At 41.3% G+C, this 144179-nt stretch overlaps 1 protein-coding gene and 1 long non-coding RNA gene across 5 annotated transcripts; both read left to right on the forward strand.

Annotated features, from left to right (window-relative positions):
• The first annotated feature begins 6387 nt into the window (after positions 1–6387).
• Positions 6388–113398, forward strand: MPPED2 (metallophosphoesterase domain containing 2). 4 transcript variants are annotated; one of them, XM_032112628.1, is made up of 7 exons: positions 6388–6495; positions 11406–11648; positions 43484–43665; positions 64252–64477; positions 106343–106458; positions 109161–109274; positions 111965–113398. In XM_032112628.1, the coding sequence occupies exons 2-7, from the start codon at positions 11521–11523 to the stop codon at positions 112081–112083; spliced, it is 885 nt and encodes a 294-aa protein (XP_031968519.1). In that variant the 5' UTR covers positions 6388–6495; positions 11406–11520; the 3' UTR covers positions 112084–113398. The 4 variants fall into 4 exon arrangements, with proteins under 4 accessions (XP_031968519.1, XP_031968520.1, XP_031968522.1 ...); XM_032112629.1 differs by lacking the exon at positions 6388–6495 and adding an exon at positions 7621–7675; XM_032112631.1 differs by lacking the exon at positions 6388–6495 and adding an exon at positions 7712–7843.
• Positions 113399–122839: 9441 nt separating this feature from the next.
• On the forward strand, positions 122840–137117 carry LOC116446017. Its single transcript, XR_004240989.1, has 2 exons — positions 122840–123936; positions 134656–137117. It is a non-coding gene; the product is annotated as an uncharacterized LOC116446017 (long non-coding RNA).
• The last annotated feature ends 7062 nt before the right edge of the window (positions 137118–144179 follow it).

A 144179-nucleotide genomic window follows, 5' to 3' on the forward strand; every position in this document is an offset into this window, starting at 1 on the left:
ATGCCAGACAATAACTGGAATACAGGATTTCTTTTCCTAGGGTGTCTGAAACAAAGAGTGTAGAATCCCTCAGTTCCTAGCAAGTGTTTTTAGCCTGGATGCATTCAAAATCTAGACGATAACTGCTATGGAATATTGATTTTAAAATGACAAATCAAGGGATAAAAATTAACATTGACCAGAAATGATACCATAGGATCTTTGCCATTTCTTTCCAGAAACCTATCTTACATTAGAGCACTGCCTGTGAATTTAAGGTTTGCTCTTTCCCCACAGAATGGGAGGATTCATAAGCAACACGAGCTGTATTTTCTGTAGCAGAGTGTGATAATGATGATAATTAACACATAGTAAAGATTTTGGCTTCAGGCTCTTAGGTTTATGTGTACCTTCAGATCAGCAGTGTTATTGGGGACATTTAAAGTGACAAGGCTCCTGAGGATGACTGTGAAAGTCTTTTCCTTCATTTAGGGAGTTTTGGTTGCTCAGACTGGGAAGATGTCCACATAGGAACACCTGACACCTTTAAAAGTTTTCTGTTACGCTCATCCTACAATTTTCTATAAAGGCACCACAGTTCTGACCCAAATGGAATCTGGATTCCATAAACTGGAACTAGATGTAGATTTGCTGGAGACCACAGTTCTTTATGTCTGTCAAAGACATACAGTTAATTGTGTAAGCCATGAAGTGAAGCTCTATTTGTTTAGATATAAAGAGGTTAACTCTGAGCAGTTGTTGACAATAGTCATCATCATCATCAGATGAATTTGCTGGTAAATCTGTAGTCTTCAAAAAAATATCTTCAATATAGCACAGGAGTAATACTCTCTCTGCTGCACTACTATGTAAAATGCTTTACTTGCACTGAGAAATAAGATCTATTTCAGTTTTGCAATTTGCTTTCTGTGTGGAATTTTGACTGATTTTGAGAATTTCATACATAACTTTCCATTCAATACTGACCTTTTCTCAGGAATAGAGAGAAGAATTTTTTTGTCTGCAGGAATTTCAGTTTGTGGAGTTTGACATTTGAAAAATGCACTCAATGTGATAGAAAACCACTCCACTGAATCTTCTGCCTAAAGTCAGAAGGACATGGGTAGAGCTAGAGTGTAGACAGGAGGCCATCAGGCATCACTGTGACTCCTCAGACTCATGGGGACACAGTTCATGTTACATCAGGAGCAGGAACAGTGTGTGACCAGCGTCTGCCACAGGATGAGATAATCTATGTGATGAAGAGGGAAGGGAGTTAAGTAAGTTAAAGGTCAAGGAGAGGAGAGGTTTGTAATACACTCTACTGTAGTATGAATGCCTGCTTTCTGACAGACCATCAAGTTTTGGAATTATTTGGTACAATGGGCTTTGAGTTCTTGAACTGCAGATGAATTAAACTGAAGCTTTTCTCATGAATTGGCTTTGACTCAGTGCATTATAAACTAATTAAATGATAAAATGATCACTTGGGGAAAAAGGCATCCACCTTCTTCTAAACAGGTAAATTGTTATGCAATAAATAGGATGTTAAAACACCTCACAGTACTCCCACAGTTGTGTATTCCCTGCCACAGCTCATTGACCAGAGTGTGACCTCCCAAAACCTTTCCTCGTAGTGTGCCCTGAGCCCTCAGCATCTGGGAGTTCCTGCAGTGATGCCTCTGCAGTAACTGCTCTCCATCAAACAACACTTGGATCGTTATGTACGTACAAAACTGAAGTCACTGCCTGCTCTTGTATGAAGAAATAAATCACCCATGTATCCTTCTTAATTCTGAAAAAAGAATGTTCAGTGGAAAGTTCAGAAAAAAAAAAAAAAGGAATGAATTCTTCTCCAGGTAAGTTGACTATCAGTTACATGGGGAGTTTTTAGAAGGACAAACAATCCACCTCAAGCTGGGTTTTTTGCATCACTTTATTTCTACAGAGGGCAAGTAGGAAAATTCCAATAAAATATTTAATTTAATTTAATTTAAAGGGGCAGGGCAGCAGACAAGCATTAACCTGTGACAAAATTCTGGTCCATCAAATATGAAAAGACTGCCCAGAGGGCCACTAGTGATATTTCCTTCAGTAATCTTACCTGATGGTCTATCAGCAGAAAAATGACGTGCTCTTCTATGTCTGCAGATTCTGACAGAAGGCTCAAATTTCATTTCCTTTCGGCAATTGTCATTTTCCTCCAAAAGCTGGTGTGTTTCTGTGGAAAGGCTGTGTATTCTTTCTGAAGATGTAGTGTTTGCTGGAGTGTTGAACAGGTTACTGTATGGGACCCTGTTTGTGAGGGAAGAAGTTAGATAAAAATTCATAATGGGACAGGTTGTGAAAATCCAAAGCCATGAGGTTTGGGTTTTTTTCAGCTTTTAGGATTCAATTAGCTACTAGTTCCAGTCTGCAACTTTGTTAAGAAGCTCTAAGAGCTAAAAAACCCAATTTGCAAAATTGGAATCCTGTTGTTTTGGATTTTTTTCTGTTTCTTTGTTGTTTATAAGTAAACAACCTTTTTTCCCGTTTGTTTGTTGTTTATAAGTAAACAACCTTTTTTCCCGTTTTTCTGTCATTTTCATGTTGTTGGCCAGCATGCCAATGTTCTGCGACTTATGGCCTACAAGTGAAAGAAGAGAGCAATGGAGAACTTCAAATCTATCCAACTACATTCAGCAAATTTGGAATGTTGCGGGTCATGAAGCCTAAACGAATGCAGTTTTCTTCTGTAGTCTTCTGTTCCACAGTTAGGGAAGAATTTCTGCTTTAATGAGGGGAACAAGCCTGTTAAGATACAGTTTTTGGCAGAACTGCACTGGTCTGTGCTGACATATGGTGAATCCAGTGACTTTTACTGTAGATTGCTACCAGTGGCCATACACTGGATCAAACTCTACTTTTGTAAAATCTTAAGAAATTAAAATATGCATTGTCTAGTACTGTTCCAGAATGTCCCAGTCTCTGCAGGCTGAAACTGCAGTGAAAATGAGAACCCTTGGTGCTCTGGTCTTAAAACGGCTAAAAAATCCAGGATATTTGAACAACCCAAGCCCCCCTGATACTGTGTCCAGTGGAAAGGATAGTGTGAAACAGTGGCCTAACTCTTTCAGGAGCTGTAGCACACCCTGTGCCAGCCTTGGTCCTGCACTGCAGACTGGGGCACTGTATTGTGCCAGCACAAGCATTCACAACAGTGCTAGACTGGGGAACTGGTCTGCCTCAAAACCCCTTCTGACCTTTTGGAAGGAGCCTTTTTAAAAGCTGAATTTGTTCTTCATGTGTGGTTTGCATGTGTTTGAAAGGGTTTGTTGTTTTGGTTTGGTTTTAATTCCTTTCTGTGTAAAAGATCTCTCAAAAATCCTATTATTTAAGGAATGAGTGCTCAGAGGTGGACTTTAAATTATACTTTCTTGTACTGCTTTACAGATACTTAAGAAAGATTTTTCCTGAAGAGCAAAATTAGGTAGGTGTCTGTGGTTCAATGTGTCTGAACTACCCTGTGTGTGTCTCATAAGCTGTTAGCTTTGTCCTGTGCTTGGCAGAAACTGGAGGCAGAGATACCTATGAAATGTATTAAAGATGACATAATAGATTGTGAGGAATGTGTGTGCTTTTCTTGATACTACAGTGTTTTATAATTTTTGACATGCATCTCCTGAATCTGTACATTTGATGATGCTCACTTTGGATTTGTAAAAACGAAAAAATAAAATCCAGTGCCAGCTCTGAACATGACTAAATTTTCATGTATAACATATGCTTTTAGTGTTATAATAGGAAGTATTAAGGTAAAGAAAAAGTATTTGTTCACTGTTTTGAATTTCATCCAGCTAGAAAAATCAGTCCTGTGACACTCAAAATAAACATCTCATTTACTTTTTAGGTTTCTGAATTTATCTCTGAAATTCGCTTGTCAAGTGTGTATTAATAAATACATGTTCCAGCCATAATATAGATATTTTATTTTTGTGTACTTGCATTTTGATGCTGCTCTTGTGAATTAGAGAAGAAAGTCAACAGAATTCAACTCCTTTCCTCAGAAAACCCTTTAATCAATTTCAGTAAAATATTTTTTCCTTCTTCTAGCAGCTCTGGGGCGCGCACATTTCTAAAGTGAGTACCTCTTTGGAAAACATACTGAAAACATGTAGTTTGTAAAAGGGAAAAGTTCTGTTGTGTGCCCTTAACAGAAAATGTTTCAAATTTGTCAAGTCATATATTAACAACTATGCTCCTGATGACTGTATTACAGCTTGGTGTTGTTGCTGAGCAGGTAGTATTGTGGAAAAGATGTGACCTTAGAAGCAGGTTCCACTCTGGATTCACATAAGCAAAACCCCAGTACCACTAACTTTCAGGCCCCACGGCTTGCTGTGTACAAGGGCTGGTGAGGCAGGTAAATGCTCATTTCAGTACCAGGGCACTGAGACACCAGGGTAATGTCTGATCTCTCACCAGCTACCAGAGAGAAGGTCTGTGATCTTCCTAATTCCCCAGCCAATCCCTTACGCAGGCTTCTACCCTGTTTCTCCCTCTGTGCTAGAAGCTCCTTTTTGTAGTGCCAGGGGCTCCAGATGTATAAGGACACAACTACAGGACAAGTCCTTCTGCTGTGATTGTGGAGAAGGGATGCAGCAGGTTCAGGGTCCAGCCTGCTTCCCCTCACCTCCCCCTCCATGTTTCTGGACTGAGGCTGGCTCTGGTACCAGGGATGCTATCCTGTTCTCTTTCTGCCCTCAGCTGCTCATCTCCCTCCCTGTCTAGTGCCAGCAGGAGAATTTGTGCAGAAGTGGATTGGATGAGGAGACTGACCCACACCAAACCAGAATGTGTTTCCGTGGTGCTGAATGGATCGGTTTCCCAGGTGGGGTTCCCTGTTCTCACAAGAAGGCGAGTGCAGGGACACAAGAGGGGGAAGTAGACTGGATGCTGGATTGCTTATTTTACAGCTGTGTCAGAGTAAGTCAGCTAAAAATATTTGTGAAACTACGGCCTCAGACTCCATTCCAGGAAAAGTTTCCCTGGAAATATTGCTTTGATTTGGTCAGGAGGACGACTCATCTGTGGGCCATTTTGTCTGAAACAGGAATCTTCCCTTGGTGGTTCATAGTCTTACTTCTATCAAAAGGGATAATGACAATACTAAAAAATCAGACTGAAAGGGTGAATTTGGAAAAAAAAGTCTTATGCCATTTAATCTTTTTCAGATTGATTTTTCTTATTTTGCCATGTTGCTAAACAGGACAATCCATCCCAGTGGATTTCTGCCTGGCAATACAGGGGACCCTTCTCATGGCTTTCAGCAACAAAGAAAAAACTGCCTACTTGCCATGCATATCTGAAGGTTGGCTAGAGTCAAAAGTACTTACTTAAAATATATAGATCACTAACTTACTATTAGAAGCCTGCTATTTATTTTCTGTCTGCTCGATTATTCAAAAATATTTGGGTTTTTTTTCCTTTTCTCCTTTATTCCTTATTTATTTATTTATTATTTTATTTTTCTCCTCATTGTAATACGTTTTTGGAAGTCTCCCCTTCCATTTGCTGTCTTGAAAGTGAAAGAACAAACACGTCTAATCTTTACTTTGTTACTGTTGTGGCTGTTGACACAATTGCTGTGGATTTGGGGGGAGGGGGGAAAAAAAAAGGGGAGGAAAAAAAAGACAACAGCCACGTCCCTGATTCTATCTTTCCATGGAAAAGCCCCAGTTACCCTAAGAAAGTGTTCGGCCTCAAAGGCGAACCCTGGTGTTTCTGGTCGCTGAGGTGAGCTTACCTACAAAGGAGCAGGGCACCGCATTAACACCCAGTGACGAAAGGTGCGGCAGAAGATGCGAAAACCTGTTTCGAGGATTTGGGGTTTTTAATTGTTGCTGTTGTTACTTATTTATTTTGTTATCTCTGTGGGCAGTGGACGAGCCGATCGGGGATGCGTGGGGTCTGGGGGAGCGAGCCGGGCGCTGCCCCTCGGCGGGGAGGGGGTCCCGGTGGGCTCCGGCTCTGCCCTGCCGCTCCCCGGCCGTGGCCGCCGGCACCCGCCGTGACCCGGGCAGAGCCGCGCTCCTGCCGGCCGCTCCAGCCGCCTCGGCGTGGGGAGGCTGTGCCACACTTGGGAAATGCAGCAGCGATCGCTCCCTCCCTCCCTCCCTCCCTGCCCGGGGGGGTGAAGTGCGAGGCAGCGGGAGGAGCCGTGCGTGTGTGTGTGTGTGTGTGTGTGCGAGCAGCGCGCCGTGGCCGCCGTGTTTCCTGGTGCCTGCTCCCTGACCCCAGTGGCAGCCCCGATCACTGCACCGCGCCCGCCCTCGCCGCCGCCCCGCTGCCGCTCCCGCACCCGGAGCCAGAGCCGGACCCGGAGCCGGACCCAGGGCCGCCGCCGCCGCCGGGCGCCGCCGCGGGGTCGGGCGCAGGCTCTGCCCCGGCCGCGCCCCCGCAGCCCCATGGAGCGGCCCCGCTGCCCGCGCTGAAGGCATCCCCGACCCGCCCGCAGCGGCAGCCGGCGGAGGGAAGGTGAGCGGCCCCGGGCCGGTGTCGGGAGCAGCGGGGCATGGCGGGGGCAGCCGCGCACAAAGCGGCGGGTTAGAGGTGCCGTGTCATGGGCGAGAGCGGGGGGGGGGGGGGGGGCGGGCAGGAGCTCCGGCGGAGGCGCCGGGTCCAGCCTCCCGCAAACAATAATGAGGATAAACCCGGCGGCCCGCGCTCCCGCCGCGACCGCCCGAGCCCGCCGGGTCGGGTCGGGTCGTGCCGGTGCGGCGGCAGCGGCGCTTCCCCGCAGCCGAGGCGGCGATGTCGGCGGCGCGGAGCGAGGCTGCCCTGCCCTGCTCCCCAGGCCGTGCCCCCGCTGCCCTCCGCCGCTGCCCGGCCGGGCGCAGGGGCGGCGGGGGGCTGGCGGCGCCGGGGGCGGCCTGGGGGCGGGGGCGGTGTGCGGGGTCGGCGCGGGGTCGGGGCGGGGGGCGCGGCGGCGGGGCCGGGAGGGTAGGCCGGGGAGCATTGTGCTGGCTGGGGCCAGCGGGCGGGCGGCAGCCGGCGGGCGCAGCGCCGAGCAGCCCGGCGGGCGCGGGGACGGGGCTGCCGGCGCGGAGGGACCGGGGGGATGTGGGCGAGGGGGGGACACGCTGCAAAAGTAGGGAGGGAAAGGCGGGTTGGTTTGGCGTTCCCCGGCAGAGTTGCCCCTCGCCCTTTCGCCGGCAGAGAAGCCGCTCTGAAACCCTGATCCCGGAGGCCTCAGACACTTAGAACATTTGGAGGGGTTGGGGGCGCGGTGCGGGGGTCGGCACCGCCGGAATAAAAAGCAGCGGGCATCACCCACCCCCCCCCCCCCGCCCGGCCTCGCCGCGCTCGCCCGCGGCTGCTGTGGAGTTCATCGCATCCCTCCCTCCAGCATCCTCCCCCCCACAGCCATTTCGGTCCGTGGCAACTACGGGGACGGGGGCGGTGTGAACTTTGTGCGGCGCGGCACGTACGGCGCAGACAGGGCAGAAATGCCCCCCGGTGCCGCGGGGCGGGGGCAGGGCAGGGCAGGGGGCGCGGGGCGGGGGCTGCGGCACACGCCGGGACGGGGCCGCGCCGGAGCCATTGGCCACCCGGAGCCATCAATCACCGGGGGGCGAGCCCGGCGCCCCGCGGGGCCGCGGCCGGGGCGGCCCGGGAGCCGGCGGCGGGCGGAGGTGGGGAGCGGCCGGGAGCCCAGGTACCGGGGGTCGGCGGCGGGGAAACGGGACGGGGGAGTGTCGGGGTCCGGCCCCCCGCTGCCTCCGCCGGACTCGATGGGTAGCTGGAGCCCGGAGTTGTCCGCAAACTGCAGCGCAGCATCTCGGGGACTGTGGGGCCGCTGCCGAATCCCCGCGGGGAGTGCACCGTGAGTGCCGGGGGCTCCGGGGGCTGAGGAGCCGGGCGGGTGCAGCGTGCCGTGTCGCTGTAACAGCGCCGGGATAGTGGAGGTATCAACAGAAGGTGTTGACGCGGGGTTAACCCTTCCCAGCTCCTGCCTTTCAGCGTTTTCTGCTACAGCCGGAGCCCAGCCAGAGGCAAATTTTTGAAATTCAGATGAGGAAGGCGTAAATATTTTATTTGGGGAAATGGGTTTCTCGCGTGCCTGCGTGTGCATGTCCGTACGCAGAGCTCGTGTGAGTGCGATGTAACGTTACATTTAAAATCACTTACCTGTACAGATTCCGTGGCAGTTTTTTGTCAGGGCAGCAGTGTACAGATTTACAATTAGCTGCACCTGAGTTTGGGTCAGCCCTGTTCCGAAAAAGTGCCGGTTTATACCTGTAACACGAGCAGATGTGTACAATGGCACATCTCCTGGCTTGCTGCCGGTCCAAATCCACGCTGGAAAAGGATAACAGCCTGTATCGGGGAAAACCCAACATGCTGAAAAATCATCAGTTAGGTTTTTAATATAGTCATTCTTACTTAAAACTGCCTCGAAAGGTGTGGAGGATATTACACGTTGTTTTACTTGATAGATGGGAAAAGAATGCAATTTTTATTTTTTTGTACCCATCTCCTGTGTGTAACCTTCAAGTAGTGCTCATAGTTGGAGAAAGAAGAATGGTAGTGATTCGAAGAAGTCTTCTTTAATTTCTTTTTTTAATCTTGGGTCTAAAATACATTTGTTTTAAAGTTTTGAAATGTTCAGCTTCTTCTATTTTCTTCAGAGACGTTCACAGTAAAGAAGGTAATAATTAGATACTTGTGATAGTTGAGCTGTAGTACTCTATGGAGTACTAAATGGAAAGTAAGAGAATTGTCACAGAAGCCAGCTTCAAATTATACTTTTTTTTTTTTTTACCCCCAGTCTGGCATTTGCTGTTGAATTTCATTTTAAAAGGATGGTTTGTTCAACTTTGTCTTAATTTAAGTAGAGATTTATTTTTAAGATTAAAGATTAGAACAATGGGAAGCAATTGCAGCTTACACACTTATAGTCTTACTGAGAGTCAACTTAAGAGTATTTAATACAGCTGTTTAAGTATTCTCTTGTCATTTGTTTTATGCCAGTTAGTTGTAATTTCTTTCTGTAACATGGACTGTTATAAACATTGTAAAAAATGCTTATTATCTTTATGTATAATTCATTCTCGTGAACAAATTAGATTTTTCTTCCATGAGTGAACTATAATATGAAATTTAATGTTCTGACCTTTCTTATGCTGGGTCGCTGAAAACAGTGTCATTTAGTTTTCCTGAAATCCCAAGCATATTTTTGTTGTTTTCTTAATGCATTGTTTTATGTTGTTGCTGTTAATTGCAGAAAAAAATAACATTACACATATAATTTTCACACTACTTCTTAATAGATACAGGCTCTAAAGTTCTTGCAGTGTAAAAGAAAAACTCTTAGGTTTTTTTTTTTTTCAGGAGCTCTGATGGCCAGCATTTTCGTTAATGACAGTCATTTCTTTGGCAGGAAGATGTTTTCATTTGTATTTACTTTTCAGTACAGGGCAATTATGCTGCTCTGTGTTGTGCACTCTTCGTAGTTTCTATCTCAAAAGAATTGCAGTGCTTGGAACAGGACTGCAGTTTGAAGCAGGTGTTGTGTTTTACTGTTATGCAAAATAACACTAAAATATAATTGTAAAGGAAATTCAGGAAACAGCTGCAAACTTGGTGTGATAACCACTACATTATGTGAGCAGTTGTTGCAGCATCTTACATCGCATCTAACACAGCAAAGACTTGTTTCAGCAAAGCTCACGGTTGCTTTTTTTTGGTGCTGAAACCTTGTTCTCACAAGAGAGGTCTGCTAGGTCTTACAGGGGAAGATCAGACCATAACCACAGTTACAATGCTGTAACCAACTAGTGAGTTTTTGAATTGGTGCTTTACATTTCATCTTCTTCTTTTTTTTTTTTTTTTTTAAAGTATACTTTTTTCCTTCCAATGCTACAGAAGATGAAGGATAGAATCCAGTTACTGGAATGCAGGTTGCAGAATGTCTTAACCCAACTAACATATGGAAACCTACATAGGCCTGAGGTGGTAAAATAGTAAAATAAATGGCCTATAGCAGGCCATCTGCCATTTGCAGAGCATTTTCATCATGCTTCATGCCAAACTGGAAATTAGTCTTTGTATTAAAAATATATTTTGAATACAAATCAAAGATTTCGAATGTTTAATGTTACACATGGCAAGCACATTTCTATCTGGGAGCTAGAGAAGTCCAGGAAAATTGCGCTGGAAAAATACTGCTTAGTCTGATGCTCAGGGCTCAAGTCATTTTCTTCTCTTTCCCATCTCTTTGTCTTCCCAGTAAACACTGATTTACTTTTGTAAAACCTACTCCAGATATGAAAAGTCCACTCTTATATGTGGCAACTAAAGGGAGGAATATCGATGGATTCCGAGTGTCATGATTTCATGTAAGTCCTTGCAGCTAGCATAGCGTGTCCCAGCTGAGGAGGTGCCTCATAAATGGGGCTTTTAAAAAGTTGCTCATCTTGAAAGTATTCTTCGAACATCAGCTGATCAATTTTCACAGAGTCCCTCTGAAAGGAAGGCAGCTGAGGTATCCTCAGTTTATTGACTGAAGAAATCGAAGCTCAGATTTTGTGCAAGAAACTCAATGGAGCGTGTTTGGGAGATTTCTGGCTATTGGGTTATGCTAATATTACAGTACGCATCCAGTCCTAAAGCAAAATATGTTTAAGAGCACTCTGAAGAAGTGAAAGATAGGGAAGCATGGAGAGGGAAGAGCCTATTTCTTTCATCTTATGCAGAAGTATTTATGCGTAAAATCATGCTTAAGTCTGTCAGATAAATCATTACTGTCTGGTAACAGTGAATCCAAGCCAGTTTCAATGCTAGTGAGCTATAATATGGATATTTTGTTAACATTGCCTAGATACTTGCCTTTCTTTGGACAAATAAATACTTTGATTCAGAGGTATTTGGGTGTACCTTTTGCTATGCAATTGTAACATGTTCTTTACATCAGTTTCTTGTAAATCTCTCCGTTGTTACTCAGTGTTCTAAAGCTACAACAGCACCTTGAAAACAAGTGTGCATATTTGTGGAAAGTCATTTGTCCTTCAGGAAACTGGGTCCATTTGTGAATTTTTGTGGTTGCAATTAATATAAGATTTTTTAAAAATAAAGGATACGAAATGGGGAGTATTTAACTGGAGCATTCAACAGAGATATTTTATTCCCCCTTCCCCCATCCCCTGAAGATAAAGTGTTACTTTAAGCATTCATCTTTGGATGTGTCTAATGATGATGGAGTTGGATGATGAGGTCATTAAAAAAAAAAAAGTGAATTGTAATGCTTAGAGAAGGTGATGGGTACATCAAGAATACAGAAAAGATCTCAGATCTGAATGGAAATCAGGACAGCGTAGAGTAATAGGTCTGTGTATGTTTACATCTCATGGCTTATAGCAGCATGTGCTGTCTTTCTCTCCTGGCAGAGGTCACAGAGTTGATGCGGAGCTGCTGGGAATCAGGAGCTGCCCGGACCACAATGCCCTACCCTGCTCCTGGCCTTGGGAAGTTGTGAGCTGCTCATGTCCATAAGGAGGAAGGATGGCTCATGGAATTCCTTCACAAGGCAAAGTTACCATAACGGTGGATGAATACAGCTCCAACCCAACGCAGGCGTTTACACACTACAACATCAATCAGAGCCGGTTCCAGCCTCCACATGTGCATATGTGAGTATTCCCGACCTGTGTGCCTGCCTGCGTGCCTGCTGTGTGCCTGCCTGTGCTGAGACGGAGGACTGCTGCTCAAGGAGTGGGTTGAAAGCTGAGACATTTGGTTAGTTAGTCATTGAAGCTAAAAGGCAAAATGGTTATCGGGTCTCTTACTCGGTGTGTCTGAGGACTGAGAAGCTGCTTCATCCTCTCCTGGAGGTGGCCGTGGCTGGGGCTCGGTGCCACCACCTCGGTGGAACTCACCCCATGTTCTCAAGCTTGTCACTTTACTGATCTCCCTTTAACTCGCCTGAGGGACCCATTGCTTTAAAATTTAAGCTCCCTTCCCCCAGCGCTTACACTCAGCTGCGAAATAGGCCTAATTGGGACTAATTGTCCCCCCTGATCAGTGAATCCTTTGTCCTCCTGGTTGCGAGTGGAACGTGTGCCGCATTCCACATTCCATTCACAACCTGCCGCACAAAGGAGTCGGGGGCTGCCCTCTAGTTTCTCCGAAGAACTACAAATACTCTCTTTAAACAACAGCCCTGGCCCGAACCAACAAAACCATGGGAAGTGGGGAGCTGAAGGTTCCTTCCCTCACCTTGTTATTCCTGGTATTGTGGCACCCAGGGTCGCTGTGCCCGCAGCACCTAGGCACAATGGGCTGCTTGCTTAGCAAAGAGCTAACTACCAGTTTCAACTCTGAATTTCCTTCCCATTGTATAGTTGGGTTTGATCTTTATCGGTTATTTATGTGAAGGTTCTTTTTCTTTTAGCATTAATAGACTGAAAAGCACGTGAAGCTAAAACAAAGCCGACATCTCTTGACATCCTGAGAGCCATTGTTAGGCAGGATTTTGAACCATGTCACACTATTGAATTTAATAAGGATTTTGCATAATAAGGGGGGAAAGTTGTATGGTACTTCATTGCATTTTTGTTATGTAGAAGCCTGCCGGAAGAGTCACAATGTAGGAGTTCAGCACCTTCTAATAGGATTTCATGTGGTTACAATGTTCCTAAAGGCAACTTTAGGAAGGATGCTGAAGAGTGTCTGTCGTGCATGTGACTGACTTTTCAAGGTGAAAAACTTTCCATTAATTACATTTGATTTGATTTATTACTACCACGATGATGTAACTTTGATTTTAGAAACATTTCCATGTCTTGATGCACTTTTCAGACCTTCCGTCAGCAAATTTCTGTTGCATGTTTTGCACTCCAGGCTGTGCTTCTGACTGACATTAAGTACAAATCTTATTTAGAGAATGAATTCAAAGCAAACAAAAGAAAATCAGAAAGCAGTTTTAAATAACCCCTTCCTATTGACACTGACTTCAATGGGAGCTGAATTTAGGACTAAGTGTGGTGTTCAATGCTGTAAAAATTGTTCATGCTTTGTTTAAAAATCTCAGAAACATTTCTATAGGCACTCCTCTAAGGGACAGTGTATCTCTTAAATGATACTAACTTGATGGATGTCTTGAAAGATACTTTTCTTCTTTCAAAAAATTGTGTAGTTGAGATAAAAACTGAAACATCAAAGTACAGTACAGTGACAGTATTTTAAATAATTTTTAACTTAAATTCTGCAACTTTCTTAAAATTAGAAATTTTGTTTTAGCAGAGGCTGTGGCACATGAAAGGGAGATCAACATTTAGAAAAATTGGAAATTAATTAGTCTCAGATTCACAGAGGAAGCAGAGACAGCAATGCTCAAGTGCAGGAGGCGAGTTCAGGTATAGTCTGGATAGCAAATGATGGGTTTTAGAAAACCTGTTGAGAAAGAAAAGACAGGATCCTACCAGGTGGGTAGAGGAAAGCAAGGAAGTGAAGATATGGGTATGCTGAGGGTTTGTGTGATGTAAGAACAGTGACATTGTTTCTGGAAAGGGGAGACTGGATTATGTGGTAGCTTCAGATGGAGTCTGTATTTGTCTTTTCAATGTATTGTAATGGAAGTTTTGTGTGTTTTTCTGAAAGAGGTTGTCATCAAGTGAGAAATCTGAACAGAAAATTGGTAAAAGCAGTATTAACAAAGAAACCATGATCTCTTTACCCTGTTATATCTCTGTTAGTGCCACGTTGCTGCTGCCGCCAGGATTGATTTGATTTGGTTTTACAGTCTGCTTTTCTTTGTTGCTGTCTTCTAAAGTAATGCATGTGTCTGGTTTGCTGGTTTCTTTTTCTGTTTTGTGGTTTGCCTTTTGTGGTTTGCCTTTTTTTTTTTTTTTTCCTAAGAGGGAATTTGAAGAGGCTTTATTCCCTAGTGAAAAATTTATTTTAAAAATCATGGGATGAAGAGAAATGAGTAAAGCAACATGGGAGCTGAATTTTGTGACGTGTGTGTGAATAGCAGGGCAATTATTGCTGCAGGACCCTGCTGCATGCCATAAATCAGTAGCTGGGTGCAGCTTAAGGACAGTGTTCTTTGCTAAAGAAAATACTGGTTTTAGAAGTAATTTCTTTATGGATATGCATCTTCATGTGCAAAGGTGAGAACTGAGTTCTTGGCCTGCACTGAACCATTTACAAGTTCTCATATCCTTTGGGCCTAACTCTGATTTCACACAGAGTAAAGGAGAGTCCATGCAATATCACCAGCATAAATCTGGTGAGTAAGGCACTACTGCCAGTACTCTGCTTGTTCATGGGCTTTTTCTCCCACTTTCATTTTGTGCCTTTCATGTGACAGTGTCGTGTAGTTCAATCAGCTGCGATACAGTTATCTTTATACATATTTTTATACCAGCACTCCTTAGTCAATTTGTTTAAGTGTACTGTCAGGTAAACAGCAGTGTATTTATTACAGCTCCTTTTGCTTGGGCTGGCAGCAACAGCAGTTTTGCCAGTATAACTTTTGAATCAGGTTGTCCAGCCTTTTTATTTTATTTCTTGACTAATTAATGTCTGAACAGGTATTCTAAAGGCAATTTTTGCTGCACAGTTGTTTTGCGTAAAGGGATGTAATTTTAAATATTATTTTGTCATCTTGAAGCAATGTTCCCACCCACAGGTTTCACTTGCTTTCTGAATGTTATAAAGCGTTTGTATTTGAGTGCTTTGTCCAATTAATGTTTACTTTCACTTAGTTTTAATTAACTGCATCACCTTAGTTCCCTGCTTTCAAGGACAGCTGCAAAATAATAAATAACAACTATAATATGCTCCCCTGTGCTTCATGTTGATTATTATTCTTCTGAAAGTTTTCATACTTTCAATTTTTTTTTTTTTCAAGAATTGTGACTTTAAGAGGGAAGTGCTTCTTGCTCCTTAGGTGTATAAGCGTGTGTTTGAGGGGCTTTTTTTTGCGGGGGGGGGGTGGGGTGGGGTGTGTTTGTTTGTTTGTTTTTTAAAACCAAACTAGCTTTTAAACCTGTTTAGACTTTTGAGATATTCTGTATGAGGCTGCTAGCAGTGGTACCAACAATACCACTGAGCAGCAGTAGGATGCAGCCTGGGGACAAATTCAAACGAAAAACTACTTACTTACGTTTCAACCAGACGGAAGAATCTTCCTGTTTAGGAACAACACCCCATTTACTTGCAGAGGGGAAAAAAAAGGGAAGAGTGTAATAAACCTTGTGTATCTGTTATGGAAAATGCCCCTTTGGACAGGCCTATCTGGTGAGGATGAGGGAGTTTTGTGAAGATAAAACAGCTGTAGCCTGAGCTGCTGCAGGCTGAGCCTGTTAGAGGAGTTCTTTAGGTTTCCTCTGGTCTCACCAACATGGCTTGGTGGCTTGTTTTTAGGGTAGTTTGAATGCATGTTAAAACTCTGTTATGGTTTAAATTCAGTAGTAGGGGAGTAGAAAGATAGAGGCTTCTGTGCCAGAGCAAAAGTCTTCTAAATAAGTTTATTCATACCTGGAGATACATTTTTCAATCTGTAACTATATAATTTTACTGCCTTTTCTGTACTAGAGCAATCCCCCATGTGAATATTCTTATTTTAAAACAAAGAGTATAAGCAGAGCTTTATATTGGTAGAAATATATGTATGGTTGAACAAAGTACGTAAATGTCTGTGTGTAAATGTGTATATATAATAATAATAGTAAAATAAAAACACAGCTATTTGATCATAGAAGAAAAAACTTTCAACTGTGATGAAGCCTTACCTTGTTAAAACCCAGAGATCTTATTAGACTACTAACCTTGAGAGGGAGGAGGATCTTGCTTTCTTTTTTTTCTTGGGGAAACCATCCTGCATTTAATGGGCTTTATAAACTCCCACTGAGATTCGTGGGAAATCATGCATTTGATTTGCAATATTCTCGATTTTTGTTTCATGTAAGGTGTGTAATATTTAGGGGGAGGGGAAAAGAGTTGTCATTAGCAGTATATGAACTCATTTGACATTTACAGAAAAGTGGAGTTGGTATATGTAATATTACTGGTTGAGATAATAAGAGATTCAGTGTTACACCAGTCAGCTGTGCCTCGTGTGACTGGGCAGGATGTTTCAGCTGATGCTGATGTGACAGAGTTGTGGTTTTGCTGGAAATTGTTGCTCTGGCCATTAATAACACTTCTTTTTTTTTTTTTTTTTTTTTTTTTACAAAAGCATACACAGTCCATGACCACCCAGGTTTCTTTTCACTACTTATTTTTCCAAATAAATAAATAAACCAGTACTCTCTGAAACAATCAAGTGACATTAACGCTCCGGCTGTGAAAACAGGAGTACTTTGAATGAGTGTGCTTAAAACTCGAGCGTTACTTTCTGACACAGGGATTTTTTTCCTGGGGTCACGGCTCACAATCAGTTTACCTTGGTGCAGGTTTAGTCTCCTTTCCCTGGCTGGTCCCTCACTGACTGCAGCAGTTCCCAGCCCGGTGTGTGAAGGAAAACAAACCTGTTTTTCTTTAGCCAAGAGCAGGAGCCTTTCAGCAGCTGCCCCGAGGCAGCTGAGCTCTCCCTGCAGTGCCTGGTGGGGATTCCAGCGGAATATGGGCAGGGAGACAGTGGAGGTGAAAACCCTTACAACTGTCCCGAAATAAACAGTCCCCCACTCCAGAAGAAGGCCAGGAACTGGTGGTGTTTTGTGGTCTTTCTGCCACAGAACAACGGAAGCCGTGTGGCAAGGATGCCAATTTTAATTGTCATTAAGAAAACTCTCTTACTGGTGTCTGTGCATGTCTGTGTGAGTGAGGATCTCTACCACCTCACTGATTTTACATTGTTCAAAGTTATTTGTGCAAAAATCTAAGCATCACATAAGTTCTTAACTTAAATTTTACATGTAAAATGAAAATAACTTTGTAAAGAAGCTACGCTTAGAGCCTTTTGGGATGCTGGAGGGTGGAGCATACTCAAAGTGTCCATACAGTGGTGATGTAAGGCTCAGGAACTACAGTTTTGTAATTAAAATTCAAATTTAGGCCCCTTGTATTGTGTTTATACAGTGCAGTCATAATATGCTAAGCACTCTTGAAAAATTGATTAAATTTCTGACCTTTCTTTTTGTCATTGTAAAAAGGAATAATACCAAGCTACCTTTAAAAAAATGGTCTGACGTCCCTGGAAGGCTAATGCTGTAAAAGTGCCAATATTATTATTATTATAAATGTAGGATAGGTTTAAAATAATTTTTTGCCACCATTGCCCTATTATTACTGTCTTTCCACATTGCCCTGCCCTGAGATGGAAGCCAGGTCTGGTTTCAATTGGTGATAAACCCTTTACCTCTTGTGTTGGTGGGATCAGGCTGCCAGAGCAGTCTCTGCCTATCAAAATCAATCCATCAGTCCCTCAGTGTGAGGTATCAGCCTTCTGCAGCTCCCACGTGTTGTCTGAATGAGAAAAGCTGTGCCTGGAGGTTGCTCACAGGGCTGGAAGGGGGGAAGATCCCTGAGATAAAGAAAGGCTTCAGCGCTGAACCTGCTGCTCCCCAGCTGCTCCTTCCTGCCCCTGTGCCACACGCTCTGCCACCTCCCCAGGAGCGCTGGCAGAGCCTTTTGGAGTCTGCTGTATGGATTGTGACGCTGGAACAGTCCAGGTTAGAAATGTCCATGTAGTCGTGTGGGGTTTTTGGTTGGTTGTGGGGGGGTTTTTTTGGTTTGTTGGGTTTTTTTTTTTCTAATGAGCTACTTGCAGTGATCTCTCTCTTGGTGTAGCCTCACCAGTAGAGGGTCACAGAGGTGGCCAGCACAGGGAGCTGGCACTATGCTTACTGGTCCACCAGTGGGCAAGGATAGAAGGAGGGGGATATTTGTTCACCTTTCTTGCAGAAATAAGACTACATGAAGATTTTCATTGTGAAAATGTGCTGTTAAAACATCTTGTAGAGTCAGTCTGGCTGCTGTTGGTAAACCCTGAGAGGGAGAAAAAGAAAAAGGTTTTTGTGTTCATGTGTGTTGGTGTTCTTTTGAGCTGTATTAATCATGCAGAGGAGTCTTTGGGTGACAAACACTCTATCTGTAAGGCCCCATCTCAGTAGCTGAGGACTATAAAAGAAAATTTTCATTACGTGGTCTGATTCTACACCATAGTGTTACCTGTATGGTTCATTTAGTGGTCAGTCATACTGAGATACAGTTGACCTGCATTTTCATGTTTATGTGCAACACACAGTGTATTCTTACCTTGTGGGAGATGTGTGATGGGATCTGACCAGGAATGCTTTTTGCAGCAGTGGCTCCTGCCACAGTACCTTGTGCTGGAGGGAGGCTGCTCACCAAGGAAGCTCTTTGCTGTGAAGTAGTTAGACAAAAAAGATGGATATATGTTGCAATCAGGATGTTGTACTGTCACTGGAAACTTGTTAATTTCTTTTTTTAAAATATCAGGGCGGTAGGGATATTGTTGTGGAAGCAGCAGATTCTTGCTTTTATTTAGTGCTTGAAGGGTGAGAATACAATCTGTCCTGTGAAACAACTTCTAGAGCATAGATTTCCAAACAGAGAGTTAATAACTAAATTTGCAGGTCCCACGCTGCTATCCATTGGAGAATTTTTGGCTCATGGTTTTCTCCTAGTGGCAGGATGAGGCCGGTCTCCCCTGACAGCAGTGATGAGGGAGCCTGTTCCTTTTCCCTGTAACACATGGCTATTCCAAGGAAAGTGCTGCAGCTACCTATCACACATCTTATTCTTTACCTTTACAAACCCTTGCTAGAATTTTTTGTTGGACAAATAAGCAAAAGGAAAGCCCTATAAACAATGTGAGTTTAGATGTCTATGTTATGTGTTAAATTTTTATATGCAGCTAGCTTATGTTTGATGCAAGACTATTTCAGAAGTGATCAAGTGTTGGTCATGGACATTGATTTTTGTACTCAATGTTGGCACGTTAATTTCTTGAGTTTACATTTCTGATCTTGAGCTCCCAGAGGTGGAAGTCAGTAATTTCAGAGTCAGTGGCCTAACATGTATCCATGGAAAAATTCAGAAATGGAGGGCTAGTGTGTCTCCTCCCTAAAGGAACACTGGAACAGTTTGGTTTTGAATTCTGTACAATGCCATGATGTAACTTGAGAAAATAAATGCTTCTAGGCATAGCAGAAGTACAGTAAGGCAGGGAGATGCCTTTAAAAGTTGCGTCTCTGAACAGTGGCCTTGTAAAGTTACTGCTGGGAAGGCACAGCCCAGTCTGCTGCTGGGGTTACCTGCATCCCCTCCAGTGATATGTGCCGGCAGGGAGAGGGGAGTGCCAGTGCTGGGTAGGAAGTGCCCTCGGTCTTGCATGGGAAAATCATTCACTTCATAACTCACACCAGGTTTTCCCGAGTCCCTAGAGTGGATTTTCCAGCAAGTTGTGAGTTTTGGTCCTTGGAGCAATGACTTCTTGTTTCCAGTGGTTTGAATCATACTTGGCACATGCAGCTGTAGTTTTATGGACTTCATCGAGGTTGTTTCTGCTTGCAGAGGGCCTGATACGGCTCTCAGGTCTTCTCTGCACCGTGAATGTGCAGAGCAGCGCAAAAGAGAGGAAGGAGCTAAGGCTGTGTGTGTATATACACACACATACTTCACAGCAGATATTTCAGAAGATGCAAACAGCTTGTTTGATGGGATTTGGAAGTTCAAGTCTTACCCATTTACTTTCGGTTTTGATGTGGGCCATTAAGGTTGCAATTTTTAGATTGTGTATTGTAGAGGGCAAGTTTTGTGTTACTGTGTGGTTGTTTTTAATTATGAGGAAGCTGTGGCTGAATTATGGACTTGTTTAAGTTGGATTATCAACTCCAGCTATTAATCTAGCACTGCCAAATCCACCACAATATAAACCAATATATTAACTGCTAAAGAAATTTTAAAAAAACCCAGCAAATTAAGATCACATAAAATAAAACAGCAAACGTGTGCATTTAAAACACTGAAGTCAAACCAATTCTGTCCTGTAGTAAATGTGACTAGACTTCATTTAATGGTTTTGATTTTGCTGCCTTTTTCAAAGAAAAAGTTAGGGTAGGATAATCTTGCACCCAGTAACATTCCTGGAGCAGTACCAAGTGGTTGGAGCAGAAAACGGGCAAGTCTGGATTCCAAACAATAAAGTTTAGATACCTGGCATTGGAGTCATTTTATTTATCTCCTGAAGAGTTGACCATAAAGCTTGGTCATAACCTCGATAAACCTGGAGATTTCTCCCAGCACACGAGCTGTATGTATCCTGCAGGATCTGCTGCTCTTGGCTGTCACTAAGTGCTGGTGGATGAGCAGTGCTGCTGCTGCTGCTGAAGCCTTTGGAGTGGGGCAGAGAGGATGGCTGGAGAGCAGGTCAGCTCGTAATCCCCAAATACACGTGTCCACTTCATAACTGATGGATAAGACCCATTTTATTTCTGCTATCAACAGAGTTCACCTGTGTACTCTCCACTGATAGGGAGATGCTTGCCCCTATTTTTATATGTCCTATTTTATAATGGGCGTATTTTCTAAATTTAAATTGTTATGTTGAGGGGAGTAACAAAATCTAACTGTCTCCTGTTTTTACCAAAAGTTTATTTAAATTACTGGGCTTTGTCTTGCAGGACTTGTTTTTGTCACAGGTTGTGGATTTCATATTCCCAGCCCCTCTGTTCCTTTCATCCTGCCTGACATTAGGGCTGCAGAGATTCTGCTGGACAGGGAAAAAACAGCACCAGAGGCTTCCTTGCAGCAAAGTCTCCACTTACTGTACTGGGCATTAGCTTATATCCAGCACATTAGACTTAAAAGCACAGAGCCATTAAGTGTAGCGCTCCCTTCCCAGGAGGGCAGCAGATGGAGAGAGGATGGGGGAGGGAAGGAGAAAGGAGCGTGATAGAGGGACTTGATCTGATGTATTTGTAAGCCAGGAAACTTGCTATTTACCACGTTTACAATTTCTCTGGTAAAAGGAATTGAGTGTAGAGACTGTGAGCAGGAAGGTCAGCACATTACTCCTAAATGTTTAGCTATTGCATCAGTTTATGGGAAGGAAAAGGTGCTAGTCCAGTATATCTTCCCTCCTGTTCCTTTTATATAGGGAGCACAAAGAAAAAAGTCATTACTTTTTAATTACTCTAGGCTTCTTTGTTTCTTAAGGCACATTCGCTTCTGGCCAGCAGTGAGCATTAACAATGGGTTATTTGCTTTCCTGTGAAGGGTGAAGTAGTAGTTTTGGGGAAAATTATGTTCAGAATTAGAATTTCATGTAGTCCAGCATATTTAATGCATAGGAGCCTTGTCCTATACTTATAAAATGCAGAGATTAGTGACATCATTGTTGCTTCCAATGGGACAGGACCTGTCACTTAAAAATGCCAGGTTAAGTGGCTCCCTCGGTTTTAAGCAATGATCCTTTCAAAGACTTCCTTTCTCTGGTTGTTAGCAATGTACATATAAGATTATGATAATTGACAGATATTAAGGAAGAGGGAAATTTCTTCTGTGTGATGTGTTTATTTTGTAAGTTTAAAGTCATCCAGGCATTCACTTTTCCTCTTGGAAGGGAGTGAATAAATTAAAACTAAATAAATACACGATTATACATGAAAAAATTATATATAGCCCAGGTGTAATCTTTCAATTACTTGAAAGTTTTATATATAATTGTTTCATTTTGATTATATCTCTCTTGACATTAGTTTGATTTTCCATCATCTTGTTTGTTAAACAGGGATGTTTGCAGCTTTGACAGGAAGGCATGTTTGCAAGAAGAATTAATTTTGTTCTGCTCTCATTGCTATTCTCTACCTTGAAAGTTTCCACTTATGTACCCTCTTTGGGTTTTTGAGAGAGTTATGATTCATATTGTAACTTCTTTTGGAGGTTATTTTAATTGTTTGCATAAAGTTCTTAAGACAGTTTTTCTCCTAGAAATGTATAATGAGACTGCACAGATCAAATGCTGTAATAGGAGTTTCAAACACCCTCTGAGAATTAAAATGCTGATGGTAATCCTTGGGGTGGTATATGATTTTTTTCCCCTCCTTATTTTATCTCCACTGTGACCTTTGGTGGTGTTCTGCTCAGCTACTCTGCATGGCTGCTTTCTGAGGGCGCTGCTGTGTTAATGGAAGGATCACACACACTACTCCTCTCAGAACCTGATACATCATCTTGGCAGCAAAACAGAGACCTTTAACGTGTGGGGTTTTCATTTGTTGTTAGTTATCTATCACCATGAGTTCTATGCCTGCAAGAAGACAGGTTGGTTTAAAAATGTATAAATGTAGAATGGAGACTTCATTTTCTTTGAGTGAGAATAGAAAGGAAATCCCTGGTCTCAAGGAATTAAAATGGTCTGTATTTAGGGGGATTTTGTTTTGTGTTCTGGCTCATTCATTTTAGATATCATTATTACAGAGCATATTTTCCTGAAAAGAATCCTTGCATCCAGTCTAGATTGTCAAGAGAAATATCAATTGAAGTTGAAACTTAATTTTGGATCACCTGGCTTCCTTGATAGTCAGTTCATGCCATCATTTCATACTGTCACTATTTTCAGTCAGTGTTCCTCTCAGAAGCTTTTTAAGATGCTATTCTACAGAATGAGAAAGACCTCTTGTGAATCATCTCATTCAGTGAAGAGTTAAAACACTGTTTTATGAAACACATAGAGCCAGGAGGTTGGTAGAGTTTTTTTATTAATTAGTTCCAATTAAATGGGGTCCTATAGAAGATTTGGAATAAGATGTGGCAATTTTCTGTATATCTGTCTGTAAAGAGACAGCGCCAGGTCCAGACAATTATACAATAAAATGCAGGAGGAATGTACTGGAGATGACCAACACAGAATAAATGGAAGTTGAGAAATGTATAAATGATCTCAAATCCCCAGAAATAACCGGACTGAAGATGTTGGCTTGAGGTGTGCTGGGACACAGCACGCCTTGCACCCGCAGCCGTATTTACTTTGTTACGGTTTTACTGCTGCATATGTGTTTAAAGACGTTCCTGCCCTAGCGTGAAGCGCAGCAGTGCGATACATATCGCAGTATTGCTGTGGTGGCAGTGTTGGAATCTGTCTTTTGTGTTTGCATGTGTCTTACTATTTACCTAACAAAAAGGTTTTTTAGATTTTGAACTTCCAGACTTGTGCCTTGTAGTTGTTTGCACGGAAGCGTGGCCATGCTTGTTGTTTATAGGAATTAAAGCACGATTCTTTCTGGTATTTTGTTGTTTTATGGGGGTGTTTTGTTTTGTTTTGTTTTTTTAAGGCACCAAACAGCTGTCAGTGGGGTAGAATTTCTATTTGTTTAGTGTGTTATTAGATAATGAGCTCTAAATGAAAAATCAGGCATCCTGCTATTTGTCCTCTGAGTCATCTAATCTTAAACAACATGCTCTGCAGTCATACAGCATGGACAGTGCTGACAGGTATGTTCAAAGAATTTATGGGTTTTTTTCCCCCCCGCCCCCCCTCTATCTTCCAAACAGGAAAAGACAGAAAATTAAGAGTTAAAATGTTCATTCTTTGATGGTATAACTAAAGTAATATGTTTCAGCTACATGGGGAGCTGCTGGAGTGGCCAACCTTCTGATTTTAGCACCCTCCCAAAAGTTGTTCTCCTGCAGAAGAAACAGTTGAATGGAGCATGAAAAAGTTTCTTGAACTGCCTCAGTTTGTCCTTAGTTTACTTGAATACTTTGACCTGCAGCAGTGATAATCAAGAACCATGGTATATGGATGGCTATATCTGGGAGAAGTATAGAAGAGAGAGTAAAATCTAGGCTGTCCTTATTTGATTTGTTGCCAAGTGTGTGTCAGTGCCCTGGCCCAAAGTGGGCAATGACACTTGCTAGCAGCACTGCTCCGGGGACTCACCTACCAAAGGTATGTCAGGCAGCATTTAAACAAATGTTCTTAAATGTTTATCCAGCTTTTGCAGTCATTTTTGGTCCAGTACTGTAGAAGGGTTGTGTCATTACGGATGTGGTGCCCCGTGTTCTGTGAGCGTGACAGGGTTAAGGTCTGTTCCCTGTGAACATTGTGTTTCCCCCACTGCCAGGTTTTGATAGCTGTACCACAGCATGTTGTAGTTGTAGGAGGTGTTGTGGCTACTGCATTAGTTACAACTTGAGATTTTAGTGATGTTGGTTCAATGGTTCTTGCAGATCTCTTAACTGAAAGGCCTTTTAAGAACAGGTGGGTGTAGTCTTAAAGCTACACAGGGCACAGCAAAAATCTTTTCCTATTTGCCTTACTTATGCTGCTGCCTGTGTTTTTGAAATCCATTGCAGAGCTACACTTGTATTTTCTCTGGGGAGCCTTATGACTGTGGTTTGGATGTGTCTTCCTCAGTGTGTGATACGGCTGCCAATTGACCTGGCGGCTCTAATCAAGTTAGGAGGTCAACTGTACAAAGGAAAAAGGAACCACATTCATTAACCCCCATGTATCTTTTGGTATTTAGTAAAGGTGGAATGGGTAATTACAGAAAATACTTGAAACTAAATTGAGGCGTTTTGGTAGGTACTTCCCCCACTGTGAGAATCTGACTTTGCGACGGCACGGGGGGACACCAGTCCACATGTGCAATTTAAATAGGTCTGGATTTTGCATCATAAATATGCACCGGATGCAGGGGAGAAAACCAGCACGTTCTCTCAGGATGCTGTTAGGGCCAAGCAGAATCTCATTAGGGACAACTTCAAAGATCAGTTCCTCATGTCCATAAAAACAAGCGTAAATTATCTTCTCTGAGCCTGCTGTTAGCAGTTGCACTGTTACATTATGCATGTAGCCTAGACTGCACATGGTATCAACAAACTGCTCTAGGTTTCCTTAGGGTTTCATTTTTATGCAAGGCATGGCAACTTTGCTGTTTATTGTTGTAGTTTTGGCTAATACAGTATTTGACTTAAAATTTCCTGTTATATTAGCTGTTAGTAGTGACACGGTGTCTGAAAAGGACTTTTAATGTTCCACAGTGCCCGTGTTTTTATAGAGGAATGGCATACAGACAATTCCCTGTATTGACAGCTTTACTTGCTTTCTCATTCTTCTGCTTCCTGCACTTAGTGAGAAGGTGGCTGATCCCGACTCTCTTGGAATGAAACTTGAAGGAGCTTTCAGGGAGGCTGCTCTGCAGCATGTGACTTAAATGTTTATGAAAATGATAAAGAGGGTAGAACTTCAATAACGTGTGCTTTCACTGGGCCACACGCCCCATCATATGCATTTGAAAGGCCAGTTTGTAATTGTTCCTGGGGAAATGTTTTGACGTGATGAAATGCAGCATCTGTGCATGGAAGTTTTGTGACAAGTTTCTATGGGATCAAGATTTTTGAGATTGCCTTCACTGTCCTTGCAGAAACAGTAAGATGCCATGAAATATTCTCCTGAACTGAACTATATTGCTAAAAAGGGTAAAATATTTAATATTTCTTTTCCTGTGGTATTTTTGTCTGTTTTGTATGGCTTAATCATTGATGAAAGAAAGCTTTCACTTGCACACCTAGTCAAGGCTTGCCACTGCCTTCAGATGTGGTGTTAAACTCCTGACTGGGCCAGCAATCTGATTTGCACAGTGGTGTCGCAAAGACCTGGAACTTGGGGCTGCTTTAGGCTGCTCAAACTAACTTCTGTTGTAACATCCCATGTGGCTGGTTCAATCCACTGTTGTTGAATTCATAATGCCAAGGAGCGTGTGAAGCAATGGTTTTACGAGAGCTCTTTGGCCCTGCTTGTTTGGGGTGGTGGTGCTGCTAACTGGAGCAGCCCTCGCTCCTTTGCAGTGCTGCTCTGTTCGCCCAAGTGTCTGTGTCATATGTGTAGCATAATTGGGAATTCAGAGTAATCCCTGGAGTATGATGCCCAGTTCAGCTCTGCAGTCCTGTTCACTGTCTGTCCCTGTACAGTTGTACTGGCACAACAGCCTGAAGCAGGAACCAGGCACAGCAAGAGGGGACTGGGAGCTGCAGAGATTGGCACTTCCTGAAAGGTGAGGTTATCGATCTGTATCCCTGCACAGATTAGTAATGGCCCTGTGTTTAACGTGTGGCTGAGAGCAGTTTGTTTGCGAAGGTACTTCATGAGACACAGCTATGAAATGGCTGGTTTATGTGTCTTGTGGTGTCAGATGGCTTAGAGTTCACTGTGTAGGTGAAGTGCAAGTGTAGAATGAACCCACCTGAGACTTTTGTGTAATTTCCAAACAAAACATAAACAATTTCCCAACATTGTTCAAGGTTACAAGAATAATATGAGATAATTTCTACATCCTGAAGGGCCTGAGTGCACCTGTGGGGATCAGTGGGAATTTGACTTTCTGCAGGGCCAGAGTAGTGCTTTGAAGTGTGAAGAGTGCTGAGCTGCCAGCTGTCCACTGGTGTTGTCACAGTGGTGATGATGCAAGGCACTGGCTGGTGCAGGAATGCAAAAGTACCGCCCCATTTTGCACTGTAGGACAGGGTCTGTAGAAGCCCAGAAGGGGCTGATGTGCATCTCAAATACCCATAGTCAGATGGCTGTGGAGCAAACTAAGGGTTTCTGGTAATAACAGCCAAGGATGGCTGGTAATAACATATTGTGAGAAGGAACAGGATGTGGCTGGAGAAGGGGTCTGTGTGGTGGTAGGCAGCACTTTCCTGGGACAAACGTCCTTGTCCTAGTTCCTGGAGATAAGCACAACAGAAATGCAGGAATGAGACTGAGAATGGGCGTGGGCTGTAGGGTGGGAACAAGACCACCAAGCACCCCCAAAGTCCTCCAGCCAGAAAGGTCTGGAAGAACAGACTGTGCATGATAACTAATTTGCATAGAAAGTGAAAAACTTATCTCCAGGCTGGAGAAATCAATATAAATCTATAATCTATATAATCTATAAGAATAAACCCAGAGTGTGTGCTTGTTCTGCTCATGCGTTGCAGGGCCCTGGACACTGCAGGATCAATGACGGGGCCAGGACTGAGTGATTCCCTTCCTCCTTCTCCCTCCCTCCTTGCTTCTCCCTCTCCCACCTTCCTTGCTCCACTCTACCCCTTTATTCAAAACCCACTGCCATGTGCTTCTACAAGGAGGTCAGGGACTAACATACCAACTTCCATGCCTAGTGTTTAATTACTAATAAATCTTTCTATGACCTTTGTTGTTCCTTTCAACCACGAGCTACAAATCTTGCGTGCTCCCTTCTCTTCAAGGGTGGGACCCCGCAGTGACTGTGGAGCTTCCCCAGGCTGCAGCCTTGGTGGAGCTGTGGGCATGGTCCCACTGCAGATGGAATGAGTGGGGCCTTGGACAGGACAGGATGTCTTCCATCCTTGAAAACCCTAAATCCCCATTTAGAACTTCTACCTGTGGCTCCCTGGAAGAAAGGGCAGTTAATCTGAATAGAGGCCAAATGTGCACTTCAGTGCAGCTAGTGTGCTTCTAATGTTAATCATGTTAACAGATCTGCCGAAGAATGACACAGATTGTGATGGTAAAGCTTATCTTCTTGATAGGAAGTATCCTGATAAAGAAAAAGTATGGAGCCAAAAGTCTTGCTACTTCCTAGGTTTAAGTTTTTTGTTTTGTTTCATATGTATTGGATTTTTACTCTTATAAAACCATTGAAAAACTTACTCTCTCTTAACAAGCATCAAATTCTAGTGCAGAGTTGTCTGAATTTTAATGGAATTAGAAAATACTGAGTTCTTTGCTCTGGAAAAGTTGCTGCCACTTCAGATGTGTATTAAAATCTAATGAGATAAAAAGCCTCCTCTAATTTTATTTTTTTTTAACAGAAAAGAATTTGACTGAGCTTTCCCCCCCCCGTGTTTAAAAAACAAAGGAATCAAAACATCCCGATGGTGTATATTTGTTATTTGTTTTTACATGTGTCTGTGTATGTATGTGTACATATAGCTGGTGGATACCTGATGCCCAGAGTGAATTTTGCATGCAGTGAGAGCTTTGCTGTTTCTTGGGAGCCTGCTTCCTATTTACATTCTCTTGACTTGGATTTTAAAGCTTTTAAACCCCCCACACGGTTTGTTATCTTGCTGAGGAGTGATCAGTTTCATCAGAAGTTCAAGACTGTGTTGGGAGGAAGTCTTCATTTAACATCATTGTTTAGGTCTGGCTCGTTGTCTGCCCCTCGAAGACAATGTTTGAACAGGCGATAAGATAAAAAGTGGCAGTGATAGCCATGCTGCAGGGTTACTGGAAGGGCATGAAACAGCCTGGCCAGGGGACTTTAGAGGTCTGATTCTTAGTTATAATGGGTGATTGAAATGTTCTTCTCATGGGGTTGGCAGTTAATGTGGCATTCATGTCAGCCTGTCCCTCAGGAAAAAATGAAATGGTTGTAGGAAAACAAAGAAAAAGCAGTCTGTAAAACCGGGTAGAGCATAGTTTGGTTTTTTGTGTATAGCTTGGTCACTTGGTGTTTTTACTGTTTAAGTACCTACATGACACCATGTGAGGATACAGTTTTGTTCAAGGAAGATAAAAAAAAAAAGAAGTAACCAAGAAGTGTGGATGGTTAGGCCTGAGATGCTGTCACTGGAACGTGCAAAGGTTGTCAAATACACCCTGTAGCACAATTAAGAAACTGCAGCCAGGGCTCTTATTATCTAAATATATTAAAGATATTTGCTTTCCCTTTTTTCTTTCTTCATTCATTTTGTTTGCCTTTAATTTGCCTGTTTAGAAGTCTGTTTCTCATCCAAGCCTAATACCACCTCTAACAGAAGGAGTCATCTGGAAGTCGAACATGCAATGCAAGATCAAACTGTGTCTGCAAATAGAGAAAACTCTCATTAGACCAAGGGGGTTCTTATTTTTGCCTTAATAGGAAAAAACCCACCCTACTTAACACTTGAAAAAATGGCTGTGTTGATCCGGTGTGTAGCTTCTGCAGGAAGGAGGCAGCCATGCCCCAGTGCTCCTGTTGCTTCACTTGTGCTCATACTCAGTGCCCATCTGGTGAGCTGAATCCACTCGTGGAGGGGCCTTGCAGCTTCCAGGACTAGTCCAAGTCAGCAGCCACACCATGAGAAGAGGCAGGTGGAACACAGGAGAACAGAGATCTAGGCCTAGGTCTGCATGGCCGTTGTGTGAGTCCTCCTTTCTAGGCTGTGATGTCTGAAGTCTTGACTCGCAGTACTGGCTCAAGGCAGTTGTTAGAGCAGCTGCTCTGTGAATGGGGCTGGGAGGAGGTTTGGCTGAGCACATGGCTGCTAATGGATGGTTGGGAGGGTGTGAGCAGCCACCTGTTTATAGGCGCCAGATACAGGTTCTGGGTTAGTGGGAGAGGAAATAATAGTGGCCTTTACCAGATCTGTGAATGGACTGGATGGTAAAGACAATGGCCTTGATAGGCTTCCTGATATGTTATCTCCCGTGAGTCAGAGTTTGGTGGGACACTCATAAAAGAGAGAATCACATGCTGAGAATGATCAGGGAAAATCCAGGACACAACAGGTCTTCATGGTTAATACTTTTGTCTGTTTTGCTTAGCAGTGTGAAAAATGACAGCATAGTTTGTGAGTCAGCAGCACTTCCCATACTTACTTTGAACTGTAAAAGTGGCTGTATGCTGTAGTAGCCTCAGAGTGCAGCTCTGACATCTGTTAAACTGGTGGCAGGCCAGATGTAACATCCCAGGGCTGAATTCCCTTTGTACCACACTGTACTTGTCCCTCCATATATAAGCGTGTTCCCATCACGCTTGGACTGGAATTCCATTTTTGCCATCCGGCTGGGAGCTGAAAGAGTGAGTGACACATGCCACAGGGCAGAGACCTTGTTAAATTCCTGTGAGGTTAGATTCCCTTCAGACAGTTGGCTTGTCTGGGTTGAGCACAGCAAGGCAAACCGCTGCTTACTGATGTCTTGGGGCTGTTGGTGCATACACCTGGCAGGTTGCCTAAAACTGAGACATAGTTCAAATGCAAGTCTGTAATTCAGGCTATTCTCTAGGCCTGGTTACTTAGCAAAGGTCAAGGGCAGAGCAGCTTACTGGATCGTGTTTTGGGGGAGGGTGTATGTGCACAGAGTGGCTTATAAGGACAGGTATTGTGACACAGTGAATGTCAGCGATCTACGTAAAGTGATTTTGCTGTTTTGCAAAAAATACGCACCTGTGCTTGTTAAGCTAAGTTGTATTTGCTGCTCTCTTGGTGACACACTGTGAAGGGTATGCAGCTATCAAGTCATAGTAACAGCAAAGTATTACTTTGGTGAGAAATGGTCTTTGGGGAGATCGTGATGTTTCAGACAAGAAAATGTCATTTGTGTGGGCGAGATGAGCATCGCTTTTGGAACTGCATGGTATTCTGTTCATCAGTTGAAGGTGATCATTATTTAAAAAATCTATCATGTTATTTGACAAGGAGAGGAATAGATGTGGTTCTTGTTACTGTAGGTAATACCAGTGGAAAAAAGCAAGTGCTAGAGATGGTTTCTTAGGCAAAAGTAGTCGCTACTGGAAAGCCTCTGAGCATGTCACCATTCAGTTTCTACAGCATCATGCAGACGAAGCCCTTTGAGAGGAAAGATTCAGAGCAGTTGATTTTCCAGAAGATAGATAGACCAGAGCTTTTTAATTCTAGAAAGAGATGATTTTGCCCTTTAGGAGTATAGTTAGTCTCAAGTCTTCACAGTCTGCAGAAGATAAAGGAGCTTAAGATTTTATAGGCTGGAGTAAACCAGTAGAGCAGAGCTAGATGGAATAATGAATTGCAGAGGGGATTTCTGGAGCAGACTGGAGTATCTTGCCAGTTTCGCCCTTAAGGGCTGTATTCGTTATGAAACAGTCTGTAAGTCTGTTCTTGATTGCCAAAACGTTTGGAGGGAGGAAGGAGGAGAAAGGTTGCAGGAAATTAGTCACTTCAGTCAAAGAACTGAGAATCTTAACTGCTAATTTCATATAATATAGGTGACTGTAACAGTATTGATGTGAACAAAGTAGTTTCACTTAGCTCACATTCCTGTCCTATTATGGTCACTGTGAACTTTGACTTTATTGACTTCAGTAAGCACCAGCACAAGCAGCCCTGGTGCTGTGCAACTGGAAATTTCACTGGCAACGCCAGAATGCAGAAATGTAAAGAAAAATAACAGCCCAGTGGATCCAGATGTAAAGAAAGAAATGGCTAAGACAGCTGTTCCCAGGCTTTAACAGTTGCACACTTTTTTCTTTTTTGTCTCTTTAAGCAACCTAGTGAATTAGCCTGCTTCCTTACAAACTACCCTAATCCTTATATCTTTTACAGAATGTTTAGTAATGATTTTTTTTGCTGCAAACTCATAGAAACATTTTTTTTTTTTTCCTTTGCACTTCCCCATAGCCTTGCAGAGCTGTGGAATTCTGTTGTAGTTTGTCCCTGGAAGGTATCTTTTCCTGCTCCATAATGGGTAAAGGGAGAAGAGCTTGCATTTCATTTACATGCTGAGAAATATTACTGTGGGTGGGTAGGTGGGTGCAATTTTGCATGTATTCTTAGTCAAAGCAAAAGTGGTTTTGATTGTTAAACAAAAAGCAACACACCCAAGTTAGTATAGCTGAGTGCCCTGATATTCCATCTATATGTGTATTTTGGTTTCATCAGTTTCAGTTTTATTGCTAATTTTCAAGAAGCTGAAGCTTTTCTGAAGTTTTTATTATGGGAATACCTATTAAAAACATTTATTTTTTTTCTGCTTTTAAGTACTAAGAGGAGTATGAAGATGAAAATCAGTACTGTGTATCCATTTAGGGGAACTGATTCAAGATAGTTCCTACAGAAAAAGGCTGTTCTGCAGCTGTTACTCGAAAATTCCTCTTGGTGTGGACAGTCATATTCTCTAGGAAAAGTGCTTAAGCTAAATCAGAAAACAGGCCTGTGCCTAATAAATAGACTCCCCAGGGAGCCATATAGGGAAAGCAATGGTACTCTTAATTCACACAGCCTGACTTACTTCAGAGTAACCTCCTATTCTCAAGCTTCAAGGAACCAGAAGATAAATAAAAGCTGAAACAGACTCTTGTATTAAAAATCGGTGTGCAGTTTTGGGGTGTTTTTTGGTGGTGTTCTGTTTTGTTGGGGGGGGGACAACTGGTTTTTTTTTTGGTTAGTTTTATTGTTGTTTGGGGGGTTATTTTACCTCATGTCGTGGTGTTTCTGAGGTACCTTCTCACTCATTTATGACAAATTTGGTGGAATTAATCTCTGAGCATGAGTCGGTATGTACCACAGACTGTGTGAGCTTAAATGCTGCACAATTCAGTTTATGCCTCCCCAACACCCACCACAACAGAATGCATTTCACCCACCTTGGTTATTCCCATCTAAATGTGAAATGATGGTTTCTATTTGTTCTGCTGCAGATAGGAGTTTTGTGATTTTTGCATGTCTAATTGCACTGGCTGAAGCAATGAAATTCCCTCTTTTGTTTTGGAGCGTAATCAGTGAGATTGCATTTGCATTGCTTATAAAATGAATCACGTAAGTGAAATTACATTGCCCACATCTCATTTCGTATCGTAAAATGTTATGTGGTGCAGCTTGCAGCTTGTTTTCCTCCTTCCTGGGGCTTCTGGTTGTGATGTTCTTTCTCTAAATTTCAAACAGCAACTATTTGCCTTTTGTATTTGACATAGAAATTACTTTCTGCAGTGTGCTCCTACATCTGTCATGCCAACTAAAATTTTGGTAGTGCGCAACATACGGATTTGGAAGCAGCGAGTTTTCAAAGCTTTCAAGGGCAACATTGAAAACAATATTCTGTTGCATATTAAGTATTATTCAGTAGGTCTGTACAATTAGCAACAACCTCCAGGTCATAGGTGACAATGCCTTACTACCATTCACATATAGAAGCTGTATATTGAGAGGTTTCAGCTTGTTTGGCTTTGGAATTGTCTTGTAGATAACACTGAAAGCAAAATGATTCTGTTGTTCTTCCCTCTTTTCCCCCGCCTTTGTTACTGGCACAAAGGCAAAAGTAAATGCATTTTTAAATTGAGTTTTCTAAAAGTATCCCTGAGGTAAATTTCTGTCTTGACTATAATTCATTTTTGGATTTATTTGATTTTTGGGGATACATCTTTGGAAATAAACGGTTTAATGCAATAAGAATAATTGCTTACTGCAGAAGCCACTAACGGTTCTGATAAATATGAATGTCCTAGATATTCCCACTGAAGACTTTGAAGTCATTAATTTTTATTATAGAAGTATAAGCAAAACACAAATGTTCTTAGGTAACCTGTAGCACTGTGGCTGCCCACAAACACGCTGCCTATTAACTACATTTTTGATAAAACCTCCTGATCGTATTTGCAGCACTGCTTCTCGTAATATTGTATAAATGTGATGTGTGTCAAATAAATGCCACAGTCAAGTTAAAGTGGTGGTGCAACTGAAATAGTCAGTGCTGGTTTTTATCTGTGAGATATTTTGTATTTTCTAGAAGAAGATGGTGGTCCTGAGTTCAGCAGCCTCTGTCATATATAAGTACTCATGGAAAATGAATGAGAATGCTGAATGATAAGAGAGATTTGAAAAAAAATAGAAAGGAGGAGAAAGCAAATCAGAATGAATTGTGCATTTCCAAGGAGTATCTCCAGCTGGAGTTGCCTTCATGCAGCTTTCTGCTAGTGCAGACAGGAGATTTTTTTTCTGCCCCACCTGCTACAGCTTTATCTACCAAGATTTTTCTCACTTGAACTAATGTTTGAAATATTGTGGAATGTGTACTATTTGACCTGAGGTTTCCTTGTCATAAGTTATTTAATACTGGAGAGGGAGAAAAGATGGAGAGAGCTATCTGGTAGAATCTTCTTAGCTGGGAATGCATTTGGCACAGTGTTTTACAAATAAAAGAACCTGCTTTCAGTATCTACGGTACAGTGCACTGCAGCCCTCTCCAATCCAGTCACCAAGGAATTGTGGCGTTCTGTTCATTGAATCCAGTTCTGTCTGGGACTGGATTTCATGGTAGATGTGTGTCAGGGAGACGCTCTTAGCTGTAATGAAGACAATTGCACTGGAAAGATAAAGGATAGAAAGATTAAAGTGCTAAATTCTCTCCAGCAGAATTTTAAGCCCAAAGTTGTCTTCTACGTTTCTGTGTCTCCAGCAAAGTTTCTGTGAAAGGTTGGGAGTGTATCTTAAGAGCAGAAATTGTTTTTTGGCAGTTAGGTGGGGGTTTTTTTCTGTTTTTGTTTTGTTTGGTTGGGGTTTTTTTCTTTCCTCCTGTGCAACAAAGAAAATTATATGAGATAAATGTATATTTTTCTATACACCCTGGGACTGATTCATATCTCTCACTAGTCTAGATCTAGAGTTCAAGTTGAGCTTTAGACAACTGGTGTCAAAATTTGTTGTGATGGAATTTCTAGGAATACGCAATTATTAGGCCAGCTGTGTGACTACAGAACATGAAAGCTTACCTAATTCCAATTAACCATTTTAATGTGGTGCTGAGTTTTTTGTTAACCTGGATGCTGAGTAGAGACCTGTATTTTGGTGTTGGCAGAAGGCAGTCAATAATCTCCTCTCTGTTCCTAGTAGACTCTAGGACTTAACTTTAGAAGGAGAGCTAAATGGTGTCTGTATATTATCATCTTCCCTGTACAAAGCTTCTTAAACCTTAGGAGGTAACAAATGAAAAGAAAGCTTTGACAAGGGCTGAAGTAGTTCGTATATATGAGGCCGAGTGGTAGCGGGCCTTTTAAGACAGCATGGCTATTGTGAAGGGTTTTATTTAGCAGGAACACAGCGTTAGATGCTTGGATTTTGATGGGAAGCATTTTATGAATAATACCTTCGAGAAGTTTGTTAGAACTCAGATGCAGGAGAGACTGTACATCCTAACAGAGACAGGTTTTTGTACTGGTTCACATACTCAAATTCATTTTGCAGTTAACATACGATGTCTGCCAATTTACTTCTTTAAAATAGTATGTCATGCTGCATGACTGCTAGAAATTTCTTTTTGAGTTATATGTTCCAGTCTGTTTGTTCGCCGATCTCCTACTAACATCAGTGGCAATTCCACAGGTATGCTGATGGCATTCTATGCCTTTAGTAACTCAAAAATGGGAACTGGTGGTGTTTGCCCAGCGTGAATTGTTTCTCCTGTGAAGAGGCTTTTTTTGACTCGGTTCCATCACCTCTGTGGAAGTCAAACCATAAGGGAGAGCAGCATAGAGGCTCGTGATTAGCAGTCTGTTTAGGAGAGGGCTAGCCCTTTGCTTGCATGGAGATTGAATTGTGTCTCCTCCCTTGGAGAGGGTGATACCTGCAGGTCAGAAAGCAAAATGACTGAGAAGACTAAAGGCAGAGTTTCTGACTTGCACTGTATACTTAAGCTGGGGCTTAAAGAAGAGCACTTGTATTTCTTGATCTGAAAGTCAGCGAAATTTCAAGTAGCCACTATACCTTAGACCAAATACGTGTTGGGGGGAAAAGAAACAGGACCAGCCTCAAGTGAGTCTTTGCAAACACTCTGGGCTTAATCTAGTGGGTATCTAAACATTGAGTATTTGTTTCTGAAACATGAAGATAGATTTTAGATTTAATAGCAAATTCTAAAGAGAATGAGTTCTCAAAATTTTATGCACTTTCAGGTCCAGTTGCCCAGCTTCCATATTATGTAAGAGTTATTGTCTATTTGATGAATTTATCATCTCTAATAAAAAAATTACAAATTATGCTTATGAATTCTGTACATGTTATGACATTCCAGATTTGATTCTTAATATAAATGGGCATCATAAATGGAATACATGCTGCAGTACATGCTTGTACAATTCTGTTTTGACAGAACCTTGTGACTTTGATCCCTCTGATCAGTATTGTCCTAATTTCTGAGGAAGATGGCACGTCAAGTTAGAGCAAAACCACTTAAATGTAATCTATCCTGGAGAACTGCTTCTGCTTGTTTTGGGGTGCATTTTTTTCCATTACATTTTGGAAAAACTGTTTTACTGGTGAAACAAGGGCTAAAGCCTTCTCTGTGGTTTCTGTCCTAGAAGTAAATCCAGCCCATTTTATGATTCCTGCAGTGGAAATGATTGGAGGGATACCACGCTTTAATTTAGCCTCACTCTTGCTAAAGATATCAAAATGTGTGTTTTTCAAACCTCATTGTCCTTAAATTAAAATTGGATCTAAACTTGGGATGCCAGATTGTACTTTCTGAGTATATTTCATGAGTTGGTGTTTGTATAGCTTCTATTTTATTGTCGTTTGTTTAACTTGTATATTATTTGTAGGGAAATAAAAATCTTTCAGTGTAGAGAGCTTAACTTTCCCTCCTAGGACGTGCAGTTTTGCCAGTAAATAAGTTCTGTCAGGGTGGGAGGAAGACATAATTTATAGCAGTCCCCCAACAACAGCAGCAAAGAATGGGGGAAGAGCACTTCTTAATGAATTTTAATTGGAACCGTATCAGCATAAGAATGGTAGTTTACTATTTTATTTAAAGGAAACTTTTGTCTGGGCATTAGAGTGATGCTGATACTGGTATTGATACTTTTTTTCAGTTCTGTTTTGCTTCTCTAAGCTTTGGAAAGCCACTGATAGCTAAATTTTAGAAGGTATTTTTTTTGACTAAGAATAATTTTTTTCTGCAAAGTGATGATTAATAGGATTTTCAAAAGTGCTCAAGCAATTTCATTTCTGAATTCCCATTAATATCAAAGGCAGAGGTTAGGTACTTCAGAAAAGACCAGCTGACTATTTGCCCCTCAAAGAACACCATGGAAAATCTGGATTTTAGCTCTTTCTGGTTTAATTACTGACCAGAATCTGGGATTAGCAGAGTTTGGACTCTTAATTAGTTGAGGTTTAAATCAGGATGAGAAGATGTATTATTATAAATTCCTTATAAAGGAGAGTTTTCTTAAATTTGCCCAAATGATGACACTGGGTAATATAGGTCCTTTCTGTTTAATCTCATAAATCTCACTGGAAGTAAAACAGCTCCAGAACCTGTAATAAAAAGATCCATCATTTCCCTGCAGCTATAATTGTTGGAAGCGTTAGCAGTAAGCTGCTGAGCAGTGCATTGAATCCTCCTGTGGGGTTGTAAATGTAATTTATTTTTTTTCCACATTGCACCAAGACACAATTAATGCCATTTCTGTAATGAATATCAGACCTCTGTTTTACAGTTTCCAGAACCCTCTAAGGCTTTGGTGGGTGACACATGTACAGGGAGGTTTCCAGAAGAGGTGGGACTTTCTAGCCGATTTGGGGTAGTCTGTTCTTACGTATGTGTGCTTGTACAAATAAAATCTGCCAGTGAGAGTGTTGAAAGGTATTTGCATCCCTTTGTTTTTAGTCAGAGAAGAAACCAGATGTTGGCTTGGTGTTTGACTGGAAGACAGAGTCAAGTTAACAAAAGCATTAATATGTATAATTTAAACAATTTAAACAATGGCTGACAGTGGCCAACTAAAGTAATACAATATTTTGGCATTAATTTTGTTTATTGAGAGGAAATTAGTATTTGGCTTTGTGTCTTCAGCATGTGTTGTATCACAAAATCAGCTCTGTGTGTATGGGCATGTAAATGTTTTTCTGACAGGGGAACTTAAATGACACTGCATTTATGTTCATGTTTTGAAGATTAGTAAATTAAGATACTAAACTTTTGGTTCAAAATGTAGACACATTTACAGTCTGATATAGTCCTTCTAGTCTGTGGCATTAAAAACTCAGTCAAGACTTACGAAGTTGGCCTAATAGTCCTGAGGTTTGGTTTGTTTGTTTGTTTTATTAAATAAGAACAATTACACTTCTTTTACTTTCATTGCATTTCTTGGGTGCTGCCGGGCATGCAGGTGCATTTCATGCTTTTTTTCTTCAGCTGAGAGACATATTGATAAATTTTGACAAAATTAATTAAGCCTCAGGTTTCACACGATTGCCCTATTCCAGGACTTGGGACTGGCTCTAAGAGCAGTAACAAATATCATAACGTAACAAAGCTGTGAGACTTGGATACAGAAACAAATACATTAAGCACTGTAGCAAGCAGTTTTCACAGGAAATCCCATTCTTTTCTCCTGAATTTTCCATGCCAGAGGGAGCGTGTAAAGAGACAGAGGTATGAATTCAAAGAAAGAAAAACCTGAAGATATAGAAAATATATTGCTTTTGTTTTCCCATTTCAAAAAAATTGGCTTTCATTGCCTTAGCTGAGGACAGGGAACTAACAGCCCTAAGAAACAAGCTTTTAAAAGTGTTTTTGCAGAAAATATTTGTATTTTAATCCTAAAATAAATATACCAAGCTAATTGACTCTTTGAAGAAGTATTTGGTTTGCAAATTTTGAAAATAGGAGTAACAAGAGGAGTATGAAATTTTACAAGAGGAAGCTAAACTGTAAATAAATATGATGACTATTCACAGGAAGTATGAGAAGGATGCTTTTTAAAAGCTAGTTCTATAGATATGTTTTAAATATGGAGTAGTTACTAGATAGGATGTCTCCAAGTGACTCCCAAAGCAGAGTAAGTGCAACAACACACATGGATTTTATGTGGCACACAGACTTGAAGTCTGTGCTTAAATGGATGTATAATGAATACTAATTTAGATGTCATAAAAAATAAACCCACAAATTCAGTCATGGATATACCCAGTGGAGTAGTTATTGAGATGAAAAGCCAGCATATGATGTGACACAGTCTAGGGAGGACATGGGCCCGTATGTCATGGGACTATTCATGCATCTGGAGAGCCTGGGAAGAGTAAAATTATGTGGTTTTCTGTGCTGCCTGCTGACTTGTTCACCTGTAGCAATGCCAGCAGAACCAGCTTGCAGAGTGGTGGGTTGTAAGCAGGAATAATGCTGATTTGAGTTGTGGGGAGTGGGGCTGGAGGAGGGATTTTCAGCATCTGTTAATGTTTTGTCCAGCATAGGTGCTGCATTCATCTGAGTGATTTAGGATGTTAGGAACTGGAAATTTTTCCTGGCTTAATGTTTAAGATTTTTATTCCATCTTCATGGATGAATTGGTTTCTTGGGAATCCCTCTCTAAGAGGGGATTTGGAGTCTACATATCTCAAAACCCGAGAGAGCAGGGCAGTGAACACGCTGTGGGGTTTGGCTCTCCAACCACCGGCGTTCCCAGGGACCATCTAACCCAACTCAAGACCTTTGTTTTCAGCCTTTGAACTCACCCATGCAGAATTATCCTTTACAACCAAAACTTACTCCTCTCAGAAAAATGGTGCTTTTATATTTTCTGAATTTTTTTGAAGCAGGGTCCCAGTGTGGCTGTGCCTGCAGCTGTGTCTGTAGGAGGGCTGCACTGCCCTGCCTGTCTCAGAGGAGCTTTCTAACGCTGCTGATTTATAAGACATCGTTATGAGTAACTGGTGTAGGCTTGGGCTGAAATACACAGTTAACATGTCTGTTCCATAGCATGACATCCTAAATCAAGTCCTTTGCCTCTGTGCATGTGAAAGGCCCAAGCTGCTCCTTTTCTGTGAGTTCCTGAATTCAACTACCCCACTACCTTGCTGTTCAAACCCCCTCAGTATCATCTGTGTTGCTCATTCTTGCTTATGTAATCTCCTGCTTTTAAAGCCGTGGTGAAATTTGCTGTCTGATGGGTGAGGACAGAGTACAACCCCAAGACGGAGCAGTCCCTGGGAGCAGCAGCACTGGGCTGCTGTGTGCACAGCTGGCAGGGCAAGGGGCAGCTCTCACCCCCTGAGTTACCCACTGTCTTGGAAGTGCCGTGGTAACTGTGGGTTTGGAGGAAGGGACTGCTGAGTGATACCTGAGTGAGCCAAATCAGAGCCTGGATAATGCTGTTGTTTCATGCAGCTGCAGCAGTGTGTGAGGAACTGTAAATTTGAGGTTTGTACCTGAGGGACTCTTACTCTAAATGAGAACCACTGGTGGTAAGGGCAGTTTAGTAAAGCCAAGTATTTATCTGATAAACAAGGTTCTTATAGAAGTGTATGAAGGTTACATTGTCCCTTCTGATTCCTGAACCCTTGTCATAAATGCATTAAATGTGACAGATCTTACATTACTGTCATGATCTCACAAAGCAGTCATTGCTCAAATGCCTTACAGGATTTTGTTCTGAGTCCTACATAAACTTCTGAAAAAACAGCCAAGTGCCTGATTTTCTAAGATGTAACATATCTTATGTTGTTTTCTATTTCCTGCTTACTGTATTAATCCTAATATATGAACATTTAAATTATTCTGAAATACTGCATCTTTCCATGAGCACGCTGTTCCAAATGCAGTATTCAAATAATTTGTGAAGCATTTCAGTCTGCCAGATCAAGAAGACTGAAAAAAATAAAGTGTTGGTGGTGATGGAGAGTGTCAAGGTTAGCTGGATGCACTGTGTTTGGAGCAAAGGTAAAGAATGAGTTGAATTTCTTAGGTACATGCTTTGATTCAGCAGAATGGTGGTGGACAGGGCTGAAATAATTATTTTATCTGCTCTTGAACTGCAGTAAGGCTCAGATGCGTCACTATCACAGAGGTTTTAGAAATGCCAGGGTGTAATGCCCAGCTGCTGGTTTATGAGGTGATCAGAGCACAGGAAGAATGGGTGATGTTCACAGCCCAGAACCTGCTGGTGGGCAGTGTGTCACCAGAAGCTGAGAAAGGGCAGTGCCTCACCTTCAGAGCCCAATCCTCTGGGGATGCAGTGGAAAAGGAAACTCTCCTATTACTGTTTGCCATGCTGTAGCTGTGGATGAAAAGAAAACTTGAGCCTTTAGGACTGGCAATAACACCACTTTTATTAAGTTTCTATTGAAGCACTATTTTGAGTAAGATAAATTGATGGACTGAACACAATAACCTTCAGTATCTCACTTTCAAATACTTAGTAAGCAAGCACTACTGAATAAGAGAAGGAAGCTAAGATGTAAAAAAAATGTTACTTGGCAACATCATAGTGTTTGTAAAGAAGAGAAAGAAGAGTCAGGGACTTACTGAATTTTGATTATAGAATTTTCTAAGTAAGTCATTGCATGAATAGAAAAATCCTGAACCAGATTTCGGTGTCATACACTAATAGGGGTTGCCTCAAGCAGAACAGGGTTTGTTTGGCTGCGAACTGCAGAGAACAGCAAAAGCATAGCTGCTGTCTACAAACAAAACTGGACTCCCCAAGGCTGGCAGTGCTGGTCATAGCTCAAGCAGAGAGCATCTGAACAAGTTACGTGGTGGTGGTGAAAGCTGGTGTTCATTTTTGTGTTGACTGGAGTAAACACGCTTCGAAGTAGGGCAATGTTGATTTGGAGAGTTCCATATTTTGGAAGGAAGACACCATGTAGGAAAGCACTACAGCCTCTGATTGCAGTTCTGCCCAGCTTGCCAGTGCAATTTCAATGGGTAGATTATTTTTTCTCTGGAATAATAACCTTATGAATTTCAGACCCTTGCTGAGAAGAGAAATCCATTGATTGTTGGAGTTAGACTTTTGTCATGGGTTTCTGAAGTGGCAACCAGTTGCATGGCTCAGGTCACTGTACGTGGTGCTTTGGGTGGAATAGGAGGTACAACAGCAACTATCTACCAAACTGTCTCTTCCCTCCAGTCCAGCTGGCAATAGAAGCTGTTTTCAAAGTGAACATCATGTTGGAGAGCCTTTTGCAAATTAATGCAGTGGCCCACATCAATGAGGTATGGTACTTTTATGGTACACACGGCTTGATTGGAAGGACCTAGTTATGGTACCTCAGAAAATGCAGTCTAATAAATATCTCCCCCTACTGCTTCCCCCACTAATATTTTAGCTGTTAATATTCTAACAAATATAATAAATAATTAATATAATATAATTATCAAATTCTAACAAAGTTAAATTCTAACTCAGTAAAATCTTATTAGTAAGTACATTCACAGGGACATTTTTCTACCAGAGACCAGGACATATCCATACGGAGTTTGATTTCTGGAACCACTCTAAAACTCCCCAGAGCAGAGAACTCATTTGCACCCTGGGGCATGCTTCTGGTCTTTCTCCCCTATGTAGGGAGCTGAAGTTCAAGGCACTGGTAGAAGTTTTCACACAGTTCAGTGTATATTAAAAACGAAATGCTAATTTAGTTTACAGTTCAGTAAACTTACGTAATACTTCAAAAGTTAGTATTTTCTTAAGGTTTGTGCTTTATTTTCTGTTACTGATCATGCATCTCATTAGAAATGTGGGGATTTAGGGCAAACAAATTCACAGTGATGTGTACTGGTTTTTCTTTTTAGTGTGGAGAGCAAAACTAAGAAGACCTGTTTAATTTTATTTTTACTTTCAGGCACTGATTTTTGAATGCCTGTTGTGCCGGTTTGTCCAAATAAGTCTTAGAACAGCATTATTTTGGATGCTTTAAAGTAGTTAGAGCTTGGTTTCACTAGTCTGATAATTTGAGACATTAAGTGGACTATTATTCTGACATAACTCCTAAATACCTCAAAATTTCTAGCTGAAGCTAAGCTCTAGCCATGATCAAAGTGGCACATCAATGGAATGAGTTGAAGTTTTGTGGAATTGGGATGGGATTTTCTGTGGCACTAATCCAGATGCTGTGCTATTCAAATGTTGAGCAAATCAAATTATGGTAACTGCAGAGAAATAATTGCTATTCCAAAGTAGGCAATAGGTTGCCTTTTGTATTTAAGATATTCTATTGCAAATTAAAGCTTCTAACCACTAAGTATGCATAAAGCATTTATCTTACCTATTATTTTTCTCTATTCTGCTTAAATAATAAAAAAAAATCTCCAAAAGCAAATGACCAAACTTCTGTGATGAGTCACATGTAGTTGATAAGATCAAATTACCAAATATAGCTTGCAAATAACCAATTGAACTAAAATATTAACATTGTTGGCTAGAGAAAAAAAATGCTTTATATGTGGTTGCTTAGTGTGATAGCGCATCAGTTCCTGACTTGACAGATTTTGAGAAGATGAGCTCAGGACTTTGTATGAGTTTAGGAAGCTGTCACTAGGCTCAGTTCTGCGGTTTCTAGCCTTCATCAAAGCACTCCTGAATGTATTGTGTGCAAACAAATACTCTGTGCTGGAATCTGTGGGAGTACCTATGCCCTTGAACAAAATCAGCTGCTAAGCTGCTCAGCTCAGGTGAGAGCCAGTTCCTGGCCCACCTGTGGGACCTGTTATTTCATGGCCCCTGTACCTGTTCATGTATATGGCGCACAATGTAAAACATCTGAATTCAAAGTCTCCTAAATCCATTTTTCCAATGTTTAACTAAATTTTAGTATCAGAAAATGGCCATATCTTGTGTACATTTTAATCTTCCTTTCTTACCAGGTAAGTTTTTAAGCAGCACTGTGGTCCCTCCTGGATTTTTGGCAGTGTTGTGGCAGAGCATGGAGTGTGTCAATGGATGTGTGTGTGTCTGTGTGTGTGTGCATGCTTTTCTGGAGAGAGATGTGTGTTGATATCTGAAATAATAGATGTGAGGGTTTTAACCTTGTAACTGTTACGAGATCTTTGTGTCTGCTTTAGGGTCGACCCTATCCCATATGACACTCCAAAACCAGCGGGCCACACGCGATTTGTCTGCGTCTCAGACACACACTCCAGAACAGATGGCATCCAGATGCCTTATGGGGACATCCTTCTTCACACGGGCGATTTCACCGAGCTGGGACTGCCCTCAGAGGTTAAGAAGTTTAATGACTGGTTAGGTAAGGAATTACTGCGTTTTGGTGACCCCAATTAACCTCTCCTGTCCAAGTGTCAGTCACTGCCTCCTAATTGAATTAGGGCACTTGAAAATCTCCCCCACCCTTACTTCACTTGTCCTCATGTGATGTGCTGTTTCGAGCCTCAGTATAATTCTGTTAATTAAGACAAATTTAGAGACTTTGCTGTATTTCTGCATTACCTTCTGTCATTGCACAACAAGAACGGTGTAGCCCTATGGGAGTGCAGAGGAGGTGGTGGCACCTCATACAAAGGATACAGTGTCCCATTAGTTGAGGATGAGGGGTTTTATATCCACAGCCAAAACTGCTGCTCACTGTATTTTGGGTTTACTATAACTTAAGGCAGTGCTAGCAGTTACAACATACTTGGAAATGATGAAAGTCCTCCTTCCCACAATACAGCGTGGCAGAATCAATAATACTGTTTGGAAGAGGAGAATTTTTTTGGGGGTGATATTCACGTGCTTGCCCCTTTGAGTTGGAGTACTGGCATTTTAACTTTGATCACGGGCAGCCAGCATCTCTTTGGTAGAATACCTTTCATATTCTGCTGTATTTGACAGCAGTGCCCTGACAGCATAGTGCTAGAATTGAGGGCAATTAAATAGCAATGGCAGAAAACCAAAATGAAGGAGGGGAACTTGTGTGGGATGCTCCTGTTAAAATTCCACTGGTAGGCTGGTTGGGCACTGCCATGTCACCTCTTGGTCTAGAAATACCCAGAGCTGAAGGTGACTTGAGCAGCTGATTTTCAAAAAGCATTAGAATGAATTTACAGCATTATATAAAAAATATTTCAAAGCATAGCTTTGTCATCAGGATTTACTGCTCTCTCTCTTGTGTGCTGTGTGATGGCAGCATCTCTATGTGCCTTTAACAGAATCATTTTATTGCATTGGAGTTCCTTGGCTGACCCTTCAAGAGATAATGTAAGGAACATTTGGATTTACAAAAGGAATTTTAAATAGAAGAACTTCTACATTGTCTCTCTTGTCATCCTTCTTTGCATTTTCTTCATACTCTTCTTTTTACCTGACCTCCTTTGATTTCCACAACCCTATTTTAATTAGTGTTTTTCATTCTTTTTATTGCTGTGCATGTGGGAGGGGGGCTTTCTAATCATATCACTGTAACTTAGTTTTATTGTTCTTATTTCTAGAAAGTGATACTAGATTTGATAAGGTCAAAACTATCCTTTTTCTGGGCATGTAATTGCAGGAATGGGAAGTTAGAAGAAGTAGGAGAAGTAGGTAGATATGTTATGGGGTGAGGGAAGAGAGACAGTAGGAATCATCTTCCTCAGCTTTTGAGTGTTCTGTGGGATCCCGTGCAAATGTTGGTGTTGTACAGGAGGAGGACAAGCAGGTGAGGAGTAGCCAAGGGGAAGGCTCTGGGAATCTCAGCTTCCCTGCAGTGAGGGATGGGTCACACTGAGCTTCGTTCCTCACAGAAGCTGGGGAGCACTGCTGCTCAGCGGGGTTCAGTTGTTGCAGATGCCAGGCAGCCCCAGAAGAGGAATTGCCTTTTGGAGAGCACAGACCTCCACAGGCTACCCTGAGTGCATTGCTAAGAGCAGTGTCTGGCCACCTGAATTCCTCTTTGGCCCTTGAGTAATTTCACAAATGCTGTTTTGATTCAGCCAGAGCCTGTGTCCAGTGCTTGGCATTTGAAAACACTCAGTGCTGCAGAAAGCCAAACCAAATAATCTGCCAGGATGCTTTCACCCTTCTGTGGGGGATCTTGTTGGCAGCCACTTGACATTCCTTGTATCTAACAGGTGTTTCATGATGATGTTATTTTAACACATAGGTCCTTGGCTTAACATTCCCAACAGAAGAATTACAACCCTTTGAGTAGGTTGTGTTCCAGTCTCAGTAGTTTACCAGGGGGCTTTCTTAGCATGTATGCATAGTTCTTGTAGAAGACAGTATAGTATTTATCTGAGAAAGCAGATTTTGCAGTCATTTTCACTGAAACTGGAATCTTTGACTGTGTAAGGGCCTACTGGCTTTGGCCTCAGGCTTTCATATTTCAGATACAGAGAAAAATTTTTTTACATGCACAGAGTCCACTTGCATTTTCTCATATATATATATATATATATATATATGATAATACCAGTTATTAGCTTCCTGGCACAGGGCAAGACAGAAAATTGATTCATCTGTGGGAATGTTGGTGAATACTTGCTTCAGTGCATCCTCACCAGGAATCACAACACTGAAGTCAGGCATGTCCTTTTGCCACTTTTTTCAGACTCCTGTCTGCAAAATGTGTTGTGTTTTACCATTTACTCTTTTATTATTTACTCTGTGTGTTGTGAAGATTTTATACATTCAAAGATGTGAGGTGATGATGTGCAGTAGTTAAAAAAATACATACCAGTGGCAGGCAGGATCAAGCAGGATTCCTTTTGCTGCCTCAGTGTGGTGGGAGGCATCTTTTTTCACCATAGTTGGTAGGAACCTTATTCCAAAGCTATACACTGAGAACTGCCATCAAATACAAGGTTGTCCGTATAGAAAAATGTTTTCCTGCCTTTCTTGGGTGTGGTTTTCTCCACTGGCAATTGTGTTGTGAAGCTGTAATGAAGACAAGGCATCTGTATCATTTATGCCATGAGGGAGAGAAGCCAGATCAAAGCTGGGTTTCATTCTGCAGCTTATCTTACCTACTCTGTGGTAAAAAACAGGGTCTTGCCTCCATTAGAATTATATCATGGGATAACTAAGACACAATAACTGTCCATAATTTTTTTCTGGCAGTAAAACTAAGGGGAAGGTTAAAAGATTATTATTCTGAGCTCCTGCCTTGCTTGTACTTCACAGGGCATTACATATGCCACAGTTATACAGGGATGAGAGCACTGCTGTCAGCTCTGCAGTTTTATATTTTTTGAGCCTTGAATTGCTTTGCAACAATTTGGGTCTTTCACCTGGGAAAAATGTTTGGCATCTTGTCTGTCCATTTAATTTACACTCATCCTTCTTCCTTGTCTCAACAGCCAAGTCATGGAACTTGCTTTCTGCACACTCTTTCCCATTCTTCCAAGTTCTCAGCCCTTCCTGCAACTTTTGCTAGTTAAATGCTTTTTCTCTTTGGCTGTTACATTTTCATTATTGGTTTTGCATGGCAGTCATCTGGGCTTATACACTGAATAACCTCTGTGGTCACTTAGTGATTACATACACTGGCTGAGGTAATTTATTCACTTTGTTTTGGTGTGAACATGTCCCTTGGGTCTTGTAACTGCTGTAATCACTTGACCTTAGGGACTGTTAAATGCTTTAAACACAGTTATTTTAAATTTATAATAGTTTTCATTAAAAGTCTCTTATAGTAACTTAAATAATTTTGCAGTAAACACAGCATTATGTGCTGAGGAAGAATTGAGATGTTATTCTGTGCCCAATATATTTTCTACTGGATGTTTCAACTTACTATTATTATCTCTGTTCATATTTTTTCCATCCATTCTCATTCAGTCATATATGTGAAATGAAATAGAAGAATATCTAATTATAGCTCTGTTTTCATAGCGCAATATTTCCTTTTCTGGGTGATGGAAAGAGATTGAATAACTCATAAGAATTGAAGAGAAAGCAAAGATAAATTCAGGCAGATAGATCTTTAATGAGTTGATTTGTTTGTTTTGCTCAGTTACTATGGGCCTGATTGTGCATATCCTTACTTGTGTGAATAACTTGAATTCAGATAAAAATTTTCCTCAGATAGCCTATTTTGTACTTTTTTGTTCAGTGGTTATATCGTACTGTGTTCATTTTTTGGTTCTGGTTTGTTTGTTTTTCCCCCCATGCAAGGTTTCTATTATAAAGAATATTACTGCATCAGCAAGGCAAAATCTTGCAGTGGTAGACTTGGATAAATTCAGTAAGTGAACTTACTGCTGGTTGTTGTCTGTGGAGCTGAAAGTTGAATTTAGCTAGGTTTTTCCTGAGTTGTTCTAGGATTTAGCAACTTGACTGTTTCATGTTTTTTAAGTCACGCTTTTGTTTTGGAAGTTTATTTCCTTTTATTTTCTTTGGGGTAACGACTGTAGAAACTTTGTGAATGGTTTAGTGGCAAAATATGTATGCATTTGTACTGGAACAAATATTTCTTTACCTGTAACATATGTTTGCCTTTAGTATAAACATTGTTGCTAGAGCTAAAAAAAACCAGCTTTTTTTTTTTTTTTTTTTTCTGTGCTGTAGTTCCTGATCATGTTACTTAAAAAGAATGATTATATAATTTTAATGCAGAGGTTTTCTTGTTACACTCTGCATATGCAGATGTGGTCCTCAGCAAAGTATTGTCAATTATTTTAAAGTTCATTTTTGTGTGAATATTAGTTATTGGAAATAGCAGCATCACCTTGGAATTGCTGCTGGAATTGTTACATGGAATAGATGACAAAATGGAAATGTGGTGTTGCTCTCAGAACTATGGACAGACACTTGGTTCCAGTCTACACTTAAATTTATGCATTAGTGCTGTGGAAATTTGAAATCTTATTCAAAACTGTTAAGCCAGACACCTGCCAGAATGTGTTTCATATTGAAGATAGCATAATTCAATTTGAAAAAAATGAACTGTTCCAGAATAGTATAATAGTAAGATCAAGCTCTTTTCTTATCACTGTTTAAAAATGCAGGGTCACATTCCACTTTTATCCTTTCTCAATCTCTCTGGTCTGGCTTAGTTATCTGGCTTCATCTCCTCTCCAGGCATGGCTCATTTAGGGTTTAGAGTAAGTGTGTTCCTTTTACTAATGTACATTGAGAACAGTTTCAGTGTGATGAAGTGTTTATTCTTGAGGGCTTTTGCTCTGTAAAAGTATATTTCTGATGTGAATTATTTTGGCATCTGACATCACACTATTTTTATAAAAAAAACCAAACTAGTAAGTTCTAAATTTCTTCAGATTCAGAGGGATATTAGCTCAAAGTATGCTGGGGTAATTTAGAACCAGAAGGAAGCTTGTGAATATTTTAAAGTAAAATTATGGTAATAAAAACAAATCTCTTCCTTTTTTATAAATTGATTTATTTCTGATTTGTGTTTTTACCATCTGGAGCATATTTTGAACTCTATATTGCTCTACTTGTTATAGCTAGAATGAATAATTGACTAAACATAAAATACCATTTTGATAAACAAAACTCTTAGCACTTGAAAAAAAATTGCATTCATTGCAAGTGAAAGAAAATGCTGAGGTAGCTTTAATCCTGTAAGTATGTGTGAGTTTTGCACAGCTGTTCTGGGAGAGGGGGAAGCAACTCCCAGGAAAATCCTTTAGTCTAATTTGGAAACAACTCTGTCTTCTGTGATGGCTCTGGTGAGAACCTTCCTGAGGCTTCAGACGGTGGGATGGGATGGAGATATCTTGATAAGAGGTTGAGCTGGTGCTGAGGACAGGTGACTCTTCTGCTGGAGATGGCATGCTCTGTCCCTCTGATGCCATCAAGGGTTTGTGTAGATTGGCTGCCTTGTCTGAGCTGGAGAGTGCCAGAGACCTGAAGGTGCATGGCACACCCAGATTTGGTGTGTCTGCATGCTCAGTAGTTCTAGATGCTGAATATTACGAATTTAGAGCACGTTGATGCAGTTTCATTCAAAAAACCCCCAGATTTAATAACATGAAATCTAGAATCTTCAGAGTTCTGTGGGTTTTTTATTTATTTAGTAGTTCTCTGGGTTATGTATCTCACTCTGTCTTTACCATAAAGTTTTAAAAAACTTCTTCCTAGATTATTTAGGTTTTATTGCTGTATTACTACTTAAAAATATTTCCTTTGCTTTTGTTCTGACTCAAACTGTGTTTAATGTCATGGTTAAATTCCCATTTGTACTTAGTTTTCAATTCCCATATGGTTTGACTGAATTAATCATCAGTGCTCAGCTTTTATTTGCATATACCTTTTTATGATATACTATTACTAATTTTATCTTTGATTTTTCTTCTCAGAGGAATACAAAAATAGTTTGAATGTTTCATTTTATTATATTTATAAGATAGTGGGAAAATACAACCATGTTAATTTTTGGTAATAGGCTGAATAATTTTTATTGATGTAGCAACCTATAGTGCAACGTGAAAACAAAATTAGGAAAAAGTACAAGATTCTCCTTTTGTGCCATGGTTATAATAGCTGCTTTTTCTTATTTATCCTCTGCTCTGGGCCAGATATTAGTTGCTTTGTGGGAAACAGAACCCCAGAAGTATAACTTAGTAGGTAAAATAGAAACAATTGGATAAAATGAATGTTGAGGCAGTAAAATTTCCACTGACTAGAATGGAATTCATGCCTGAGGAGCTGTGTAAGTTCATTCATATCTGATCAGTTCTTTCTTGTTCTGCTCTTGTTATTCCTGGCAATTCTTCATAAAGAGACTTCACAAAAATCTATTTTTGCTATCTCCTAATGGTCTATAGAAAAATGGAAGGTTTTTAAGCTGTGTTTGCTTCTAAAGTGTAAAATTCTCTTTACAAATGGCCATGCTCGGTCAAACCAAATATAAAGGTGTTATTTGACAGCCATTAGAAAAGTTGGCTCAGGTAAAATGGGCTTTCAGAGAGAATAATGTTGTGGAGTGAGTGGCTCTTTGTAAGTTTAAACTAATATATTCATTTGGTAATTTTCAATGAAAGAAAGGAGCCAGTGAGCACTGCAAAGTATTGCACAATTCTTGAATGGATTTTCAATCACAATAATTGCTTGGTCATTTCTTGGATCTGCTTCCCTGGGCTGCTAATGTTGTTTCTGAAGGGGGAGGGGATGATCAGGTTTCTTATAACAAGCTATAGCGAACCCAAATTTATAAAAAACCCCAAATCCTTCCTTTCAATTCCTCCTTTCCCGCGAATCCACTTTGAAAGAGAAAAGAGATTTATGGTTGTTGTATTGACCAGGCATGAAACAACGAACGCCACTCAAGTAGAAACTTTTATAGATGTTTTCATCAGATTCTTCCTCCAGTACTGCTGCCACAGCCACATATCATAATGAGAATGATTTCAGTGGAGAGCAGTCGAAGGATGGATTCTTTGTACACCATCAGTTTATTTCTTCACTTGCAAATTTAATGTTGCATCAAAAATACAAAATGCAAAAATACTTCTCTCCTAAATTTTCACACTGTGCACACCATATTAACAATAGCTAATTAAAGTCAGCCTTTCTGTTAGTAGAGCATCACATTCCAGGCTAGAAAGAACAATGGTTTCAGGGTGGAGGAGTTGCTTTGAGCGGAGAGGGGTTGGGGCTGGGGAGAAAGCACTGTGGATTTTAGTATAATGTGTAGTGTTCAAAGAAATTTTATTTCATCATAAAGATTAGCAGGCTGTGTAATTCAATTTAAAGCTGGTTGGCAGTGTTCTGTCTATTACAAAGCCTCTTTCTTTTTTTTTATTGCCACCATTTTTTTATGTTGTATGTGACTACAAAACCTAGTAGACAGCAGGAATGATCTTTGGGTTTTGTACTTCCCACCCGCCTTCCTCTTTTCAGTTCTGCATATTAGGAAATATGTGAGATTAAACTGAGCTACAAAACACTATGAAATACCATCCTGGATTTTTTGGGCTTGTATAAAATGATTATTTTTCTTGTGGCCAAACAGCCACTGAGAGTGAAGATCTGCTAAAGTGTTTGATCGAGGGGGTTGAATCAAGCTTAAAACTCAAATGTTAGCATTTATTCACACTGGTTGTGGACATTACTGTGCTATAGAAAAGCAACGTGCAGCAATTTATGGTAATGCAAGACTGGCAGACCTTTATCTTACAGTAATTGCCTATACTAGGGGGTTAATAAATGTTCCAAGAATTACTGACTTCTTTTTTTCTTAAAGAAAAATAGAGAGCTGCTTATTGCTGGCTATAACCAGCCTGCATAGCTTGTTAATTAACCTTCTTGTTGCACCGAGCTGAAGCTGAGTATTTGAGCTTGGGCAAATCCTGCATTGGAAGGATGTGTCTGGGCACAAAAGGGCTGTGAAAGAAAGACCTGTGCAGCTCCACCTGTCCCATCCACCCCTGTCACGCCTGCTAGGAGAGCTTGAAATCTTAGTTGCCTGTATTTAGGGAGTATATTGGTTTGGAGGACCTAAATTCAGGAGGGTGTTGTATTTGTGGGCACTCTGGTAGTGGGGAGAAAAAGAAGAAGAGAACCCCTTTTCCCAGAGCTAAAGGAGCTTTTGTTTTGTTCGTCCTTCTCTGTCATCCTGGGCATGACAGTGAATAATGGCACCTGCTCTGTGAGGTGGCTACAAGACCCACGGGCAGCACCTTCTCCTGGTCAGCCGTGGTACAAGGGTGGGAGGACCCATGCTGCTGCTTTGCCCTGTGACACCAGGCTGGGCTCAGCGTTGGGCTCACAGGAGGGCTGGATTGCGGCGGCCCTTCCACAGCTCTGGGAACGGAGTTTCTCGGGACTTGTGATGGCTTTGAGGCTCAGGTCACTTCGGTGCCTCACTTCACTGAGCTGCTCTGCTCTCTTTTCTCCTCCTGCACCCCAGCTGAGAGGTGACAGTCACCAAACCCTCACTGGCTCCTGATGGTACCTTTAGTGGAGAAGGAACAAAGCAGCACACCAGGGGACAGCAGTGTGGAGAGAGGCAAGATGGAAAGCCAACACAGGGGAGAGCAAAATAACATCAAACCGGGGGCGGGATGGAGACTATAAAGAAGAGGGAGACAAATGAGAGGACAGGGATATAAAGTACTGGACCTGCTTTTTTTCACCTGCTTTTTCCAGAGCCACATCTCTTCTCAAGTTAATATAATTAAGAAATGAGAGCTCAGTAACACTCTGTACTTTGGATTTCTGTAATTTTTGGTGAGTGAACCATAAAGACCTCAGAATTATGTGCATCTTTTCTAATGAACCAGAAGCTTTCACATTACAGGACAGGCTGGGTATCAGAGTGCAGTAGCTCCTTTTCTCTTGAATGTTGCCATTACCATTTTTTTGGTCTAACCAGCCAACACAAAGGGTTCTAGTTTAAAACAGAGCTGCAAATGATAAAAAATTACCCACATGTCCTTACTTTCCCCTGAGCTGCTCTCCCCCATATGTTGCTCTGAAGGCTCCCTGCTCCCTCAGCAGCACTTGGCATTTGCCTTCATTCAAGAGATGAACAGAAAAGCTGCAAGGCAGACACGAAGTTTGCTGCGGTTTTGTGCAGATGTCTCCTGAGCATGGTGGGGAAGGAATTTGTTCCTTCTGCTCTCCTCTGTCCCTGCTGCAAGTTTCAGTGGTCGCTGGGAATAAGATAATATAGCTGCAGCCATACTTGTGGTCCTGAGAGTAAAGGTCCTGGACTGATATCCCCTTATGAAACTCCGTGCGAAGTAATCCACACTGTATGGAAAGCCACTCACCATTTGCTATCTCCTTGCTGTAAATTGCAATCCTGTGCCATTAGCTGTAGTGGGAAAGGCAGGAGGGGATGCCCTGCAGTGCTGGCCATCCAGGCTGCACAGGGACAGGGGAGGGAAAAGCCTCTGCTCTGGTGTTAGAAGGGGTCTGGCATTGGAGTGAGTTACCAGAGTGTGTACAGTTTGAGTGGAAGCAATACAGCAATTCATAAACAACTGCTTCCGTGAGGCCAGCTGTGAAAACAATGATGCTTGCCTGTGAGGTGAGAGGGCAAAACCTTAGCAGAAAGGAGTATAAATAAGGAATAAATTGTTACCTTTGTCTAAGGGACTGAAATAGCTGCTCTCTGAGTGCTTTGTCTTAATGACTGGCTTTGATTAACTGTAGTTGTTGCTCTATTCAGCAAAACTTTGTCTGCATATCATGCCTTATTACAGCAGGTTTCTCATCCCATTTTTTTTGTTTAAAAGGCTAGAAAAGATGGCTAAAATGGATAAGTCAAGAGAGGCCCTACTCTGCAGAAAGCACACTAGATGAAAAATCGCATGCTCCAACAATTAACCATAACATTTAATTACAGAGAAATAATTATTAGTGGACCAGAATTCTCACTGTCCTTCTCTGCACTAAAGTACAGATGCTGCATCACACAGATTTTCAAGCACCTTGTGAGAAAGTTACTGTAAGTTCAAATGCACAACGATAAGTACCATAAGTCTCACACATTCATTTAACTTGATTTTAAAATATTTCACTCCTAGGTTAGTGGCTTACAATTATCCTTATTGAAGAGCAAGAGATGGCAGCAGCAGAGGGCCTTGTAACACGAGCAGGAAAGATCAAGAGTTTTGCCTGAATTTTGTCACAAATAAAAGCATGCAAACTCTATTGCAGAATGGAGTTTACATTACATGCACTGTTCTTCATTCTTCTGTTTTGTCCTGCCTTTGGAAGGACAGTTAGGAAGTATTCCAGCACATAGTTTTCTCCACTGAAATTCAAAGACTTGGATTCTTAACACTTCAGTCTGAACTTGAACTATCTGTTGTGAGGTCCTAGGATGCTGTAACGCAAATGACAACCAGCAATAAGCTGGTAATTGAAATTCTGCAAAGCCAGCAGAAACAGAGGTGGCAAGAGCCACTAGCAGGGGTGAGACAGGGAACTCAGATAATAGCACTGGCACCAATGTCCATAGTTACCACTCTAAACCTTTATCAGGCTTCAAGCTTCCTTCTCTCTTTCCTTTTGGTGTTCAGTGTTTGTCCCTGTGCTTAAACTCACAAGGAGGGTATCTGGGGCTGTGTGCCCTTCTGCTCAGGGAATTCTAGATGGCCAGGAAAGAAACCTGCATAAGAGGAATTCGGTTCCTTGTAATAACATGATACAGCTGGAGTGATTTGGTTGTCTCTCTTAGCAGCTAAGAAACCTCTCTGTGAGTTGAGTTATTAAAAGGAATTTCCTTACGGGGCTCAGGAGATTCCTGGTATCCAAGTTCATCTTGAAAGACTGTAATGGAATGTTTAACTTTATTTAGAATAATAAATTTAAACATGGGGTTCAGAAAATAATACTGGAGGTTCCTAAAGACCTGCCTGAATATTTTAGTTGACTGTAATTTGTGTTTGCATTCTCTGTGCGGTTTCTCTCTGTTTTACCCTCCATAAACCTTTCAGGAAAGGACCATGGAGGTGGTTCTGGAACACAGTGCTATCCATGTTGTCACGTGGATATTGGACTCCAGAAGTGGAGTTTAGCTTAAGCTTTAGATTTCTGCTCTTCCAACTTAGAAAAGGAAGAAACAATTCCCAACAAGCACCAGCATTACCACGTGAAAATATGTTTAGAACTACCTTTGAATATCAAACTTGCTCTTATGCTTTAATGTTTACAAATAAAAGCACAAGCCTTGATCACAGGGTAAAATCTCAAAAGTAGCTAATTGCTTTAGCACACTGGAGAATGTTACATTCTCAGAGTTATTAAAAAGCTGTTGCCCTGCTTTTAGGCAGTAGTTCATGCTTTTATTGGGATATTTAATAAACATTTTATCTTATTTCTTCTCTTTGAGTTTATTTGCCTTGTGATTATTCTTGCTATCCCTGCTTTTTGTCTTTCTCCTTATCATTACAGGTATTTATCCACATTACACTAGTACTGATAGTTGGTAAATTATGAACCTCAGTATGTTTTGTAGCTTACCAACAATGTACTCAAAAAGCATAATTTGAAAGGAAGGATTTCAGTTCCATGTATAAAATCAAGAAGTGATGTAGAAGATAATGTATCATAGAAAGAACATAACTTTTAGAAGTTTCTTGTATATTTTGAGATCTTTCTCTTCATAAGAAATGCTCTAAATACCTTCCTGGAATACAGAAAAAATAGATGTTTGGAGGGTTTTTTTTCAGAAATACTGTCTGGGCTCTACCAGGCTGTGAGACAGAGGAAGGTGATTTCCTACTGCTTTGTGCATTTGTAAGCCTCAGAGACTTTCTTCTGAAAATGAGAAAACAAATAATGGGAACAAGCTCAAAGACTTGGGAAACAGGAAGATGTTTTGGTGGTCATATGTTTCCCTGGCTGGTGTATTTATTTGTTCATATTAAGATAGGTGGGTAGATACTGGAAGGATCCTGATAGGGGTGTATGGGCAGAAAAGGAAGTTCTGCTGCTTGTTTAAAGGTCCCTGTCAACAAGGAAGAAGAATTTGGGGCAGAATCTATATCTGGGTCCTGCATTCATAATTCTCATTTCCTTCACTAAGAATTGATATCAAGCATTGTTTATCTTTTAAATAAAGATTTCACTTTTTCTGGAAAATCTTGTCCTTAGCTTTCTCTGGCCTTTTGCAGTGTGAAAATACATGTACATTAAAATACAAAGACATTGTCTGTGATAATTATGATTAGCTTAATTACTTTCCGTATAATTGGTTCTCAATATGACCTCCTTTTTGGTGGCTTTTATTAATTTATTTTAGGGGGGGAAAAAAGGCTTAATTGGAATTGTAGGTTACAGAGACAAAGGGTATGTTATGGGAAATAGGTCCAGATCTGTTTGTGTCAGGCAGTGGAAGTTGCTTTTTATATTCTTAAGATTCATGGAGAAAAATAATTTAAATTGATACAGTATGTGTGTGCACAAGGTAATATCAACAACCAATATATTATTTCAAAATCTGGTGAATTTCTTTATGGAGGATTAGTTTATATAGTGTGGGGGACTCAGAAAAGAAAATAGAATTGTGTATTGATGCCTTTAGAAATATTATTTGAGGGCAATAAAATGTTCTCCGAAATTCCCACCTGAGTGGAGAAAATGGAGTTTGTTTGCAGTAATTGCATTTTCTAGCATTTGCTTTCGTGCTTTCCAATATGAGTTAAGCCAATTGGAACCTGTGATTTTGTTTTGCTTATTGACAAAAGTACCATGTAAATTGATCTGTGATGCATTTATAGAAAATGCTTTGAAAATTTTGAAAGAGAGATGGCTTTCTCTTATTAGATTTAGATAGTATTAGGGTTCATTTTTATATTTTGGCCTAATGTAATAATAACCAAAAATGTCCCTTTTCAATTAAGTCTAAATTAAGTCCAAGAAGGACATTTCTACTTAGCCCTACTGGTACTATGAAGGCAAAGCTTAGGTTCCTGTTCTCAGCATTAGTATTTGGAGTTCAAGGTCGCAGCCATTTGAAACCACAAAATGTGCTGACATTGGTCTAAAATATGTCAGCCCTGGTACATTAAAATCTTGATTGCAAGAGAAAATCTAGAGTTCTGTTGGACAAAACAGAATGCATTTCTCTATATTTACAGTACACACGCACCATAGACCCTGAACTGCCGGGGGTTGATGCAAGTGTCGCTGTAGCTGTAAATATGGGGTAATTCTGTTTGGGGAAACACCCTTCAGCTCTGCCAGACAAAAAATGTTCTCGCCTCAAAAACTCTTGTAATTTTCAAAGTGAGCACCGTTTCTGTTAAAGGATCCCTTAGAGGGGGCACATGGCACCAGCACAGCCATGGGCTTGTTTTGCCCTGGGAAAGAGGACAGGAGCAGGAACTACCACAAATGCAAGAAGCACTTGAAAAAAGGAAAGGGACAAACAAGGCTGTTGCAATTTCCAGGTAGGGTGTTGTGTCAGAATTTGCTAAATTTAACAGCTGCCAGCTCCTTTGAATTTAAGTTACGTGATTTTTTTTTTTTTTCCCTCTTGAAAGCTCTATCTTTTAGGTTGCATAATTAAAAGCCTGAGAAGAAAGCCTTTCCAGGGACTAGCAAGCAATCTGTGCTGCTTGTGTTTCAGATTTCATAATTTTAAAGTCAATTTGGGGGGACTTTTTACACCTAAAGTTGGCAGTGCTGTGAGCTGCAAAATCTGGAGGCTTTTTTTTTTTGCTTTTGAGGTTAGACTGAACAAAAACTTTAGATTCTGTTTCAAAACAGAGAAATATCATATATTAATTGTTAAAAGTTTAATGAAGCTTTCCAGTTTCAAAAAAAAATAAAGGTATTTCAATAACAGTAGCCCAGTGAAGTTCAAAACAAGCTGGAGATCAAAGCCCAGGACAAGTTATGTCAGAATAATGCTAAGGAAGCTGTGGAACGCTGAAGGAAAACAAAAGCTTGTTGCTTATGTAGTGCTACATTTTTCATTTTAACAGACGGGAGGAAGATATTAATCACAAACAGTTACATTAGAATAATGTTATGGTTGAGACATAAAAACATAAAAGCAAGGAATTGTCACCAATGTTGGAGTGTGGTTAAATCAGACCTGTAGTTGAGTAGGTTCTGCAGTGCACCTGGCCCTGTCACAGGGTTCATGCTGCACGCGGGAATGTTTTGGCCCAGTGTTGTGCAAAAGTCACTACATTTACTTGTGGAAGAGAGAATGAGTGGAAACACTTGGTATTAGGCACCACCAATGCTGCAGCATCAGACTGCTCTGCAGTGCCTGTCCAGGTGGAGCAGCACCTGTGCCTGTGGTCCTGGGACAGGGCCCTGTGTCCTGGAGCACCTTGGCACTGCTCATCTCAGTTACAGGTGCTCAGGCGAGATTTGCTCAGTGCTTCCTTGCTTTCATGGGTTTATGGCTCACCCTTGGCATTATTGTAACGTAGTTTTTTGTGTTTAATGTTTCTTAGACTTGGTTTTCCATTGCCAGCATGGAAGAAATCCTAATGCATGAGTTTCAGAGGAGAAGGTAGCAGACTCTGAACCTGCTGTGTGGCTCGATCCGCAAGTGTGAGTATTAACGCTAGAGCTGTCAGGCCTTGTGAAAATTAATGAAGCCTGACGGTTACAGAGGGAAAGGTCAGAGGCAGAGCTTGCACTTACCTAACATTTCTGTTTTGTTGTGTCTAACTGTATTTTCAACAAAGGGGAGCTTTAATGTACAAGCTTTGGATTTATCACAGGAATTCAAGGGTCTCAGCCTTTGCTTCTCCCTGTGCTGCGATCTGATGTTTTCTTTGCATAAAGGCAAAACAGTTAAGTTTTCATTCATCCTCTCCTCTTGCTGTGTTGCCCATGTGAGTTTTGCCTTTATTTTTTCTTCTCCAAAACTGGAGGGAAAGGAAAAAAAAAAGAGGCATCTGAACTGATGGTGGAATACTTTTCACTGGGAAGATTTTGAGAGATCTTGTACTTCAGTTCTTTGTACCGTTTTAGAAGCATGTTTTGTCTTTGTGCATGTTCTGTTTCTTATTTGCTGCTTTTTTTTTTGGTTTTTAATTGTTTCATTGTGTAGGTTTCTACAGACACAGGGAGCTAAACTGCACAGAAATTCATGGGCTATGTTTTCAGCCAGTGTGTTGCTTGATACCAGTTTGAGCTGTTCCATTGAGGACTTTTGTGAAGGCTGATTTGATTAAAACAGCCAAAATATTTTCATAGTCAGTTGGTCAGTCTCGTCTTAGAAAAGATGTTTTTCTTACCCAGTTTTGGATCTCGGTACCTGAAGTGGGTTGTTGGTGGGATAGGTCCAGCTTATCCTGTGGAAGCTCGAGTCTGTATAACTGTACTTATGCAGCCTAACTTACTTGTTGCTGCTGAAGGAGAAATTGGAGTCTGTGAGATATTCCGTCTTTGTTTTAAAAAGCTGAAAGGAGCCTCTGTGTGTTACGATTGTGCTGTAAATGCTGGGAATAGAGAGTACCATGGCCCTGCAGTGCCAAGGGCTTTCCATGAGAAACCTGTCTAGGAAGAGCTGCATGGCTGCTGACCAGTGGTGGGCTGTGCTGGTTGCCCTCAGCAGCTGCAGCTGTGGGGACTGGAAAGTCTGTAGGAGCAACACAAAATCTGCTCATTCCATGTTTATCCCTGGACGTGTATGGGGTTGGTTATAGGTAAATGCTCCATGATCAGTTTTGCACTTTTGAGGCATATGCAGTATACCATAAATTTGAGATGATTCACTTGCACACACATTTCTCTCTTGTACAGTTTTCCCTCTTTTTGAGGGGGCTAAAATTTATACTTCAAGGTTTCTCAGCCTATTTCTCAGGATATGGCCAAAGGGTTTATGAGGCTATGAAACAGGCATGAAAAAAGCTTAATGTTTCATGGAAGTGTTGTGTGGTTTGAATAGTTAATACATGCATATATGCATATTCAGAGCTTTACATCAAAAGCACTTTCATATAATTTGTGTGTAAATACAGGTTTCTACCACTATATAGACAGCTAGTATCACATTATTTCTTATTCCCATACTTCCCTGTGAGGTTTACAGGTAACAGTAGTTGAAAAATAATGTGATTTTCTATTTTTATAGGGACTCAGCAGTTAACATTCACTGCCAGGCAGACTCCTTTTCATGTCTGGCAGCTCTACAGAACTTGGGTTGTGTGACTAAACTGTACTCATATGAAGCATGCTATTAAAATGGGAGTGGTTGTTCAACAGATTAAGGCTTCCTAAGATCCAAGCGCTTAAGGTGAACTTAAAGAAACCCACTGAAATGACTACTTACATAGATTAAAAAAACCCACACAACCCCCTGTCCCCCAAGCTTCTCCCCTTGTCCCATGTAATAGATATATTTAAAGTCAGTCTGTTGTTCAGCTGACACCTGGAGTGGTGTAAGAGTGGTTGCAGCCAGTGATAGAAGTTCTGCCTTAGCAGCATTCACAGACTCCCACTCCTTTTTGCTACATCAGTTTTCATCTGGATCAGTTTCCTGATCCACTCTGCTCTGTGCCCACCAAGTCTTTGTGTTGGCAGGAAGGTGTCATGGCACAGGAGTAAAGATGAACCATTGGGAGGGGACAAAGGTACTTGGGACTGTAGCTTGAGGTTGATTTGTTACACCAGAAGTCACAGAAATTTTCTGAGACTCCCTGATTAATGTATTTACTGTAAACAGTTCCATTTTTACAAGTCATTCAGAGTTAACCATTGTTGCCTTTAGTTGAGCAAGAGCGATATTGACCTTTTGGCCTCCAGAAAAGAGCAACTTGTCTAATTGCAGTATTTTCTTGATCAGTGGTTACGTTGGGCCCTTGTTTGTACTGTTGAGAGCAGATGTTTAAAAACGTCTTAACCAAAATAATAGATATATTTTGAGGATGCACATATGCACACCCTGTTGTGTGTGTGTATATACACATAAATATGGGTTTCAAATACTCCAGTATAAGTGCCTCTATTTCACAGACTTAGTGGCCTGGTCATTTTTGGTCGTGTCAGTTTTAGCCTTTTGATCTCACCTGTTATGCATTTAAGTGTTTTAAATAAACTCAGTTATTATGCTGGAAGTTAATAATTGGGGCTTCTGAAGTGCTTGGCTCAGTAAACAGATCACACTTTTTCTAGTTTGGAAAAGGATTCTTCTAATTGTCTTCCACAGTCACAGTATGAATTAAAATGAATAATGTTACTAATGCATGATGGAAGATTTGATAGTTAGGAAATCAGACTTATAAAGACCAAATGTAGCTCACAAAGATTTAGTGAAGGAAAATGAGGAAATGCCTTTCAACCTGTGTGTTGTGCTGTACAGGCAGCACTGATGCAGATACACAGAGATTAATCTGGTCAAGATAAAACTAAATTACCATGGAGTAGGAGGTTTTTGAAGATGACTATTTATGCTTCCATATTAAACACAAGGTCAACAGATTATAGACAAAGGGCAGGTCTGCCAAAAGAAAACATGCCAAAATATTTCAGAAATATTATCAGAGAGAGTGGATGTTGTGCAATGCCACAGGGCCGTTCAAGAAGGAAAAACTGGAATGTGATGAACAAATAGCTAATCTGATTGCAGATAATTTATTACTGTGATTAGTGCTATATAGTCTTTCCTCAGGGAAGAGACAAGAATTGAATGAGACTTCCTCTTGCTGCTGCCCTGCCTTTGCATGGTCCTGGCTTTTGATGTGTTTGCCTTTTGAGGGGTGGTGTTGCTCATTGGGAGCTCCTGGGCCAACACCAGAGAACGAGAAGCAAATGTGACTGGTGGTGGCCTGGGGACGTGGGTGGGGAGCAAGGCCAGGCCTCAGTGCCCTTCCTGTGGCAAACATTGCAGTAGGCACAAATCCAGAGCGCAGCACATCTGGTCTGGCTGCTGCAGGATGGGGAGCCTGGGTTGGTGGCTGTCACACCTGCAGCCAGCACTGGTTTCTCCCCAGCTCCCGGGCAGTGGGATGCAGCACCACTGAGCCAGAGCTCAAGGGTGGGTGCTGATGAAATTGGGTGCCTGTGGGGGCTCTCCTTCAGGGCCTGTTTTGCCTCATTCCTTGGTCCTGGTGTCGGTCCTTAGTTTTTGTTGGTGGAGCCATGTCCTGGGTTCCCTGGCAGAAGTGGAGAGAGGCTGTTCCCTGCCAGTGCCCCCCAGCTCCCCAGTGCCTCCTCTCAAGAAATGACCAAGTGGACCATCTCCTTAGTCCAAAAAATATCAACAGCTGTCTTCACATAATTGCAAGAAACACTGTCTGTGTTTCCCCTACTGATTTCAGGTGCTTATATAATATGTATAATGTTACATTTATATGTTTTAATAATTACTGATGTCACCATTAGTTTGCCTTTGCATGTCCTGTGTGTCTTCAAAGTAAGCCCTTATTTTTAAAATGTCAAGATAAAAAAACGTTTACTTTGAGCAAAAATGCTGCAGGCTTAATTGGGCGTAATATCAGCAAAATGTGCTGGTTTTCAAGTCTACCAAAATAAATGAAAGTGTAAAAGCTTGGACGTCTATCCAGTAAGATGAAGAGTTTTCTCTGTTAAAACAGGCAAATGTTGACAACTTCATAGAAACCTGAGTTTAACTTCTCCATCCTACTTCTCTGAAAATATTATCATACCTAGCTTGTTTTGGGGGATTGATGGTTACAACAAGTGTCTCAAATTTCATGCTGGTGGTATCTTTTATGTTTCCTGGGAGAAGAGAAAATAGCAATTTTATCTTGTGCCCAGGAGTCACAGAGAGCAGGAATTGTAGGTACCTGCCACACAGAGTTTTTAAATAAAAATGAATTGCAGAGCAGCACGTAGCAGAGATGGGGAAGGGGAGGAAAGTGGGAAAGGAGTGAGTCAAAACCTGTAGAGGAGCATTTATTGCATCTCCCCAGCTTTTATTCTAATGCAGCACCACAGAGAGTTATGAATATGTACAAGCTGTATTTTGTTCAGACGTGAGGTGTCTATGAAAAACATAGTCTGCTTGGTTTTTCCGGGGATTTGTAGCTTTTTGGTTTTCTATCCAGAATTAACTAATTTTGCAAAGATGATGTTTGCACACATAGCTTGTGTAATTCCTGTTTCTGTGCTGTAAATACTGAAAAGCAGAGGGTCTTGACTGGTTCCCCTGTAATTCTTACTTGGGGGAAAGTTAATCTTGTATATACTTACAGCTTTACTTTGAAAATTACTTTAAAAAAGAACACAAACCCAAACAGTTTCAGAAGTTGAAAGACAAGTTTTAAACTAGCAAAGCCACTTCTGTTTAGGAGAGCTGTTCTCACAAGGAATGTGTAACATCTGATTCTGTCTTCCCTGGGACAGATGTTGTCAGTTCCAGAACTGGAAGATGAACCCATAGATTTCTACATATATTTTGCTGCGTTTATGAAAAAAAACAAACAAATACAAACTGCATAAACACCCCCATAACAAACCCAACCATTTCTAAATGATTATTTGTAATAAACACCAAAATGAAGGATAAGGTATGAGACTAAGAAATCAGTCTTATTGTGAAGGCAGTAGCAGTTAGCTTTGATGCAATCTTACGTGTGATTTTTGGCAAGTCACAGTGGGACAGATTTTGTAAAAGAGCCTAACTTCTGTGAAGACACGACAGTGTGGAACTGTATTTTTAAGGGAGCTCAGCACCCAGTATGTTTATTTGGAAAATCTGGCACTGATTGCTGGTACCAAGTGCTTGAAAATCTGTTCTGAACTCCAAAAATCTGGCTCAGTGAGCATGATCCATGCCTCCTTCCAAACAATGGTATTAGCTCCCCTGAATTGAGGGGAGCAAACATGTAATTCTTTACCTCTGACTCTGATGGTAAATGAATTAACCACATTTCCTTTTTCCTAGTTTGTCTTACTTGGCTGAGTTTCATGGTTGCTTCTACTTGTGTACTTTTTACAGAGATGAGATACTGCCATAAACATAATGACAAAAAAAAATAATATAAAAGGCCATTGCAAATGAATTGAAGCTTTCGAGAATAGACTAAGTCTTGATAAATGTCACTGGAATACAAATTAATCCAAATAATGCCATAATTTAAAAACCAACAGCACCAGGACACAGTTGGGAGGCATCCTGCAGTCTCTGGTCACCTAGCTGCTCGGACACCCAGGTACCTCAGTGCAGGTCACTCTGACCTGGCTAAGGCCTCATGGTCACATTCAGGTGAATAGTTCAGCAGTGGTGGCTTATGCCACCTTTGGAGCTGGTTTGTTTCCTGCCAGCTTGTTTTGTTGAACTCTGCAGTACAGGCCCTTTGTTATGGCATTGCTTTGTGTGCTGTTCCTGTACATTTTGACACCGTTCACTGAGTGCAGGAGATGCAGCATCAGTACCTTGTGCCCAGCATGGAGATGCACACGGGCCTCGGGTGCTTCACTCTGTCACTGCTAGCTGTCTGCTTATTGTGCCGGCGTTGCTGGTGTGGGAGGAAATGTGCTAATTAAGTCCTCTTTTTTGTTATTTCAGGAAACCTACCATATGAATATAAAATAGTGATTGCTGGGAATCATGAACTGACATTTGATAAGGAATTCATGGCAGACCTTGTTAAACAAGATTACTACCGCTTTCCCTCTGTGTCCAAATTGAAACCAGAGGACTTTGACAATGTTCAGTCACTCCTGACAAATAGTATTTACTTACAAGATTCAGAGGTAACAGTTAAAGGATTCCGAATATATGGTGCCCCGTGGTAAGTCTCAATTTAAACTTTTTTTGCTGTTTATTACTTGAACCACAGCAGGAATCACTCCTGTTGAACGTGCATGAAGCTGCTTTGTTGCATTGCCCTGCAGAACAGTATCAGCTTAGCTGTAAACCATCCTGAAACAGTTCCTTTTCTTTTTTCCTTTTTTTTTTTTTTTTTTTTTTTTTTTTTTTTTTTTTTTTTTTGTTTTGGATACTCTCTATTTAGCCATGTGTGTGAAATGAAACAAAAGGAATTGTAACTATTTCTATTCTGCCTGGTGAATGCACTTGAACTGTGGAGTCAGTGCCGACTCTGTGCTTGTGGATTAACTGTGGTGGCATTTTAGGATGTGTTAGGGAAATTCTGTAACGTTGTATACTGGCGAGGTATTTGTATCTGCTGCGCTAATAGATTAGTGTGGTGGCATTTAACACCCACACAGCATAAGGGTACGAGGCAGCAGGTGCTTTAAGCCTTATTTTTTATCAGTTCTAGGCATTGTTTTCTTTTGCTTGTAAAGTTGTGATAACAAAATTTCAAACCAGCTTTGGTCTCATTCCACCCATGTGTCAAGTATGTCATGCAGGAAAGATTGCTGCCCAGTTTTGTGCTAAGGAGGTTCTTCCTTGTTTTTTCTACATGTCATTTAATTGTGATGCCTGACATCTTTCTGTGGAGTCTTGAGTAGTGCTCGTGCTAAATTCTCATGCTAAGAGCAGCCACAGTCCTTTCAGGCTTTAGCAGAGACCTGAACTTGAGTGATGGTGATAATCATTCTGCTGCTTGGCATTCTCAATTGTCAGCAGAGGCACTGAGATGCTAATTTATGCACACCTAGAAGAAGGGTTTATTACAAGCTTATAACTTATTTTTGATGTCAGATTTGCTTTAAAGGTGAAAGTAGGAGAGGAAGGAGGAATGACAGGAGTTGAACCAAGAAATGGGACAAACCCATACATGTATTAGAAATTTTCCCCTTCATCTCATCTTTGTTGACTTGGCCTGCAGACCTTGGTGATAAGTGTGATACCACACACATTGATGCTTCTGACAATGCTTTTTCCTGCTCATATTGTATGCATTAGTGCTGGCTAGAAACTGTGATCTAGCTCTGTATCTCACATTCTTGACTTGAACTACTAATCTTTTAATTTAAGTCATAGCCTTTAGCTACTAGTTTAAATCAGCCTGACATTGCTTAGCTAAAAAAAAAGTAATGCTCTAAATCCTGCAATATCAGCAAATTGGGAAAGATGATCTTAATTCAGGTTAGGAATCATCTCCTCGAGACATTTCAAAGTAATTTTTTTGTAATGGCAGCAGAGAAGGCAGGGCACATAAGGCCTTGGGTAGTGAGGTGGGCTGCAGGGTGAGGAGCTGAGGTTTGCTCCTAAGGTTGTGTTCAGCTGCTTTTGTGTGTATGTCTCAGACTTGGAGGGCCTCTGCAGGTAGCCAGTGATTAGAAAGCGTAGGCATCTTTCCAAATTTATTTGGATCAGATTTACCTGAACTCAGCTTCCTTACAGCACTGCTGCAGAGACCTGGAGAACACAGAATCCAAGTCTGGAGGCAAGAGAGTTTGGTATTCTGAAATGGAGAACTGTGTCAATACACCGTTACATTTACATTTATATGTACTGGCAATATATTGTGTTCTTTTTTCTCCTCTTTTGCTTCCCAAATCTATAATGGAAATCTGTCATCCTTTTGTCTTCAGCTGCATTTATAAGTTCTTTCAATTTGCAGGTGTACACATGGATTTAGAATGTTTGTTCTGGAATATTAAGGGACACCACATCAAGGCACTGAGTTGTCTTAGCCATAAAAAGTGAATGGCACATGTATTCTGACCTAGTCATGGAAGGCAAACCTGAGTTAATCTTTCCCATAATCCATTGATAACTGGATTTTTCTGTTTAGTGGTGCATGATAAATGAAGCTAGATTGTTAGAAATTGACACTGAGCTCCAGCCAAGTGTGGACTTCTCTCTCTTGAGCGATGCTTCATTTGTGTTTAGCTGCGAAAAACTGTTGTCAAATCATGTTTTGAGCAACTGTTGATGTGGAGTTGAGGCTACCATTTTCAATGCAGCTTTTTAGATCAATCTGCCAGTCTGTGTTGAGGTCAGAAATGTGGTATTGTCTATGCATTTTCTCTCTTCCCTGCCCTCTTTTTTTTTTTTTTTTTTTTTTTAATAATGACGGTTTCTAGAAAATGTGAAAATTAACAAGTTTTTTGTCTTTTAGCTGGTCTTTCAGAGGAAGGAAAAGTCCCATCAGATATTAAAAAAATCTGCTCTAAATCTATTCTGTGCCTGGAAACTGACACAGAATGGTCAGACAAGCATTTTAGCACTTCTTAAATTTTTTTACTCTCTCCCCTCCAATCACACCTTGTTCTATTACTATAAATCTTCAGATTACCCCAAAGGAAGAGAACTGTGGGGTTTTGTATGTATTTATGTCCTCCTTACCCCAATTAGTTCTGTCACAGAAATGGAACACTGGTCATTAACCCAGAATATGTGCCAACCCTAACATGAGATGAGTTGGCATGTTCAATTTATGTGCAGTTTTTTAAGTATTTCCAGAGGGGAAAAAAAATTCTCATTTGCTGATAAAGCTACTGGTTTTAATTTAAAAAAGAGGGATCAAACCAAGAATAACAGATGTGATTCTGGAGGTTTCAGCCTGTCAGGAGTTTCTAAGAAGTAATTGCCAGAGTACTGGGAAGGCTGGCTATAAGTCATCTACCTAGAAAATGTAAATTGCCAACTCAGGGTAAATACAGAAAAGAAACACCAGTTCATATTCATTACATGTTATTACTCATGGTACATCTAAAAGCTTTCTAAAGACCTAAGAGAATTCAAGTAGTGCCTCCTGACTTACAATTTAGCAGAATTTGTGAGTAAAAAATAACTTACAATATATGGGAGCATTCATGTGTATTTGCAATTGGAATGTGCGGTGGTGCATAACAACAGCCTCTAAGGAGCAGAAAATTTGAATTTAGCCTGATGGTTCTGAGAGTATTAAATGGCATTAGCTGGAGGGAAGTTGAAAAGAAGAGTATCAGCCCCTAAAAGAGAAAAGTGCAAGGGTGGGACATAAATCACATTCAGAGCTCTGCTCATTTTCTGAGGTGAAGAATGTAACTGACATTTTCACACCTTAAATAGGAGATTCTTTGATGTATCTTGAAGGAACAAAATGGCTGAAGATTTTCCATTTGGTCTATAGATAACAATCCACAAAAACATTCCCCTCCTTTCTCTTTCTTCTGACTTTGCCCTATGAACCTGGCTTGTTTGGTGGGAAAATAATTGATAGTTTATGCAGTAAAAAATTCTGTAAGATTCCAGTGGAAACATTTTCTCCTTGGGAAATTTGAGATTGAGGCTACTTATTAAACAGGACAGAAAATAAAACCAGTGATGGATTTATGAATTTTTAAATCTTAAAACTCCCTCTGTGAAGTAAACATAAGCATAACTCATACTGATGTATGTGTGAAAGGGTAAGGCAAGACAGTCTGTTTTTACTGCAGCTTTGGGTGCTGAATATGCATAAGTGAATTAGTGTAAGTTTTACTTAAATTCAAATGTTATTTTAAAATATGTGTTGTTTTTTAAATTATATCTGAAATTGTTCATCCATGCTAAGGGATGAATTTACTATAGTATGCTGTAGACATTTGGATACAAATATTCTCACTATGTGTGTTTTCTAATGAAGCTTTAAAAGCATTCAAACCACCAGAGAACTGCAGCTGACTGGAACCAGAATTTGTTTAAACCACATTTTGACAGAAACAATTGTTCAGGGAGAATATTTTTTGCTGTTTTATTTTGTTCTGCTGATCAGCTCTATAGGTAACTGGCTTTTTTGCTTGTTTGAAAGAGAAAAATAGTTGAAATGAAAAAGTATTCTGATGTACTTTATTTTGTGTGCATTGAAATTTGTGGTCCTTAGTTTTATGAATAATGAGGCAATAGGCTTATTTATGGATTTAAAGTTCTGTTCTGCATAAAAATTTCACAAAAAATGTCGAAAGCTATAAGTATAAAATAATCTAACAAAGCAATTCTTTACATCATTTTTAGCTATGAAAGTATGTGAGCAAATTCCACTCATATCTAACAGAATGAGAAGTAAAGCTGAAGATCTGGAACTTTCAGCCTATATATTTGTTTAGATAACTGGAGATATATGCATCTTTTTGAAGGAAAAAGTGTGTAGTGTAAAAGCTAATTCAGTATAAATCAATTAATGTTTAACAGAATCAACTTTTTGGGGATAACTGAAAAGAACCACAAACGTAAAAGATGACAATCAATTATTTAAATAATGACTGAAATCTGTGATTTGCATCATTGTGATGAAAATTAATTCATCCTGAATGAAGCTGGGAATAAAGCTCTTCCCTCCTGACAGGAACAGCAGCATTGTTCAGCGATATCCTGCGCGTTTGTCAAGCTGTAGCTTGTTCGGGTCTCAAGAACAGAAGCACAAAGCTGGCCTCCCAGTTGCTTTTAATGAATACTAGTGGGTTTTTCCTATGTCCAAGAATTTGATCTGTAGGGTGATCCAGAGGTCAAGAACAAACGGCTCACTATCACTCACGTCTGCGGAGCCAAGGCTTTCATTTGCTTTTTTTAGTAACTCTAGAGGAAGTGCCTTAACTCTTTTTCAGAAGCAAAATTTTAATTGGCATAGATAATGCAACCTTAAGAAGCAGAGAGAGGTTCAGCCATCTCCTTTAAAAATAATGTTTTGTGCAATCTTTTCCTTTTCTTTTTAGCCCAGTGCAAAATTTGGGGTTTCATCAAATGATTTTACATCAGTTTAAAATTATTTCTCTAACTCAGTTTCTTTCTCTGCTTCATTTGCAATGATATTTTAGTACAAGCGGCTCTAAGTTAGTACTTCTGCCTTGTTCTGATCAGTGTTTTCAGACTCTCTGTTTATCCTGTCAGAAGTGTCAGAGGGTTTTTTTTTTTCTTTCCAATTATAAGTTTTGTAATGCATCATGGATTTTGCTGACAGTCTTCAAGTTCTTGAAATAGCAAGCAAATTAACAGCAGATATTGAGCGTGAGGACTGGAAAACCAATTGGCAACTCACATGATGGGATTCACATACACTGATGGGTTGGAATGGATCTCATTTCTTTTATTTTCATAGTCTTAGTTGGCAATTAGCTTGTGTCTAAAAAAAGGAGGGATAGAAATTGGACTATTCAGCAATAAAGTTCTTCTTTGCTATTTAGTGGTGAGGAAACCAGGGGAGACTGGACAAAACTGTGTGTGGTGCACCAGTTTTTCAGGAATTCTGGTGTTTATGCAGAAGTCAGCAACTGAGAAAATTATTGGCAAAGACTGAAGTCTCCTGTCTGTATGTTAAACAAACACACCACCACTGCAGCATGGCTGTGTTTAAAGGTGCTGGCTTCTGTTTCATTTTTCTTGGCATTTGTCCACCAGGTCTCTCCGTTTAGAATCAAAGAATGAATTCCTCCTGGTCTAGAATTGCAGCGGTTTGTTTACATTTTTTGCCTTGTTGGGAATGTAGCTGATTTTTTCTTTGGTCTCCTTGATACCAGATTCACTTCCAAGTAAAAAATTGTCCCATTTACTTTTAAAAGCTTTCTTTCTTTTTTTCTTCCTCTTTTTTTGTTTAAATAAAGAGTGGGATGTTTGTCATTTTAAATACACTCTCTCATAAGTAATTTTTAATACTGTGCTGCAAACCTGTCCTATTTTAATTCTTTGGACAGCTCTACATCCTGGCACTGGGGCAGATCATGAAGTCTTGATTTTTTCTTCAGGTTTGACTTCAGCAGGAATAAGCACATTAGAGTATTCATTACTAGTGTTAACGCTAAACTGTGCCTATTTGTGGCTGGAATTCTAGCCAATTAAACCAGACATAAAATAGTAGCTCTCCTAGCTCTTTTGAGTCTTTCCTGTTGTGGAAACAGGAATTTGAATTCCTCCACAGCAGTACAAGCAAATGGTTGTGGAAATCTGCTCTGAGTCTCTAATTCTTGCTCCATTTTCCTGGAGTTCAGTTTTTTGCCATGCAAAAAAGCAGCCAGAATGAGCGTGAGCTGTGTTGTTGGGGGGCTGATTATTTATGGTGGCCTCCTTATTTGTAGGTTGAAGTATGATTTGCTCAACAAGAAGGACATTCTGATAGACAAGTTGTGCTTATACTTGTAGTTTTGCTTTGGCTGGTGTGTTTTTACTTGCCAGGGACAAGCAGTTTGCTTTCCTTTAGCTGAAGACTGAAATAACCCAGTGATCACTGTGGCATTTGTGTGCAAGGAGCAGGCTGAAAGCATTCACACCCAGTGAAGACTTACCAATAGTTGGAAGCAGAATACTACAAAACTCCTGACATTTTTAGCTGTGTAGCATTAGACTTGGTCTTGGAAGAAGGGGGTCTGAAGCCCCTTAAAGAATGGGAGCTGGGAAAGAGGAGGGAAGGCAAAAGTTATGCCTAATCTGGAGATAGGCTGTTCTGTTCAGGGCTGGACTCCTTGCAGTGTGTTGGTGCTTGCTTGAATAAATTCTCCCATACAGCTTCTGCACTTCAGGACTCCTACTTTTCCATTTCCTTTCACCTGCACATGCGCCACACCTCTTTGTGGTGGTCCAGTGCAGAAGGGAAGAAGGACAAAGCTGAAAATATCATGCTGTTAAGGTTAACTGAAAAATTACTTCACTCTAGGACAGCCACCTTCACGGCAGGAGAGTGGAGAAGTAAGAGAGGGGCTTCAGCTTTGACAGGCTGATATCAGAATGGATTTTACATTGCGTGGTGCTCTTCAAGCCTCATTACTTTCATTGCTTCATTTCCCCTATGCCCTAAGCAAGAAGAATTAGGGAGCAGGTGGATGCATTGAGTGACAGGCAGAGAAGCCTGTTGGAGGGTGTGTGGGTGAGTGCAATCAGGGCCTGGATGCTTGGAGCACAGGGCAGGAGGGTTCAGGGCTCTCTGGTGGAGCTGGTGAGCCAGAGGAGCCAGGACTCCACTGAGGAACTGGGTGGGATACCAAGACTTTGCTGTAGGGTTGACACATTAGGCTAGGGCTGTATCCTGGAAGGGCAAGGCCCATCCAGTTTGTGTTGGGTCTGGCTGAGCTGGAGCTTGTTTCCTCACAGCACCCTCCCAGTGCTGTGCTTGGCCTTGGAAGTTGGAAAGGTGTTGATAACACACCCGTGTTTTGGCTACTGCCAGGCAGGGCTGGCACAGCATCAGCACTGTTTCCTCCAGCATCCCTCCCATCCATCAGTAGGTTGGGCAAGATTTTGGAAGGGGACAGAGCTGGGATAGCTGACCCAAACTGACCAAAGGAATATGCCATACCATATGACATCAGCTCAGATATAAAAGCTAAGAAAAGTGGGGGGATGACATTTGATATTTATAATGTTTTCCTTCTGGAGCAACCACTCCATTTGATGAAACCCTGCTTCCTGGGAAGTGGCTGGACATCATTTGCTGAAGGGAAGTTGGGAATAAATTTTTTTCCTCTGTGCTTGTGTGTGCACATGCTTTTGCTTTAGTAAACTGCCTTATCTCAACCTACATGTCATTTTCCATCTTATTTTCTCTCCACTGTCCAGCTGGGAAGGGGAGTGATAGAGCATCTTGGTGGGTACCTGGCCTCCAGCCAAGGCCCACCCTCCACACAGGACCATGTGTATGAATGTGTGTGTGTGCTTCCAGAGGGATATTGAGAGCACACGACACATCAGTGCATTTTTCAGGGAGTTACGAGCAGTGCTGCCAGTTTAAAAGCTCTGTATGCATGGATCATTTCTAAGTCAGGAGTTGTGACCCTGAGTGAGAACAGACTACACAGGCTGAGACCTTCACAGTGCCAGAATATCAACTCACACTGGGAAAATGTAGTGAAACTTCCCCACTTTGGCACCTAAATGTGCCACCTTTATTACTTAAGTATTTCACTGGCTCAATAAGCTTTAATTAAATACATAATTATCAGTTACATACAGATATACATATTATCAGCTTTGCTGAGTTACTTGGAAAAATAAGGATGCTTTCAAGTGCCTTTACAAGGTGCAGTGAAATGAATGAAATTAGGCTGGAGGAGGTGACAGGGAGGAAGGTGGTTGGGTATGTGAAACAGATGTAATCTACAAGTGGTTTGTTTCACAGTTCATCTATTCAGGACAGACAGGAAAAAATGTGGAAGAATTTACATTGCAGGTAGGGTTGACAGTAAAGCTCACGTGATGATAAAATGTGGTGATAAAATGCAATAGAAATGGAGAAACAATTATTTTTTATTTTATTTAAATCCAAAAGTAAGTCAGACAGTAAGTGACTAGATTTTGTTAGCTCCCAGTGAAGGGTAAGATTTCTCATGACTGTCTTCCAGGTGATTTGGGTCATATTTATCTAAAACTAATTGATCAGAATGCTATCTTTACCCTGATGTGTATAAAATGCTTAAAGTAATTCTACGAAATAAAGCAAAAATTGCACCTGCACTTTAAATAAGAGACCACTGATGGTGAATCTGAGCATAGACATAAAGGTCAAGAGTGACAACTACATTCATCAGATTTTCATGAGAATCTGTTCAGTAGAATAGATCTGGCACCTTATTTCAGAAGTGGTCAACACTCGTGGATTCATTTGAAAATCAATGAGACGTGTGGGTATTTATAACCACCTCTAAAACATTTAGGTGCTGGTCTATGTTATGGTTTGTGTACGTGTAAAATCTGAGGACTGCTGACATTTCGGGTAGCTAAATATCAAAATCTCAGTGTGGCTGAGAGCCATGTTTGTGATGTGCACAGTGGTTTAGGCAGTGGTTTACAAGCAGGAAGATTCCAACAGCTTATCCTTGTTCCTTCCCAGATGTGCCTGAGTTGCACAGGCCCTTACTGAGTTCAGGAGGTCTCACAAGCCACACCACCTTTGCTGCCTCCCCAGTTAATATTGCATGGACAAGGACATCATTTTGCAGTCTGTGTGCACAGTGTGGCTGGGAGAAAGCACTGGGAGTTACTCCGTTCTGTGTTCCTCTAGCATTTCAGATAAGCACTAAACAGAATATTCCTTAACAGATGTGCTTAGCTGTTTGCCTTCAATACTGACCCGTGGGGCTGCTTTGGCAAAGGAAATAATGCTTCCTGGGAAGTGATCTCGTGATGATTTGAAATCATCTGACAACTGTGCCATCGTATTTACTTTGCAAGTAGTGCCAGTACTTGAGTTTTGTATCTGCAGATCTGCTGGCCTGTCTGTCCTTTGCTTCTGAAGAACTCTCACCTTCAGTTTTGCTGCTTTGGCAGCATTTGCAGGATGGGTAGAGCTGACAAGAAGGTTGTGGGGCCTGGTTCTTGAGAAAGCCTGTTTATTTCTGTTCATATGTGAATCAGTGTGTCTTACTGAAAAAAGCTGGTATTTGCAGCTGCTAACTGTATTAATCTCTTGAGTCAGGTTTATTGGTTTATACCTTGGGAATATACATATGATTGTGTATCGCCTCCAATTTTATATAAGTAAGCTTTATGTAAGAAGGAAGGCTGTCTTTCAGTCTCCTTTTCCTGCCTCAGATTTTAATGCATCTTGTTTTCAAAACTGGGAACGTAACAAATTTCAAGAAAGGTGTTCTCTTTAACACTTCTCTTGGTGTTCCATCTGGGCTGCTTGGGACACTTCCATGGCCTGCACTGCAAGAAGACGGAGGAGAAAGGTAACCTGAGTTGCTAGTCTGAAAGCTGTAGTCCTGAAATGTTCCCATTTTTAATATGGGATGCCCTAAACCACTGTAATCTTGAGTTATGGGTACCTGCATTTGGTTTTTCAGTTTTTAGTAAGTTTGGTTCTTCTGTTTATGAATATAACATAAGTTTTGTGTTTCTTGAGAAACCTGCAAAGTGCCATTTTAAGGAAGATTGTCTTCCACTGCCTAACCTGCAGATCTTTTTTTATAAACTCCTGGATTTATTTGGTTCAAGAGCTTATATTGCTGCACATATAGAGGTGGTACATGGGGAGAGGTGGAAGGTTTGGGAAATCTTAGAAAATGACGGAGTAAAGCAAGTACAGATCACTCTGCACAGCTCCTTGCAGGGTCAGATGGGGCACATGGCATCTCTGCTGAGTTGCAGCATCTGGTCCCATATTACAGGGTCTGAGTAGCAGTCAATTCCTTACATGCTGGTACACATGTGTGTAGTTGAAAAGAATAGTTGCTGCAAACTTCAGAATCACCTAATATCAACCTAGAAATTCAAGTGACAAAGAGTGAGATGAAGGTGTGATTTGTTTCAGAGAAGTATTTTGTTGTTGTTTTGTGGGTTTTAGAGATAGAATATTCAGAGATACATAGACTGATGGGTCCATCTGGAAATTAGCTGTTCCAGCACACAACAGTGAGACCTCACTGTAAGGATGTGCCTTTAGCTGATAATTACTAGCAGTCAATCTGCCTAGAATGTACACCTTTTCTTATTTATATTCCAGTCCTGTACCTTCCCTATTCTCTTGTGCCTTTGTTCTATTAATCTACAAAACAGGGCTTGACTTGTGATTAGTCCTTAGAGGTTGTTTCTATTAATCAGGCTGCAAAACAGGTCTACTTGGATGTTCTGTTGCAAGTGCTTAATGTGCTTTCCTCATCAGCCCACAGCACAGAGCTCCTGGGGCTGTCTTAAATGGCAGTGAAATCAGTGAGGTGTCTGCTGCACTTTCTTTGTGTTTACATCTTGATTTTGTTGCTGTAGGATGGGGAAAAGAGAGGAAAATAATTGCAGTCCTATAGAAAAATGCATAAGTAAGTGACGCTTGTGGCTACATGTTGCAGGACAGGTCCTGTCACAGCAGAACTACTAGTTACCTGTGTTTTAAAGGTGGAGAACCTGCCCAGTTAGAAGTGTGAGGATTAAAATTCAAGCTTTGCTCACAGATGGAACTAAGTTCTATACTCTACATAGAATTTTAGGGATAAGTTTATCCCCATAACATTCAGAGGGTCATTTAAGAGAGTGCGTATTTCTCTGCAATAGGTAGAAAGCCAGAGAGATTTTTGGTGGGAAAAAAAAAAAGTATATATATATAACACAAAAGAATAGTCTGAGAATTGGTTTAATAGAAAACAAAAAAACCCCAAACTGAACTGTTTGTAACAGTTCAATTATTAGAACTTACCATAAAATTTGAGCAATAAACAGCATGTGTAGTGAGAAACTAATCTAGTTTCATTGTAGAAGAAACTACTAACTATAAAAATGTAATGATTTATTCATCTAATTAAATGCAGTATTTCTTGCCTGTAGGAGGAAAGTACATATTTTAAAATGTATCAAAAGAAACAAACCAGACCCCTAGTTATTTTTTCCTATATTGTTCCTTTGGCTTTATTTTTTTTTTTTTTTTTTTAAGTTTTTGTTGTGTTGATGACGTATCCCTTTGCCAGCTCAATAAAGTCTGTCACTGAACTAAAGAACTGCTGTCTGTCTGGAGAAAACACTGGCCCCAAGGCAGCAGGGTTTGTCTCAGCTGCTTTGCTTGCCTCTCACTGTGCTTGTGCCCATTTTTTCTCTATTCCCATGGCACATGCATCAATTTCTCCAGTGCACAAGCTGAAATTACCAGCCTTTGCAAAATTGGCCCAGTCTTGATGTCCAGTGACATCTGCACGTGAATTCTTGTTGGCTTCGCTGAGAAGTGGTCCCTTACGGCTTCGTGCCATCATCTAGCTGCTAATGTGAAAGGCTTTGTGCTGCCTGCCCCCAGCTACAAGCTGCTTGCTTAGGCTGTGGTTTGTCCACGCTGACCTTTTGTGGCCTAAGGAGCGGATTTAAGTGCTGGGGTGACACCTCCCTCCCTGGGTGATGCAGCGGTGTGGGGACACACTGGTGATCAAGTGGCCAAGCGAGCACCTTGTGCACACCCGAGTGTCCCATTTCACAGCAGGGCAGGACAGCGGGTTCCCAAACGAGTTGTGCCGTAAGTTCATCGTGCCCAGTCTTTACTGTGTGGGTGGAGCTGGGATTTTGGTGTGCCACCACCTTCTCCCTGTGGCAAACCCGAGGTGTTGCAGAGGGCTGACCACCAGAAGGGGACAGAGAGTAAAGCCGTTTTTCGGATGTTTTAGTCACCTAAACTAGTAACAGTTTGTACTGTCCAGGGTGACTTATCCCAATTCTAGCCATAGTTAGAAAGCACTTTTTTCAAAGCCACCACTGTGAAATTTTACATGTATTGTTCTTACTAAGAATAGAGAAGAAATAGGTGCTCTAACATGGTTTTCTCTAGTCAAATTTGTTTTCGTAATTTCATTTTCACCAGCAATTTCTACTTTTTTTTTTTCCTCCTTACTTCTTTTTTCCTCTGTCCGTACCATTTTCCCAATTATCAGAGAAATCAGTCTTCCTGCATTGATTCATTTTGACCAGAGTCTGGAAGGCACGGGGAATCAAATTAACTAATATTTTACTTTTGCATGTGATTAATGCTAATGCTTACAGAGAAGAAAATACTTTGCTGTGATTTAATTTCATTCTCCAGTTGAATCCCAGTGATTTAATTTTGCAGAGGGCTGTCTCTCTGCTTATTGTCTCTTAAGGAATCATAGAAGTTTGAGATGGAAAAGACCTATTAAATCATTCTGCTATTGCAGGATTGTCTCCTACACTATATTTTTGAATATTATGCCCAGCTTTAATGAATGAAGAAAAGCAGTTTCAGTTAATTCTTTTTGAGACTGTACCTAAGCGTAGTGTAGATGTTACTAGCGGGAACTAATACTCTGCTTATATGCTTCCAGTGTTTATTTTATTTAAAAAAAAAATCTAAATTGTGCCCTGTTTGATGAGATGAGCCTAAAGATTTCTTGTACCCTGCATGATGTTTGTTCTCGTACTTTTCTGGCCGTGTGTTGGTTATTTTATACTCTCAGTCTTTGTAATCCTCTCAGATTGTTCTCTTTTCCTCTTTGCTACTTCTTCTGATTTGTTTTATAATCTTGAGTATTGGTTTTTGGTTGGTTGATTGTCCGGGTTGTTTTTCTTTTTTTAATTTTCACAAGTGGCTTAGAACCGAACTGCAGAATTCTGTCATGCTGTGTGTTGAGGGGAGATCCTTGGCTGCTTGAAACACTGATATAGGATGGTGACTCTGTTTCACTGTTTCTGCAGGAAGTCCAGGCTTGCGTCACGCTGTAATGTCGTGATATAACCATGTGTGTAGCCCAGATCATTCTATTCATGTTGCAAATTCATGCATAATTTGCTGTCAGCTGCTGCCCCCGGGTCTTTTATTTTAGCTTAGCAGGGTTGGGTTTCTTCCTCTCACTGATTATTTGTGGTTTTCAATTCTCTTCAGATGTATTAGCCTGCATTTTTTTTAGAGGGAATCCCCTTTTCTTACTTATTTCAGTGTTTCTAAGCTCCTTTGGCATAATTTCTTTCCCCACTGTCATGTTTATAACACTTCTCACTATATTGAAATCTGTGAATTTAATTAATGCACTGTTTACCCATTCTTCCAGATCATTAATAAAGATGTTAAATAAAACTGATCCTAATACCAATCCCTGTGGCAATCTGCTAGCACCTCTCTTGTGCTGCTGCAATCTATTTATTTATAGCCCTTTAGCCACTCTTCAGCCATGTGATAGTCCTCATAAGCAAGCCAATTTTAGGGTTTTGAAAAGGGATTGTGTCACATTTTGCCGAAGTCTGGGTTGATACAATCTACTATATTATTTTAATGTACTGACTTGGCTGAATTTAATATATGTACAAAAATTAAATGTGATGAAATAGAGCTGTGGTTTTGGAGCACTTTGAGATCTTGGCAGCTGAGTAGCTATAATTCTCCTTTCTTAGAGCAATTACACCTCCTCCACCCCCACCCACCCCCCACCCCAGTTACACCATAATTTTATTCTGTGCTGCATTTAGACTTACTAGGAGAGGATTCTCAGTATTGCTCCATAATTCACAGTGTACTGATCAGTGCCATGTTCCTCATTGCTTCTCCAGGATTTGATTTTAAATGCAAAACTACTATAGATGGAATTGGTCTGTTAGTATTTCAGCTTTTGAATTGTCTACTGATTGTTTCTCTGTTGTCATTTTGTTATATTGTAATTTTTATTTTTATATATAATGTAAGTATGCGTACACCTATTTGAAATTTTATTTACCTGTTTGCAAAAGCAATCGTAAACTCTTGCATTAAAATTAAGTGCACACTTTCATCCTTGTGAAATTTGTAAGATTTATCTGTTTGCATAAGCTCAATGTGGGTTAAGTGTTTTCTTGCTGTGCAGCTGGGGGGTATGTATGATTTGGTTAATAGTACACTGAATTTGTATTTCATTCCAATTCAAGCTATTTTAAAGTGGAACATGAAAAATTTTGTGTTTCACAATTTTTCCGTTTACATCATGTGCATCAATATAAACTTGAATAACAAGCTGCACCATCAGCAATTGAAATGAAACCAATCTTGGGAGATTTCACTTTCTCTTACTATGTTTGGCTTGATTTTACAAGCTCTGTGCAAAACCCCATTTTTACTCTATAAATTGTAGTGTGGAGAATTTGTTTATTCCACCTTGGTTGGAATGGCATGCTCTGCAAATCACCACTGAAGCATCATATCTGGGATAAGAAAAGGTGTTAAAATATGGGTCACAGGTCTGATTTAGGTCTGTGCTAATCCAGAGCTCTATAGTAAAACAGAACCAGAGCACTTGTTACTGCCTCTCGGCTGGTTAGGGGTGGGCAGCTCTGCAGTCTGAGCAAAGTCACTGTGGTGCTGTGCTCAGACATCACTGGCCACTTGGAGCCAGGATTTCTTCCTTTTCCCTAAGCAGTGAGATGCTGCATTAAATGTCTTTAAACACAGTGGTTTTGATGTCACCCTGAAAACATTTAAACACCACCGGAAGTGGGGAGAGGAAGGTAGTTTGGAACACAGCTTAATCTCAGTTCCACAACCAGTCATGCTGAGTCTGAGCTCTGCCATATTACCTCTTAACACAGACTGCCTCCAAGTCAGCTGGGTTTCTATTTCATTCCCCAGAGTACAATTAGGAAGTTTGTGCTCCAAATTTTGAACTGGGCAAGTTTGTACTGGGTAAATGCTTTGCATCTTGTTGCTGCAGTGCTTTGGTTCGGGGTGCAGGGGCTTGATAGAGTTCTGATCTAGTGTTAGGTACACCAAAGTAGGATTTACTGTCTTGTTGAATGATGACTTCAGAACAGAATTAGTACTTCAGTTAGAAATGCTAATGATGAATAGTGAGTGATGGCCTTTGGAGTGTAGTGCAACATTGGCACAGGTTACCCAGAGAGGTGGCAGATGCCCCAGCTCTGCAAATATTCAAAGCCAGGTTGGATGGGGCCCTGAGCGACCTGTTGAAGGTGTCCCTGCTCATTGCAGGGGGGGTTGGACTAATTTTAGTATATGATGTACATTAATTGGTGCAGAGTGTAGCAAGAGGTGGAACTGAATTTTTAAAGTTTGTTTGCAGACTGCTAGGCAGCTGCTGTGCATGCTGACTGTGCCTTCAGTTAGGAGAAACATGTGGGTGCCAGAAGGGTGGAGCATGTGGGTGAGGGAACCGGGCAGGGGAGTCCCAGCTCTGACACTGTCTCACTGTACAAGGTGCAGGAAATAACTGGCTTCTTTCCTTTAGTTTCTCCATCTGCAAACTATATCTAGTAACAGTTATAGGATTGCCATTTAGACAGTCGTTTCAGCACATGAAACACTTTGAAAGTGCCAAGTATTATTCTTAACTTATTTTTAGCGAGGTGATCCAGCAAAGTCCTGAGCAAATGCAAGCCTTTCTTCCTTGAATGATTTCAAAGGAGCCAGAGGGAGTTTGCCCCCTTGAAGTTTGTGTACTTGCTGGGGTACTTGGCTGGATCGTTGCTCTGGAAAGCTAAGTAGGTGTCTATTTTTTGCAGGATAAGAAGGGGCGTATTTGAGATACTGTTGAAGTGGAATAGATAGCTGTGTTACTTGAAGTGGGAGCTGATAACGTGTGATTTCAGGACACTTGAAGCCCTCTTCTCCAAAAGAGGAAGGTTAATAAAAACTGTGCTCTGAGTTTACTTCCTGAAATTTCTGTTTTGAGGTGGTAAATACATCACTCATTAAGAATTATTTTATTAAGAAAGATTGAAAGAATGCAGGCTTCAGAAAGATACAGCCTTTGGTCTGTAGTGCAGTAGAGTCAGAGAAAACTGTCTGGGACTGTTTGCTAGAAATACTGAGCTCTCCTTTTGCTGTCCAACCTCAGCAATGGTGGGCTCGTGTGCCCTTCCTGCAGAAACTGTTCCCCAGGCTAAGCCCGTGCCTGATTGACTGCTGAAAACTTCTCCCAAGGCAGAGAAGAGTTGACAACGACATGGACAATCCCAGCCTTCCTCTCCCCACCCCAAGCTCCAAGTCCAGCCCATTTGTTTTCCACGCAGCTGTTATGATGCTGTGTATTTTTAAAATACACCCACCTTGGCACTGATTATCTGTGGGGAAGATATTGAGACTTCAGAGGAATTTAGGGTGGGCCACACGTGAGCACCTGTGGGAAGAAATGCACCTTTGTACCTCACAAAATAAAACAAATAATCATTCCTACCTACTAATAACCACCTCCTGCTCTTTATTTAAAGTCAGACTAAGAGTAGAAGATTCAATCTTCAATGAAAGGCACTTCCCAGGTATTTGAGCAAGGAGTCCTGCAGCCCGGGCGGTGAAAACCGACACTGCTTCTTACCTTCTATCAAAAGCCGTGTTGAAATGTAGGGACTGTTATTGTATATTTATTCAGGCATCAATCACAATCAAGCCTCCTGCCAGTTCATCTGTAAGGGCATTGTAATCCTATTTTTATCAGCTCCTTCCTGTACAGCAGACAGTTAAAATAGCATGAGTAGGGGTCACAAATATCTTAATGGGTTTGGTTCCCAGAGATATCGGTGACCAGAGGAAGAATTTTGCCGAAATTTCTTCCTGAGCTGATAAGGTGGATAAACAGGGCTGAGGTGCAGAGCGAGGGCACGCTGTGGGAAGTGCAGCCTTGGATGGCACCTCAGAGGAGCTGCACAAAGACGAGGCAGACAGCATTACTTAAGAGAAAAACCTCGGGAGCAGATGGAAATTAACGTTACTGTTTGGAAAAGAGGTTTTTTCTTTTTTACTGGGTGGGCTGGGTCAAATCTAAGTGATTTTTGTAATTAATTTTACTCCTATTTTTGCTATTTTACTTGTTAAAATCTACAAGCGATTATTTATTTGAAGGAAATTGAGTGTCAATAACTGGCAACATTTCATGTTTTTAAACTTGGGACAGTATGCTGCTGACTCTTATTTAAGTAACAGAATAAAAATGTAATACATTAATATTTTTGCACTTATTTTTGTATATAAAGTTAAATATTTTCTTATTATAAAGTGATGAATAATGTTTTTTAATCTCATTTTTCATGAATTCCAGCTCTTTTGATGCAAATTATTAGAATTAATTTATAAGTGAAAACAGAGAATGGTTTAAAATGCATTCTCTTACCAGAATGTAACTAGCTTAGGACTTCTAAATGCATAAGGAAAAAGTTCATTACAGCAAATTTTATCTTATAAAACAAAATATTACCTTTGTCTCAGCATTTTAAACTAATCTATTGTTCCTGATCAAGCCAGTCTTTCAAGATTACAGAGATAATGGACATAGTGGTTTATACTTTGTTTTTATTCACAAATTGCAAGTGGTACTTTTCTTTTTTTGATTCCCATTTTTTGGGGGGATTTTTCTTTTTCATTTTAATCAAGCATTAGTATGTGCTACTTATATGGACTGAAATAAAAAATACATTATCTCCTAGAAAAGCAGAAATGAATCCTGTAAAAATTTTTCCTGCAAACTGTAATTCTAAGAGATATTTATTTGGAGACTTCTCTCAGTTAAGTGGCTTGATTTTAACTTTAGGAACAAGTAAATATTGCTTATTTTTTTGGATATTAATGATTTTATTATATTATTGTAAGTGTAGGCTTCATGTGGGTAGTTCCGTCTTTAGGGTAAGTGGTAAAAATAATTAACTGTCCAAAACAGTACTAATGTACTTTATACAAACTAGAACTTGTTATGTAAAAACTCAAAAATCCACATTAATTAAATCAGCAGTGTAAGTTTGTCTCGCTACCACCATTTGTATTTTGAATCTTTATTTCTTCTGCAAGTCTGGCAAGAGAAGCCACATGTCAAGCTACTCTTCTACTTACTGTGGAGTCTTTTTTCCCCCTATTGTACTAGGGGTGGCAGCTGCTTGTGACACTTGGGTTTATGTTTAGCTACACAACGTGAGAAGGTTGCAGCAACAATGTGCTGAAGATTTTGAACGGTGCTCCACCTTATTTTCTCATTTTAGTTGTTAATTATTCTAACTGTGTATTCCAAAATGTCCTTTTCCATGGAAACTTATTTAAATTAATTTGTGCAAGAAAGCAACCAATCAGTAAAGTCTAAAATATTTTTGGAGACTGAATGCCTTTTGCAAGCAATAAAAGAGTAGAGGCGTCAGCATTCTTCCATCATGAATAGTGAAAACTTGCAACAAATAATAATGAGCCATTGCACTCACTGCAAACAAACCCTGCATACACAGTCAGCTACACTTCAGTATTCCTCTGCTTCTGGAGCTCTGTGATGCTTTCTAGAACACAGCTAATGCAAACAGAGATCAACACTGTGGACTTGTGGCCGGGGCAACTTCTGGAAAGCTGCAGTGCTCTTGACAGTCAGAGGGAGCTCCTGGACATGGATGGTGCTGGTGCTGATGAATTCAGTCCATGGGGGCTGATAGGAAGCAGGCACTGCAGTTCAGTCTTCCCCAGGCATTTCTCACAGATTTTCTTGTTTGCCTCTTTTATTTCTGCAATGGAAGGTCCCTGTGTTTTTCAGCCCACGTTAAGCTGTACCAGAGGACGTTTAGGCTGGGTATTAGGAAGCATTTCTTCACTGAAAGAGTGATTGGGCTCTGGAATGGGCTGCCCAGGGAGACTCACCATCCCTGGAGGTGTTGGAGAAAAGACTGGATGTGGCACTCAGTGCCATGATCTGGTTGACAAGGTGGTGTCAGTCATAGCTTGGACTCAATGAGCTCAAAGGTCTTTTCCAAACTAGTTAATTCTGTGATTCTGTCACAGGCACTGGCCTTCCATACAGAAGCATCATGCTGAATTGTGCATTGAAAACCTTAGATAATCAGAATTTTGTAGCAGCTGACCTTACAACATGGGCAATTAAATCTTTCTGTCTGAGGTTAGTTCAAGAAGAAATTCTGCCCATTTACAGTAATCTAGGTTTTTCTTTTGTTGCTGTTCTTAACTATCCTTTCAAGAAGTATTAATCATTTCTGGAGGTGTGGTATGTAAGTTAATTTAAAAGTTGGTCTGACTTTTTTTTCTCTTCAAGTGACAAGAAGGTGAATATCGGCGTGAGCAAAGGTGTTATTCTAGTTGGAATAAATACTGGGGGTGGAGGGGATTGTGACTTTTATATCACAGCTTTCACTTCGGTCCTAATAATATTGCACTTTCTTCTCACCTCACTCTGGTGCTTATATTTCAGGTGAATTCATTTTTACTTCAGCACAAGCTGACAAGAAAGGGCAAAATTTGTGAAGGAACAGAAACTGCTCATTTTGATATTCTGGCCCAGCAACTAGATTTTTTCATTAGTGTGGTGATTCCTTAAAACAGCTGCCTTCAAGGTAGCAGAGCAGCACAGGGAGCTCCCTGGGCTCTGAGCACAAGATCCGTGTTGTGCTGCTGCTCCGTGGCTCCTGGCCAGACACACTGCATTTGGGGAGCTGTGCAGGGTGGAAAGAAAGGCAGATGTTAAAACTCAAAGTAAAGTTTGTACACTGTGGTTTCTACACTTGATTTCTCAAATATGCAATGGGGTTGCTGAAAGTAGGCAGATGAGTCCATCCTGCAAATTGTGGTGTGAAAAATTTCACTTGTTCCAAGCAGCTCCCCTGAATGAGTGTCAGTAATTGTGTGTTTGTGCAAACATGATCTTGGGTCTCTTCCCGCTCCCTTGCTGTGTTTTCACCATCCACATATACTCTTTTACGTTTATTCTATGGGCATTTTATGTAAATGATAAGTAACATGTCACTAATCCTTTGTGTAAAATTTTAGCTCTAAAGAAGGTGTTGCTTTGTAAGCAAAGTGGGGTCCAGAGCTTATTTCCATCTTTCCATTGACTCCCATGAACATTTTGTCTAGTCTTTCTGATTCCACCTTTATGGATTTCCAATGTTTTAGTATCATTGTCTTTAATGAAATGTGTTTTGCAATAACTCTGCAGTAAATGTCTTGCCAATATTCACCTCAATTAAACCTTGATCCACTTTAAATCATTGGGCAGACCTCTCATCCTTTCAGTGGAAGATGAAGTCTCAGTCTCTGTAAATGACTGTCAGATCTGGGATGAGAAGACAGAGGAACGTTGTTCCCCCCCAAGATAAACAGGGACTCTGTTTTGATATATTTTGCAGTGAAGCAGAAGTTACTGTATAAACCTTGCTTTGTGTGCCTGGTGTTCTCCAGCTAAAGAAAGCCATTGTGCTTGCAGAGGTTTTGGTAAACACGTGCTTAAAGGTTAAATGGTAGATTATAAAACATGGAGAATGGCAAAGTGTATTTACCCACGTGCACAGCATACATAGCTCTTGTAAGACAGCACGCTGACCCAGGAGGCTCTGGGCAAGGGAATTGATTGCAGTAGCTGTGCAATATTGATACTGGAAAGAGAAGTGCACCTGGATCTGAACGGGACTGGACTAGCAGGCTGCAGTGATTTTTCACTCTGGTAGTGCCAAAGGAGATCTTTCTGGCTATGAAGCAGTGCCTGATTTTGGTATCATGCTATGAAACAGGGTACTTATTATAAATAAATGTACTGTTCATCATAATGAACTATCAAATAATTACCCTATGTGAACTGCTTTCCATAATTTAGTATCTTTAAATATGCTAAAAAGTATATCTGCTCCCATGAATAGTGTGAGCAGAAGCCCCTGATAATTAAGTCATTTTCTCTTTGGGAAGAATAGAATTGCCATCTAAAATATTTATAGGAAATATTTCAATGACCCTACCAAGTTCACTTTGAAATCACCGTTTCCTATAGCTTGAGTTCAACAGCAGTTAAAATAGCTTTGCATAACACTAGAAGAAGTTAAAAGTGTTATTGGTCTCTATTTTATCATAAGTTCTATTGTCAAGGAAAAAATTCCCAAAATGTACCAAATAGAGAAGAGGGGGGAAGGAGAGCAAAAAAGACACACTAGATTTTTGAATAAAGAAAATGTCTGATTAGTAAAGTTTGGGATTGAAATGTAGAAAAGTTGAGATAAAAACTAAGATGACCAGAAGTTTTGGTGCTGAGCTACAAAATTGGCCAAGAATTCACTAGATGCATTTTCCAGCCCTAGATAACTTTCTGACTGTGGTCCTCTGAGTCTCATCCAAAACGCACTGAAGCCAATAGGATTTTCCCACTGATCTCAGTAGGCTTTAAATCATGTGTTTGATCCTGAAGTTCTTAGACAACAGATGAGAAAAATTTAAATACTGTACTTGGAATTCTGCCTGACTCAGGACTGCAGATTTACATCATGAAATACAGCATGCAGGCTCAATCATGTCTCCGTCTTGATGCCAGCTTGGGCATCGAAATAGCTTAGAAAAATATATTGGATTCTCCCAAGGCTGCAAGAATTTGAAAAAGGCTTTTTCTTTATGCCTGCAAAGGGTCCTTCATTGCAGCTATAGTCTGAAAAGTTGTGTGAATGCTGTGTTTTCCACAGCATCGATGTTTTTCAGTATTTCAGTGTTTTATTTTAAGAACTTCCTTACACTGAGCAAGTTTAGGTTCATTATACAGATGAAAAATAAAAGATTAGGCGTGAAAGCTCCCTCTGAAATCAGTAGCATTTGCTCCTCAGTTCTGTAAAGACAGGATGTAATTTCAAAAGTTAGGTTAGAAGACAAATTCTTCCCGATAAAGGCAGGGGCAATAAAGTTTCGTACTTGAGGACTAAATTAATAGAGGACCCTTTTAATTCTGACTGCTTTTCAGCCATGCAGATTGGAGATGTAATATACTATTTGAAACAGTATGTGAAATTCCTCTGAATTTCTTAAAAACTATCAAAACTTTGAATAAATAATTTTAATTCTAAAAAGAAAATGGTTTTCAATTTTTGCTTGTGTTTGTGGTGCAGCCCAATACAATCATGCTTTAGGGGAAGGCAAGTGGGAAGGGTAAGGGAGGCATCTAATCCACACGCCACCTTTATAATAAACCTATTTATAATGTGGGTTGAAGAAGAGAGCTTTTCAAGTTAAATAGTGTGGACTTGAAAGCATCAATGCTGAATATTTTATGTGAAGCTTGTCAAGGGCCCTTACTAAAATAGCTTAAAAACAGTATCACAGTTGCCTTCTTATAAGCATTGCACACAAGAAACATGCTGAAGGGTTTTCAATATTGCCAGAAGTTGATATACATATTTTTTTAGGTGTCAGATTTTATATGCTGTATATATACGTGCATGCTCATGTGAACAAACACCTATCTCACCACATTTTTGCAGAAGCTATATTTTATCTAATGTATGGTGTCCCTTAAGGTACAGTAAATTCTTGGTTTTGGGGTTGGAGGTTTGCTTTTTGGGGTTTTTTTTTTGTTTAAACGTTACAAGTTGAAACTAAGCAAGAGCTCCTCAGCTCGCTATTTTCATTAAAGGAGACTGAAAGCAGCACCTGTAATCCATCCCAGATGCTTTACACATTAGCCTGTGAACTAACAGTACCCTGTGCCAAAGGGCTTGTCTCTCTCCATTGCCCATAGCGGAGCCTTGTACCAAACATTTGACTTCTGAATGGCTGAATTTAGCTGCAGTATTAATAGACTTGCATGCACTGTAGCTGATGGAAACAGGTCATATTTGCTCCTGGTGCATTGTAAGAAATAAAACTACCTCTGTAAGGATATCGTGACAGTGGTTGAAGCACTGCAAAGTGTTGAACACTATGGAAAGCTCATTCCTGATGACAGCCAGCCATTGCTTGTATTTCAAATACTGCGTTATTTCATCTGGCCAAATACAAGTTGCAATTAAGCAACTAGGCAAAGACAGAGCAGTAAATACTGTTCTCCCTTTTATAAATTCATATTAGCAGGTGGAAGTTGAGCCGCTTTAACAATTTGATGAAAAAAGTTTGGTAGGGCTTGTATGTTTTGATAGGCAAGCGTGTCAAACAACATGCCAGATCATCCTGCTGATGTCATTGCTTGGTTGCAATTGCACAGCATGTAATGTAGCCGCCTGTCTATGTATGTATATAGGTAGAGATGAAAGAATATATGGACTGTGGTGCATATATGTGTGTTTCTGCATGCATAGAGGTACTGACCTTGTATGTAGATGTTGAGACTGTTCCTCTAGGCTTTTGTTTGGTTTTTGAAGAGTACTTCATTCATACCTCATAAATGAGAACTTTCTGAGGAAGTTTTTTTAACCACTGGAGTATTGTATAAACTGAAGTCACCATCCCAGCAGTCTTCCCTTCACCTTTTTTCTCTCAGCTGGAGCAAGGGAATGGTAAGCTAAAGAAATGGCTCTGGCTATGGGTGTCCTGGGGGCAGATGTAATCTCCTGCATCCCTGGAAGAGAAAGATTTCAGATGGATCCCACTATGCTCTGACAATATATCCCCAAAATATGGTATAACTCATTTGTATCATCACAGTCATGGAAAATTCTGTCTATCTGGGACCTGGTTTTATACTTTTAAAGAAAAGAGTTGTATAGATTAACTTCTTCAGGGGAATGTAGCCAAAATATGGTGCAAAACTTGATTTTTACCCTACTTCTACTAAAAAGTTTATTTCCTAATGCTTATAAAAGAGATAATGGTGACCTCTGGGTTTTATCGTGCTAGTCAATATGATTTCTTCTGATGATAAAGGCAGGAGAAGGTTGAGTAACAGCTTGTATTAGAGAATGGAAAGCAGCAGGGCCTTGTAAAGAGGGTAGCATGCGAAGTTTTAAAGTGGATGTTGCTAATAGAAATGCAGCTTTTCATATCTTCTGTGCTCTCAGAACCAAAGCAATATCAAAGAGCAGGACAGCAAGAGATGACTTATTGAAAAATAAATCATGGGTGAAATTTCAAGCACTGACTTCAGTGAGAGCAGCATTTCACACACCCTGATCCCAGCGCGGGGTGTTCCTGGGGGGAGGTTGCTGCATACAAATGCTCCCTGCTCCGTTTTAGCAGCACACTGAAGGAGTCACTGCAGGGAGTGGCAGCTCTGCCTGTCTCACTGAGGTGAGGCAAACAGGAGTGTTAGAGTGAGCACTGACTCAAATGGGAGAGAGTAAGCAATATCCAGGTGTTAATTGCTAATATATAACCCCATTTCTTTTTCTTCTGTTGGTTGTCAGCTGTATGACATGAGCAAGCCTATATAAAGGAGTTGCCTTTTAGAGGCAGAAGATTATTATTTCACTACAGCAGGAAAAACGGATTTAGCAAAGAGAAACCCTAGTTCACAGTTTGAAGTTGTCCTTAGAACAATTCATTCTTGTTGATAGAAATACGTAAGTTATGGCAGTGAGAAATGTTACTGTGGTCTCCTCCCCACTGTCACTGTAGGGATGTCTGTAGCTTCTGAAATCCCTGTGAGCATGAGGCATTGTCTCTTACAAAACTGTTTTCTGAAGGATGTTTAGTTTTTTGCCACTACTGTCTAAGCCTCAGTCTATTAATCCACATAAAATATGTATTATGGCCACATGACTTAATCTTCTGTATCCCAGGGTGTTTATTGCTGTCAGTAGTATGTTATAACCTGTGGTAATAAAGTAAAAATATTTGCAAGATTTGACCCTTAGTGATGATTTTTAATAACGTGGGTATGTACATACATAAGTACAAAGTTTTCTTAACTCATACGCTGTATTTCAACCTGCGTGAAGTCACATTACAGAGCTTCCCCTGTTACCATCAATACCTGGGGGTGGGCCAGGAGCCAGGGGCAAAAGTGAATTTTCACATTTGCCAGGCATGGTTCATTGGAGAAAGCAGCTCCGTTGCTTTCTTGTGCCTTTGCTCATCTGTCATTGTGGCAATGCATAGTGACATTTCAAACTGCTAGCATGGAAATAAGATAAAAAGTGTTTGGGACAACTGGGAAATTTCATTTAGACAGAATGTCAGACCCTAGTCTCCAGTGAAAATACTGTAGGTTTACTATGTCCAGCTTTGAGATATCATTTGATGTGAAATTAAATCAGAGGCCAGCCATGAACAGGAACGCATTTGAGCCTGTTCAGTTTTAGTTTGTTGTACAATTCTGGTACTCCTAATCTCTGTGCCTTGCAGGAGTAAGTTACAGTGGATAACCATTTTTAGAGGTGTTTTGAAAGCATGATTCCCACAGAAATGTCTTTTAATTCCTTGCCTTGCCTTGAAGTTTGAAAAGTTTGTTAAATCTCCAAAAACCTTATTGTGGCCCTCATTGTTCTCATGGACGGAGTCGATGCCGGCTCACAGTGCTGTTGCTTTGCACAGTAACCTAACACTGATATTTCAGGACAAATAGGCACCAGCGTGGCTCCTGAATGGGTGAGTTACATGTATTCATAAGCTGTTCCATTCATTTCTCTGACATGGAAAAAAGGGTAGGGCTGCTTTCATCCGGCTGCCAACCCTTTTATCTCTAAAGAATCAAATTTCAGGAAACCTTTCTGCCTAGGTCAGAATTTCAAAGGATCCTGTAATATTTTAAAAGTTTAACATCTTAATTCTCATAATTTTTTAAGAGAATGTTTCTTTTCCCACTGAGAAGGCAAAACAAAGCAGCCCCCCAAAACAAAAGAGAAACCAATGAAAAAACCTAAAACAAAATACAGGAGACGTGGGGCTTAGTAAAAATGTGTTTAGTGTTACTTCATTTCCTACTATTCAGGACAGTGCATTGTTAGAGCTGATGCAGTGTTTATACACATTGTGGTTATGGCTGTAGTCGGGGCTATTGTTGAAGGATGTTATACAGACATTTATCATGGTATGTCAGTAAACCCATTGTAAAAATGTCCTAGTAGTTAAATGAGGCTTAGATTTAATGAGGCTGTAAGAAAGGACCATTTTTTAATCATACTGTAAATAAGGTTCCTGTAGCAATGTCATTGGGATTAACGTGCAGGTTTTCTTTTGTTTCAAAATAAGAGCAATATCTCCATGAAGTTAGGCAGGCATTTTAGGAATACACTCTTGCAAAGCCTTTGAAGCAGGAGGTTTGTGGTTGTACTTTGACTACACAGTGTTTGTAAATGAAGGTGTGACACTACAAAAGATTCAGACCTCCCCTCCAACAAGCTATGAGTACAATATAGGTAATAAAATCCTAACACTAACAGAATACCGTGGCAATGGCTGAGTAATACACTGTCAACACCAGAAAACCCTCTTTGGTACTCTTTTAAAAGATGCTCAACATAGTCCCAAATTTCTGTACTATTCCATTTGCTAATAGTGAACTGACTTTAATGTTTTTATCACCACTGCCATTGAGAAATATAAAAATGCAGCTCATAACCATTAAGATTTTACGCATCAACATTTATTTTTCTTGTAGCTGTGAAAGCAGTCATCTAAAGCTCTAAAAGGTAGTTATTTTAACTACATTTTAGCCTTCTGCATATATTTTCAATCTAATGTATTTTCTGTGAAGTATAGGGGGTGTGCCTTATGTTTAAATTAGAAAGTATGAAAGTGTAAGGGAAAATATAATTTTAACCATTCAAAAGGGCATTGTCAACAGCAGAAGATTAGGACAGGAAGAGTGTCTTTATTCTTCCTTCATATATTTCTTTTACATCAGGAGTGCATTGTTCTCTTTAAAGCTGTAGTTTGATGGTAAAGCTGTGAGTTTTGCTGTCAGAGAAGCAGTTCCTGCCCTCAACAACCACTCCTGAGCCCAGTGCTATCATTCTCCCCTCCCATATTTGGGCTGCTTGAAGATTTGAACCCTGTAAAACCAAATAGCCCAAAAGATCTTCCAGTTTCTATAGACAAGGGTGTTGTCAGTGATCTCATCTCAGGCTCATCAGTACCACCAGAAGAGAGCAGTGCCTGTGGCAGGGAGGAACAGGGGAGGCTCAGGAGAGAAGCAGGAGGTTTTCTAAGTTGTTTTGCTGACAAAGAAAAATACCTTTCCACCAGCATCTCTCTGTAGCCTCTGTAGATGGAATTGTGCTTGTCCACTTGATGGGACAGCTGTTCCCAGCAGAGAAGGCAGAGCCACCCTGGGCTCCTGCCTCTCCCACAGCCTGCTGAGAGCTCTGAGACAGAGCACAGCAGCCCGGGAGGCTGAGTCACCCCAGTCAGAGGACAGAACTTGGTTCTGAATCATTTAATTCCAATTCTAGTACTGCTGGCTTTAAGAGGAAGACCCAGACAATGGAGAAAAGATGATGATGATTCAGGATGAGGATATTTGGATCCATGGCAGCAGCCAAAACCACAATAGCTTTCCTTTTCCACCAAGAAAAATTTTAACTCAGCTGGGGACTTGCATGCCCTGTTAGTGTCTGAGGTTTTCCTTTGGCAACGTATTTCCTTTCAGCTGCTTAAACCTTTCTGGGGGCATTGCTAGGGCTGTAATTCCAAGTGCTTTATCCTACAAGAGTAGATTCCTGCAGCTCTCTATTTAGAAGGCTATTTAATGTTAGCTCTCTATTCATTTGGAAATAATGGTGTTGGGGGAAAAAAATAATTAAAATGGCTTCAGAAAGTAGTTAATTATAAAGCCTACCATGGCCTGAAGTATAAAATACGTTGCAGACTGAGAAATCATGTAGGGGTGCATTACTAAAATAATTAATTTAAAATTTTATATATATCACCCACACAGCAAATGCCTTGGCTGCTGCTAAAATGAGTCCAGTGCCCTTCAAAAACTGAGCATCTTTTATATCTCTCACTCTCTCCCTCCCTTTTAGATACCCTTGTTTTCTTCTTTACTCAGGGCATGTGTTTTGTGTTAAGAACATCAGTTTTGGAGACAGGCTTTGGGCAAGAAATTAAATCCTCACTGTGTTTACTTTAGCATTATCACTGTGTTTTGTGGGGCCGAGGTTGAACTCATTGAGTGCCTGATCTGGCACAGGCAGGAGGTGCACAGACCTGACTCCTGCCAGTGCTGTGCTTCCTTCATCCTGCGTGGATCTGCTCAGGTAGTGTCAGCTCTTGTGCTGCTCTTGGACCATTTACAATCCTGACAACTCCCAGAGGGAATCAGAGATGTCTCTCAGAGAGTATCAGCAGTGTGCTGGCCTTGCACCACCACAGCCTCCCATCAAGGCAATCCTTTAAGTTCAGCACTCTTGTACCAAATTTAGGGTTTTTTCTGTGCCACTGTGCTTGCCTAGTAGGCAAGCCAGACAGGCATTAAATATTGCAAAGCCTCACCTCTAAGTGCAGGAAAATAGCTGGTGGGTTTTGGTATTTGAGAGCAAGGGGTTGTTGGGTTTGGGGATTTTTTCTTTAATTTACTTTTGAAGAAACGAGAACGTGTCCTGCGCAGGGTTCTGTGTTCACGCCCAACCCCTACCTGTGCTCAGTAGCTGTCATCAGTATGTGGTGATTCCTGCCTCTTGTCAGTCTAATTTCTGGCTGGTGCAGGTTCTTGACATCCAGTGCTTTATCAAACATAGGCTGCTTGGCACCTATTACTACTGATCTCAGCATTGCTAATAAACAGCAACATCAAGGCCATATTTTCTGGTTCCTGTCAGACCACTGCTTTCCTGGGTGAAATAAAAGTCCCATTAACATGCTCCTCCTCATCGGCTCTGACAGTTTGATTAATTAGGCCCCCTCTTTAGATGACCTCTGCACTGACACGACAAGGAGGTGAATATAAAATGAATAGTTTGCCCACATAATGGCCTGCTGCAAGTTTCAGATTTTTATCAGATCACACTGAAGTCCAGGGCCTGTATTAAAACCCCCAGTGTACAGCAATATATGGCTGTGGGTTATGAACCACAGGCTTTACAGCATGCTTAAAGAATTAAAACCAAACCAATCCTAGCCATCCTGATATATTGACTTCTTCTCTAAGAATTAATCTTTCCTTTACTCTCTTGGCCATACAATACAAATCTAATTCATTTACATTATCAAATAAAATGACCTTTTGTTTTCAAAGGATTTTTTATTGCCAGAAAATACAGTATGTTAACTCTGTGGTTATTCAGCCTCTCATAAAATACTAATGTAAAGCCATTATTCTAGTGCCACTCTATTTAAATGTCAGTCTGCCTTTCTATTATAAACCACCACTTCATAGGCTGGTAGCTCATCAGTAAAAAATTTACTTCAGCTGAGAACTTGTAATATGAGCTCACAACTTTTCTTTGAATGCATCTTTTTTAAAAATATGAGTATATCATATCCCAAGGGGTGAATATGTAACTGTGAAACTACAGCATGGCGGGAGCACCTCTCCTATGGAGACAGGCTGAGAGAATTGAGGCTGTTTACCCTGGAGAAGAGAAGGCTCCAGGGCAACCTTCCAGCTTTCTAGTGCCTAGCATGGCCACAAGAGAGCTGGAGAGGGACTTTTACAAGGGCATGTAGTGACAGGACAAGGGGGAGTGGTTTCAAACGACAGAAGGTAGATTTGAATTTGATACAGGGAAGAAATTCTTTACTGTGAGGGTGGTGATGCCCTGGCACAGGCAGCCCAGAGAAGCTGTGGCTGCCCCATCCCTGGAAGTGTTCAAGGCCAGGCTGGATGGGGCTCTGAGCAGCCTGGTCCTGTGGAAGGTGTCCCTGCCCATGGCAGAGAGTTGGAACTAGATGGATTTTAAGCTCCCTTCCAACCCAAACCATTTTATGATTCTATGGTTTGTAGCTGCAGAAACAGCAGTTGTTGCCCACTGCATGGTGCCTCAGACTGGAGCTGCTGCTTTATGGTTGCAGAAAAGCAGTTTCATCAGCTTTTTGAACTACATTGCAACCTACTAGGAGGCAACTCGGGCTTTTCATAAAATCTGCAATTTTGACTGGTGGCCACTGAGAAAGACATCTTCCCTACATCATAGTTCTGCTGTTTGCTTCTAGTTAATTATGTTCCATTAACACTCTCTTGAGAGGAATTAGGTGTTGAATGTGTCCCCAGAGAGATGTGGGGGTGAAATCCTCTCTCCCTCAAGGTGAGAACTGGGTCAAGCACGAATAATATTTTGTTTATCAAGTGATGTAACTGACACAGATGCAGAAGTTCTGATACATTGGTTTCTAATCATTCTATTATTAGAAATATTATTCTATTATTATTAGATTTTTCACCAGAAGAGTCAAATTAATTCTCCTCCAGTCTGTGGTAATCTGCATCTCCCACAAACCGCATTGAAAGGACAGCGTGAAGGTGGGAGAGCTTAAAATGAAGTGTTGTGTAAATGACCCAGTTGTTATCAGAGTTCCTTGTTTAATCTTGAAGGCAACAAAAACAAGTGACCCATTGCTTAAACAGATCCTTTTCAATTAAAATAATGCTCTGTTCACCTCTGTGATGCTGAATGCTCTCTCCAGTCTTTTCAGCTGCTTCTTTTTTCGTGACCCTTATGTTTTTCCCTCAATCTATTCTATCATTTTTTTTCCCTTTGTGTTCATCTGTTGATCAAGTAACTGCATTACTTTAATTGATTTGCTGAATTGGCTCATACATAAGACAGCTCCTCCAGGTAATAACCTGAAAATGTTCGCTCACATTGCTGTGGCCATGCTTGAGTGCTGCAGCACTTGGAGTTCTCATTGGTTTGGGAGTGCATTGTACCATTTCTGCAAGTTGTTTGTCAGTTTCCCTGATACAAGCAGAGCAGCAAGGAATTAATGTGTTTTTATACTGTGTATATATATATATATATATACACACACAAGTGCACATGTTGTATGCATCAGGTGTACATCAGGTATAGAATTTTCTGTTTGTGTGAACTTCACTTGCATTCAAGTCTCCTGAGTCTTCCTGAGCTGAGAAGGAGGTGTGATATGCATTTTGAGATCCACGATCATCTCTTTCCCCAGATGACTTTACAGAAGAAGTTTCTTGGTAGACAGAATTTGGCAAATAAGGTAGCAGTGTTTTTTGATTAAGACTGGTCAGGAGCTGGTAACTTTCCCCTCCTGCAGGCTCCAAAGTTGGATCATGGTTTTCAGCAAAGGTGAAATTTCAAGTATGCCAGATGTTAAATTTCTGCATGAAGCAAGGCCTGTAATAAATGAAGAGAATGAACCAAATCTGCGTAGCTTTTAAATAAAAGACACTTCCTAAAACTTATAATTAAACAGTAAACCAGTATGACGGCTTAAGATCCAGCCGTGATATTTTATACTGTACCTAAATGCCAACTAAGCATGTATTGTGACACTGGAAACTCAGTTTTCATCTGGTTACTGAGGGTAAGCAACTTTACATCCAGCTTCAAGAATAAGCTGGAATGGAAGGTAGCCCAGATTTCAGACATACAAGAAATGCTGGGAGTATCCTGTGAGCTAATTATAACTAACTGTTTCCATTCTTTTCTGTAAATATTCAGAAGATTACATTACAAGTTCCTACAATTAAATATTGTGGGCTGTGTGTGTCTGGAAGACTTAATACATGTGAGCCTTGTTTGGTTTTCCTACCAGGCATTCTGGAAAGTTTCAGTTTCTTATTGAGGAATGCTAACCAGCATTTTGAGCAAAATATAAATAAAAATAGTGACGGTATTTATAGATAAACAGCACCATCTGGCAATAAGCAATCTCAGTGTCTTATTTTAAGTCATCGGAGTAGTTAAGAATAATTGACTTATTGGTAAAGACTAATAGTGAAAATCATGGAGGGCAGAATTCTGTATCCGCCATCTGATTCACTTTATGCAAGTATATTTTCTGGCAAATTTATTCTTGGGTTAGCCAACCTAGTTCTTCTCAGTACTTCTATAAACAGTAGTCTGCCTAGACTGTTCTGAGCCCAAATTATTTAGTACTTATAAAGCACTTGAAAGAGTTTTAGAAAGCCTTCAAGTTCCTGTGATGGTGATGTAGGTTTGTGCTTAGTGTGTTTCTTTGGGTTGGTTTTGGTTTATTTATTTTTCAGAAACAACAAACTGGTTTGATAACTCTGGAAATTAGAACAGGAAAAGCATGGGCAACCAAGACATCCAGAACATAAAGGCACAAAGACTCAAACCCTTTTCTTCTTGATGTTATGTGGTAGAGCACATAGCACATAGTGTGTTATATGGAAAGCTCTAAAGCAATGCAAGAACAAAAGCAAAATTTGTCTCTTATTGAAGTGCACTCTTTGAGAGACTTTGTAACTTGAAATCTTTCTAGGTGTGTACTAACCACAGTTTTACTGTGAGCGTTTGGGTTCTGGTGATGGGTGGCATTCTTAAGGTGGCCCTAAGCAGAGGTGGTATTTAGTAGGTATTCCTGAAGCATAAAACTGCAAGTCTCTTATTTTCAGAGGGTTATCTTTAGAAGACAGCAGAGTGAGAAAAGTGACTTCAGGTAGCCCCGCTACTGCTTTTACTCCATTATCTGAGGCTGGGGTTTGTGCCGTGGCCTGTGGAAGTAGTGACATCACCTAGGGTTTCTCCCTGGTTTTTTAGTCAGGATTCAAATGGATAGGGCTTGCAAGAGCTGGAGCTGGTGCATGAACCAACTGTATGAAGTTCAACAAAGGCAAGTGCCAGTTTCTGCACCTGGGACGGGGCAGCCCTGGTTGTGTGTATGGACTGGGGAAGGAGAGGCTGGAGAGCAAAGCTGTGGGAAGGGACCTGGGGGTCCTGGTCCATGGCAAGCTGAATGTGAGTCAGCAGTGCCCTGGCAGCCAGGAGGGACAACCCTGTCCTGGGGAGCATCAGGCGCAGCATTGCCAGCCAGGCAAGGGAGGGGATTGTCCTGCTCTGCTCTGAGCTGGGGCAGCCTCACCTCGAGTGCTTGGGGCAGATTTGGCTGCCTCAACATAAGAAAGATATAAACCTGTTAGAGAGTGTCCAAAGGAGGCCATGAGGAAGGTGAAGGGCCTTGAGGGGAAGCTGTATGAGGAGTGGCTGAAGGCACTTGGTCTGTTCAGCCTGGAGGAGAGGAGACTGAGGTCAGACCTCATCATGGTTTTCAGCATCCTCATGAGGGGAAGAGGAGGGGCAGGCACTGATCCCTGCTCTCTGGTAGCCACTGACAGGACCCAAGGGAATATCCTGAAGCTGAGTCAGGGGAGGTTTAGGTTGGATATCAGGAAAAGGTTCTTCACCCAGGGAGTGGTTGGCCACTGGAACAGGCTGCCCAGGGAAGTGGTCCCAGCACCAAGCCTGACACAGTTCAGGAATGCTCTCAGACACATGATGGTATTCTTGGGGTGTCCTGTACCAGGCCAAGAGCTGGATTTTGATGATCCTTGTGAGTCCGTTCCAACTCAAGATACTGTGTGACTGGTGCATGGGGGGTGGTGGCCCTCTGAGTACCAATGAATTGGTGCATTTGTTTGGTGGCTCTTAGGGAGTCCCTGGCCAAAATTCATCCTCACGGGGAGGACACACCTTTCCTGTAGGTCTCATTAAAGGTTTACATATATTAGGAGCAGTACAGGCTGCAGATATATAACCATATATAAGGGTGCTGAAACACTACATAAAAATATGTATCTGGAATTCCTCTGGTCTGTGGCATTAATTAATGAACAAGCTATCACATCTGCTGACCCTCACAGCCTTTTGGAGGAGCTACAAAGACTTATCAATGCTAAAGAATTCTGTTTTAAGGAGCATTCCAAATAATTAAATATCTAGAGGCTGTTTCTTAGGAGCAAGATCCAATTTCACTAATAGGGCAGGTTGACATAACTACTTTGGAGTGTTTTATTTGTTATACTGACTTATATCTGGAAACATTTCTTTCATAATTCACTGAAATGTAGCTTACTTGTTTTAAAAGCAGACATGTTTCTGTTAATATTTTCCAAATGCTGCTTTTACAAATACATAAAATATTCAACAGAAACTACTCGGTTTAATTAGACCTGTTCAGATTTTGCTTTTTTACATGTCAAACACACAGACTACTCCAGTGGATTGAAAATATGCACTATTAAGTGTGTGTTGGGGGAGAGGTCTCTACTCTTTTTTTTTTTTTGCTCAACTTTAATGTGTGTTGTCATCACAGAAGCTAGTAAAAGCCTCTCCCAGACTGACCTGGGGTGGAAGCTTTGTCAATTTACATTTCCTGCACAGATAGTAAGAGGAATGTAGAAAATTAATTTAAGATGTGGTATAACTAGCCTATTATGATCATGCTTACTATAAGAAATGAAGCATCCAAGCATCATTCTTTAACATGCACAGTTGTTGAGCAAAATTGAGTCGATATTTCAGACAGCTGCTGTTTTTTTATTTTGTTTCCTCTTTCCCCTGGCATGTCCCTTGGAACAGACACTCAATTTATGTTGTGGTGAGCTTCAGGACCAGAGAGCTCCTCCTTTAGACAGATATTTTAAGATTCTCTGTGTTTTTATGAAGACCACAAAATTTTACCATAAGAACTTGAGTCATTTAAGTTCTTTTCAGTACTGCAGCATCCTTTGACGCTTCAAGGGCACATGTACCCTGCACAGGGGTGCAGTATGGGAATGAAGGGGTAAATGTGCTCTCTCTAGAATGAGAAGCAATTCTACAAGTCAGTCCAGGATGGTACTCCATAGGTCTGAGCTGCTGCCACAGTCCAACACCACTGCCACGTGGGGAAACACAGTTGCTTAATGTATGGATCCGTTTGAGGCTGGTCCTAACTTAAACCAGGTCTATCCTTCAAGCCATCCCCAACTATACGCAGCACAGAAATATGTAAGGTCTAATTCTTGCTTCTATTAGTAGGCCTTTGTAATTCTGTTCTTCTTAAAAGTAGAATGAAATTAGCCCTTGAGTCAAGTTTGAATTATTTTCATATTTTTGGGAGATTAAAATATCTCCCAGATCTCATTAAGTAAAGCCCTAAATAAAATAATTACAATGCAGTTAGGGATTGGAAAGCCTCAGAAGGTTTAGAGGAAATTTCCTCTTTGATGAGCAATTCAGATACTTAAGCAAAGTCTGGATGATAAATTTGAGAAATTCATCTACTCCCTTCCTCTCCTTTCCAGTACCCACTGGCTTCCTGGAGGTGCCCACTCCTCTGCTTCATTGTGTGTTCTTTACCACTGTCCTCTGGGAGCCCCATGCTCTGTGTCCTGCTGTCCTCAGTGTCTTGTGATGCTCTGCGACATTACTGGTGTTTCAACCTCCTGCCTGTCTGCTCCTTTGCTCTCAAGTTTCTTAAACCCTGGTGTATTTTTATGTGTTTCTTTACTCAATTTCTTTTGGTTTTCTTTTTATTAAAACACATCTTCCCCACAGATGAATTTTCCTAAATACTGTCTGTAGTGTTCTTGTGTTGTTAACACAAAACATGTGAACTGAATGGACAATCCTCTGCCAAGAAGGATCACTAACCATTCCAGACACAGGGTAGAAGATGTTAGTGGCTGGTGTGGACCATCAGTGAAGAGAAATAAGTGAAAGGTATCCACAGTGGTAGCAGGCTTTAGATTTGGGAACCAGAGCTCAGTTACCTGTCAATAACAGCTGGGGCAGCCTGGAGGCAGCAAGGGCAGAGATGTGCAAACACTGAGAGAGGAAAGATGCAGGAGGGAATTCTTTTCATATACCACATTCCAGCTGTATGGATGGCTAAAGCTGCACTTGCTCCTGTCCTGTTTTATGTGATAATCTGGTCTGGATCAGCACATCCATGGAACATGACGTATGGCAGCAGTAAAGGTCCTGGATTTTTCTTTCCTTTCATAGCTCTCACAGATCCAGGCATGAATCTCTATCTGACAGAAGTTTAAACTAAAACCTGCACTGACCAGTTTGTACAGTCTGAGGTAGAAATTGAGAATGACTTGGTGCAAGGAGTATGCCAGGTCACGCTGGCTGGTGAGGTGATTCTGCAGCTTCTTGTTGTGAAGGACTGCTTCCTAGGGAAAAGGCACTGCATGGGTTCTTTCCCTCCAAACATGGTGGAAGATGGGGGTTGTGCTTCTCAAATGCTTTGCCATTTAGATAACCAGCATTTAGAGGTTATAGACTGTAAGGTAGAAGAGAGAGAGAAAAACTGCAAAACAAAACCAATCAAAACAACCAGCAGCTGTTGAGGTGTGAGATTTTTCTAACATTGTGAAAATAGCAGAACTATGTTTTATAGACTTCCTGACTTAAGTGCAGGTTGGTAATAAGGAGGTACATATAGTAACATGGCTAGCATATTTGCAGTACTGATAATTCACTTTTGTGAGAGCTTCAGCTGTTTAAAGATGCAGGGTAAGCACAATCCCAAGGAACCAGGCTCCGTGATGCTTCTTTCGATTCTGTATTATTATTCTGACTTTCTAAATGGGACACTGAGACACAGCAGGTAAGTGCTAGTGGGAATGACATTCAGCTCGAGCCCGCAGGCTGTGCCTCTTACTACTGATGTCACAACACTGCATATAATGAGCACATTTAGGAAACAATTTAGCCTTTACCATTTCCTGGTGGTTGTTACATTATGAAAAAGCATTTGAATCTTCACTATAAAAAGGAGCTTAGCCAAAAAAGTACTTTTGTGGCACCTAAGGCAAGTTTCAAAGCCTTTACAGAAGCTCTTGTAAAATGGGCTTCCTCAATCCATTGTGCACTTGCCCCGCTCAGTCTTTTGTCTGGCTGATTACACAGGCTCTCCTCCCTGCCCTTGTCCCTGTTTGTGTGTTCCCGGTGGGCTCCGTGCATGGGGTGAGTGGCAGCGGGCGCGTGTGCGCGGTTGGCCCTGGCAAACCCCTGTGCGCCTTTGAGGCCAGGGAGGGCACTGAGAGCCTCTCCTTCTCCCTGCACAAAGGGCACTGTCTGTGGCTGTTTTGTCACTCTGCAGTCTGGTCTCTGCTGCTCCACTGCAAGGCTGCAGCTTTTGCCCAGGACAGGAACAGATGCTTTGGGGATGTGTTTGTAGGACAGTCCCGCACTAAGCCAGTCTAGGAGTGCACATCCATGTCCTGTCCCACCATTTTCATTCTGCTCCTGGAACTGCCTCCCTCCCTCGTAAGCCAGGTCCGTGTGTTCAGTTTGAATGCTGATAAGAACAGAGAGCATGTTGTTGTTGTTACTGATTGTGTGGAAATGCTTCCCACTGTGATGCCTTTTAGATGCTCCCTCAGCTGCTATCCTGTGGCAAGAGACAGACTGAGATTTTTGCCTCCTGTGCACTTTACTCATTGGATTAAGGATAAAATTGAAGCTTTCCTAAGAGACTGGGTAGCCTTAAAAATGAATGAATATTTGGGATTAAAGACCCATGAGATAATTTATTTTTTCTAATCCTGTTTAGAAGTAACTATTGAAATAAATGGATTTACTGGTGGAGTTAAGAGGAAAATCTGAATCTAGAAGGTCTCATTGTACATTTACCTTTTGAGTTGTTGAACTCGGAGGATCAGGTAATTAAATTCATGAGTCAGAGAAGAGATGAAAGTAGGTTGTAGGAGTTACCATCCTTTAAAAGTTTTAAAGTTCCAGAAGGAGCTGATATTTCTGTGTTACCTGGATGGATTTGCTGTGGCTTTGTGTCTCCTTTCCTCATGCGATAGTGTTGCTTCTGAGGTGGATGCACCAAGGAGCAGTTGTGATTTTTTGTGTCTTGAAATGATGCTCCATCACTGTGCTTTTGTTGTGGGTTGGTTTGGGTCTGTTTTGGGTTTTTTTTAATGTATTAGTAAAATAATAGAGCCATACAGTGCTTACTTGGGAGAAGGAAGATCTGATCACCTGCTGAAGCTGCAGCTCTCTGCTGTTAAAAGCAGATGGATTTGTGTGTCCTGTCCGGGGGTTCTCCCAATGCACCTGTAAAAGGAGGATGAGTCTTGTTGGGAAGCTTAACATTCCCTCCTTCCTGGAATTATGTCAAGTAATGTCTGCATCTCTTGCAGCAAAAGGTGTGAAGATAATTTGCAGCCTCCTGCATAAGCATTCTTTTAATTGCAGAAAATATAGCTTCCAAAATGCCAGGTGGAGGGGGATCTCTGGGAATTCCTGTGTAGAAATGAGGAACTGAGGAGAGTAAGGATGGGCCAGGTGTCTGCCTTTCATAAGGATATTCCCTGTGTCACATCTGGTGCCAGCATAGCTGCTCTCCCTAAATGATAAGGAAGCTCTGCAGCCAGGCGAGGGCTGAGCTGTCAGGTGGGCCGGGATGGGGAATTACTGTGACGGTTTGATGGCATGTGAGGGATGCTGTGAAGTGTGGCATGGCTCTGACGAGCAGAGGCTCAATTAGGTTCTCCTGCACACGGGCTGACACGCCAGCCATCGGGTATGAGGACGTGTTCTGGTCCATCAAACGTAAAATGACAAAATCATTTGTAATCTCTCATTACCAGGCCCTGTGGGTTTTCCATCTATGCCTCCCTTGTGGCATTATTCAACAGCCAATAGCTTTCTGCTCTTGCCAGCTATACTCAAAAATGAAGTTTTAGGAATTAACTGATATCTTTTACTTAGAGATCCATAGGAAAAGGAATTAGGTCAGATCTGAAATATTGCTACTAATGACTAAGTAGCCTTTATTAATTATTTGCACTTGATTGCAATTTACCATGAGTGGGTGTAAGAGGTTTCACCCTTCTGATTCTCTCTCCCACCCTACAGGAGGTAATGAGCAAAGGGCTGTGTGGTGCTTGGTTGCCAACTGGAATAAAACCATGACAGTGCAGCCAAAGTTCATTATCTACATCTCTTCCTAGATAGGAAGTGGTTTCTCACAGTATATCATCAGCTTGAAAATATGTTGCAGAAAGCACCTAACTCTTTGCACAATTTTTTTCTTCTAAATTATTTAGAAATTGACAGTGACTCTATTTAACCCTTATGTATGCAAAAAAAGGCACTAACAGGAGTAAAATACCCCTCTCTGATACCCCATGATAGGACGCTGCCTACCCACCTACAGAGCAGGCTTTGTCTTCCTTGCAGGTATTTCAAGTTTGCTGGGATAACCAGCTGTTCACTGTCTGCTCACGGGATTCACAGCACATCAACCCCATCTCATCTTCAGTGCAGCACAGCAAACATCAGATCACCTTCCTTGTGATCTCACCTAAACCTGAGCCCGTGCCACACAGCTGTTGGCTTCTTGGTGGTGTTCTGAACACATGCTTGGCTTTTTGGCAAGGCCTGAACCCCCTCTGAAAGGCAGGGACCCTCAGTTTGCCTGGCCAGGGTGCAGAGAATATGCACTGTTTCACGTTTTAAATGTCTGCAGCCTAAATCTGTAATCCAGGTGTGCCTGCTCTTTTCTTTGATTTATCCATTTTGTATGAAAATCTTTAGTATATTAAATAAGTACTTGACCATCTTTTTTTGTGCACATGCTGCATAATGAGGAAGGTTTCTCAAAAGTTTTCTTGCAAGTGCATTCCCATGTGGCGGCTGTTAGTCACAGCTAATTACAGAGGTTGGTGAATGAGGAATATATCTGAGCTCAGGTTCCCCTCCTCCTCTTTCCAGAGTGCTTCAGAAGAAAATAAAATAAAAATCCTGTAGACAAATCCAGGTTTTCTGTGGTTGTAGTCTCCAAAGAGCTCCAGAGCAATCACAGATGTGGTTTCATGTTTCAGGTTTAACTATGTTGTAATAACTACAGTCTTATCTGCAGGAGAAATGCAAGTGGGGAAAGAATCATTAATTGACAGTGAAAAGTTTGACCCAAGCTCTGTGTTTGTTTGTTTTGAGCAGCTGAATGTTTAGCCAAACGATATTTTAACTTCTGACTGCAGCCCTGAAGGTTACAATAATCTTGATAGGTTAAAACCTAGGAATGTTATAGGAAAGGAAATTTAGATACATGTTTCAGGAAGGCCAATCCTAGAAAAGCAGAAATTCTTGTGGTTTAGTTAAAGCCAAGACACAACCTTCAGTTTTAATTCAGCTGCTTACAAGCCTCCCGTGAGGTGCACCGACCTTACTTTACAACACAGGAAGGTTTTTGGGTGCTTCAGTGGGTGCAGAGCAAGGCAGCTGTGAGAGGTGAAGCTTCATGGCTGAGCACAGGAGGAACCCATAGCTCACATAAAATGTTTGACTACATCTAATTTTCCTATCTTTTGTTAGTGTTCATTCAGGAAGTTTGCTGGCTTGAATGAGTTCCTGTGTGTGTGTAGTATAAGTATTATTCAGCAGGACTACATGGGATATGTCTATTATTTGTTACAAAGGCACCAGTGACCTTCCTGCCCCTATATTAGCAGCGCCTGCTGTTTTTCCATACTGCCGATTGTCAGGAATGCAGATCATCCATATAACTGGGTGTAATCCTCATTGGTCAAATTATTGTCTCAGGAAAACAAAATGCTTTGATTATAAAAAAATAAAAATTAGAGATGTAATCTCAGCAGGACATTCCCACTTAAATGCATATTTGAGGCTGGGAAAATGAATAATTTAGTGGGTAGAGGAGGCAGATTGCATAATGAAATTACATAGGACTCTAACAGTCTCTGTTTTTAACAGGTATGGGCTTTTTAAAGGTTGGATTGTGCTTGGTTTTTGCCCCCAGTTTTTGTTTTCTGTTTTTCAGAACTGCAGCATACAGAAAACTTCAGGAGTAGCTTGAAGTTTTAGAAATATGACTAGGGCTAGGACAGGGTTATCCTACCTAGAAAAGAAAGTACAACTGTTGCCTGAGCTTTAGGAAACACGCAGATGGATGAAAACTCTTAAACTTAGTACAATACTAAGAGCTGTATAAAACATTATTAGTGACAAATGTAAACATTCCAGTATTTCTTCAGAACAATTGCTTTGTGTACTTATTTGATAAGGAAAGGCTTTATCATGATATACCTGTATCAAAATTATAAAGGTTATATGTTGAAAAAGTTATCTGTTGAAAAAGTACACCTAGAAATTGTACTTGTCATTGCTACATGCTTGGGTTGGTGGATAACCCAGTGTCTCAGAACAGCTCTACACCATGGTAGAGAACACTGAGGGTATCAGTTTTCCTTAAGAAATACTAAGTGAATTTTAAATTATAAGGTCTCTTTTAAAAGTCATTGGAAGGCTAAACACTGTGTGGTGGAGATCTGTAGGAGGCTCAGGGGTTCAAAACCAAGTTGGGTGACAGTGTTCCAGTACTGAAAGTGCTAAAAGGAGAAAGTCTGAGTTTAGTGAAATGCCGTAGCACAGATGGTGCTTATAGCTGCCACATCATGTATCTTGTTGAACTGTGACTGCTGCCCTGTGCTGGGAGAAATTGATTTTTGCCTCCAAAAATTTTTTTTTGTTGTTTTGGTAGTTAGCATAGGGAAGGAGTTCTTATGTTTGAACATCCCCAAACTTTGATAAAAAGCTTTAGATTTAGACTTTTTTATTTTAACGTTTTTTCCTTTCTCTCTAGTGAGTAAATGCCCCCAGGGCTGAATACTCTTGAAGAACCAAAATAACATCAGACATTAAACTAAATTCAAATGTATACTTTAACATATGTATGTATTTGAATCAATGTGTTTTAAGGCATCCCCTTCAAAAAAACTGTTTGCAAGTAATCTCTGAAGCACAGAAATTGTTTTAATTCAGAAAAATATTGGAGAAGGGAAGAGATTTTTATTTTACACTGATGCAGTTTGTCTTATTTTCCCCAAAGGACACCATGGTTTAATGGATGGGGCTTTAATCTACCCAGAGGTCAGTCTTTGCTAGACAAGTGGAACCTTATTCCTGAGGGAATTGATATACTAATGACACATGGACCTCCCCTTGGTAAGTGAAACAAAAGTTCTGTGTGACTTTTTGCATGAGAATTTTACTTTCAAAATAAGCAAAGTTAATAATGCTATGAGATACTGTAATTGCACCCCAACTCAAAACTATGGATTAAAAACCTTTTTGAAAGAAGTGGAAAATGATGATTAGGCTTAGCTGATCTATTGAGTTTCCATAAAAAAAAACCTTGAATTTTTTTATTAAATTCAAGCTAGGTAAGATCAACTACCTGACTCTATAACCATTATAGTTTGACATTTTATTTAAGAATACTATTCATCTGACAACCAGTTTCCAATCCCATATGATTTTTTAGAGATTGACTAAAACTTTTGAAACCTTTTCTCACTACAGTGTCATGTTATTTTAAGGTTTGAGAGTAGCAGTCAAGAGTTTAGAACTATGTAGTCACGTATTCTCCTTGATAATGTCCTTGTAAACTTGGAATATATAAGAATAGTTTTAAAGGTATTAATTGGCTTATAAAAAATTTGGGAAGGAATGAAATTATGTTCTTAGATAATTGTTCCTTACTTGATCTAATGACAGGTGAGCACCAGTCTATGAATGCATAATTTGTTTCTTCATTAGATAGCTGAAGTTTCTCATTTAGTTGAATTTTGCTTGTCTTGTCAATATAAGTCATTCACTGATCTCCGTTTTAACTCTTAAGATCTAAACTAAGCTCTGATAGTCTCAGAAAGACACCAGGATACTCATTCAGCAGGGGCAGGGGTACTCAGTTTTGGCATATCTGAAGTTGTTAAAGCCCACACTAAAACTGTTTGGAAAGCCCCACTATCCTTTCTCCATCCTGCTACCCACAAGGTAGCATCACATCTTATTTACTGCTTTTCTTTAAGACACATGTGGCAAGCAGTCTGGGGCTGTATTTTAAGTATTTCAGTTGGGTTTACAACAACTGAGCCTTTTATAAATATGACTTACCAGGATGAGGAAGTGTGGCGGTCTCCTCATTACCCTTACTGTGAGAAGAGTGATTTGGTCAGGGTTTTGGTAAGCTCTTGCAATCCAAGGGGTCAGATCACACAATCACAGGAAGTCACTGAATCACAGTCACGTACTATACTCATGATAGTGAATACAGAAAAATCTCCTCAGAATTGCAAGGTGCCATTATAAACCAGCACTTTAAGTGCTTCCAGGCTGGCTCAGTGTTCTCATAGAGCTTCTTGGTGACCGTGGAGTCAGGAATTGATGCATGCTTCTGTTTTTTACCACAATTAAGTTAAGAGTCAGCAATCTGAGCAAAGCTAAGGTGAAAAAACGTCCAGAAAGTTTTTGACCAATGTACTTACTGATCCTTTTATATTCTGGTTAGTTTTTTAATACCACTTAGAGAATGTTGTAAGATGATCAGCAAATTCCCTTTAACCTTCCTGGAGCTCCCAGCGTGCTGCTGTGTTAAAGCAGTGACACAGCATCCCCTGACAGTGGAGCCACCAGATATTGCAAACCAGGGCCTTGAATAGCGCTCTCTTAATCGCTTAATTTTCCCAAAGAAGCAAAAAAAGCCCTGCAAGTGTGTTTATAATGTTTCATGGGTGCTGTTTTAAATGGGTTGTTTATCCATCTGCTCTGAATTGGGTTCATACAGAAATACTGTGACGCTGCAGACACTAATGAGTGCTTTAATTGAATAAGCGTGCTTAAATTTTATGTTTGAAGGAAATAATGAAGTTCAATTTCAAAAGGTTGGCACTGTATCTTAACTACAGACACAGATTAGGTGTCAGTACTGTGCCTAAAATGAGGGGCTCTAAGTCTCAGCCTGCATGGTAATATTGACAAAATACTGCTTTTTAAATAAATGTTTACTTGTTTACTTATTAAGTAAATATTAAGGGAGGTAGAGCTGTAACTGGACTCCTTGGTCACTCTAAAATTTAGCCAAGTTGATGTCCCAGCATGTCTTTACTACCTGGAATTAGCTTAGCACAGGCTGTAATTATGCTGAAGTCAGTAGCATGTGCTACAGTTGGATGTGGCTCCTGATTTCCCTTTTACTCCTCCTCGTTCACCTTGCCCTGCTGATCCTTTTCTGTGCTAGTCCAGGCAGCAGACTCCTGTAAGGACTAATGTCAGGTTTTGTACACGTTTCTGTATTATCTGTAGGACCAAGTGGCAATATAGTCAATTAGCACTGGCTTGTTGGAAGCTGTTTTGCTGCATTGCTTGGGGTCGGTGACAAGGGCTCAGAAGTAACCTGATGCTTGCAGACCATGGTCCTCTGGAAGTTGCAGGAGTCTGTATTTTAAGTCTTTGGGGTGGCAGCTGTATTGTGTCATAGCTCAGCTCATCTTCCTGAGCTGTTTCATTTCTGGAGTGACCACATAGTTAGAAGCTGACTCCTCTAAGAGCTGGGGAAAGGGAAGAAAAATCTGCAGCAGTGCCAGGAATAAATGTCCCTGGGTTTCAAGGTGGAAGATGAGTTTAAACCTATAGTTTAAAAAACCAAATCACATCCAGAAAAATATTAATGCAGATGGAGGGAGGAAATCTTAAGGAAGACAAAGTGACAGTGAAACATTTCTTAAAAGCCATTGTGTGCTTTAATGGAGAGGTTATGACTAGAGATAATGTAATAAACCCTGTGTGAATTATGACTTCCTGAAAGACTATGTGAAACCTTACCTGAATAGAGAAAATTAACAGTATTGATTGCATTGTGCCTTCAGGTTTTCGAGACTGGGTTCCGAAGGAGCTGCAGAGAGTGGGTTGTGTGGAGCTGTTGAACACAGTGCAGAGGCGAGTAAGGCCCAAACTCCATGTCTTTGGTGGGATTCATGAAGGTAAGGAGCAGTACTATTCCCTGTTTCATCTCAGATTTCAAGAAGCACATTTTGATGGTGTATTGCAAAGGATAATGGTATATTGGATTAAAGTAGGGAAGGAGTTCAGGGAAGTGGTTGCATGCACAGCACTTTGTAAATTTATTCCAGAATTAAAACAGACTGTTTCAGGAATGTGTGCTACATTTAGCCACCTACATCTTTCACTGTGCAAAGGTTGTTCTATACAGGTTATTTGAAAGCAATTCAAATCTTGACAAACTTGGTTAGAGAAACAGATGAGATTCCCCACACTTGCAAGCCAAAATGAAAATTATCCCCATTACTCCAAGTACAGGAGCTAAGAAAGGTGCTAGAGAAAAAACGAACGTGAAGACAACTTGCTGTTTCTGCTCACCTCCTTCAGGGTATAAGGAGAAGCAGAAAGGAGGGCATCTTGACTCAGGCACCAGGAGGAGACACTGCCAGAAGTCACAGTGCATACATTTCTAAAAGCACCCTGTAATACAGTCTGTGCTCTGTGTTACCCTCCAGGAGTCTCATGTTTTAGAAGAGATATTACCCCTCTGTCAGTGCCAGGACAGGCAGAGTGTGAAGCTTCAGAAACAATGAGCTCAGTTTGTGGCAGTGGAAAAGACTGAGAGATTAAATACATTCTGGAGATACTTAAATATTTAATACGATTTTGTAGCTTTCATGTGGCTGAGAGACAAACACTAGGAGTTCTGCCTGAGAGAGAGTGTAAGACTTCATGACCCTAGAACTCAAAATTACACATTAAATGTTTTATATTCTCCCCCCTGGAGGTTTCTCCATTGTCTCTAACTAGGTTCTTCATAGGCCTAAAGATTTCAAGGACTCCATAAAAGAAAAATAAAAAAAAGGACAGCTTTCTCTGCTAGTGGTGTTGGTTTTTCTGAAGCCCTTGTGACTTCATACAATGATTTCCATGCCTGGCATCTGTAAATAAAGAGTTTATACTGGGAATACTGACATGACCTTCTGCATAGAGGCATAAATAACAGCCCTTTAATGCACCCAGGAAAAGATTGGGTATTTTGTACAAATATTAGTCTGTGAATATTAAAAATAAATGAATATAGCAAGACTTCCAGCTAAAATGTGTAAATTGTCTACAGCCTTTGTAGGCACATTAGGTGGTGAAACTTCTGGTTGTAATAGTGCTAAGGGTGGGAGAGGAGGGTGTCTGGATGTACAAGACCATTATTATGAGAAAGCACCAAGGAACCACATGCAGCACCCTACATTTAAATCCTGAGGAAAGGTGGCAGCACATATTAAAAGTGAACATTCAAATAAATTCTTATAAGAATACCAACAAAAAATCCTTTCCAGTACTTACACAGAAGACATAAGAATGCCTTGTTTCAGTACAGGAAGAAATAGCAAAGTGTTAAGAGAATTATCTTATAGTGCAATTAATTTTTATCCAACTCCAGCTGAGATGAACAGGCGCCGCATTCCCGTGAACCAACAGAGGCTATTCACACATTTTGGTGATGTAGGTTTTTTCCCCCTGGTTGATAAGCAAAACAACCACAAACAAGGTTTTCCCCACCATGAGATGATCTAAATCAAAATTGCCAGTCTAAATAAATAAAGTAATACAGGTGGACAGTGCAGCAATTCAGAAGTGATTATTCTTTCTGATAGGCACTGTGGGTAGCTGTATTTATCTTGGTTTTCAGACAGCAGTGATCTGTACTGTATCATAATGGTTTAAAAGAAAAACATTTTTCCTCTGTAGGTTTGCAGTAGGAAGCTCTCTTCATCCATGAAACTCTGGAGTTTTTTTTTTCAATTTTTTTTTTTTAAGTACATTTAGGGCCAAATACTTCCTAGATGTTTTCAAGCTTCTTTGTTAGCTTTTTGTGGATGTCAGCTGAAAATGCTCACACTTCTATAAAAAATTTTTTAAGTATATATATACATATATATATAAATTAAATAATGGAGTCATAGAATAGTTTGGGTTGGAAGGGACCTTAAGGATCATCTCATTCCAAACCCTCTGCCATGGGCAGGGACACCTTCTACTAGACCAGGTTGCTCCGAGCCCTGTCCAGCCTGGCTTTGAACACTTCATGAATGGGGCAGACACAGCTCCTCTGGGCAGCATCTGAGTATGTGCATGTGTATATTTTTAACCTGCTGATGAGTTCCTGAGGTCTCAGAAGCCAGTGTGAGCATCAGCTCGGCAGTGCTAGGATGAGGAACTGGGTGATAAGGGCTAGCACGTGAGAGATGACAGAGCTCAGGTCATTGCCCAGAGAGGGGGTGTTTAGGATAAACCAAAGTTACTTCTAAATCTTCTGCTTCTGAATTGTCTTTTACTTCTGACAGACATGACAGGCATGCAAACTATAGCTCACTAATTAAGTAATTAGAAAAAGAACATGTGTGGTTTGAGTTTCTGCCATACCCAGTTGCAACAGAGGATTTTCCGGGAGCGGGAGAAATAGTTGTACGTAAACCAGAAGCACCCGTTCTTACTTCAAACACAGTACTGTGTATTTCTTTCAGTCAAGCTTTTGTGGCAGCTCTCAAGAGCTGGTATCACTTTGAAGGGGTTAATTTGCTTTCATTGCAAAGCATGGATCCCCCAGCAGCGTTGGGGTGCGGCTGCCCCGTGTGTCCCTGGCAGTGAGCGTGCCCCGTTGTCCCCACAGGTTATGGCATCATGACCGACGGCTACACCACCTACATCAACGCCTCCACGTGCACAGTCAGCTTCCAGCCCACCAACCCTCCCATCATATTTGACCTTCCAACCCCTCAAGGATCCTGAAGCACTACTGCACATTTGGAACTGGGGAAGGTCTATAAACTGCCATTTTCTAATTACGAAACTTACATTCAGTTACATGTTTATTTCAAAATAGGGGCTAGGGGGGATTTTGGGGGAACCACGGGGGTTTTTGTTTTGGGGTGGGGTTTGGGGTTTTTTTTTTTATTTGTAAATTGCTGGTGCAAAAGAAACAAGAAGAAAAGTTAGAGGTTGTGCTTTTTGGAAATGCAGCATTCATTTTAAATTGATAAAGCATTGTGAATTTGTAAAATGAATTTTGTTTTTCAATAAATTTGCCATTGTAAATTGTTATAGTGTTCTCAAAAGGACAGCCAAGCTTTCTTTTAATAAGTGAGAGACCTTATTTTAATATTATATTATAAGATAAAAAATAGGCAGCATTTAAAAACACCCAAATTTGCACAACTTATGTTATTGTCGGGGTTTTTTTAAGTGTCTTCTTTTTCCCTAGGTTTAAATGTTAGCTTTTAATCTCCATTTATATCAATTTTTTTTAGCAGCACAAACAATGTTTTGGGGTCCATTTACCTCTTGATATGTGTGCATGTACTTAAATTTGTTTCTATCCATGGTAGAATGCAGCAAGGGGAGAATAGACTTCTCAGTTGTTTGTCTCTACCTGCTTTATAAAGACTGATCTAGATAGCCACAGCCTGTATGTGATATCTACCTTCTATTGTTTCTTTTTTAAATTATTTTAGCTTTAAAAGACTGGGGGTGAAAGCTGCAAAGAGCAGGTATTTCATGCAGTAAAAAAAAAAATTGTAAATGCGGACTCCTTTTAAATATGAATTTATATATATATGTATTTTTTGTGCATTATAACTAAGCTAGGATTTAATATTGCCAGTATAGCATCTGCAAAATTATGCTGTACAGCACATCTAAATTATGAAGGATGTGACACATTTTTCCAAGTGCTCAAGGCCTTTAAGAGCCTGAGTTAAATCTTTGTTGTAGTTCAGGCATGTATAGAGTCAAATGGATACAATCAAGCCTAAATAAAATAAGGCTTAGTTGTCCTTTATATTTAAATATTCTTCTTGTCTTTTTTATTTCCTTTTTCTTATTTTGCACTGTGTGTAAATGCAATCTCACTAGCACAAAATATTGTTGCAGATAGTTATTTCTGTTCCACCACTGTAAATGCTATTGAGCTTTGTTCTGTTTTATGTTACCTTGTTAATGGAATTTAGAAAAGCAGTTGTTTCTTTAAATTTATTGTGATATTATATCTAGCGGCCTTTATATGCAAATAAAATTGCAAGATTTTTAAATACGTGGTTCAAGGGAATTATGTGTTTTTTTGTGGAATGAACAATTTTGGGGAGTGATGATAAGGGTAAGTAAAAAGTTTTCTATTTCTCAATAAATTTATATTGCAGACCATTCATCAGATGTCAGTTGGGTCGATAAAGCACTCAGAGTTTCCCTTCTGTTTCTCTTCCATCCATCTCTCCATTCCTTTCAGACAGAAGGGATTTTGTCTTTAGGTGCTGCAGTTCAGTGTGACCAAGTTTGTGCTATTAAGCCTTGTAGGACACTATTCCAAATGACACGAGGAAGAAATGATCAGGCAGTAACCTTTGTACTTCCTCACTTGGTCATTAGCACCGAGCTGCAGGTGTCTTATGCTCATCCACTCTGGGTTAAAAAATGAATAGTCAATAGGTGAAATACATCACTTTTTATGTGGATCTCTTGTCAGTTTTGTGGCTACAGCGGGATCCACCACTGGCAGGGGAATTGCAGGGGAGTGTGGTTCTGTGTATGCCAGTGGAATGACAAACACTGCAGGGCCTGCTGGTGTTGCTGCATACAGTTATATAGATAATAACAGTCTTGTTCCAAAACAGAAGGTATGGCTGCAAAAACCCAGTTTCAAACACGAGAAAATAAGGCACAGTTTTCATGAATCTGCATCCGCAGTACCGTTCACAAGACCTGGAGAGAGACAGAGTATCCCCATTTATCTTAGCAGGTTGTTAACTTTTGTCGTTATTTTGATACAATGTTTATAGACAAACAAATCCAAGAGTACAACTTAGAGGGCCACTGTATTTTGATGCAACATGCATGACCCATATCTGTGGAGTTGGCTGAAATCTTCAGATTTATAAGGCTACTATACTAAAGTCTTTTTTGGGGAAGAAGCTGCTGTACCTCTTAAATCTAGTTCTTGTTCTGTATGTGGAATTTATTGTCAGGTTTCCTTATGAAATAGATAGGTACTTTCACTCTTTAATGATATCTGCCTCTCTTTGCTTGCAGTGCTGGTTATTTTGTCCATTGAGCCAAAGGAAGAAAGGTCATCCAATATTAGTCCTTACTTTTGGATGTAGATGCAGGATCTATCTTGTGGACTTTTTTCAGCTAGCAGTGAGAAGACTAGGAAATGGGTTTTGACAACCACAGCTGTTTACTGGCAGAGAACTTTTGAGATGGCTGTTCTTCCTTGGAGAAAGCAATTCTTGGAGCACATAGAATTCATGTATGTGGCACGCCTTTGATTATTCTGTTTCACTGATCCGTTGCTTGTTGTCACTGCATAAGGAGGAAACACCCACAGCCTCAGATGCTTTGTAGTGCCATGAACTTTCAGATGAACAGAGAATAGCCACTGTATCTGTGTTGCTCTCCAGCCTTGTGGAGGACCTGGCATCTCTTCACTAGCTACAGCAGGTACAGTCCATGGCACCAGTCTATCATGTCTCTGCCTCTTAACAAGAATTGGGTTATTCCAAAAGCAAAAATTCCAAGCCAACAGGTTTGTTCCAGGATTTGAGCAGACTTCAGGCAGCAAAGTGAGTGGTTGGTAGTGGAAGTGCATCCAGGAGTCTGCCTTGGGTAAGACTGGTAGTGAGAAAAGACCAGAAGCAATGCCGTGAAGAAGCAGCCTCTGCAATAATCTCTAAACTGGTACCTGTAGCCACAGATGTCCTAAAGGTGTGAATCTTGGTTTCAGCTCTCTGCCATGTGGCTTTTTGGCTGCATGCTGCAGCAGGTGTGTAACTAAGTGGTTCTGCAAGGCCTGCATTTGTAACCACAGGCTAAGACTTCCTCCTTCCATTTAGATGCATCAAGGATTGTCACTTCTTTGTCATCAGTTGGTGTTGGTGCTAAATGTGGCTGTAAACTTACAGAAGTAAGTCTTCAGGGGCACTGTCTAACCCTGGGTTTTCTCTTCGTATTTTTATCTCTCTCAGGCTCTGTCAGCTTCACCTTGCTGGTGGTTCAGCACTGAGCTTCTCTCCTCCATGCCCAGAGTATTTTAAATTTTATTCCCTCAGTTTTCTTTTGTCCTTTCAGAAATTGATCTAGTTTTCCTCTTCTGAGGAAGCTCTCATTTTGGCTAGCAGCAGTTACAAAAAGGCTGGGAAAATACTAGCAGTTTGGCTTTTTTTCTTTTTGTACTCCTTAGAGATTTTGAAATGTATAGGTGTCTGTCTGTGCTGTCACAGGCAGGTAATTTTCCTTTGCTGGATGTCAGCCATCTCTGACAATCAGGGTAACTGGGACACAGTATGGTTTGAAGAAGGTTGATTTCACAGGGAGGCAAAAGTGTGTGATGAATCTGCTTCTTTTCAAGGATGTTTCTCTACTAAAAGTAGCTCAATACATGTATGCAGAATAAAGCTTGGGTAATAAGTCTTTCTCTGGGGTCTGGTCCAAGCCCACTGAACTCACCAGGAGTCTTTCTATCGACTTCAACTGGCTCTGGATCAGACACCTGGCATCTCTCTGGATTGTGTTTCTGTCTATTACTCATCCTTCAAGCTGGAGGAGATGGTCCTTGGTTAACATGCAAGAACCTCTTGGCAGGAAGAGGGGCCTACCTATTATAAGTGCTGAATCCTTCCAAGTGATTGATTAACAGCAGTGTAGTCGATTAACCTTTCTTCTTGTGAGAGCAGCTTCCATCTCGTCATCTCGATAAGGCTGAAAGCAGTCAAGGCCTTTAGCAGGGGAGGGCTGGGGAACAGGATGTTCCCCAGAGGTGATTGGTTCCCAATTCTCTCTGCATAGTGAATTTAGTGAATTCAGCAGACCTTGGGGTCAAGCATTTATTAGGCTAAGAGACTGTCGAATCAATCTGGTCTACTCCAGGCAAGTTCTACCAGGAGAATGGGTCTTGCCAAGACTCTGTCTAAGAAATAGATTGATGGCTGACTCCCGGTTGAAGCTGCCTTTCTCTTTTCCATTTTCCGTGAATCAGAGTTTTTCCCCTCACTGACACCAATATTTTCTCCTTAGACAAATTTTATTAAGGAAGCTTTTGGAAACTATCTGTAAATTAAGTCACAGGAAGAGTTCCAAACTCTGTAGTCCTTCCATTCTGTGTTATACTGACCCAAGGGCCTTCTTTGCAGCCTTGCTTTTTGACTACATGTGTTTCAATTACATTTCTGGAATTTTCTTTTCACCCCTTCTCTCCCTTCCTCCCCCTTCTTTTTTCAGTTTGATATTCTCTAGCTGTTATAGGCAGGCAGGGATTCTGATTTTTCTTTGCCTAACATCATAGCTTCTTACTGGAAAGAGAAATGCACTGTAAAAGAAGTGTCTTTTCTTTCCTTTATTCTAATCCTCACTTCCTTGCAGATTCCTCATTTGCAGTAACCAGGCTCTTGTGCACTATCATCAGCTAATTTACTTTAGCTACTCAAATAAAATCATGTTATGATCAGGCTCGATGATAAGGATGTCAGCTGCCAGAGGACAGCCTCTGCACCCCTGTGGGCGGGTTCCAGCTGTCAGAGCTCTGCCTGACCTGCAGAAATGCAGGGAAAGGAACTCTAGCACAAGAGTGCAGCCTAAGTGCAGCATGGAAGGCTTAAGTCAGGCTTTAACATTTTCATCTTCAGTTCCTGCCAGCCTAACCAAGAGAAAATGCAAGAAAAGTCTGAGCGAGCTTAGTAGTCTAAATCAGTTTTCAGTCATCCATATTGATTTGTTTCTTCCCCATCTAGTAATCACTTTCCATGCCTCCACCCCTGGCAGGAGCCAGCCAGTGTTGTAATGATTCTATTAGGATGTGGCTATAAGGATACATCTCATTTTGGTTTACCTCTTGTTTTCCTCAGGCTCCATTTACTTTTTGTTGATTATAGAGTAGAATCAGAGGAGTCCTTCATTTCTTCTGGGCAGCATTTTCTGCAGTTCTTACTACACGGTTCAGTCACTTATTTTGTACAGGTTTCAAGGTGAAAGGGGGTGTGACAAAAACCTGTACCTGAGTTCAGGGTAACTGAATGAACAGCCTACATTCATCTCTTCCTCAAACAGTAGGTAGTACTTCTCTAGGTAGATGTCAGTGGTACCATAGGGCTTGTCATTTTTATGAACTGAGGAGCTGGGACTGCAAAAGTCCTAGGAGTTTAGATAAACAGCAACATATTCCAAAAAACAGACTAGAAAGCATAGACTTAAAAGTACAAAATAAAAGACTTAGTCTTCCTCAAATTGCAATAAGATCTATTTTTGTGTTACCATTATATTGAAGTGGCATAGTAGTGTCAGTCTGTTCCCAAGGGCCCTCAGTTACTAAAGGAACAGCACCACAAGTATAAGGGTTTTGCATGCTCTGCTCAAGCATTTTCAACATTCACTGTTGTGTGAGGACTTCAGGAAAATATTTTCTCTCTTCTGGTGAGTTGCTGCAATTGGAGGAAGAATGTAAACTTTCTTTTTTTATGAGCACTATTGTAGATTCTTTAAGAGGTCTGAAGCAGGTACAAAATCTGCATTATTGTGAGATACAAACTGCAGCTTTGTCAGTAACACCACACTGTTATTGGATTTGTGTTAGGAGGTATCTAGAGAATTTTGGAGACAGTGTGTTTGAGCATCCTATTGACACTACAAAGCTCAAGCCCAACTCTGGCTGGGAGAGGGGCAGTTCCTAAGAGGAGCTAAATTGTATTGATTACGGTCTCCTAATCAACAGAACAGCTTCTTGCACAAAGTGCTGTTGAATTTTCTGCAGACTTGAAACTGTAAAATACATAGGCTTATTCATAATCAATTAATACTCGATATAAAACTTTGAAATCCAAGAGCTATATCAGTTTAAAATGAAATTCAGATGGTTTGTTTTTATTTGTGATTTGTGTTTCTATTATCAAATTGAGACCAGATTTTCAGATATGTTTAGGTTGCCAGTAATGTGTTAAGTCTTGAACACCCCATCACTTGTAGCTGGAAGTACGTTGAAAGAATTCCAGTTTTGTGGCATGTCTTATAAAAAAAAATCTTACCTGTTGTTCTAAGATTTTTCTGGAGCTACTGTAGGTACCAGTTAGACTTAAGCACAGTGGATAGTCACAGATAAAATTTACTCTTCTTAGTATAATGCCCTAGAGCAAACTGTCAGCTATGTGAATAAAAGCTGGAGCTCTCAGCTACACTCCAGGAGCACAAAGACTTTCCTGACTCAGTGTTCCTTGTCCACCATGGTCAGAGTGTCCCTTTACTGTGAAGCCTGAGTCAAACAAGAATCAGGGAAAGCAAAAAGCCAATAACTGCTATTTACTGTTAGAGCAGCTGTGGGACAAAAATCAAGCTGATCAGCTACAGTTAAACCAATGGCCTATAGCCAAGCTAAGGATGGAATCCTTATTTTCTGATCTGCCCTTTTGCTGCTGTTCGGTTCCTCACAACATTTTATTTAGAAAGATCATACCATGAGAACGAACCAGCTTTCTAATCCTAACTTGGAGAAACAAAATAATTTAAAAGCCCACAAAAGATTTCACATTAAAACTGTAATTTGAACCAATGATAACCAATAGATAACTGAAAGGCCATTTGAGAGACAAACTGGATTTCCAGGCTAAAATACACAGGCTATAGTTTTGGCAAATGTTAGACAAACAGTATTTTATGGCTTGTTTACTGTAATCTTCCTTCTTAAGGGTGTGTGCCAAAATGCCAGGGCAGGAACAATTCCAAGACCATCCCAGCCCAGATTTTTCTTTTGTTTGGAGAGGGGAGGTGGAGTGTTGGAGGAGGGTTTTTTGTGAGTGTGAAGTAGTTCCCAAGGCCTCTATTCCTTAGTAGGAAGTGCTCTTTGCTGAAGTCTTAATCCCAGTTTAGTTTTGTTCAGACCAGCCAGTTGGACTTGTACATGTCACACAGTAAATTTTTTTCTGAAACCGCATTTTGATAGATTTTGTTCCCAGCTTAAAGCCAAGCTCGAACAATGGGGGCAGGTACATGGCGTGGTTGCACTGATGATTTAGAGTTTGCTGGCTTTTATATGGAACAAGAGGAAAGCTGGTCTGGTGTCAGCAGTCATTACCTTCTGTCTGTGATGTGCTTTCCCGACACAGTGGCACTTGAGAGGCTGCTTTGTAACCACGTTACTATGAAAACAGACTTTTCCAAGGAACAAATCATCTATCCAGAGTGCAGTAACCATATGCAGACAACCCCAGCTGTAGCTCTGGCTTCCACTAGTATCATTATAGATCTGAATATCTGTATAAATGCCAATTAAGCTGTGGTAGCACTGTTTGTCACAGAAAGCTTGGCCATAAAATAAAAATACCTCCGTTTCTGTTGCCAGACAATTCGAAGAGGACTTCTGCTGCAGTAGATCAGCCTTGCATGATTACAGAATTGTAGGATGTAGTTTCGCCATTTCTGGGGATCTGATTTTGTGAAGTTGGTGATACTGCTTGTGTGTGTTAGGGATGCAGGGCTGGCTGCTGTGAAACCATCTACAAAACACGAGACCTGACAAGTTATAGGAAAAGCACTTCTATTGGACAGAAGAATCCTAAAGCCCAAGAACAGGGCAATGGAAGAAATACTGGGAATGTGTGTAGTAGATAACACACAGTTTACTCCCTCCTCCAAGCATGCATTCAAACAAGAACATCTTGCCTGAAGTTTGACCCTCAGCAATTACAGCTGATTTTAGAAATTACTGTGAAGCGCAGTGCACGTGCCTATGAATCATCTGAATCATCCTGCATATTGACTTGTGTGTTTAGTTCCTGAAATAGCTGTGTGAACTTCCCTGGCCTCTAAAAAGCAGTCTGTATCTATGCTGTTGTGTATTTGTTACTCCGCACACAGGCCAACAGCGTGCCGATAATTTGATGCACATCTGCAGTACGAGTGCCTGACCTGCCATCCAGCTCAGCTGGTTCTTCTTCCTTTGAGACAAGATAGTAGCCCTTCATAGCAAATGGAGCCTCTCTAATCTTCAACCATTGTCCATTTACACATGAGTAAATAGGTTAAACTGTTCATAAAATGATAGAATCATATGAGGAGTAATACAAAGTGGCAGTAGCAAAACTGAAAAGCAGCCCATTATATTTTGCTCTGGGTTGTACCTGCCAATTTTCTGAAGACTAAGCACGGTTTTTAATAACAATCACATTAATGGGTAAGGGGAAATACGGTTGTTCAGAGAAGTTTACTCTTTTTCCTCCTACCAGGGGACACAAATGCTCTCAGGATGGCCCTCCTGAGCTCAGTGCAGCCATTCACTGCTTTCCTGCAAGGACCCTGCCCCAGTGACAATGGCCAAAAGGAGGTAAAATGTGCTCAACACACTAGAATTGTGTCTCTGCAATTGAGAGGGCACTGAGTTTCATTCTATTAGTTTTCATTTTCCTGCCTACTTCTTTGTGGTCTGGCTGGCCCAGTATCCTTCCGATCACCCAGCTCATTTCCTCCTCTGCAGCAGCACCTTTGAAGGTTGGTGCTGCTGGGCAACTCCACAGGTTCCCCCTGCCAGCACCCATCCCCCCATGGGATTTCCCTCCAGCAGTGGGAATGGGTCCCTGAAACAGGCAGGAGAGAGAACAAGCAGTAGTAATATGTTTTAGTGTGTTTGCATGCACAGCAGCGCAGCTTTCCTCTAGCATACAAATAAAGAATACCAATATTACAGGGATGATTACCTGAGCTAGGCAGTTTCCCAAGGCCTTCATCATCCCTTACCCTCTAGAAAGTTCCTATGATCCTACAATGATCACTGGACATTATTTTTTCATTTGGATAGTTTGTCCAATATAATTCAGCCCTTATGGACTTGCAGCTCATCCCTGTTGTAATAGGTCACCATATGCTTCGCATCTGGTCCTACAAAAGAAGCCATATTACACATACGATGACAACTGTTTTAGGGGACGGTCTCCAGAGGCTGGTAACTGTGACCAGCAGTCTTGACAATTTAGCAGTTTCATTAATCAGCATTAAAATCTCATTTTACTATTACAGGCATAATTACTACTAATCCAAATGATGACTAAAATAAGCAATTTCACGAGTTTTATTTAGCAAGCTGATACAGACAATTTTTTCTAAAATGTAGGCATTTAGTAAAAAGCCAACAGCAAGTCCACCACTGTGTCTCATCAAAAATTATTGGACCAAACTGATCTCATCAGTGATGATAGAGCAGAAGTGTATTTAATCAGAAAACAAGCAAAGGATGTAGACTCCATATATGATGTTTTTCAGAATTCAGATCTTTCATTTGTCACAGAAGAAAGTGCTGCTTTAGAATTGCCTGGAATATCTGAATATTTGCTGTCAGGTGAATATTTCAGTTTACAGTTGGGATATAACTCTGGCTTTTATTGGTGAGGGGGAGGGAAAAGAAAAAGGAGCCAATTTGCAGACAACTGTATGCAGGGGAATTGTCTCCTCTTGCCTCACACAACACATCCTGGAACCCACTGGTATTTGAAGTTTGAAACACTTATTTTCTGTATGTTTGCTATAGGGGATTGAAACTTGATTCTTTACTTGAAATACTTGAAGTCTTCCAAAGAGATAAAACACAGGAGCCTGGATTACTCACTGACTGCCGTGTACAGTTCCATGCATGTGTTTGTGGTTCTTCTCCAATGTCCTGCGAGCCTTTTCCTGACGTACCATCCACTAAAACATGAACAAGGGGAGGCAATGCCACGTGGACAGGTACATTCTAACTTTCAATAGTTCATATTGTGAGACAGCTGCCTGGAGGAAGTCAGCCTGGAAAACTGAGAAAAATGTCTTTAAAAAGAGCCAGAGAGAAACAATTTGGTTCTCTTCTTCATTACTCATCAAATCGAAATCCATCCTGTGTATGCCACCACAGTGTGGGCTAGAAAAAGGAAACTGCATTCTCTTCAAGTAAAACACTTTCTTCTTCCCGGTTGAAGGAAGAGTTACTTTCTGTCAGATTTACTGAAAATTTGCACCCCAGATTCAGCGTAGCGGCAAGGTACGTGCACCTCTTTAAACTTTGGCAGGATCAGGGCTAATTTGCAGTGGTTTGTTTTAACAGGAAATGCTCTAAAAGTGCTCTGGAATCTGCTCTGTGTATGTCCTGTGGGCACCTCTTCGAGAACAAACAATTCCTACAGCACTGGCAGCTGAAATTTCCCCTTTTCCTGCTGAGGGGCAGAGAGTTGTTTCATTCTCCCAACACAAGGGTGACTAAATGCAGTTTTGATGAAGGGCTTTCAGGTACTATTTGTTGCCAGGTACAATGAACCCATTTTAAATGAAGTATGTTACAGCTACAAAGCAAGGCAAGACATTTATCCCAGGCACTGCAATTAAATTTGGTTTTCTCTAAATCCCAGTTTTAAATAAGGCAGCTATTGGGGTAAATGAGCACGGATGCTGGCCTGGAGCTATCCCATGAGGTTCCCTTAAAGGCCACCTGCTGTCTTTCCTGGCTGACTCCCTGCCAGGTTAGGCACTGGAGCAGGAGGCACTGGAAATCCCTTGAAAACTGTCACTTTTTCCAGCTGCCAAGAGCTGTGGTGCTCATCAAGGAAAATACAGGCGATGTACTGGATTCCTCACATGAGCAGGGCTCCAGAGTTGAAATTTATTTTAAGCTTTGCTTATTTTTAGAGAGCAGCTTGCTGTTGTTGTCAAACCTATGTTAAAGCAATTACTGTCTGCGAGGGTCACCTGGAGTTCAGTATCACCGAAAAACTTGGAGCAGGGCAGTGAATGGCATGAACTGCTCAGCAGAGGGGCTGACACAGACTCCCTCCCTTAAAGAAATATAGCAGCTCCCTTCTTGCCTCCCTGCCTCCTTTCTTTATTTTTTTTTCAAATGAGAAGCAGGTTTAAGCCCTTTTCTTTGATTGCATCAAGCCATGCTGCCCAAAACCCCTCCCCTGCTCCAAGTAGCTAACTCCCCCCCCAAATGCAAACCCTGATATGGACTGGGAGGCAGCTCCAGCCTCCTTTTGCCTGGCCCCTCAGGGGTATTGAACAAGCCAAGGCATCATTAGGTTTCAGAGCAATCCACTGAGACGAGATCTGTTTTGACACACAGTCTAAAAGGGATGAACAGAGATGTGACAAAGAGCAAATGAAAGCCAAGACAAGAAATAAACATGGCCATCTAAGGGAACTCCTCAAATGTGCTTTTTCCCCTTGATCAGCTGCTCCTTCCCCGTCCAGCTGAAGTGGTGGGCATGGAATTGGGCTGCTGTCACTGCTGTGTTAGCATGAGCGCTGCCACAGGGAACCTCTGCTGCCTCCCTGCAGCTTCATTTCCATTCTCACGTTTTCTAACTTTTCTTCAGTAACATCATTTTTACATTTAGATGACTTAAGAGACTAATTTTTCTACTCAGTCCCTTGGCTGGAGAATTACTGTGTAATGCAAGGCAGCTGTTCCTGCATCTGAACGCTCTAATACCAAGAACTTGCATAGAGAGAGAGAAACCTGCTCTGGGGAGGAATGGGACAGACACAGCAGGGATCCCAGGCTGGCTGCTCAAAGGAACAAGGTCCATTTTATGAGTCTGTGTCAGAGCCCTATCGCCATCCTCTCCACCAAAGGAGGACTCCCTAACCCAGGTGAGTGCTACATTCCTGGTGAGAAAGCCATATTCATTGCTTTTCTCCCTGCCATAAAAAAAGCAGCATTCATGTAGGGCTGTCCCAAAATGTATTCTATTTTGATAGTTATGTTCCAGAGAAAAGTAGGATGGGTGTAGCTGTTGTCTGAGGGGAGGGGAGGAAAGTTAAAAAAAAAAAAAATTAATCAGAAAATTGCTTCTCTCCTTAATTACCTGGTGCCCTTTTCACTTTTGTGGGAGCTGAGGAGTTACACTGCTCCATTTATAGGAGCTGCAGGTGGAGGGCTACTTCACACGTGTATTTTTATATGTGTGTATAAATACAATACATCTTGTTTTCACTTTCATGTGTGTGTTTGTGTGTATACACACCACAGATGAAAACCTGCTGATGTTTTGTGCACTGACAAACACCCTCAGGTGTTAGGACAGCTGGTTTTGTGGGATACCCACAAACACACACACGGACCTTGAGGACTCTTTTCATTATACTCAGCCATGAGGGTTTTTAATAGCAGAACTCAAGAAGTTGCAAGAGATTTATTTTCAGCCTCTCTGTCCCTCATGAAAATACCTGCTCACAGATAAACCTGTTTATTAACTCAGAGTGGTGATTATAGGCAATCCTCGGGACAGACCTCTTAGACAGCACAAAAATGCTGCAATTTTCATCACAAATTGATTTGATAAGTCCTGTGCAAATGATGAAATGAGCAGAGAGAGCCCTGATCCTGTACCCAGGAGAGCCAAATATTCTGCTGGTAACCTCCAGACTGCAGGTGAGCTGCTGGTGCTCGTCAGGCATGTGGGTTTTATTTGGTAACTGAGAACAGAACCAAAATCAGAGTTTTGATACCACTTTTGGTGGAAATATAATACATTTCATTCTCTGATCATTATTCTTGTATTTAATAATGAGAAGTAAGTGTATCAGGTAAGCACAGCAGGATTAAAATAATTCCCTGATGGAGAGACAGAGGCCTTCAGGAAGGGGCCAGGCTTTATTGTCTGTGAGGGTGCTGTCAGCATAAATAATTATCATGAACTTCAACTTCAAGCAATCAAACTTCATCGTATTGAAGGGGCCCCATTAAATGCTCAGATTGTTCTTAATTTGATCTAGTGCAGCCAGTTCCTGAGGGGAGGAGAGCCTGCAAAAATCAATATGGCATCGCTAAGGAAGCCAGGGTGTGCTGGTCATGTCTGCCAGAGGAACTGGAACCGCCTCACGAGGGAGGTTGTCTCATCCTGCTGGGACGCCAGGGCCACAGAGTTGGTGAAATGGTCAGGAGCCCTTGAATCGCTTGAACCAGACACGGAGTTTCAAAGACAACTGAGCTGAGGGAAACCAGGCTCAAAACTGTTTCTTCTAAAGCTTGGCTGAGCTGCTATTCAGCTCCTCTCTTAGGTTCAGTGTTCCCCAGCCCTTACCCAGGCAGGTTGATCTGCTCTGCCATGACGATGCTTTTCCAGCACTCACTCAGTGCAGCTGAGGTGCTTGCTGCTGCCTCGGCTCTGACTTCTGCTGTCTTCAGAGACATGCAGAGAGTGGTGCAGGTTTCAGTGCACCTTCTCTTCCCTCTCTGTTTAGAGTTGTTCAAGTCAAAATACACTGCTGGTTTCAATTTCCTGATTTTTATGTCTCCACTCACACTTTCTTCAGAGGAGATAATGAAATGCTGGACATTAAACGGGAAAGATCCTGAATTTGTGGGCAAAGCTAAGAACAGAAATCAGTAGACTGAGCTTTAATATTCATAATATATAGACTTGGTTAACTATACTGCCTGGACCTGCCCTGTCATGGTTTAACCCCAGCCAGCAACTGAGCCCATGCAGCCACTCACTCCCTCCCTCCCTCCATGTTGGGATAGGAGAGAGAATGAGAAGCATAAAGGTGATAAAAACCCTGGGTTGAGATAAAGATAGTTGAATAGGGAGAGCAAAAACCATACATGCAAGCAAAGCAAAACAAGGCATTCCTTCCCCACCTCCCAGGGGCAGGCAGGTGCTCAGCCATCCCCAGGAGAGCAGGGCTCCACCACATGTAAGGGTTACTTGGGAAGACAAACACCATCACCTGCCTTCCCTCCTCCTTGCCCCAGCTCTAGATGCGAGTATGATGTCATATGGTCTGGAATATCCCTTGGGTCAGCTGTCCTGTCTGTGTCCTCTCCCAGCTCCTTGTGCACCCCAATCTAATTACTGCTGGGGTGGGGTGAGGGACAGAAAGGGCCAAGACTGTGTAAGTGCTGCTCAGCAGGAAGGAGAACATCCCTGTATTGTCAACATTGTTTCCAAAACACAGCCCGGCACCAGCTACCATGGAGAAAATTAACTCTATTCCAGCCGAACCAGCACATTTATAAACACCCCCTCCCTAAATCAGCCCCTTTCACCATGAGCTTCTGTTACACTTCTTGTAAAAACTATTGTTGGAGAGCACAGAAAAGCTGAAACAAGTGGCACAAAATTTTTTTAGAACCACTTTTATGTCTCATGATTTAAAAATCACCCTGTCACTTCATAGTTATTCTATTAATCAATGTTCGTATGAAATATTTCTAAATAAAAGAAAATTTTTTGGTAAGCAGATTGTTTTTCCCTCATATTTTGATCACAGGACTGTGGAAAAAATATAACTTAAAAAGCACCTTGGAAAATAAATAAGGGCAAGGCCATTCATAAAGTAAAAAATGCTTTTTCATTTGAAAGCTCTCTTTTCCTCCCCATTTACAAGCGTGGGTCTTGTGTGTGTGCATTGAGCTTTGTGGATCCAATTGTTTCACCAAAAGGAGATTATGAGATGCTTCTTTCGAGTTCTGCCTCAGATAATTAAATGTGTTTTATGTCAGAAATGCTCCAAAGGACACAGATAACGGTTTTACAAACAGATTTCACGGGTTTTCCCTTTCTAATTGCTGGTTGAATATTGGGAAACTTGACCTAATTCAGAGTGGGAATAACATGCTCTACTCTTTCAAGTGGGCTTCAGTGGACAAAGAAGCCTTGCTCCAACCCTTGGAGGTAAAGAAAGCAGGCTTTCATATCCTGTTAGCCTTTCCCCCATGGCAGGTTCAGAGTGCACACTTAAATCTGCAAAGGGAGTGTGCCTAGCTTTCCCTGGCCTTTTCAAAATAAACCAACAAAACTTTTAGCTTGCTGATCCCACACAGCCACCTTTTTGTGTGGCAGGAGGTGGCTTGTGGCTGACTGACGTGGCAGGTGCTGCAGGAGCCAAGACAATTCTGCATTTCAACTGATTGTTGTCACTACCAAAGCCTATTATCTAGGGTAATAAAGTTTAAGATTAAGGGGATTCTGCATGTTTGTGCTATTCTCCACAAAGCTTATCTTCTAATAGACCAGCTGCTTTATTACGCTTTGCCCACCCCTTCCCATTGTGTAGGGAAGCCACATGCACGAATGGGAAGGCACTGAGGCAGGCTGTGGCCACCAGCTGGGACTATCAGATCGCCCCCCGGCCTCCAGCTGGGAGTAGTCCGTTACCAGCAGTTGCCAGCTGGGAACGTCGCTTCCTCCACCTTGCCCAGCAAAGCACATCGTGTTAATGGCAGCATTCTGCCATAACCCAGTTGTGCTCCCACTCCACTTCCTCCTGACTTGGGTGCTCCATGTGCAACTGCTCTGGCTTTGCTGGCCATGGTGTCCATGCCCTAGGGATGCAAGTGCTCAGCTGGAACCACCTCCCCATTCTGTTCTCTGGCATTGGCCCTGTGTGCTGGTTTTGGCTGGGGTCGACTTGCTCCCTCGTGGCTCCTATGGACTGTTTTGGACTCGTGCTGGAAGCGCTGTCAATAACACAGGGATGTTTAGCTCGTGCTGAGCAGGGCTTACACACAACCAAGGCCTTTTCTCCTCTCACCCCACCAGTGAGGGGCTCAGGGGGCACAAGATGTCAGGAGGGGACGGAGCCAGGACAGCTGACCCCAGCTTACCCAAGGGACATCCCAGGCCATATGGCCTCGTGTTCAGCATATAAAGCTGGGGAAGAGGAAGGAGAGGGGAGATTCAGTGACAGCATTTGTCTTTCCAAGATACCATTATGGGAGCTGGACCCTGGCTTTCCTGGGGATTGCTGAGCACTTGCCTGCCCATGGGAACTGGGGAGTGAATTCCTTGTTTTGCTTTGCTTGCATGTGTGGCTTTTGCTTTCCCTATAACTGTCTTTGCCTCACCCTGGGAGTTTTCTCACTTTCACCCTTACCCTTCTCTCCCTCATCCCTCCGGGGGGAATGAGTGGCTCTATGGGGCTTCGTTGCCAGCTGGGGTTAAACCTCGACGCCTTGGAAAAAATGTTAAACATCTGTAGCAGAAAGTACTCAAATGAAACTGCCAACCATTCATCACAGAGAATTTATGAATGTCTTCCCTTCACATCTTAAACCTTGCATTCACTGAAGGCCACAACATCCAGATATTATTGCCACATATCTTATACAAACAGGGACTCAACTAACCTGGGGTCAGGGGAGTGGGGGAGCATGGAGATACTGTCACCATGTCCCCCTCCCATTTTTTTTCCTCTGGATGTATCCTAGATGCATTTTAATAAGCAGGAGCTGTCAGTATAACATCTTGCCTTCCTCAAATCATATGTGGGAACAATAAAATAACATTAGCATTTCATTTTTGGTCCAAAGATCTTTGAGTGTTTCGAGGGACAGGAGCAGACTGGAGGAACAAGCCAATGGGAACCTAACAAAATTCATCAAGGACTAACACAACTCCTGCACTGTGGAGGGACTAACCCTGTGGCACAGCACTGGGAAGCAGCCATGCTGGGAAAAATCAGTGGGAGAGGCAGTGAGCTGAACAGCAGTGTCATAGCAGCTGAGGTGGCCAACAGCACCAGGGCTGTGTTGGAGTGAGCACAGCCTGTAGAGGAGGTGATTAGACCCCTGTCCTCAGCATCTCTCAGGCTACATCACAATCAATATGAGATCTGGGGTCCCCCGTGTAAGGAAGGAGAAGAAACTATGAACTGCAGAAACTGTTTTGTCTGACTTCTGCATGACCATCCAATTCTGCAGTAGGAGTGTCCTTAACAGCCATGCTGCAACAGGGAGAGTACAATAGCATGTTAATCCCAAAATCCCTGTCCTTCATTCAAGACCCTTGGGATCAGATCTTGCCATATTTTATAGCTTCAAAATAAAGATTAGGCTGGCAGTTTTCATCTTTGGGGATGCCATTACCTTTATTAGCAGATAACACTACCCCTAACTGAGAAACTGAGTAGTCTTTGTGACTCACAGAGCAAAGCCAGAATAAACTGTCTTAAGGTTTGAGAACAGCTTCAAATATCACTTATTTCCATCCCCAATTCAGACACTTTGTCTTCAAATTGGCTCAAGAAAGCAAGCACATCAAAAATCAATATACTTCAGGGAGTTTGTGGGAGGAAGGGAAGAAGAGCAATGGTGAGATGATTCCCATATTATTCTGAGGCATATTAATATTTCCTTGGCCACAAAACACAGATCACAGGTGAGATAAACTCCAAAATAAGGTAGGTTTTGCTACAAGATGCATAATACTTGTATGAGCTAGGAGCCCTGCAGGTATCTTTAATGGGTACCAAACATTTATTGGAAAAACAGGAAGAAAGAGTGGTAATTTAGGACCAAAGCAGTTGGCATAGGCTCAGTATATAATGTAACAAATGTGGGCAATAATGTGCATCACTCTGCACAGTCAGAGCCATAGACTGTAAAGGCCAGGTAAGAATTAACCAAATACCAGCAAAAAACCTAAGGATAACAAAGAAGATATTATCCTCCAGTGATTAATTTTTTGGGAAAGGTCTGACTGTTGTGACTAGGGCTTGAGACCAGGGCACAGAGTGTGCACTCACTGTAGTGGCAGTGCCACAGTTCACACTTCTGTAAGCGGCTTTATCATAAGGCAACAGCACTTAATTTTGTTCTTCATAAAAAACGTCAGGAGATTAAGACCAAGCTGAAGATTTCTACTGCCATCCTGGGATTTAGAGGTTATGCTGAAATCATTAATACAACCACTATTTGAACTCTTTTGATCACCAAGTATTAAATTCATCCGTAAGTACATAAATCCTAGGAAGCAGGAGAGCAGAGCTACCAGCATTGCTGGTCCTTATTCATCTGCTTTCCTCATCATTGCCAGTGGTTGTAATGTCCTCAATCATCTCCTGAACTGCATAAAGAACCAATACAGCAGTCCCTCCCCATAAAAAGCTCTCCTAAATTATCTTAGAAGACCCATTTTTTTATTTCAGACTCTCAGAGCATCCATTAAAATCCCAGGTGGCTTTGTTCCCTCCCTGGGGCTCCTGTTCATGATTTGTGCTACCCCAGAGAAGCAGGCTTGGCCCTGCTCCCTGCTCTTTCTAGCAAGCAGGTATTTCTCAAAGCAAAGAGCCTAGATGCATTTGCAGTACCCCCAGTTGTGATAGCCCAGCTGAGGCAGTGCAGTGTGCTGGAAGAGGGTGAGGCACATTTCATGGTGAATAGAGGAATGTATCTTCCCCGGGGAGTTCAGGTATGTTACATATTCCTGCACGGAACATCTGTGTGAGGGGCGACTGTGGCATGGGAGGCTGCCATCATCCTCGCTGAACTCATGGGCAGGAGCAGAGGACTGCTTCAAACATGTGACAGGGCAGCACCCACTTTACTCAGGGTTTTGGAGAATGTCAGTCCTTCTTTTTTCTGCTGTTTTAGCCTTTTCCATGAAGAGTTTATTCTGTATTTTATTATGATGCTGTTGAGTCCATGGCTGAGTACTCATCCCCTGGCAGACCTGTTCTGGCTTCCACATGCCTGGTTGTAGGTCCAGCAACCTTATCCCTGTGCTGTGGTGATAAAGAAGAAAGCCTTTTTTTTTTTTTTTTTTTTTTAGGTAAAATGAGTGACTACTATAAAACCTTCACTCTAAAGCCAGAAGACCTCAAACCATTTATTAAAACAAAATCCGCGTTGCAAATGGATGAGTCAGCACAGTAGTCAGAGAACTCTAATAGCAATTTCTTGTTGTTGTTTTAGAAGTTCTTAACAAATACTTCTAAGTCAGACAAAGGATTATGCTAATGAGCCTGCTGAGCTGACACTGCCTTTCCACAGCTTTTTAAGACAATGGCCACGTTTTCTTCTAAAAGCAACTCTCTCATTAACAGGAAGACTCCAGAACACACGGGTTCTCACAGAGAAACAATTCCTTTAATTGTATTTTCTATTTGACTTCAAGGAGTATTTGAATAAAGCTGTCACTCCAAAATATTAGGGCATTGTTTCATAGTCTTTCTTTTCACATCCTTTTCTACTTTTGAAATGAAGATTCATATGAAACCTCTACTTGCTCTTGCAGCAAACTGTTGTTCTGTTTGTTAGGTTTTTTTTAAGTGCCCCTCACCACAACACGGACAGCTCAGGTGAGATTACAGGATCTTTTAGGAGGTGAAATGTTCTTAGTAATGCTTTAGACTTTCATTACTCAGCCAGAATGTGGAGTCTATCAATTACACCTGCATTGACATGCTGGTGAATTAACTGGTGCGTTTGACAAGGACAGCTATTACCCCGTGTTGTTCTGACAGCTGGGTTTGATATCAGGAATTTGTCAACCTTCCCCTTCACATAAACTGCTGGACGAACAGTTGAGTAGATCAGGTGAGGATATTGCAAGATTTCTTTCCCACCGCTATACAATCTCAACATCTGGTGATAACCTAAACCCTAAATAAAACTATGGACATTCATAACATCAGTAAGCAAGCAGCAATGCCAGACCTGTGCTATAAACAATCTCCTGACTGGGCTGACAAAGCATTCAAGGAGTCAGAAAACGAATTCATTTTCATCAGAAAAGTTAGCACCTTTCAATAATGACTTTCTATGTGTCCTTCTAGTTCAAATGGTAATTATTGGGTGGGAGAATTTCAGGTTTGTCTGAGTTTGGGGACTGGCATTTACAAAACTGTTAATCACTTAAACTTCACCTCACTTAAGACCAGGGGCAAGTTTGAGTTACAATTGGAGGTAAATAGTTCTGGGCATGGAACACTGAGCTGGGAAACTGTGCTGCTCACTGGTTACCACTATCCCATTTTGTGATACTTTCTAGAGTCTCTTACTTTTCTGTGGCTGCTCTCAAGAGCTTTTTCCAGTCTTTTAAGACCAGATTAGAAAATGATGTAGTATTTTATAGGAAGCAACATGCAGGCATGCTCCTCCCCAGAGCTGGCAGAGATTCACTGCCCTTACAGTCTCATAGTCCCCTTCCTCTAGAGGGAAATACCTGAGCTGGTACCCAGCTTAGTGAGAGATAGTCCCTTTCTCAGTAAAGAGCAAAAGCCAAGCTGTGGCTCTGCCCCCTCTGCTCCCCTCTGCTGGGCACAGAGAGGGAGAAATGCCCTTGCAACCTCCAAGCCTGACAGGAGGGCAATGAAAATAGACTCATCCTCACAGCCCAAAGCAGCTCAGAAGCAAATCTTGAGACATGAAACTCCATTAGTTCTAGAATTGAGCACCAGTCAGGCTTAAAAGTTAGTTTATAAACAATTAGGATACACTAAAGCTGTTAGAAAGTCAAGACTTACAACAACGGTAAAAAGGAAAAAAGAAAGACCTTCCTAACTGCCCAGCTCCACAAACGAGTACCAGCTACGTGGCTTTCCCAAGCCCATGTGGCAAAATGCGCATGTACTGGGGAGAGATATGCTTTGGGGCAGCCCTTTAGCCACAAAGCAAGTCTCTTTTTTCCTTAAATAGAATGACAATATTTTTTTAAATCTGGAGGACAGGTTATCAGCATCCATTACCCTAAGAATGTCATGATGGACTGACCTTCAGATGGGCTCTGAAAGGGATTGAATCCACAGAGAGATGGGTCTGGCTGGCTGGCGGCAGTGTGGGAGCAGAGTCCAAGCCTGACATCTGGCTCCTGTGGGCAACTCTCTGGGCAAGCAAAGAGTTGGTCTCCATATAGGTGATCACCCAAAGAGCTGTGGTTCCATTCCCTGAGAAAAAACAGCAAAGAGGAAATGCTGCCCTTCACCCATCAGCCCCGGGTTAATTGTGGGCCTTGAGACCATACTATCATTAGTTCTGGAAATTACTGGTCTTTTAAGGACATAATAATGCAGCCAGGTTTTCATTTATACCTTAGTAGTTTTGCTAGGAAGTGGTACACAGTAAAGATTTAATCACCCAAAGCTTGGTGAAAACTATTATGGTGCTTATGACTGTTGGGGGAAATAGCTGCGAACAGCTCATTTATTTTCTTTGACCAGGTCTTTTGCAGGCTTGTGGCCAGCAACATCATTTTATCCAGCACATGGACATGTGGTTACCACCAAACTCCTTTAGCAGGTAGCCCAATAAAAGTAAAGTTAAAAAGGTCTTTTACAACACATTCAAAAAGTAGCAGTAAACAATCTGGCAAGCTCAGTCCCACAGATTCTTGTAGGAAAAATTTGCCCTCTGGTAGTCAGTTGTTCTACTTTCATGACCAGGGGCTGCTCATCTGGACAAGGGTTTCCAGGGCTGGAAAAAACTCTATGATGCTTGTTTGCCTTGGCCTCAGACCACAAAAAATGGATCCCTGGACTCTAGTTCTGCCTTTCATCCAAAATAAAGTCCCCTAAGATGGGGCAAGAATGCAAGGGGAGCAGCTTTCTTATTGCTTCTACATCTGGCTGCAAAGCTGGTAAGTGATAAATTGCAAAAAACTGGAAATGTGCAATGGACATTGCAGATCTGGTAATATCACCTCTGATTTAAAGGGATGTCTTAAACAGATGATTCAATCAGCAAGCAGAGAAAGTTGCAAAAATTAAATGCAGTTTAATGGTGAAACATATCCAGTTTTGAGGCACTACACTGAATTATGCAGCAGTGCATCAAACTAACTTTCAAGTCAAAGTGACCTTTGGTCAAAGTATATTGAAATAATCTTACTTTATAAAATATTGGTTAGGGGAAAAACCCCCAGCACCTGGCATACATAGATTTTACCATTCCAGAAACTTGTCTTACTAAATGAAAAAATACAGCCTTGTAGGTGTTCATTAGCAGCAGAAGTAGCATGGGGATCCATACATACAGTTAGTGTGATCAAACTGAAGTGTTAAATTACCTAAGCAAGAACTGCAGTGGTAGATTTCTCTTAGAAAAAAAAGGATGGTCAAGTAGACATAGGCAGTAAGATTACCTTTAAAATGTTTTACTGTAAACCTAAAATAGCTACCCAGCTTTGAAAAAGAAAAAGAGAAGGGGAGGGGAGGGGGGAAAGAGAGAGAACATAATTTCCAAACCCTTAGCTTATTTTTAATTTATAGTCCTTGGAAAAAAAATAAGTGGATAGCCCAATCATTTATATGCCTGGGCAAAAGCAATACATCTATATAAAAGTACAGTGATATATTTCTGTTGCTAGTTTAATGTGCTGCTCTGTGCCCTGTGTGTTCTGATTCATTGGAGAGCAGCAATCATGTCGACAGGAGCTGTTCTTCAGTTCCCATCAGCGACAACTAAAGGCCAATTCAAGGTTGTGGTGGGGTCATGAATCTAACATAGTCACTGATAGAACAATTTTCCTTCTGCATGACACCGTCTGTGGGACACAGGGAATATACAGCAAGGACTGCTGCAGGTATGTCTTGTTTCCTCACCCTTCCTGTCCTCTCCCCACCCCCCTCCTCTTTTTTTGTTTATAGTTTTTGGTGATGGTGTGTGCTGTTAACAAGAAGCCTCTGGGGAATACAGAATCAGCACCATGGAAAATAAGAAGAGAGGAAACTTCTAAGCCTTTAGGAACCCAGCATCCTCTTGGCCTCTGTGCAGGGCAACTCAGCAACCTCAGCTTGGTGTGAAAGCTGGATCCACCCCGAGACAACATGGGCTGCACGTCTGAAGACATGTACAGACTTATAAAGAGAAGAGGTGCTGGGCCAAACTCCACAGTGATTTCACCTCTGGTCCAGCACCCTTTGAGTTAAATAGAGAGGCATTTTTATCCAGCTGTAACTGTACCTGTTATCCTCCTCCGGTATGAAAATAAGACCTGGATTTTGCCTTCCAGTATTATTTTCACTCATTGGAGCTTGTAGGTGATCCTGCCAGTGAACTTGGCACAAGCTATGCCCAAGTTAAAAACAAAAAGCCAACTCCCATTATTATTTCCTTTATGTATGTCACTGAGAGAGCTGATCTTGAAGCTGGTGAGTGTTATTTCATTGTCATGCCATTACCTGTCACCACAGGGCCACTCTGGTCTGAGGCACTGGTCTAAAATAACCATCCAGGGCAAGGTGTATGGTTATACTCAATGCTCTATATTTCCCACATCCTGGAAGCCAAAATCCCAGCTCATACCTACAGTGGATAGGGATAGGTCCAAGCTTTTCTTACCATGAAATCTGCTCCCCTCTGCATTACGCTCATTCACACCTGGAGCACGGCCACGCTGCACAGGTCTCTGAAAAGCCCACAGGTGAACTTGATCTGAGCGGGGCTCAAGATCCTCCTTGAATGGGCTGAACACAGAACAGCAGGAACAATGATGACCTGCCCTGTTCACATGGATGCTGCTCCACAGGAACATGGGTGGCTGGGCCTGCTCACCGGGTCTTCCCTTTCTGATGTAAACGCACCAGGCACACTGAGCAGAGATGGGAGAAGGAACTGCAGCCATACAAGGATGCAAGGGGAGCCTCGACAGGAGATCTGCTCTCTTGAGGGATCTTGCCAGCTTTCTAGGGAGTTTCCTTCAAAAATTAGGGGGTTCCCTCCTTGTTTGAAGCAGCTTCAAAGCCAGATGAGACCCAGTCTGTCATTTCCCTTTGATCTCCAAGACAAATTCGATGATAACTTACATGGAAACACCAATAGGACCCATTTTAGGCCCTAAACAGGAGGAGAGGGCCTAAGTTTTTCTCTACTGCATTGGCCTTTAAGACTTACCAAACCATTGGCATCTCCCCACTCAGTGTCAGGAAACTGAAACACACCTTGTCTCGCACGCTGGTGTCAGGGTCCTTGCACAAGGACTGGGGGTGGGTTGTGTGGTGGAGCCAGCACAGCCTCAAGCCCTCTGAGCTCTCAGTACATCCAGCAGTGTTGTCAGTGGTGTTCCAGTGGCCTGCCCAGAGCCAGCTCATGGGCTCACAGCCATGTCCCTTGGACAGTTAGCATCAGTGGGGGCTGTGATGCAGGGCCTGGCTCTGAGCACTCTTAAATCCATAGGCGGAGGTATGAGGGGAGGTCGCCTGCTCCTCTGTCATGGCTGAGTTCATGGACATCTCCAGCACACCTGCTCACACACACTGATATTGAAACACAGACCGTGAAAGAGATAAATTGCCCCTTTTTTGGTGTCAATGATTCTTCAACAACCTTGACTTGTGAAACTTTAGAGAACCTTCTCAGTCCCAGACACGGTCCTTCTCAGGCAGAGGTGTGTTGGCAAAGCAAAGCCTGAAAAGTGGCAGTGGATCTGTCTGTATGCTGGGGTAAAATATAAGGCTTCAGGGCCCAGCATTGTCCAACAATTGCCATCTGCAAATACTAAAATCACAGCATTTCTGAGAAACATCACAACCAAATTAACAAAACGCTCAAATCTAAAACTAACAAGACACTCAAATATACAAAAATGTAGCTGTAATTTACAACTCTATTTAATTAAATTTTATTCCTGCACTTGCAATTGAAGATATTTATATATATAGCATAAAAAAAAGGGAATGGAGATTTGTATTTATATACAATAGTAAGGAAGGGCTGGAGATGGAAAGAAGAAGGTTTGTGCAGCATTCCTGCTGACATGCAGGCTTCCCCAAGAGCGTCCCACCAAGGCTGTTAGCTCTCACTCACTAACTCTCAGGCCCTGCAGCTGTACACAGCTGTGTCTAAGTATCTCATTTTTTTTATTCTTGTTTATAGTTTTGTAGTTGCTCCTGATCGAACTCACTGCAGATAAGATCTCGGCATGTGCTGGGTTCAGAAGCAGAAGCGTGTGTCATCCTTCTCTTCCATGTGTGCATGGGTCTGTCCCACCACAGGGGGAGAAAATGGAGAGTATAAAACCTCCCAAACCCCAGCCTCTAGCACTTCCTTGGGCAGAATGTTTTACCATATTGATTTCATTTGCATTAAAAATGCTTCTCTGGAAATGAAATACTTGAATCTGTCTCATTATTTTAGATCTGAGCTGGCAACTGTGTTAATATTAAAATGACATATACACACAAATCCCATTTCCTATGTTACAAATAGCGGGAGCAAAGCGAATATACCAACATTAATAATTCACCTTTTGAGCTTAGCCCTTCTTTATTTTTCTGAAACTTCCACAAGCAGATTGCCATTTCCTCCAATTTATTCATTATTCAAATTCAGTCAACAGTTTAAAAGAACATGTTTACCTAACAGATAGCTTGCATTTTGCTTCCGTTTTCACTGCTCAGTATTTGTAACAAAGTGTGAGTCACAATCGTGTAATTAAATCACATAATACAACTCCTTTTCCTCAGCTAAATCAAAACGTAATACTTCTGGGGAAAAAGTACTGCTAATGTGTCTATAAAAATCAAATTTCTACAAATAGCTTTGTCTATGTCTGAATTTCATCTACATTCATTCTGACTAACAACTCAGCTGCTGGGATGTTTAGCAAATGATCGTTTAAACAGGCAGAGCAGCTTTATTTCCTTCCTTCCCTGTAAAGAGCGAAGGAAAATATATTTGCTTTCCTTTAGTCATCTTTAGCTTCTTCTGCCACGCAGTCATTCCTTTCCCCCTGGTTCTGCAGGTACTATTAACAACAAAAAAAGGCTACTGACAGCACCTGCCTTTTAGTTGCCTTTTATTCACTTTCAAGCAGCAGCCTTTGGGGTTTTGCAGATCCGTGGTGAAAGTGAAAACCAATAGTAAACTAAAGAAATATCAGGAGCAGAACAACAAATCTTTCACACTTCCTCTCAATTCTTGTTTAGCTTTCACTTTTCTGACCCAAGAAAAATAAGTTTTTTCCTCCTCTTTTAGTTATTTTCTGTTAATTTCAAATCATATTCCTCATTTATTTGAGGGTTAACCAGACATGCAACTTGCACATAGAAGCTTAAAAATGCATCAAGCAGACCTTTGCCACTTCTCCCTATCTGATTTTTAGCTAAGCATTCAGGTGCTCCTCTTACTCAGAAATCTCTGCTATCGTGGTAGGAAGCAATTACTTTCCATGACCACTGGAAAGGCAGCATCCCACCAGCCCTAAGTCCCCACACCAGGTTGCTCAGAACCCCATCCAACCTGGCCTTGAACACTTCCAGGGATGGGACACGCACAGGTACTCTGGGCAGCCTGTGCCCAGGCCTCACTGCCCTCACAGTAAAAGAAATTATAATGCTTGTATATGATTCAAACATGTGAGACAACTTAATTCCATGGAGGATTTCTGCCAACCCAGGCTGTGATGCTGCTGAATGAATGTAAAATTTTAACACCAGTTTGCATGTGTACAGCTCTTAGAAAGGAGCAAAGGCTTTTCCAAGGAAAAATGGATTTTCAGGGGATCTCTTCTTCTAAACCCATTCTGACTTCCAAATGGCAGCACTCTCTCTGCATTTTTGGAGGAGACAGAATAGATTTAGAAAGTGGCTGCTTATCGATTTATTGTCTTTATGCTGGACATAGGTTTTTATTAAAGAAAGCAGATATTCAATAGTGTTAACTAGTAATGGGAATTGACTTTTCACTAATTGCCCAGAACCTGGCATTAATACACTTTAATAGAAAATAGGCTTGTGCACTCCAGATCAATCCAAAAGTTTTTCTGAGTACTCTACAGACAAAGGACTCCAAAAACAACACAGCTAAATAAAACATTGTATTTATTTACTTATTATTCTTCCAGTTATTGAGATAGGGAAATACCTCCAGGGAATGAGGCAAATGCTTTACCTCAGCTGCTTTTCTGCTTTTTGTTTGCTCCATAGGTCCCAGTATTTCCGGGTCTGCTGCTCTGCCCCATTTACCTAGTTTGTAAACAGAGGAGCATTTTTGTCTGCCTCAGGTACAGTGGGATGCAGGCAAAATAAATGTTTTGGAAGTAAGACTGGCATAAGAAATAAAACAATTTATCAGTTAATATAAATATGTTATGATTACTATCATTATTATCATAATTGCTATTATTATCAGTGTCATTATTGTTGTTGTTACTATTATTGTTATTACTATTACTATTATATTTGTTAATGTTATGAAAAAAATTCTCTATATGTTTAATTTTACTGTCTGGCTTCTCATTAGAAGAGCATAAGGGGATTAACAGCACCAGGGGCTAAACCCCCTCCGTGTTATCTTGGGTGTGAAGCTCCGTGGGGCTCAGCTGGCTCCCAAGATAACATCATGAAACCCCTTCTCTGGGGCCTGGCAGGGGAAAGCCAGTGGGCACAGCCAAAACCACTGCATTTTCACCCAAGTGGTTTGGAACATTTACTGAAATAAGGTTTGCTCCCATGATGCAGTTAACAGGCACTTTGCATTGCCTGACAGCCACCTCCAGAAAAAAGATGAACAAAACAGAATCAAGACTCAGTCCCTGTCCCACTGAAACCCTTGAAGGAAATGAGACCATGTGCTCTCACAGCATATAGTGTTTCCAAGTGGAGCAAATTGGAGTCCCAACCCTTTTTAGGCACTATTACCAGTCCAATAAAGCAGCTAATAATAAAGGATTGCTGCTTTATTTCCTGCACTTAAATAAAACAGATTGCCAAAACCTTACTAATCATATCTGACACTCAAGCATTATATCAGCAGACAGGCTTCTGAAGAAAGGCAGGATTTTCCAGCAGTTTCGGACTTTTGAAGGGTGGGAGTCCATGACTACCTGAATAAAGTTTGAAGAACCCTCACCTTTGTAGCAACACCTCCCATAGTTATCAGCTACTTTTAGATCCTCTTTAGCCTTCTCTGAGCCCAGCTGAAGGAAAAAGCCCCATTCCCCAGGGTACTGGCAGTGACACAAGGGCTGACGAGGGGCAATGCTAGTTAACACTTTGTGCTCCTTAGTAACTTATGCTTGTGTCACAGGAAAGTACCTTTTAGTTCCGTGTTCCATGTGGGTGGCACAGCTGGCACAACTTGACTTCTCCTGTAGCTGGATTGCCAATGGACGGCCCCTGAGAGCAGCCAGGGTACAGCATCGCTGTGCTGCTCCCCAGGAGGTGAAAGCAGCTCTGGAAAAGGAATCCTGCACTTTTGAAAACTGGCTCACCTCAACACTCCTAACAGGAGACAGCCAAACTGCAGAGGGAAAGCCCCTCCATGGGGGAGGGGATACCCCCAATTCCTGCTCTAGGTTGGTCCCGATGGCTCCATCTCTGCCATGACTGGGTACAGGAGATGCAGGAAGGTGGGAGGTCCCTCTGGTAGTGTTTCAGGCTGAGGTCCTTTGCCATTTGAAAGGACAGGGAATGTGTCCCTGCAGGCAGCTGAAGGGCCCCCCAGGATGCAGTACACATGGATTTGTTTCGCTCACTTGTGGTCTGGGACACGGGGATGAAAACCCAGAGCCACATCACCAGTGCCAGGTTGCTCGGGCCCCTGGGCCCGCCTATGGCAGCAGGAGCCCGCTGCACCTGCTGTGGGCTGAGCTGCACCCAGGCACTGGTGGCTTTGCCCTGCAGCTCCTCCACCACGGCCGATCCCTCCTGCAGGGGAACAGCATCCCCTGGCCCTCAGCATGGCTCCCCTGGCGTGCTGGGATAATGTGCTCAGTGAGCAAAGCATGGAGAACACCAGAGTTCCCTTTGCGCTTCTTTATCTTGTTGCTGATTGTTTATCAAAGCAATGAGAACTCAAACTAAACTCACTGCTAAAGAAGTATTACTAGTTTATGATAATTACTATTTAAAATGTGTTATGATGATGCTTATTAAAAACTATTAATATATTATGAATTAATATCCTATCTTGAAGTGAATTTACACCACTATTAATCAGTGATAAAGCCACTTATATTTGTCCCCTTTCCTAAAACAGTAGTTTATACTGGAAGAGCTACTCTACCTGTAGTGCCAGACGTTGCTTCTGGATACCTGCAGCTATGCAGAGTAACTTGCCCCACAGGAATGTTTTATTTAGTCAGACAGCCCTTCGAAGTGAAAGGGTAACCATTTCTGATCATAACCTTGGCTTTGCACTCCTAGTAATTATCCTTTAATTACATTACCCTATTTGAAATAGAGTTGTAATTGGAAAAAAACAATTTGATGCTCCCTGATGCATACTCTGACATGCATTATTTGCTTTTTATTCAAATATAAATGTTCTCTATAATTCTATCAAAGAACGGAGAAAAATAAAACAAAATTGAAATGTCAGTAGCAATTTTGGACATGTGAGAAGCATCAGCAACTAGTGCTGGATGGGAAAAATAATATTGTGAAATCAGTGGTGTCAGTGGAAAGAAGAGATGTGAAAGGGGAAAGGGCTTCCAGCTCTGCTCCTCCAGAAGCTGTATCTGTTGCACATGGTGGCGCTAAATACTGAGCTGGGTACCAGCTGTAACTGAGTGATGGATGGGCCTTTAAAATTACATTGGAGCAGAAGATGCAGAAGCAGTTTCCAGCCTTCCAGCTAACTATTGAATAATTACTAAGGCCAATACCAGTCAATGGAGTGCAGATCCCCTTTCCTCACACCCTACGGGACAGAACACACAGGCAGAAAAGTGGTTTTACTTCTTCCTTCTTGGACAGATTCAAACAAATGCAGATCAGTGGCATCTTATACCAATGCCACTTGCACCTGGTATTTCTGAGAGGGGACCTCCAACTGGTTTGGCTGGATCAACTGCACATACAGAGCTACAAGCACATGTGTGCACACAGACACGTTACTGAGATCTGAATCAGCCTTGGACCATTTGGAGCACTATACAGATAAAAATTAAGTAAGTTACAGGTACAATGTTAGTGAGTTAGGTTCTGCCACTCTGGAGCAAAAATAGTACCTCAAATTAAGGAGTCAGGATGTGCTCAGGGGGTAGACAAGGAAACCCTGTTAGCCCAGTTTGGGTCGGAGGTGCCTGGTTGGGATGGAGTGTAGTGCATGTAGAGCTGGGTGTTGCAGCCCACTCCCACCACAGAAGAAATTGCAGACATTTTCTGCAGCAACTCCTATGACAGATGTCCTCTGACAGCAGCCCTGCATCCTCATCTACTCCACACCAGAGCCAGCCCAATCTTTACTTCAAAAAGTCAGCAGTTCACAGACAAGAAATCAACACAGGAGAGTCACAAAGCAGACGTAGCTGGCACAGACTAGGCTGGATAAATTTGGCCTTTCTGGGATTTTTGATAAAATCAAAACCAAACCCTCAAACCCAATAGGAAGAAAACCTCTTGTGAAAAATAAAATTCTGTTTTTTTCTAGAGACATAACCAACTTTCATTAGCATAAGCTACTGTGCTTTGCACCCAGTTAGTTTATACTGACCACATCCAACAGAAAGCTCAAGAAAAGCCATCCGTTCTGCTTCTGCTTGTCTGGCTGCCCTGTCCCCATCTCCAAGCCTCATTGTGAACTCCAAAGAGAAACATAAGTATCAAAGTTCAGATCCAGGCATTTGGCACATAATATTTCATAGGGACTTCAGGCTTCTCTGGATCTGTAAAGCTTACCCAGCATGTTACTTTGGGAATCCCACAACAAAAGATGACTTCATTTTAGGTGTACACGGTACACTCTGTAGCTGCTTTTCTCAGTGGCTTCTTAGGATCATAAGACTTAGGGCACAATTGCTCCTCCTGTTTCACACACAGCCAGTGAGGCTGAATGGTGTCTTGTCCAAACAGTTCTGCCAGTCTCAGCACTTTATCCTGACATATTTCACCTGGGCAGAATGTACCTCTTTGCTTGGCTTGCTCACTCCTCTAAGAAATTTCACTCAAGTCACCAGGACTGTTAGTAGGAGCTCACTACTGAGACATGCAACAGCGCAGCTGAGATTTGGGGCTCCCTCAGTGCTGATATGAGGAGCCTGTACAATTTAAGGAGCCTGCTGGAGGTTAGGCATCCTACACAAGTGTATGTACAGAGAAGTATCTCCGATTTTTCTCTTTTATTAGAGATTGAACTGAAAATCCCATGAAGCAGCACAAAGATAACAAATGAAAACTAAGCCAAATTATAATCACTCTAATTATAATGACTATTAAAAAGAAATGGTTGTCAAGAGAAAAGTTTCAGAAGCATTGAAGTCAACTGTCAAGATCCAGCCCATCTGATTGAAAACTGACAAGCAAGTCAGCTGAGAGAGCACTACCATGTTATAAAACAGAAGGAAAGGAGCAGCTTGGAGGCTGGATGGTGGGGTATTTGGTTGGTTGTGGGTTTGGGAAGGTTTTTTGTGTGCTACAAACTTACAATAGAAAATGGATGAAGTGAGAAGAAAACTCATTCTCACCTGGATTATAAAGTACTCTAATGCAGGATTAACCAGAAAAAGAAATACTGAATTAAGAAAACTTATGTTACGAAATTTGGTAAAATCTTATTTTCTACCTTTAGGCAAAGTAATTATGTTAAAAGGTTTCTCAGATGACTTGTGAGGCCTTAAAAGCTGTGAATGGATTGTTGAATTCCCAGTGATTTCTGTTTGAGAATTTAAATTCTGATGGTCCTGGTAAGTAGCTTACCCAGGCAGCAGAGCTGGTGCTTGCTGGTGCATATATATAGAGATATATATTCTTTTAAATTTGTTAACTAATCTTGTCTACTTTATGGTACTAATTCAGCAGCTAAAACAATCAATTTAAAAGTAGGTAGAGCTATCAGTTGAAATGCAAGAACAAATGGAAGAATAACAAGCAGAAAATCAGAAGAGGATAGAAGAGAATTGATTTTACTTCTGGTTCAGCCTTGCAGGTTGGAGCTCTGCAAGGACCCACTCTTAGGAGGTTGTAATGGGTAATGCTGACATCTGTGGGTGAGATGGAGAACTGAGCTTGTGACACAAGTTGTTAATACTGTCCTAACTAGAGCTTAGAAAGGCAAGTCAGTGTGTGATGCAAATTTCATCTGCTGCTGAGTACAGGCGAAGGGCTAATGAAGGAAGCTGAGGGAAGAAGAGAAGAATTAGGGCAATTTTCTCACCACTTAGTCATGGTAGGAGAACCAGGGAAACTCCCCATCTCCAGCTGTCTCTCTTGTCTTTTCCCTACCCCAGCCC

Source organism: Corvus moneduloides, chromosome 6 (assembly GCF_009650955.1).
Source record: "Corvus moneduloides isolate bCorMon1 chromosome 6, bCorMon1.pri, whole genome shotgun sequence".
NCBI lineage: Eukaryota > Metazoa > Chordata > Aves > Passeriformes > Corvidae > Corvus > Corvus moneduloides.

Coding starts and splice junctions, on each gene's coding strand:
- MPPED2 (XM_032112628.1), top strand. CDS start 11,521: ATGGCTCATGGAATTCCTTCACAAGGCAAAGTTACCATAACGGTGGAT. Junction 64,478..106,342: donor CGAATATATGGTGCCCCGTG/GTAAGTCTCAAT, acceptor TTTTCCCCAAAG/GACACCATGGTTTAATGGAT. Junction 109,275..111,964: donor CTTTGGTGGGATTCATGAAG/GTAAGGAGCAGT, acceptor TTGTCCCCACAG/GTTATGGCATCATGACCGAC.